Source organism: Somniosus microcephalus, chromosome 26 (assembly GCF_052327205.1).
Source record: "Somniosus microcephalus isolate GS21.2 chromosome 26, FLI_Smic_1.0, whole genome shotgun sequence".
Classification (NCBI taxonomy): domain Eukaryota; kingdom Metazoa; phylum Chordata; class Chondrichthyes; order Squaliformes; family Somniosidae; genus Somniosus; species Somniosus microcephalus.
This window is the reverse complement of record NC_141012.1, coordinates 50,696,637-50,840,815: the sequence shown is the minus strand read 5'-3', so window position 1 is coordinate 50,840,815 and position 144,179 is coordinate 50,696,637. Positions and strand designations below refer to the sequence as shown.

General features: G+C 52.6%; 1 pseudogene; it reads left to right on the top strand.

The window, feature by feature from the left end:
• The first annotated feature begins 22,790 nt into the window (after nt 1–22,790).
• LOC147100448 (uncharacterized) lies at nt 22,791–120,603 on the top strand (annotated as a pseudogene).
• The last annotated feature ends 23,576 nt before the right edge of the window (nt 120,604–144,179 follow it).

Sequence of the window (144,179 nt, the reverse complement as noted above, 5' to 3'; positions counted from 1 at the left end):
TTAGGGGAGAGAGTCAGTAAATGGGGGAATTAGGGGAGAGAGTCAGTAAATGGGGGAATTAGGGGAGAGAGTCAGTAAATGGGGGAATTAGGGGAGAGAGTCAGTAAATGGGGGAATTAGGGGAGAGAGTCAGTAAATGGGGGAATTAGGGGAGAGAGTCAGTAAATGGGGGAATTAGGGGAGAGAGTCAGTAAATGGGGGAATTAGGGGAGAGAGTCAGTAAATGGGGGAATTAGGGGAGAGAGTCAGTAAATGGGGGAATTAGGGGAGAGAGTCAGTAAATGGGGGAATTAGGGGAGAGAGTCAGTAAATGGGGGAATTAGGGGAGAGAGTCAGTAAATGGGGGAATTAGGGGAGAGAGTCAGTAAATGGGGGAATTAGGGGAGAGAGTCAGTAAATGGGGGAATTAGGGGAGAGAGTCAGTAAATGGGGGAATTAGGGGAGAGAGTCAGTAAATGGGGGAATTAGGGGAGAGAGTCAGTAAATGGGGGAATTAGGGGAGAGAGTCAGTAAATGGGGGAATTAGGGGAGAGAGTCAGTAAATGGGGGAATTAGGGGAGAGAGTCAGTAAATGGGGGAATTAGGGGAGAGAGTCAGTAAATGGGGGAATTAGGGGAGAGAGTCAGTAAATGGGGGAATTAGGGGAGAGAGTCAGTAAATGGGGGAATTAGGGGAGAGAGTCAGTAAATGGGGGAATTAGGGGAGAGAGTCAGTAAATGGGGGAATTAGGGGAGAGAGTCAGTAAATGGGGGAATTAGGGGAGAGAGTCAGTAAATGGGGGAATTAGGGGAGAGAGTCAGTAAATGGGGGAATTAGGGGAGAGAGTCAGTAAATGGGGGAATTAGGGGAGAGAGTCAGTAAATGGGGGAATTAGGGGAGAGAGTCAGTAAATGGGGGAATTAGGGGAGAGAGTCAGTAAATGGGGGAATTAGGGGAGAGAGTCAGTAAATGGGGGAATTAGGGGAGAGAGTCAGTAAATGGGGGAATTAGGGGAGAGAGTCAGTAAATGGGGGAATTAGGGGAGAGAGTCAGTAAATGGGGGAATTAGGGGAGAGAGTCAGTAAATGGGGGAATTAGGGGAGAGAGTCAGTAAATGGGGGAATTAGGGGAGAGAGTCAGTAAATGGGGGAATTAGGGGAGAGAGTCAGTAAATGGGGGAATTAGGGGAGAGAGTCAGTAAATGGGGGAATTAGGGGAGAGAGTCAGTAAATGGGGGAATTAGGGGAGAGAGTCAGTAAATGGGGGAATTAGGGGAGAGAGTCAGTAAATGGGGGAATTAGGGGAGAGAGTCAGTAAATGGGGGAATTAGGGGAGAGAGTCAGTAAATGGGGGAATTAGGGGAGAGAGTCAGTAAATGGGGGAATTAGGGGAGAGAGTCAGTAAATGGGGGAATTAGGGAGAGAGAGTCAGTAAATGGGGGAATTAGGGGAGAGAGTCAGTAAATGGGGGAATTAGGGGAGAGAGTCAGTAAATGGGGGAATTAGGGGAGAGAGTCAGTAAATGGGGGAATTAGGGGAGAGAGTCAGTAAATGGGGGAATTAGGGGAGAGAGTCAGTAAATGGGGGAATTAGGGGAGAGAGTCAGTAAATGGGGGAATTAGGGGAGAGAGTCAGTAAATGGGGGAATTAGGGGAGAGAGTCAGTAAATGGGGGAATTAGGGGAGAGAGTCAGTAAATGGGGGAATTAGGGGAGAGAGTCAGTAAATGGGGGAATTAGGGGAGAGAGTCAGTAAATGGGGGAATTAGGGGAGAGAGTCAGTAAATGGGGGAATTAGGGGAGAGAGTCAGTAAATGGGGGAATTAGGGGAGAGAGTCAGTAAATGGGGGAATTAGGGGAGAGAGTCAGTAAATGGGGGAATTAGGGGAGAGAGTCAGTAAATGGGGGAATTAGGGGAGAGAGTCAGTAAATGGGGGAATTAGGGGAGAGAGTCAGTAAATGGGGGAATTAGGGGAGAGAGTCAGTAAATGGGGGAATTAGGGGAGAGAGTCAGTAAATGGGGGAATTAGGGGAGAGAGTCAGTAAATGGGGGAATTAGGGGAGAGAGTCAGTAAATGGGGGAATTAGGGGAGAGAGTCAGTAAATGGGGGAATTAGGGGAGAGAGTCAGTAAATGGGGGAATTAGGTGAGAGAGTCAGTAAATGGGGAATTAGGGGAGAGAGTCAGTAAATGGGGAATTAGGGGAGAGAGTCAGTAAATGGGGGAATTAGGGGAGAGAGTCAGTAAATGGGGGAATTAGGGGAGAGAGTCAGTAAATGGGGAATTAGGGGAGAGAGTCAGTAAATGGGGGAATTAGGGGAGAGAGTCAGTAAATGGGGGAATTAGGGGAGAGAGTCAGTAAATGGGGGAATTAGGGGAGAGAGTCAGTAAATGGGGGAATTAGGGGAGAGAGTCAGTAAATGGGGAATTAGGGGAGAGAGTCAGTAAATGGGGAATTAGGGGAGAGAGTCAGTAAATGGGGGAATTAGGGGAGAGAGTCAGTAAATGGGGAATTAGGGGCGAGAGTCAGTAAATGGGGGGAATTAGGGGAGAGAGTCAGTAAATGGGGAATTAGGGGAGAGAGTCAGTAAATGGGGGAATTAGGGGAGAGAGTCAGTAAATGGGGAATTAGGGGAGAGAGTCAGTAAATGGGGGAATTAGGGGAGAGAGTCAGTAAATGGGGGAATTAGGGGAGAGAGTCAGTAAATGGGGAATTAGGGGAGAGAGTCAGTAAATGGGGGAATTAGGGGAGAGAGTCAGTAAATGGGGGAATTAGGGGAGAGAGTCAGTAAATGGGGGAATTAGGGGAGAGAGTCAGTAAATGGGGGAATTAGGGGAGAGAGTCAGTAAATGGGGGAATTAGGGGAGAGAGTTCGTAAATGGGGGAATTAGGGGAGAGAGTCAGTAAATGGGGGAATTAGGGGAGAGAGTCAGTAAATGGGGGAATTAGGGGAGAGAGTCAGTAAATGGGGGAATTAGGGGAGAGAGTCAGTAAATGGGGGGAATTAGGGGAGAGAGTCAGTAAATGGGGGAATTAGGGGAGAGAGTCAGTAAATGGGGAATTAGGGGAGAGAGTCAGTAAATGGGGGAATTAGGGGAGAGAGTCAGTAAATGGGGAATTAGGGGAGAGAGTCAGTAAATGGGGGAATTCGGGGAGAGAGTCAGTAAATGGGTGAATTAGTGGAGAGAGTCAGTAAATGGGGAATTAGGGGAGAGAGTCAGTAAATGGGGGAATTAGGGGAGAGAGTCAGTAAATGGGGAATTAGGGGAGAGAGTCAGTAAATGGGGGAATTAGGGGAGAGAGTCAGTAAATGGGGAATTAGGGAGAGAGTCAGTAAATGGGGGAATTAGGGGAGAGAGTCAGTAAATGGGGGAATTAGGGGAGAGAGTCAGTAAATGGGGAATTGGGGAGAGAGTCAGTAAATGGGGGAATTAGGGGAGAGAGTCAGTAAATGCGGAATTGGGGAGACAGTCAGTAAATGGGGGAATTTGGGGAGAGAGTCAGTAAATGGGGGAATTAGGGGAGAGAGTCAGTAAATGGGGAATTAGGGGAGAGAGTCAGTAAATGGGGGAATTAAATGAGGGAACCGGTAAACGGGGGAATTAGGGGGAGAGAGTCAGTAAAAGGGGAATTAGGGGAGAGAGTCAGTAAATGGGGAATTAGGGGAGAGAGTCAGTAAATGGGGGAATTAGGGGAGAGAGTCAGTAAATGGGGAATTGGGGAGAGAGTCAGTAAATGGGGGAATTAGGGGAGCGAGTCAGTAAATGGGGAATTGGGGAGACAGTCAGTAAATGGGGGAATTAGGGGAGAGAGTCAGTAAATGGGGGAATTAGGGGAGAGAGTCAGTAAATGGGGAATTAGGGGAGAGAGTCAGTAAATGGGGAATTAGGGGAGAGAGTCAGTAAATGGGGGAATTAGGGGAGAGAGTCAGTAAATGGGGAATTGGGGAGACAGTCAGTAAATGGGGGAATTTGGGGAGAGAGTCAGTAAATGGGGGAATTAGGGGAGAGAGTTAGTAAATGGGGGAATTAGGGGAGAGAGTCAGTAAATGGGGAATTAGGGGAGAGAGTCAGTAAATGGGGGAATTAGGGGAGAGAGTCAGTAAATGGGGAATTAGGGGAGAGAGTCAGTAAATGGGGAATTAGGGGAGAGAGTCAGTAAATGGGGGAATTAGGGGAGAGAGTTAGTAAATGGGGGAATTAGGGGAGAGAGTCAGTAAATGGGGAATTAGGGGAGAGAGTCAGTAAATGGGGAATTAGGGGAGAGAGTCAGTAAATGGGGGAATTAAATGAGGGAACCGGTAAACGGGTAATTGTGGGAGGGCACCAATAAATGGGTGAGAGGGGAGGGCACCATTGAATGGGGTAATTGGGGGAGCGCACCATTGGTGCAGCCAATGAACAGTGCGAGCAGCACCGTCTGCATGCAACAATCGTGTCAGGAATAGGCAGTGCGGATGTTGCATGGGGCAGGTTAACGCCATTCTGCGATCCCAGCGCACCCTCTCCTGCGCTATTGAACTTCTAGCCCAAGATGTTTCAAGTGTGTATCCTTCATCAGAACTAAAGATGAAAAGATAAACATGAATTTACATATAGATGAGGTTGTTTATTATGCAATATCTGCCTGTTAAAGCAGTCATATATTTATTTACAGTTTATCCAACATTCCCAATCTCAAGAAAAATAATTCATGCATTCAGCTGTCTCTGTGGTAATTTCGTTAACTCTGTTCAAGGGCTGCTTACAGCATGTTATATGGGAGCCAAATTAAACTTTAATCAATTGGAACCTTCTATTCTGTCATATTCTAATGTCTGTAACAACTGCCTAGCTTTTGCTCATACTGAATTTTGAAAATAATTGTTCATATAAACAGATTTATTTAAATAACTGATATTTATTTATTTTCCAGGATGCAATAATAAAAGACTTGCTTCACTGCCTCTGAGGATATTTTACTAATGTTATTCACTGGAGGTGGGCGCCTCTATAGTTTCCCCACCCTTACAACAGCACAGCCTTTGAATTATTGTAAGCAATGGTCTGGGAAATCTAAATATAAATGGTCCATCATGTCTGTAATTTTGCAAATTTCTTCCCTGTGTCACAGTTCAAAAGTAAGTATTATAAGTGAGAATGAACATCAATCATTTGCAATGAGTAGAACAACAGAAAATACTTTGTTGACACGGTAACCAGGATGTCTGTATCACCTGATTGATCTTAGCAATTACACTTTCCGTTCCCTGATCAAACAACAATTAAACTGGGATTTGATGGCCATAAAAGGACCTTAGCAGCAGAATAATAAATTGCCCGTTATACGGTATAAGTATCACAGTATAAAAAAGAGAATCGCAGTCAAGCAATTCCTGCTGGCTGTCCTGACCTCGAAAACCTATTCTCTCCTTAAGAGCAAGAGCTGGGGATTTACAGGTAGCTGCCTACCTATGGAAATTTCCTACAGCAACTAGCCTCCAATTTCCCTCGGGAGGATGTACCTATGTAGACTAGTTTCCGACAGGGAGTAGCGGAACAATAGCCTTCAAGGCACAGCCTACTGTCCAAAATCACAATGTGCTCCAAATCCCACACTTAGGCCGTGATTTTCTTTGAGGAGGTGGTTTGGAGTCGGGTTGCCTGGTGGGCGGGTTCCGGTCCCGCTGCCGGTTTCAGCCGCTCCCAATTCACGATTTTAAATTAAGTGGGCTTATTAAGCCCGCCGTGCGTGCTACCCGGCCCAGTGAGTGGGAGCGGGCCTGCTGCTCATCTCTGCTGATGTAATTCATTCAGTTATTTTTAAGGGGCCCATGTAGCCTTAGCTTCTCATTTTATTTGTGCTGCTCTGGAAATCGGCCCAGGTGACCATGACTGCAAAGGCTGCTCCACGCTTTGATGACGACTCCCTCCAGGCTCTTGTGGAGGGAGTAAGAGGGCGCAGGGAGATTCTGTTCCCTCCCGATGACCGGAGGAAGCCTCCTCAGCAGACAAAGGCAGCCTGGCTGCACATTGCTGAGGAGGTCGGCGCTAGGTCCCGATGTTCACGCACCTGGGTGCAGTGCCGAAAACGGTTTAATGATCTTCTGCGATCATCAAAAGTGAGTATCACATCACACTTACCTTCAATCTGCTTCCCTTCTCTTCTCATCACCAGCACTCTGCATTGTCAGCCTGCTCCTCCACATCCCACCTTACCCTGACTTCCCTTGCACCCTTACCTATCCATCTCTCTCTCTGTACTGAATCACTTCACCATCTCACTATGCACCCCTCACACTCGCTCTCACTGTTAGGCAATTGTTGTGTATGTAATATGTGTGCTACTTTGAACCTATGGACAGGACTGCACTACTTGTTGGGCGTAGTGATACGCAGTACCACTCCTGGCCATAGGGGTATAAATAGTACTGTGGGTACTGATCTCCCCTCAGTTCCCGCCTGTGGGCATGAAGTAAAGACCTACGTATAGTCCCTACCTCCAACCAGTAAAGACCTGTTTTATTGTTACTGATTAAGTCTGAGTATTAATTACTTGAACAACTCACAGATTTAACACTGGCGACGAGTCTGATTCGGACCCTGCGGCAGTCACTCCACGGCAGCTTCGTCCACAGCCAGGACGTTGCAGAGAGGTTTCCACCCTCTCCACCCCACTGGAAGACATCCTGACCTCGGAGCCTCCATCGGCGACCGTCAGCTTCTTCTCCAGCTTGGTGGTGGGTAAGCCGTTGTCTGAGCCGGGCAGCGACGCGACAGGCAGTCGACCGCGTTGGCCGCACGAACGGGGCTGGGGGAATAGGGCGCGAGAGCCGCTTCGAGTGGGAGGCGTTTCAACGGAGCGATCGCATCTCCTGATAAGAGCCGCTTCGCGATCCAGCGATCGCATCCGCTGATAAGGGCCGCACTCGGGCGATCGCGGCGAAGATAAGGGCCGCACTCGGGGGCTGAAGGGAGACGGCGTTGGGGGACGGGTGAAGACCGCCAAGCGCGGGAAAACCGCCATTTTGTGGGCGGAGGACGACGGCAAGAGCAGGAAGCCACCATCTTGGATAGCAGTAAAAAAAAAAAAAATCTGAGAAATTGCAAATCTACAATGCCTAAACACGGGAATATTAGCACCTTTGATAGTGACCTCGAAGATTGGGCCATATATGTTGAAAGAGTAAAAAATTATTGTAAGGCCAATAAAATTCGTGACCAAGATAAAGCTCTAACATTATTAAATTTAATGGGTGCGAAGACATACGGGCAATTGAAACACCTGTTATCACCAGATGAACCGGCGGATAAGACGTTCGATGAGATTGTTACTGTCCTGAAAGATCATCTAAACCCCACGCCGCTGATGCTAGCGGAACGATTTAAATTTTACGACAGAAGGCAGCTACAGCATGAAAGTAATGCTGATTATTTGCTGGAATTGCGTAAATTAGCGAAATATTGCCAGTTTGGAACGGGACTGACAGAGGCACTTCGAGACAAATTTGTGTGTGGTTTATTTAAACAGGATACACAAAAGCGACTGCTCGAGGAGAATGAGCTGACGCTTGAGAAGGCGGTCACTATGGCAGCAGCACACGAAGCCGCAGCGAGAGGCACGGCAGTAATGCAGCTACGGTCACCGGAGCTCAGTGCACACAAATTGGGTGTGAGTTCTGGCAAATGTTATCGTTGTGGAAAGACAACGCATGATCAGAACCAGTGTTGGTTTAAAAACCAAGAATGTAGAACTTGTGGTAGGCTTGGACATATAGCTAGAGTATGCAGGTCAGCGAAGAAGACCAGCAACAAGAAGTCACCGCAAGGAAAATACGCAAAGGTACACAAGGTGACCGAACAGGAGTCCGATTCAGACGCTAGCAGTAATGAACTGGCTAGCTTAAGAGTACTCAACGCTGGTAAGGGTGCAGACCTCCAGACAATTTGGGTCACTCTTCAGATAGAAGGAGTCCAAGTAAAACTGGAATTGGACACTGGATCGGCATTGACGGTCATAAATAAGAAAGATTACGGAAAGTTATTCCAACATATTCCCCTACAGGATACGGGGATTATATTGGAAACATACACGGGGCAAAGAGTGTACCCCATTGGGAAAATAGAGGTTGCAGTGGTCCACAAGGGCGAAGACAGTCAAATAATGGACTTATATGTGATATCTGAAGGAGGTCCTCCACTACTAGGACGGGAGTGGATTAGGAAAATGAATATGGACTGGCATTTCCTACAAACAATAACGAGTGAGAACTCGGTGAAGATAGTCGGCCCAGACTCTGGAACGGATGATGGTAAGCCCAACTCAGGTGCAAAAGACAAAGTTTCAGCACAGAATTCCACTGAGCAACAACAACATAGTTTAACTGTGGATTCTGAGTCTGGCAAGTCTACTGATGTGCCCATTTCTGAGGGACACCGGGCTCGAACTCAACTCCATTTCAAACTACAACAGCAATTAGAACAAATGCTTCGCCGTTGTGAGCAAGAGTTGAATGCAACGAAAGAGTTCTTTGATATAGAGTTGGAGAATCTGGAAAGACAACAGAAGCAGCTGATGGAGAAAATGGAACAGGAGCACACAAAACGTCTGATGTCAGAGGAGTTAACGGTCAGCCAACTCCTGCATATGCTGAAGGACAGGACTCTGAAATGGGAAAAACTTGAACACGAACTTCAATATTCAAACGAAAGGGGTTCGGAGCTCTCAAAGGTTATTGGAAGAGCTGAGGTGGCAACACAGACTGAGATGACTGCAACAGAGCAGCCCTTGGATGCCAAAAGTACGCTGACTCACGTCAACGTAGAACAACAGACCGCTGAAACAGCTGCTCCGGTAGAGGGATTGCATAGTCCGATCAATCAATCTCCAAAGGAAGTTGAAGTATTAAAATCACAAATGAGGTCACTAGTAAACGACTTGCTGAAAGCCCAGAAAAAGCTGGATGCAGAGGTACACATGAAGAAGTCTCTTCAGGAAAGATGTCTGGATTTGGAACAAGAGCTGGCTAACGTCCAGCTGGGTATGGAGGAAATAGACGACCCTCTCACTGGTCTAGCTCAGGACGACACCGAATATTACTATGACCTGGTGGACGACACCGAATATTACGATGTCCTGTCCTGCCCAGCTTGTAACTTCGACTCCCAAAGTGCAGAAATCATGGAGGAGCACCAAAAGTCTACGGAACATCGGGAGAAGCTGGCTCTACGACGGAAACAGGAGGAAGAGAAGGAGGAACTGCGCATGCAGCTGGCAGCTGTGGCAGCTGACAATGGAGCCCAGAGAGTCTCCAAGAAGCAGAAAAGGAAAAGTAAAAACAGAAGATGACCCATCTGAACCATTATCACCTCTACCAGATCACACACGTGGTCCCTCCGAACGGAGCCAATTCAGTTCGGAAGTTCAAACTGTTAAATCCATGGAAGGACTATTGAATGAGTCACTCCAGCAACGTGAACCGACTCCACCACAGAGATTGAATCTGTGAACTGTTTTCCGCAGAGACTGAATCTGTGATCTGTTTTGACATGAAGTTATCTATGTATCTATGTTATTCTGTTATGTAAACCTGAAGTTATATATGTATATATGTTATTACGTTATGTTAAATGGGGAGATGACTGTAAAGCTAGGAAGGGAGGAATGTTGTGTATGTAATATGTGTGCTACTTTGAACCTATGGACAGGACTGCACTACTTGTTGGGCGTAGTGATACGCAGTACCACTCCTGGCCATAGGGGTATAAATAGTACTGTGGGTACTGATCTCCCCTCAGTTCCCGCCTGTGGGCATGAAGTAAAGACCTACGTATAGTCCCTACCTCCAACCAGTAAAGACCTGTTTTATTGTTACTGATTAAGTCTGAGTATTAATTACTTGAACAACTCACAGATTTAACAGCAATGACAACAACTAACAACGCACAGGGAGGCAGCTTCCTCTTGCCACCTCACTCCATCTTGGTCTACCTCTAAGCTTCAATGTTATGGATTCTTCACAGTCACTCCATCTATCTCGCTGAAACTCCACTTGTGTCCCTCCTTGCAGGAAAAGATAGCCAACAATAAGAGGGAGCGAGCGAAGATAGGAGGAGGGCCACCATCACTCGCAACTTTGACAAGCGCTGAGGAGGCTGCGCACGAGATCGTGGGAGGTGGCAAGGAGCTGGAAGTGGGGAATGGAGAGATGGGCGCACTAGATGAAGCTGGTGACAGAATAGATTTTCAACCCTCGCATTTAGATTTCATGATTGACTGCAATGGCATATGATGTTCATAGAGATTGACTTTTGATCATCTGCACAATAGGATGTGTCTGCTACCTAAATATCAGATGTCTAGCTCATACCTTTACTCCCCCACAGGACCATCGAGAGCCCCCCTACCCACTGTCCAGGAGGAAGAGCCAGAAGACTCCTCAGAGGAACCTGCAGCCTCTGAGGGAGCAACGTCAGCAGGACTCAGCGCACCTAGCACCAGCGCAGACACTCACACCTCAGCGGGTCCTTCGCGACATAGAGTAGTGTTGTCACCTGGTGTATCACAGCTCACAAGTGAGCATCAGCAGATGGTGGAGACAGTGACAGCAGTGGAGAGTCCTCGTCGGAGGGCGTGGGATGCTCCTAGCTCTGTTCAGCTGCATGTAGACACTGTGCCTCTGGGGCTATCCAGAAAGAGAGCGGTGCTGGAACTCCAGGAACAAGTGCAGGAGTCTCTGCCAGAGTTTGCCTCCAGGGTAACTGCGAGTGTGCAGAGAATGGAGGAGTCTATCTCCAACATGACCACTGCCTTTGTGGAGGCAATGGCGCATGAACGTTCCGCCGTGGAGAGGGTGGCAACCTCCATGGCAGACATAAGTCGCCAGACTCAACAGAGCATGGTGACTTTTCTAAATAGAGGGTCTGCTATGGAGGATAGATGGGCATCTATTGAGGAGAGACACCAGAGGTACGTGGATGTCCCCATTATGAGGACTGTCAGTACTGAGATAGGTCTTCATGGCCTCACTGAGGTGCAGCAGGTTGCTCTCCAGCCACTTGCTAGCAGTGAAGTGCGGGTGACCCATGAGAGGGATGTTGGTGGCAGACAATAAGGAAGTGTGGACTCCTCTCCAACCATTCACACTCCCATGCCACTGCGGAGCCCTCGATCAGAGCCCCAGATTCCTCACCCAACTGAGATGGCCGCCTCAGCCCCTGCACAGCCGCAGGAAGAGTACTGTGGAGGAGCACTCCCAGGCTCCCAAACCCAGAGAATGCCCGCAAAAGGCATATAAGCAGGCGCAGCATCAAGGTGAGCAAGGTGCCTCTACATCTGCTGAAGCCACAGGGGAAGCACCATGTAGAAGCACGCGTAAGAGAAAGTTAACACACAAATAGTCACAAGGGTAGTCACTTGGGTGTTTTCTTGTGTAACAAAGTAGCGATTGTCATCCTGATTGTCATTTTATTAAACAAAAGTGATGGCGAAGAATTAAAGATTTGACCTATGTATGCTCAGAAATGGAAGTTGCACAGTGAGGGCTCAGGGCGGCTTGCATTTGTAATGATGGTGGTGAGAATGATAGGAAAGCACCGTTTATTGGACAGATGATGTATGGCGTGTTAAGAAGGTCGTTCAGACATTCATCTCCATCTGCCAGCCACCTGTGATTGAAGCATAAGCTTACGCGAATCTGGCATGGATGAGTGCATTCCTTGCCTGACGGCCAGCAATACGGTCGCGTGCTGGTGGAATTGGCACATCCAGCCCCGCAAGGTGTCCCTCATCTGCCGCCTCCTCCTCCTCCTCATCCTCCTCCTCCTCTTCTTCCGAGGATGCTCTGCGCTGAGCCACTTGTTCCTCAGGTAGCGCTAAGCCACGCTGCTGTGCAATGTTGTGCAGGGCACAGCAGACCATGATGATTCTGGAGACCCTGGCTGGTGCGTACTGCAGAACACCACCAGATCTGTCGAGGCACCGGAATTGCATTTTCAGCAAGCCGATGGTTTACGCTATAATGGCCCAGAAATTCCAGAACGGGGCTTGCAGCGCGTGCAAGCCCCGTATTTACACTTACCCCGCGCTACTGCCGATCAGCTCCAGGGACGCCTGGAATTGGTGTTTCCAGAAGAAGAATCCCGGGCAGCGTATGACGTCACGCCGCCCAGGAGTGCAGTCAGCGCGAAGTCAGGAGCGTGCAGTGCAAGTGAGACACGCCCCTTGAGGTCTCAGTTTCACTGGACACACCCCCAATGTTTCTGTCAAGCTGCTAACCATTTTTACATGCAAAGCAGCAGTTTAAATAGGTTTTTGGAAGTTTTTTGAAGATTTTGGTAACTTTCATAAACTTTTTAAAATGTTTACATTATTTTGAGTAATCTGAAGTAGTTTTAAAGAGAATTAAAGCAATTTAAAGACTTTTAAAAGCCCTAAAAGAATTTTTTAAATTCCATTTATTTATTTAGCAATGTCGTCGTCATACGTGTCTTCACACTGTTCCCTTTGGGGAACTGTATGAAGTGGTGGAAGGATTTATGGCCATGATTAACGCTCATTCCGTGACCGTAACCATCTTTGAACCAGCCATTAGGGCGGTTAGTCCTATGGCGGGAGGGTTTTACGGGCTCCCACAAGCTATACAAGGAGGGGGGGCCACCCACACCCACGGACGCAAATATCCCACTGGATGTCAACCCAGAATTTAGAGCCGGAGCTCCGACTCCACTTGCCGGGACTGTCTGGAGCGGGGTTCGAAACCCTACCCTGATCTGGCCCAGCGGCGGGGATCCTACCGCTATGACAAAGGCCCAATCCAATTAGCAACGTGAAATGGCAGCATAGGGCTCCAGTCACGGGGAGGGAAAAGGCGCAGGAAACGTATGGGTGTCACCTTTTGTGCGCAGTGGGCCTTTTGCGTAGCAGTAAGCATCCCCGCCGCTGGGCCAGAAGGAGTAGGGTTTTGAACCCCACTCCAGACAGTCCCGGCAAGCGGAGTCGGAGCTCCAACTTTAAATTCTGGGTGGACATCCAGCGGGATGCTTGCGTCCGTGGGTGTTGGTGGCCCCCCCCCCCTCAGATGGGTTGTGGGAGCCCGTAAAACCCGCCCGCCATAGGACTAACCACCCTAATGGCTGGTTCAAAGATGGTTACGGTCACGGAATGAGCGTTAATCACGGCCATAAATCCTTCCACCACTTCATACAGTTCCCCAAAGGGAACAGTGTGAGGATACGTACGATGATGACCTCTTGCGCAATGCACCTCCTTGGACCCTCAGTCGCAGATGCGAGGGGGCAAGTTGTGCAATTGTTAAATTTTTTATTTTATTGACATGTAAAATGTTGGCCCAGTAATTCCCTTCCAAATGCGCTAGTACGGTCGGGGTACTTACGCATCTGGCCGGATGAAATGCCGGTTTTCAGCATGCACAGTGCATGTGGGGAAAACCGGCATTTCCTGCCCTCTGAACGAAGAGGTTCAGAGGCAGAACGCGTGCGACTGCACAGGCAGCGCGTGCGCAGTATAATTCGCCGCTTTCATTAATGCTTTCAGTGAGGTCCAGTCATTACAACTTACACATGAAAAAAGCATGGGTACAGTTGCTCCAGAGGCTGCGGAGGAAGATATTTCTTATCGTGGAGCTTCTGAAAGTATGTATGTCTGTATATATTCCTTTGCGTGTTATGTATATATTCCTTTACTTATGTGTATGAATGTATTATTTAATTATGACTTTCAGAGAAAGTAACTTATTGGAAAATCATAATTAAAAATATACATTCATACGTAAAGGAATATAAAACATACATATATACGTAAAGGAATATATGTGGACATACATACATAACTCATTCTCACATTCCATTCACACAGCCACAATTGCTCCTTCTACCTACCGTTCTGAAAACCCGTTTAAAAAAAAAAAATTAAAGTTTAAAACTTAGTTAAAATTTCTTAAAATAACTTCCCTCCCTTTCCCAAACCTAAATATTGCATTTCATAAGCTCCTCCATAAAATATATCTCCTTCCCCAGCCAATGAACAACTTTACACTTGCTTTTTTTAAGTGCAAGTTCTAGGGACTTACCCTCACTGAATCCATCAGTGAAATCTACAAAGTTCACTGCGCAAGCGCTGCCTGTGCAGTCGCACGCACTGTGAATAGACCTCGGGTCTGGAAATGCCGGCGTTCCCCGCATGCGCTGTTCCTGCTGAATGCCGGCATTTCCAACGGCCAGATGCGTGAGTAACCCGACCGTACTCACGCTTCTGGCCTGGAATTTCTGGCCCAATGCTTCTGTTGGAAATGTGGCTCAGATTGTACCGCTCCTCAGCCTCATTTGGTGCCCTCTTCATCGGTGTCATGAGCCATTGTTTCAGGGGATAGCCCTTGTCACCATGTAGCCATCCGGAAAGTTGGGTTGGTGGATTGAACTGCTGAGGCACAGTAGACTGCCGCAGGATGAAGGAGACATGACAACTGCCAGGGAACTTGGCGTAAACATGTATAATGATCTTCCTGTGGTTACACACCAGCTGGACGTTAAGGGAGTGGAAGCCTTTGCAGTTGACAAATACGGTTGGGTTGTGATGGGGTGCCCTAATGGCCACATGTGTGCAGTCGGGGACGTCCTGCACCCTTGGGAAGCCTGCCATATTTGCATGCACAGTGACACTTGCTTCATCTGTGGAGAAGTGGATGTAATTGTGCGACTTTGCAAAGAGGGCATCGGTAACCTGCGTGATGCAGGTGTGTGTGTGGCCGACTGGGAGATGCCGCTGATGTCTGCTGATGATCCCTGGAAGGAGCCCGAAGCAAATAAGTTGAGTGCGATGGTGACTTTGACAGCCACTGGTAAGGGGTGTCCACCTGCTCCTCTGGGCTCCAGGTGTTGGTGCAGCATTGTGCCGATGTTAGCGACTACCTCTCGTGGAAGTATGAGCCTCCTTTGGCACTGCTGCTCACTCATGTTGAGGAAGCTCATCCTCGGCCTGTAAACCCGGTGTTGGGGTTATCTCCTGCGGCGAGGTGCAGCCCTGCGCTGACGCCCTCTGCCCTGTGCATCATCAGGTGGGTGAGCAGAAGGTTGGCGCTCCTGCTGTTGGTGCTGCTGCTGTGCCTGGTTGCGCTGCTGCTGCGGCTGCTCTTCCTCCGAATCTGATGACCAGGATGAGAGGATATAAATGGTTCCCATACCGCAGGTATGTATCTCAGTCGAGGAATAGAGGTTGCAAGCGCTCAGTCAAAGTGACCAGAGGGTCTTCCAAGGAGCTCACACTGCAGATGGATCTCAGCTTGAACACTCGCAAGATCAGTAGAGCTGCAAAACATTAGCCAAAATCTCAAAGCACTATCTTGTGCCATCTGAAACTCAGCCATGTTGTAGGACCGCTTTTAAGCTGCTGGAGCAGCTGCCAACAATTCAGCTCCTGGCTAAACCCGGCACAATGCAGCGGGCGTGTTTATCTGATGACGGGCAACACGCAGAAAAAGCTCAACAATCGGAACAGGCAGTTAAACTAAGATTAGCAAGGCAGTTAACAAGCCTTAAGTGCCTCTCCCATCGCTTGGTGTCGGGTCACAGAATCACAGAATCACAGAATCACAGAAACCCCACAAGTGCAGATAGAGGCCATTTCGGCCCATCGAGCCTGCACCGACACATATCCCACCCGATCCCCGTAACCCCTACACCAACACATATCCCCATAACCCCACGTATTTAATCCCCCTAACACTAAGGGTCAATTTATCATAGCCAATCAACCTAACTCACACATCTTTGGACTGTGGGAATAAACCGGAGCACCCGGAGGAAACCCACGCAAACACGGGGAGAATGTGCAAACTCCACACAGACAGTTGCCCGAGGCCGAATTCGAACCCGGGTCCCTGGCGCTGTGAGGCAACAGTGCCGGGTCTGATCGGGACTCGCAGACCCGACACTTGGCAAAGTAGCGCGGAGGCGGGATGGTGGCGGGTTCGCAACCTGCCGTCAATCATTTAGATTTTTACTCCCGACCCGCCTCCAAACCCGCCCTCTGAGCGGCGGCAAACCCGCGGCCTGTCAGTAACACCATGTGACATCAACTGCTTTATTAAGGAATTATTATAATGTAATTATTAAGCTATTGTGGTGGTACCACCGGTTGTCCCTTACATATAGATATACTAGCTGAAGTGCCCGGCGGTGCCGAGGGTCTTTTGAGGGCATGTTGTTGTTGGAAGAGAGAGACAGAGCGACTGGGGGGAAGTGAGAGAGCGACTGGGGGGGGAAGAGAGACAGCGACTGGGGGGGAAGAGAGAGAGAGAGCGACTGGGGGGGAAGAGAGAGAGAGAGCGACTGGGGGAGAAGGGGGAGGGGGGCGGAATGGGGGGGAGGGGGAGGAATGGGGGGGAATGGGGGGAGGGGGGAATGGGGGGGAATGGGGGGAGGGGGGGAATGGGGGGAGGGGGGAATGGGGGGAAGTGGGGAGGGGGGGAAAGGGGGGAAGGGGGGAGGGGGGAATGGGGGGGAGGGGGGAAAGGGGGGGGAAGGGGGGAATGGGGGGGAAGGGGGGAGGGGGGAATGGGGGGAGGGGAGGAATGGGGGAGGGGAATGGGGGGAATGAGGGGGGAATGGGGGGAGGGGGGAATGGGGGAGAGGAAGGGGGGAATGGGGGGAAGGGGGGAGAGGAAGGGGGGAAGGGGGGGAGAGGAAGGGGGGAAGGGGGAAGGGGAAGGGGGGGAGAAGGGGAGGGGAGGGAGGAAGGGGAGAAGGGGAGGGGAGGGAGGAAGGGGAGGGGATGGGGAGGTGGGGGAGATGGGGGGAGGGGGGGAGATGGGGAGGAGGGGGGGAGGAGGGGAGGGGGGGAGATGGGGAGGAGGGGGGAGATGGGGGGGAGGAGGGGAGGGGGAGAGGGGCGAGTCCCCGAGCCCCGCCCCCGCCCCCCCGATGTCCCGCCCCCCCGATCTCCCGCCCCCCGATCTCCCGATGTCCCGCCGCCCGATGTCCCGTCCCCCGATCTCCCGATGTCCCGTCCCCCGATCTCCCGATGTCCCGTCCCCCGATCTCCCGATGTCCTGCCCCCGATCTCCCGATGTCCCGCCCCCCGATCACCCGATGTCCCGCCCCCCGATCACCCGATGTCCCGCCCCCGATCACCCGATGTCCCGCCCCCGATCACCCGATGTCCCGCCCCCCGATCTCCCAATGTCCCGCCCCCGCGATCTCCCGATGTCACAGAATCACAGAATCTACAGTGCAGATAGAGGCCATTTTGGCCCATTGAGCCTGCACCGACACATATCCCACCCTATCCCCGTAACCCCACGTATTTAATCCCCTAACACTAAGGGTCAATTTATCATAGCCAAATCAACCTAGCCCGCACATCTTTGGACTGTGGGAGGAAACCGGAGCACCCGGAGGAAACCCACGCAGACACAGGGAGAATGTGCAAACTCCACACAGACAGTCACCCGAGGCCAGATTTGAACCCGTGTCCCTGGCGCTGTGAGGCAACAGTGCTAACCACTATGCCACTGTCCCGCCCCCCGATCTCCCGCCCCCCGATCTCCCGCCCCCCGGTCTCCCGCCCCCCGATCTCCCGATGTCCCGCCGCCCGATGTCCCGCCCCCGCGATCTCCCGATGTCCCGCCCCCCATTCCGCGTGTTCCAGCCTCCTGAAGGTTTCGCTCACCTGTTGGCGAGTTCACTCACCTCGCCTGTCAAGTCCTTCTGGAACATTCGTTTGGCGTTCCTGCAGAGTTCGGCATAACAAGGACTTGTTCCAACATCAACAGAGTCATCGCCCGCGTCCGCCCAACCTGCCCGTCACTCTGACAAGGCCTGCTGTTTCGCATGTCTCCACGGTCCTTCGTCTGACGGATACACTTTATTCGCCACGACGCGCGTACGGATCCCCTCACGAGCAGCATCTTCGGAACTCGCTCGCCAAGCCGAGACAGCATGACCGCCGAGACTACCAGCGTCAGACCATCTCATGCTTGGACTTTCGTTAAAGCGAATTCTGGGGGGGCCCATGTGGTGGTACCACCGGTTGTCCCTTACATATATAGATATATACATAATTCCCTTTAACTTACCTAACTGTATGTACTTAACTTACTTATGTATGTAAATAACTTACCTGTTGGGGCCGTTGCCCCTTTAACTTACCTGTTGGGCCGTTGCCCCTTTAAGAGGCGACCTAACGCGCTGACGTCACGCATCACGTGACGCACGCGCGCCGGCCGCTGGCCCGACTCGGTCTTCCAAGACGGCCGCCGGCACAGCCCAGCCTACCGCGACTTTGGCCGCATCGGCCAGCCGACGGGAGCGATGCGATCTTCCGCCCCCGCGGCAAGCACCGGCACAGCCCGGCCTCGCAACCTCGGCCTCAACGGCCAGCCTCCATACCGGGAGACGTGCTGACGCAACAACGCGGTCACGTGACGCCCCAAGCGCGGGAAACGCAAACAACGTGATGACGTCACAACACAAACGCGATGACATCATCACGCTCTCCACAGGACTGCGAACTCAGTCCTCGTGGAGTCCCCGCTGGGACAAGACCTACACCACGGTGCTCCTACAGTCAGCCATCTTACCTGTTATCTTACCTGATGTAATTAGTCTGTTCCTGTAAATAAACAACTTATTTATAGTTCGTCGAAGTCAAGCTCTCTTATTTAGTGGCGATCGACACGAACTGCTGCAATATAATTATTATAACTGGCAGAAATACTGGGGCTAAAATATTTAGGATATTTTTTCTCATAGATTTGGTATAAATTTCCAGCTCTGGGATTGATTGTCTGTTTATTTTAATAATAAAGGATTAATTAGTGAACCAGCTGGGTTTTTACAAGAATCAACAGTTTTCATGGCCATTTTGTTTGGTGGCTGTGGAATATGTTTTAATAATTTAATATAAAAAAAAAATTAAAATTAATTCTTGGAATATGAGGATCTCTGGCAAAGGTAGCATTTATTGCCCATCCCTAGTTGCCCTTGATAAGGTGGTGGTTGTAATGTCCGTGTGTAATTGAGACACGGACTGCAGAAGTTGGTTACAACAGGTGTTTACTGAATGGAGACAAAACTGGAACTACTATACAAAGTTACTACACAGGCTTATATACAGGGGTGGTCACTACTGGCACTGCAGTATACAGGGGCTGCAGAATATAGTTCCTTCTTCAAGGTACATACACTACAGTGGTGAGCCGCCTTCTTAAACCACTGCAGTCCGTGTGGCGAGGGTATTCCCACAGGGAGGGAGTTCCAGGATTTTGACCCAGCGACGATGAAGGATCGGCGATATACTTCCAAGTCAGGATGGTGTGTCACTTGGAGGGGAACTGGGAGGTGGTGGTGTTCCCATGCGCCTGCTACCCTTGTCCTTCTAGGTGGTGGTGGTTGTGGGTTTGGGACGCCTTGCAAGTGTTCAGCAGCACTCCCTACACACTTAAAAAACTTTTAGCATGTATTGCTGCAAGCTACTACAGGAAACTTTCTGGTATCCGGCACTGACGGGACCGAGCTGGTGCCGTACCATCAAAACTGCCGTAGAAACCAGCGCTAATGTTAAAACATACGGCGCTTTGAGTTCCGTGTGAATCAACAAACCCTGTTGCTTAGCAACAGCTTCAAAACAGTCGGCCACAGCTTAAAAGCGTCTCTGTAGCTAAGCAACAGCTTCAGCTAGACCTTGCAGAGCCTGACTGGAAAAAAAAAGCAACGAGAAGTAAAAAAACTTATAGGAAACGGCCCCTGAATTTTGCTGGTGGATAGAGCTTTCCGGACATTTAACCTCCGGTTAAACGAAAGTTTCCTGTACTTCAATAAAATAAAAAAAACAGTTCAAAAGCCGAACGATGTGTGTGTCCCTTTAAGAGGTACAGACATCACCACTATCAGCCTGCCTGCACGCCAGGTTGGACTCCGCGCTGAATTCAGCACTAGGGTCAAATTTCAGATCGGTGACGTTATGTCGGCATTGCACGCCAGGTTGACGTCACCATCCTGCCATTTTTACTCCAGGGCGCTGCCAGTTACCGGCAGCGCAAAGGGAGGGAGGAAAACAGCCGCCGTGGGACCCGCCACTAACTGGCGAAAGATCAACGGCCGGCATTTTGCACTACGGAGTAGCGCGGAGAAGACGAATTTCTAGCCCACAGAATTTAGGGGAATCAAGGGATATGGGGATCGGGCAGGAAAGTGGAGTTGAGGTCGAAGATCAGCCATGATCTTATTGAATGGCGGAGCAGGCTCAAGGGGCCGAATGGCCTGCTCCTGCTCCTAATTCTTATGTTCTTATGCTCCCTTTCTTGTACGAGCTTGAAGCTTTGAAAACCCAAGCTTGGTGTCACCCAATCAGTGGTGCTGGTGTCCTGCGCTATGGATCTGACCCTTCACCTGAGGTTCTCAGTAGACTAGCAGGCTGTGAAATATTGCAGCCAACACTACTCCAGGGAGTTTACCTCAGCTCTCATCAATATCTGGAACCTGACACTCGAAAAGCTGAAAGATATTTGGAGACGTGTGAACACACAGCAGATTGTAGATCTAAAAGTAATAGTTTCCGGCTGTTATTGTACGTAAACTTGTGCTGTTTTTGCGTCTGTCTTGTTTAATTTGTAAAAATAATCTAGTTAGGTCATACGGAATCTGAGCCCAGTGATGTGCATTGATAAGATCTTTCAGAGTAGTTTGTGGAGAAATAAAGTGCAGTGGTCTCTCTCGATCTGGGATTACGTGAGTGCTGAAGGGCACAAGGTCTCTGCAGGGGTAAAGAAGCACAGGGCTGCAGCTTCTAGTTCAAGGTCTGCTTGCAAGAAGTGCAGCGAGACCATCACAAAAGGCGGCAGCCCAAAAAAATACCCAAATATGACCTCCTGCTGCTGGCAGTGAGCTGTGAGAGATACCCAGCATAGGGGCGCTGAGCATAAAAGCAAGGAAGTCATGTTAAATTGGTTCAAGATGTTGATGAGGCCACAGTTGGAGCATCGTGTGCAGTTCGGGGCTCTCCATTATAGGAAGAGTATTAGAGCCATAGAAAGAGGCTGAAGATTCACCAGAATGAGAGGTTAGAATTACGAAGAAAGGTTCAAAGAATTGAGCTGTTTACCCCATAACAGAGGAATTTTAGGTAGATCGAAAAGAAAAAGAAAGAACTTGTATTTTTACAACGCCTTTCATGATCTCAGGACATCCCAAAGCGCTTTACAGCCAATGAATTGTAGTCACCATTGTAATTTAGGAAACGCGGCAGCCAATCTGCACACAGCAAGCTCCTACAAGCAGCAATGTGATAATGACCAGATAATCTGTTGTTTAGTGATATTGATTGAGGGATAAATATTGGCCAGGACAGTGCGGCACTCCCTCACTACTGCACTGGAGTGTCGGCCTAGATTTTTGTGCTCAAGTCTCTGGAGTGGGACTTGAACCCACGACCTTCTGACTCATACTCTAGAGTGGGCCACGGCTGACACTCTAGTAGAGACTTTCAAAGTAATTAAAAATAGTGAGCAGGTAAATAGTGAAAGGTTCATTGCTAAATCGTTAACAAGGAGATGTAGAACATAAGAACATAAGAAATAGGAGCTGGAGTCGGCCATTTGGCCCTTTGAGCCTGCTCCACCATTCAACAAGATCATGGCTGATCTTCTACCTCAACTCCACCTTCCCGCACTATCCCCATATCTCTTGATTCCCTTAGTTCCCAAAAATTTATTGACCTCTGTCTTGAATAGACTGAACGACTGAGCATCCACAGCCCTCTGGGGTAGAGAATTCCAAAGATTCACAACCCTCTGAGTGAAGAAATTTCTCCTCATCTCAGTCCTAAATGGCCGACCCCTTATTCTGAGACTGTGACCCCGTGTTCTAGATTCCCCAGCCAGGGGAAACATTTTCTCAGCATTAACCCTGTCAAGCCCCTTAAGAATTTTATATGTTTCAATTAGATCACCTCTCATTCTTCTAAACTCTAGGGAGTATAGGCCTAGTCTACTCAATCTCTCCTCATAGGGCAATCCCCTCATCCCAGGAACCAGTCTAGTGAACCTTCGTTGTACTCCCTCTAAGGCAAGTATGTCTTTCCTCAGGTAAGGAGACCAGAACTGTACACAATACTCCGGGTGTGGCCTCACCAGTGCCCTGTATAATGAGGATTAAATTTATAAATTTTTCACAGAGGGTTATTAGAACAGGGAATGCTTTATCACGGGACCATTGAGACAGAGACTAAAGCATCGCTTAAAAGGAAATTGGATCAGTATTTGAAAAGAAAGCATATAAAAGGATAGAGCAGACAGCTTCAGGTGAAGAGCTAGCACCAGCTTAGATGAGATGGACTGAATGGCCTCCTTCTGCGCTGTAATTTGTATGATTCTAAAAAAGTTGATATTTTAATTTTTTTAATTTTGTGCTAAGCAAAGGGAGGGATGTTAGTGCTCAGGAATGGAGGTTGATTGTCCTGATATTCCTCTCCCTTCCACCAGGGAAACAGTGAGAGGCACAATGCAACTGAAGTGCGCTCTATGTCACCTAAGACTAACCCACCTGGAACTGTGGCTTCAGGTCATTATTCATAACCTTGATGTGCCCCTGGACCAAGTCCACCCCATGCCCAGAACCAGGCTGCAGGGCCACTGCTGCTGATTGAAGCCTCTTCATGCCCCAAAACAGCAGCCAGAAGACCAGGATTTCAATGTTGCTGTGGGAAACAAAGGCCACTTACCTTTCTAGGCCTCCTTGCTGCCTTCTTCTCCTGAACCCTTGGACCTGACGAGGGGATCAGCTGAAAGGACTAGTGACGGCTTCTTCAGCTGCCCCTTAAAATGGATGCCCAACTCGCCTTCCCAGAAGAAGCTGAGGAGGGAGCCATTGTTAGGCCATACCTGTGTCTCGGAAAGCCCCAGAAATCCAAGGGCAACATAAAGAGTGAGGAGATCCAGCCTCAGGGTCTCCTTGCTTTCTTCTTTTTCTTCATGCCTGGAAACTGTGTTCCCAAGCACTTTGGAAAGAGATATTGGGGTCAAGACACCCAGTGTTACCAACAACCACTCCCAGGTCAGGTATAATAAGGTTAGATGAAGAGTAAAGTTCCCTCTAATTTGCCCAAAGAATGTGCCTCATTCCCAGCCTCAGAAGAACACCCCCTAAAGACCACGTTCCATTTTCCATCAGCTGTTCTGGGACCTGATTCAAGTTCCACTCGTGCTAAATTGAGGGAAATTTTGCCGAGCCAACAACAACAACAATTTGCAATTATATCACACCTTTAATGTAGTAAAACATCCCAAGGCGCTTCACAGCAGCGCTGTCACGTAAAACTGGGCTGGGAGTCTCTGTCATTTCACATGAGTCATAAATCTCATCATCGAGAAACTACCTATGAAATAACACTGGACGGCCAGCTGGTGGTGCCGTCCAAGGAGTATAAATACTCGGGCGTGGGCTCCAGCTTTCCAGGGACATTTTGTAAAGACAAGGAGCTGGTGGATACAACTAGACTTCCATGTTCTGAATTGAGAATTGAGAAATACTAAGGGGAAAAAAACATTAGTGGGAGTGGTATATAGACCTCCAAACAGTAAGGTGGAGGTTGGGGATGGCATTAAAAGGGAAATTAAAGAAGCGTGCAATAAGGGCACAGCAGTCATCATGGGTGACTTTAATCTACATATAGATTGGGCCAACCAAATTAGTAACAATACTGTGGAGGAGGAATTCCTGGAGTGTTTACGGGATGGTTTCCTGGACCAATATGTCGAGGAACCAACCAGAGATCAGGCCATCTTAAACTGGGTATTATGTAATGAGAAAGGATTAATTAGCAATCTTGTTGTACGAGGCCCCTTGGGTCGGAGCGATCATAATATGATCGAATTCTTCATTAAGATGGAGAATGAAGTAGTTGACTCAGAGACAAGGGTCCTCAATTTAAATAAAGGAAACTACGATGGTCTGAGGAGCGAGTTGGGTAGGATTGAGTGGGGAATGGCGCTCAAAGGTTTGACGGTGGATAGGCAATGGCAAACATTCAAAGACCGAATGGATGAACTACAGAATTTGTTCATCCCAGTTTGGCATAAAAATAAAACAATAAAGGTGACTCAACCGTGGCTAACAAGGGAAATTAGGGATAGCATAAGATCCAAGGAGAGGACATATAAATTGGCTAGAAAAAGCAATAATCCTGAGGATTGGGAGCAGTTTAGGAGTCAACAAAGGAGGACAAAGGGATTAATTAAGAAAGGGAAAATAGAATATGAGAGTAAGTTAGTAGGGAACATAAAAACTGACTGTAAAAGCTTTTATAGATATGTGAAGAGAAAAAGATCCCTTACAGTCAGAATCAGGGGAATTTATAATGGGAAACAAGGAAATGGCAGACCAACTAAATACATACTTTGGTTCTGTCTTCACAAAGGAGGACACAAATAACCTCCCAGAGATGCCGGGGAACATAGGGTCTGATGAAAGAGAGGAACTGAAAGAAATCAGTATTTGTAGGAAAATGGTGTTAGGAAAATTGATGGGACTGAAGGCCGATAAATCCCCAGGGCCTGATGGTCTACATCCCAGGGTACTTAAGGAAGTGGCCCTAGAGATAGTAGATGCATTACTGGTCATCTTCCAGAACTCGATAGACTCTGGAACGGTACCCATGGATTGGAGGGTAGCTAATGTTACCCCACTATTCAAAAAAGGTGGTAGAGAAAAAGCGGGGAATTATAGACCGGTAAGCCTGACATCGGTAGTGGGGAAAATGCTAGAGTCTATTATAAAAGATGTAATAGCAGAGCACTTGGAAAGCAGTGACAGGATCGGACAAAGTCAACATGGATTTACAAAAGGTAAATCATGCTTGACTAATCTACTGGAATTTTTTGAGGATGTAACTAGTAAAATAGATAAGGGAGAACCAGTGGATGTGGTGTATTTGGACTTTCAGAAGGCTTTCGATAAGGTCCCACACAAGAGATTAGCGTGCAAAATTAAGGCACATGGGATTGAGGGCAAGGTATTGACTTGGATAGAGAACTGGTTGGCGGACAGAAAGCAAAGAGTTGGAATAAACGGGTCGTTTTCCGAGTGGCAGGCAGTGACTAGTGGGGTACCGCAAGGATTGGTCCTAGGACCCCAGCTGTTCACAATATATATTAATGATCTGGACGAGGGAATTGGATGTAATATCTCCAAATTTGCAGACGACACAAAGCTGGGCGGGAGGGTAAGCTGCGAGGAGGATGTCGGGAAACTCCAGTACGATTTGGACAGGTTGGGTGATTGGGCAGAAACATGGCAAATGCACTATAATGTGGATAAATGTGAGGTTATCCACTTTGGTGGCAAAAACAGGAAGGCAGATTATTATTTGAATGGCAATAGATTGGGAGTGGGGGAAGTGCAAAGAGACCTGGGTGTCCTTGTGCACCAGTCGCTGAAGGTAAGCATGCAGGTGCAGCAGGCGGTTAAGAAGGCAAATGGTATGTTGGCCTTCGTAGCAAGAGGGTTCGAGTACAGGAACAAGGATGTCTTGCTACAGTTGTACAGGGCCTTGGTGAGACCGCACCTTGAGTATTGTGTGCAGTTTTGGTCACCTTACCTGAGGAAGGACGTTCTTGCCATGGAGGGAGTGCAGCGAAGATTCACCAGGCTGATACCTAGGATGGCAGGAATGACGTATGAGGAGAGATTGTGTCGATTGGGCTTATACTCACTGGAGTTTAGAAGAATGAGAGGGGATCTCATCGAAACCTATAAAATTCTGTCAGGTCTGGACAGACTAGATGCAGGAAGGATGTTCCCGATGGCTGGGGAGTCCAGAGCCAGGGGTCATAGTCTAAGGATAAGGGGTAAGCCATTTAGGACTGAAATGAGGAGGAATTTCTTCACCCAGAGAGTGGTGAACCTGTGGAATTCTCTGCCACAGAGGGCGGTAGAGGCCAGTTCATTAAATATATTCAAGAAAGAGTTGGATATATTTCTTGAGGCTAAAGGAATCAAGGGATATGGGGAAAAGGCAGGGACAGGGTACTGAATTTGGATGATCAACCATGATCACATTGAATGGCGGAGCAGGCTCGAAGGGCCGAATGGCCTACTCCTGCTCCTATCTTCTATGTTTCTAGGAAACAAGTTGATTAAAGCCTTGCTTTATGCTCAAACCAAGTGGGCAGTGAGTTTTATTACATCAACATGTTTTTGAAAGATTTAGCCTAGTGAAATGTCCCAATGACATCGACTCAGAGCAATGACCTGAGAATATGTTAGTGAGACGATTCATCGCTGAGGATTGTGTGTACACTGGAATAGAAAGTGCAAAACCCTATATGAGGGAACACACAAAATGGACGATGGGGTCCATGTGCTGCAGGCGAAAGCTTCATGTGACAGAAGCACATAGCGAGGGTTTGAGCACGGCGGTGAATGTGTATGATTTGCAGCTCGCACTATTTTACACCGATATGGACGGAAAATCATTGGGCTGTGAACTGGACGAGCTGACCTCTGCCCTTTCAAGTGCTCATCCACTCCCATTGCACGTGGGCATGCTTCCAGGAGAGCTAAACCCTGAGGTTTTTCCATGTGTATAAATCCAAAATTGACCCCAGGATGAGTTTTGAAAGCCATTAAAAAAATTTCAGGAACAATCTGGGGAGATGTGTTGCTGTGCAATAGGTCAGCAGTCAAGCCAACACTGCTGTAACCAGCTGGGCATTGGTCAGCATTTGCCACGAGGTGTGGGTGTAATAGCGCCACCTGGTGACTACTGATGTATATAATAATAAAGCACATGGGCAGTACTGTTCTTACCAGAAGCCATGTTGTGCAGGTGCATAAGTATGCTGTGTCCCAAGATATCACAGAATTGGCGACGAGAATGGGATTGCGGATTCCCTAGCTGAAATCTTTGTTGGAGGATAATCCTGCCAACCGACGGAGGGACTGTTAGATATTCTTCGTTTTGCAGAAAAAACTTCAAAATCTGAGGTAATATTTAGCACACGTGGTTGAACTGTAGACGTTGCCAGAGTTCAGATGACCACGCCTATAGGGGAATAATAGGGCACTTGGGTGAGTGCGATCATGACCGAGAGACTTTCGGAGCGTATGTGGAGTGGCTAGAAATGTTTTTCACCGCGAAACGTATCGTTGAATTCCCCGATGATATTAACTGGGTGGTTTTAGAAATGAAACCGGCTATTTTTTTGACTGAAGCAGGCCCCGAGGTTTATAAAACCCTGAAAAATTTGCTTGTTCCCGCCAAGCTGAAGGACACGCCACTGAAGGAGATTCTCAGCACTGCAGTCCGGAGCCCCTGGAAATTGCTGAAAGTTATCGTTTTGGAACACGCGATCAATTAAATGACGAGGGTATCAGTGAGTACATTGGAGCTTTAAAAAAGCTGCTCATTCACTGTCATTTCGGAAACTTTCAGGACCGAGCTTTGCATGACCGCTTTGTTTGTGGGTTGAAAAATGAATGTAGTCATAGATAGAGTCATAGTCATAGAGTTATACAGCACAGAAAGAGGCCCTTCAGCCCATCGTGTCCGCGCCGGCCATCAAGCCCTGTCTAATCTAATCCCATTTTCCAGCATTTGGTCCGTAGCCTTGTATGCTATGGCATTTCAAGTGCTCATCTAAATGCTTCTTGAATGTTGTGAGGGTTCCTGCCTCTACCACCCTTTCAGGCAGTGAGTTCCAGATTCCAACCACCCTCTGGGTGAAAAAGTTTTTCCTCATATCCCCTCTAAACCTCCTGCCCCTTACCTTGAATCTATGCCCCCTTGTTATTGACCCCTCTACTAAAGGAAAAAGTTCCTTTCTATCTACCCTATCTATGCCCCTCATAATTTTGTACACCTCAATCAGGTCCCCCCTCAGCCTTCTCTGCTCCAAGGAAAACAACCCCAGCCTGTCCAGTCTCTCTTCATAGCTGAAGCGCTCCAGCCCAGGTAACATCCTGGTGAATCTCCTCTGCACCCTCTCCAAAGCAATCACATCCTTCCTATAGTGTGGCGACCAGAACTGCACACAGTACTCCAGCTGTGGCCTAACCAGCGTTTTGTACAGCTCCATCATAACCTCCCTGCTCTTATATTCTATGCCTCGGCTAATGAAGGCAAGTATCCCATATGCCTTTTTAACCACCTTATCCACCTGTTCTGCTGCCTTCAGGGATCTATGTACATGCAAACCAAGGTCCCTCTGATCCTTTGTCTTTCCTAGGGTCTTACCATTCATTGTGTATTCCCTTGCCTTGTTAGTCCGTCCAAAATGCATCACCTCACACTTTTCAGGGTTAAATTCCATTTGCCACTTTTCCGCCCATCTATATCGTCCTGTAGCCTGAGGCTTCCCTCCTCGCAATTTACCACCCCACCAATTTTCGTGTCATCTGCGAACTTACTGATCATACCTTTTACATTCACATCCAAATCATTAGTGTAGACCACAAACAACAAGGGACCCAGCACCGATCCCTGCAGTACCCCACTGGGCACAGGCTTCCAGTCACAAAAACAACCTTCCACCATCATCCTCTGCCTTCTGCCACTAAGCCAGTTTTGGATCCAATGTGCCAAGGCACCCTGGATCCCATGGGCTCTTACCTTCCTGACCAGTCTCCTATGCGGGACTTTATCAAAAGCCTTACTGAAATCCATGTTAACCACATCCACTGCACTACCCTCATCCACACACCTAGTCACCCCCTCGAAAAATGCAATCAAATTGATCAGACATGATCTTCCCTTGACAAAGCCATGCTGACTGTCCCTGATTAATCCTTGCCTCGCCAAGTGGAGACTAATTCTGTCCCTCAGAATTTTTTCCAATAATTTCCCTACCACTGATGTTACACTCACTGGCCTGTAATTCCCTGGTTTATCCCTACTACCCTTCTTGAATAATGGTACTACATTAGCTGCTCTCCAGTCCTCTGGCACATCCCCTGTGGCCAGAGAGGTTCTGAAAATTTGTGTCAGAGCCCCTGCAATCTCCTCCTTTGCCTCACATAGTAGCCTGGGATACATCTCGTCCGGGCCTGGGGATTTATCCACTTTTAAGCCTGCTAAAACCGCTAGTACCTCCTCCCTCTTGATGCTAACATGTTCAAGTATATCACAGTCCCCCTGCCCGATTTCTATGTCCACATCGTCCTTCTCCATAGTGAACACAGATGCAAAAAATTCATTTAAAACCCCACCTACATCTTCTGGCTCTACACACAGTTTGCCACTTTGGTCCCTAATGGGCCCTACTCTTTCCCTAGTTATCCTGTTGCCCTTAATATACTTATAAAACACCTTAGGATTTTCCTTTATATTGCTCACCAGTGTTATTTCATGGCCCCTCCTCGCTCTCCTAATTTCTTTTTTAAGTATCCCCCTGCACTTTTTATACTCCTCTAGGGCTTCCTCTGTCTTTAGTCCTTTGTATCTGCCAAAAGCCCCCCTTTTTTCCCTAATCCATTCTCGTATATCCCTTGACATCCAAGGTTCCCTGGGCTTGTTGTTCCCACCCTTGACCTTTACGGGAACATGTTGCCATTGTACTCTCTCAATTTCCTTTCTGAAAGACTCCCATTGCTCCAATGTGGATTTTCCTTCAAGTAGCTGATCCCAGTCCACATTGGCCAGATCCTGCCTTATCATATTAAAATCGGCCTTTCCCCAATTTAGAACCTTTATTTCCGATCCATCTCTGTCCTTTTCCATATCTACCTTAAATCTCACTGAATTATGGTCACTGTCACCAAAGTGCTCACCTACTAACACATCTACCACTTGCCCGGCCACATTCCCTAGAATTAGGTCCAGTACCGCCCCCTCTCTTGTAGGACTTTCTACATGCTGGCTCAAAAAACTCTCCTGGATGCACTTTAAGAATTCTGCACCCTCTAAGCCTTTCACACTCTGACTATCCCAGTTAATATTGGGGCAGTTGAAATCCCCCACTATTATTACCCTATTATTTGCACACTTCTCTGAGATTTGCCTACATATCTGTTCCTCTATCTCCCCCTGACTGTTTGGGGACCTATAGTACACTCCCAGCAAAGTGCTTGCCCCCTTTTTGTTTTTAAGTTCAACCCATATGGCCTCATTAGAGGAACCTGTTAATATATCATCCCTCCTTACAGCAGTAATTGACTCCTTAATTAATATTGTGACACCCCCTCCTCTTTTACCCCCCTCCCCCTCTGTCTCGCCTGAAGATTCTATACCCCGGAATATTGAGCTGCCAGTCTTGCCCCTCCCTCAACCATGTCTCCGTGATAGACAATATCATACTCCCATGTGTTCATCAACAACTTCAGTTCATCCACCTTATTCACAAGACCCCTTGCATTAAAATAAATGCCATTCAGCCTTGCCCTACTCCCTTGTGCCGCTACATATTTGCTCTGCCTTCCAGTCTGACTTGTTTTTTCCTCTATATTTGGCTGTACATCACCCCCTACTATAGCTCCACTCTGTATCCCATCCCCCTGCCAAGTTAATTTAAACCCCCCCGAACAGTGCTAGCAAACCTCCCCGCAAGGATATTTGTCCCGTTCTGGTTCAAGTGCAACCCGTCCAACTTGTACAAGCCCCACCTTCCCCAGAAGCAGACCCAGTGATCCAGGAAACTAAAGCCCTTCCTCCTGCACCAACTCTTCAGCCATGCATTCATCTGCTCTATCCTCCTATTCCTATACTCACTAGCACGTGGCACCAGGAGTAATCCAGAGATTACAACTCCTAACTTGGCTTTTGACTTAGCTTGTCATAGAGTCATAGAGTAATACAGCACAGATAGAGGCCCTTCGGCCCATCGTGTCCATGCCGGCCATCAAGCCCTGTCTAATCTAATCCCATATTCCAGCATTTGGCCCGTAGCCTTGTATGCTATGGCATTTCAAATGCTCATCCAAATGCTTCTTAAATGTTGTGAGGGTTTCTGCCTCCACAACCCTTTCAGGCAGTGAGTTCCAGACTCCAACCACCCTCTGGGTGAAAAAGTTCTTTCTCAAATCCCCTCTAAACCTCCCTCCCTTTACCTTGAATCTATGCCCCCTAGTTATTGACCCCTCTACTAAGGGGAAAAGCTCCTCAGCATCCATCCTATCTATGCCCCTCACAATTTTGTACACCTCAATCATGTCCCCCCTCAGCCTCCTCTGCTCCAAGGAAAACAAACCCAATCTGCCCAGTCTCTCTTCATAGCTGAAGCGCTCCAGCCCTGGTAACATCCTGGTGAACCTCCTCTGCACCCTCTCTAACGCGATCACATCTTTCCTGTAGTGTGGCGACCAGAACTGCACACAGTATTCCAGCTGTGGCCTAACCAGTGTTTTATACAGCTCCATCATAACCTCCTTGCTCTTATATTCTATGCCTCGGCTAATGAAGGCAAGTATCCCATATGCCTTTTTTACCACCTTATCCACCTGTTCCGCCGCCTTCAGGGATCTGTGTACCTGCACACCCAGATCCCTCTGACCCTCCGTCTTGCCTAGGGTCTTACCATTCATTGTGTATTCCCTTGCCTTGTTAGACCCCCCAAAGTGCATCACCTCGCACTTTTCCGGGTTAAATTCCATTTGCCACTGTTCCGCCCATCTGACCAACCCATCTATATCGTTCTGCAGACTGAGGCTACCCTCCTCGCTATTTACCACCCTACCAATTTTAGTATCATCCGCGAATTTACTGATCATACCCTTTACATTCATATCCAAGTCATTAATGTAGACCACAAACAGCAAGGGACCCAGCACCGATCCCTGTGGTACCCCACTGGCCACAGGTTTCCAGTCACAAAAACAACCTTCGACCATCACCCTCTGCCTTCTGCCACTAAGCCAGTTTTGTATCCAATGTGCCAAGGCACCCTGGATTCCATGGGCTCTTACCTTCTTGACCAGTCTCCTGTGCGGGACTTTATCGAAGGCCTTACTGAAATCCATGTATACCACATCCACTGCGTTACCCTCATCCACACACCTAGTCACCCCCTCAAAAAATTCAATCAAATTAGTCAGACATGATCTTCCCTTGACAAAGCCATGTTGACTATCCCTGATTAATCCTTGCCTCTCCAAGTGGAGACAAATTTTGTCCCTCAGGATTTTTTCCAGTAATTTTCCTACCACTGATGTTAGGCTCACTGGCCTGTAGTTCCCCGGTTTTTCCCTACTACCCTTCTTGAATAATGGTACTACATTAGCGGTTCTCCAGTCCTCTGGCACATCCCCTGTGGCCAGAGAGGTCCTGAATATATGTGTTAGAGCCCCCGCAATCTCCTCCTTTGCCTCACACAGCAGCCTGGGGTACATTTCATCGGGGCCTGGGGATTTATCCATTTTTAGGCCAGCTAAAACCGCCAATACCTCCTCCCTCTCGATGTTAATATGTTCGAGCATATCACAGTCCCCCCGCCCTATTTCTATGTCTACGTCGTCCTTCTCCATAGTGAAAACAGATGCAAAAAATTCATTTAGAACCCCTCCTACATCTTCCGGCTCCACACACAGATTGCCACTTTTGTCCCTAATGGGCCCTATTTTTTCCCTAGTTATCCTTTTACCCTTAATATACTTATAAAACATCTTCGGATTTTCCTTTATTTTGCTCGCCAGTGTTATTTCATGGCCCCTCCTTGATCTCCTAATTTCTTTTTTAAGTATCCCCCTGCACTTTTTGTACTCCTCTAGGGCTTCCTCCGTCTTTAGCCTTTTGTATCTACCAAAAGCCCTCCTTTTTTTCCTAATCCATTCCCGTATATCCCCTGACATCCACGGTTCCCTGTGGTTTTTGGAACCACTCTTGACCTTTATGGGAACATGTTGCCCTTGTATGATCTCAATCTCCCTTCTGAAAGCCTCCCATTGCTCCGATGCGGATTTTCCTACAAGTAGCTGATCCCAGTCCATTTTGGCCAGATCCTGCCTTATCCTATTAAAATCGGCCTTCCCCCAATTTAGAACCTTTATTTCCGGCCCATCCCTGTCCTTTTCCATGACCACCTTAAATCTTACCATATTATGGTCACTATCACCAAAGTGCTCACCTACTAGCACTTTTTCCACTTGGCCGGCCACATTCCCTAGAATTAGGTCCAGTACCGCCCCCTCTCTTGTAGGACTTTCTACATGCTGGCTCAAAAAGCTCTCCTGTCAGACAGCTATATTGATGGATATGGCCGACCGATACTCCTGAGAGTTTCGCGCTATTTCCAGTCATCAGACAACCAAGGTGAATCGGCTGCAGGCTAAAAGTAAAAGGCAGTTGGGCCCCAAGGCCTCAGCAACTGGCCAAGGTAACAGGGCATTGAAGTCGTGCTATCAGTGCCTGGGACAACACATCGCTCAAAGCTGTCCATATGTGAAGGCAGAGTGTTTCTACTGCAAGAAAACTAGGCATCTTGCGAAGGCGTGCCGACAGAAGAGTAAACCTAGAATGCTAGAAGTGGAAATCGCCAGACACTACATACCATTGAAGAGAAGCAGCAGGATGAGGAATTTCTAGAGATCCACGTCATCAGGAGCACGAAGGTATCTAACAGCAATTCGCAAGGTATCGTCATCCAAGTAGATGTTGCAGGAACCAGGATACCCATGGAAATCGACACTGGTGCATCAATGAGCGTAGTACTGGAATCACTATATCATGACAAGTTGCGTGATTATCGACCAGAGAAATCGAAGGTAGAGCTGCGAGGCCACTCAGGAGAGCAAATCCCTGTAGTAGGAAGTGTCACCATACCAGTGAAATACAAGGATCAGTGTCAGAGCTTGCCTCTGATAGTGGCAGGAGACAAGCCTGCCTTGATAGGTAGAAATTGGTTTGGATCACTGAAGCTGGATTGGAATGAGATTTTTCGTATGGAAGTGAAATTTGCACCGATAGATGATGTCATCAAGCAGTATCTGAAGGTGTTCCGTGAAACGGGGCAGTCCGATCCAAGTCTTCAAGGCGAGTGTCAGAGTTCAGAAGGACATAAGACCAGTTTACTGCAAGCCACGTCCTGTACCATATGCACTCAAGGAGAAAGTTGTGCAAGAACTCAAAAGACGGGAAACTGAGACCATTATCTCTAAGGTGGATCTCAGTAATTGGGCTACACCCATTGTTGTTGTGCCTAACTCAGATGGTAAGATAAGGTTTTGTGGTGATTATAAGGTAACCGTAAACCAGGTTCTAGAGTGTAATCTACCCAATACATTGCCAAATGTGGAATATTTGTTCACAACGCTGACAGGTGGCCAGATCTTTTCAAAGTTAGATCTAACAAACGCCTACACACAACTTGAGTTAGATGAAGAGTCCAAGTCATGCTTGACTAGAAATACAAACCTAGGCCTATATCAGTTCAGTAGGCTACCATTTGGAGTGTCTTCCGCCCATGACATATTCCAGGAGTTGATGAACCAAATTTTGCAATAGATTGAAGGGGTGGTGTGTTATTTGGATGATACTCATTTCAGCCCCAAACAGGCAAGTCCATGATGAGGTGTTGATTGAAGTGTTCAAACGGTTAGAGAAGCACGGCGTACGAGTGACAGCTCACAAGTATGAGTTGTTTCAAAACTCAGTGGAGTTCTTAGGGCACAGAGTAGACAAAGATGGTTTACATCCAACCAAGGGAAAGCTGGATGTAATCAGAAATGCACCCACTCCTAAGAATGTCTCTGAACTTCGATCATTTTTGGGTCTTTTGAATTATTACGGAAACTTGGCTATATTGTTACATCCACTGAATGAGCTGTTGAGAAAACAGGTCCCTTGGAAGTGGTCAAAAGAATGCGACACAGCATTCAAAGAGTGTAAAAGCCAGTTAGTAGAGAGTACCATGTTAGTTCACTATGACGTATCTAAGGAGATCAAGCTAGCGTGTGACGCCTCTCCGTACGGAGTTGGGGCAGTGATCTCTCATGCACTAGATAGTGGGGAGGAGAGACCAATTGCTTTTGCTTCACGCACTCTCTGTGCCAGTGAGCGGAATTATGCGCAGATCGAAAGGAAAGCTTTGTCATTGATTTTTGGGGTCAAGAAGTTTCACAAATACTTGTTTGGTCATAAGCTTACCATAGTTACTGACAATAAGCCCCTGACAGCAATCCTCTATCCAAAGTCCCCAGTTCCAACCTTAGCTGTAGCCCAAATGCAGAGATGGGCTTTGATTTTGTCAGTGTATATGTATGACATTGAGTACAGATGATCAGCTGATCACGGTAATGCTGATGCTATGTCCAGGTTGCCATCCCCATCACAAGTTACACCCAATAAGGAAGAAGTGTTCTATTTCTCATACATTGATGAGCTGCCAGTCACAGCAGAAGGGATTGATAGGGCAACCAAACGTAACCCAATTATGTCAAAGTTGTATGATTACATAGCAAATGGATGGCCAAACCAGGTATCAGAGGAAGATAGCCATCCATATGTCGTTTGTAGGAATGAATTGTCAGTGGATAAAGGCTGTATCATGTGGGGAACAAGAGTGGTTATCCCAAATAGGTTCAGGTCTAACTTGTTAGGAGATCTTCATGACCAGCACCTGGGAATGTGCTTGACCAAGAGCTTTTCACGCAGTTACTTATGGTGGGCAGGTTTAGGTAAAGAGATAGAGTACATAGTCAGTCAGTGTACAACATGTCAGTCGGTGAGCAAGAAACCACCATCAGTACCATTACAGCCATTGAAATGGCTTCCTAGAGTGTGGCAAAGGTTACATGTAGATTTTGCTGAGCTAGAAGGACAGCAATTGTTCATAATGATAGATAGTCACTCGAAGTGGGTAGAGGTGTTTCCGATCTAGATAATAACAAGCAAAACACTAGACAATTTGTGAAAATTGTTTTCTTCATACGGCCTCTCAGAAGAAATTGTTTCTGATAATGGGCCGCAATTTTGTTCAGAAGAGTTCACACAATTCATGAGCAGAAACGGTGTGAAACATACCAAAGTTTCACCGTACCACCCTGCTTCAAATGGTGCAGCAGAGCGCACAGTACAAATTGTCAAACGTGCCCTCGTCAAGCAAATGTTGGATTCAAATCCAAAGAAACGTCAGTTGTCGTTGGACCACAAACTGGCAAATTTTCTGATTACCTATCAGAATACTCCTGTTTCTCAAACGACAGCCACGAACCAGGTTCTCGTTGTTAAAGTCAAACTTGGCAGTCCGTAGAAGAGAAACAATCAAGGCAGAAAGAGAGTCATGATAAAGGTAGAGTTAGAGAGAGAGAGAAGTGTGAAGTTGAACCAGAAGGTTAGAGTGAAGAACCATCACCATAAATGGTTAAAGTGGTTACCAGGAAGAGTAGTGACGATATGAGGCCCTCGCACATATTTGGTCAAGATGTTTGATCATGGAAAGGTTAGGTTTGTTCACATTGATCATATCTTACCTACAGATGTGGAAGGAGTTGAAAGCTGGGATGATTCAATTTATTCCGATGAGTCAGATAGTCTTGTTACAGGTAGAGTACCAGTAGCAAATCCTACATCAGACGTACCAGAAACAAGTCTGAGACAAAGTCAGAATTTTAGTCTGAGCCTGAGTCAGGCAGACAAACAGTCTGAAAGTGTAGAGAGTCCAAATGTAGATCAAGGTCAGCCCTGGGAGAAAAACTCTCCTCAGGCTCAGCCTAGAATGAGTCAAAGTCCTAGAACAAGATCTGAACATTCTGTTCAAGAAAGAAGATATCCTCTTCGAAACAGAAAATCAGTGGTAAAGTTTAATTTGTAAATATGGAAAATAAGTTAATATCTTTTGTTTGTGTTACAGAATTCTATAATAGAATTTAGAAACATAAAATGGGTTCCATTTGAGAAATGTATTCCGAGAGTTGTGTATAACATACAAGTCATGTACAATGATTATTTGCTGTGATTAACTTCTTCAATAAGGAGGGAGAAGTGTAATAGCGCCACCTGGTGATTATTTATGGCCCCTTGTTTTTGAATCCCCAACAAGTGGAACCATCTTCTCCATGTCCACCCTATCGATCCCCTTCATCGTGTTAAAGACCTCTATCAGGTCTCTCAGCCTTCTCTGATCTAGAGTAAAGAGCCCCAGCCTGTTCAGTCTTTTCTGATAGTTATAACCTCTCAGTTCTGGTAACATCCTTGTAAGTCTTTCTTGCATCTTCTCCAATCTTTTTTATAACATGGAGACCAGAACTGGGCACAGTACTCCAGGTGTGGTGTAACCAAGGTTCGATACAAGTTTAATATGACTTTCCTGGTTTTCAATTCTATCTGTCTAGAAATGAACCCCAGTGCTTTGGTTGAATTTTTCTTAGGCCTTATTAACTTGCATCACTACTTTTAGTGATTTGTGCATCTGTACCTCTAGATCCCTTTGCCCCTCTACCCCATTTAAACTTATTTTCCAAACAGTGTGTGGCCTCCTTATTCCTCCTACCAAAATGCACCACTTCACATTTAACTATATTGAAATTCATTTGCCAATTAAACACCTAGGCCTAGAAATTGGGTATCGCCCCGCTTGAGGCGCTAGAACTGGCGAAGCGCTAAGTTTATAGCCAGACGAAACTTATCGCTGCCTGGCGAGATATTGGGTTGCATCGCCCCCAAAGGGGATTGAGGCGCTAATTCAGCCATTGCACGGTGCTCCTAAGGCGCAAAAGTTCAGGCGCTACTCAATATCGACGCGGACGGGCGCAGCGCAGCGCAGGTGATCTCAATTACGGGAAACCACGAGACTTCCAGGCGCCGGCCGGCTCTTAAAGGGGTGGGTCAGTCAGCATGAGCTTCAACACCCAATGCCCTGTAGGCCTCAGAATCGGCGTTCGCCCTTCTCTGGCGTTAGAAACTTGTTCAGCATGGAGAAGGTTAGACAGAGAGCAGAGCGCTTCAGCACTGAGGCTCTTGGACCAGTTAGTGGCTGCAGTTGAGCGCCGTCGAGATGTCCTGTATCCGGACAATGGCAAGAGGCCGAATCAGAAGGCTTACCGACGATCTTGGAGGGAGGTTGCTGTGAGGGTCAACTCCAGCAGCATGGCGACCAGGACCCCTGTTCAGTGCAGGAAGAAATTCAACGACCTCACACGGATCGTTAGGGTGAGTGATGGTTTAGCAAACTTCTGATTCCCTCCATCTGCAGCTGACTTCGGGCACCCTGTTGCCACGATGCCCCAATGGCCATCTGTCAGCAAGCACCCATGGCCCTTTCTGGGCACACACATGGACAGATGTCTCAAGGCCTCATGTAAGGGCTCTTGCACCATGGGGGGCATGCGATGATGTCTCAAGGCCTCATGTAAGGGCTCTTGCACCATGGGGGGCTTGCAATGATGTCTCAAGGCCTCATGTAAGGGCTCTTGCACCATGGGGGGCATGCGATGATGTCTCAAGGCCTCATGTAAGGGCTCTTGCACCATGGGGGGCATGCGATGAGCTCTCAAGGCATCATGTTACAGAACTTCCCCTTCTTTCCCCTGCAGTCCAAGCTGGCAATGATCCGAAAGGAGCAGCGTCGAACCGGTGGCGGACCTCCACAAGTGGTCACTCTCACGGATCTGGAGGAGAGAGTGCACCAGATACTTGGAGGACGTCTGTCTGGTCCAGTGACCACTGCATCTGCCGACCCCATTACCGACAGCGAGGGTAAGACTCTCAACTTTTCCACCTGTTGCCTTCCACTTGGTCCCCCTGCCAGCATGCATCCTCAGTGTGCAGCCATGTCAGAGCCTTGCCGCAATGTGGCATGCCTTTCAGCAAACCTATCCTTTTGCTAAAGCCGCTCTTCCACCTCCCTACTTTCAGATGAAGCAGCACCAACTCGGGCTCAACGCACTGAAGCTGCCAGTGCCAGTGCCACCGGAGGCGAGGACCAGGAGGAATCCGGACCAGCCATTGCAGAATCCGGGGAGCGGACACATCTACAGACTGGGGATAGTAGTCCACTGGAGGGGAGGGGGGGTCTCTGAGGATGAACCAGTTGCCGGACCAAGCAGCATGCAGCAATGCACGGGGGATAGGCAAGTTCGGCCACCGTCTCCCCAGAGGGCAAGGCAGGTAGTGATGACTGCTGCACAGAGTGCAGATGAGGTGTGTCGCCTGGCTGAAATGAGCAAACAGGCCCGGGTCAGACACACGGAGCTGATGGCTGCAGTCGAGAAGATGCCTGAGTCAATAGATTCATTGGCTAAGAGTATGTTGGACTTCGGGGCAACAATGGACAGGACTCTCCAGGGCTTTGGGGCAACAATGGACAGGGCTCTCCAGGTCTTCGGGGCAACAATGGACAGGTCTATCCAGGGCTTCGGGGCAACAATGGACAGGACTATCCAGGGCTTCGGCCCAACAATGGAGATGACTGTCCACGGCTTTGAGTCGGCTATGGAAAGGCTGTTCAGGGCTTCGGACAATCCCTGGAAAGGTCTGTCCAGGGCTTGTCCGAGGCAGTGGAGCGGTCAGCACCTGCCTTGTCCGAAGCAATGAGAAGAACTGTCCAGGGCTTCTCCGAAGCACTGGCACCTGGCACACAGGTCCTCACTGTTGCCACGCAGTCACTTGCTGGGCTCCTCCACACCCAGATTGAGGCAACGCGATCTCTCACTGTAGCCATCCTCTCTGCATCAGTTAGGATCACCCTGGGCCCTTCCAGTCCCATACAAGGCCAGGAATCAGTGGAGCATGCGATTGTGGCAAATGAGCCGAGCCGCTCCCCTCAGATGGCCAGTGTGTCGTCCGACCATGGTGCAGGTGTCCTCTCTCGGCAGGAGACCATTGCACATGCCAGCGCTGGGACGTCTGCATTGCAGATGCCACCACCTGCAGGCCACACTGCTTCCAGCCATGGTCACATCAAGCATCCTGCGTCCGCACCCTCCAAGCCCAGAGGTCGGCCAGGCCGTCCCTCAGGGGCTTCTGCGCTTCCACACAGTCAGCAGGCGTCCCCCAGCCTTGAGGCTGCCACTGGGGTCCAATTACGTAGGAGCAGCAGGGAGGGAAGGGGCCGGGCGCGAAAGAGAAGTCGTTCTCCCTCAAGGGGCCAGTTGTAGAGGGAGGTGCTGAGACATTTGTTTGTCCAAATTCAAGGACACCCTCAGAAGGTTTGTTGAGTTTTGCGGCTTTGCCGAAGAGTTCACAGTTATTTTGAAAGTTATGGTTTCTGTTGACACTACGTTGTTTAGCTGTAATGAAAGACTTTTGTGCCAATAAACAGAAGTTTCAATGTGGCATGGTGCATGTGACTACTTTCAGTGATGCTGGCATTCAGAGGCCGTCAAACATCCAAAGTGCGCATGAGTTAAGACTCTCATCATTCTGCCACAGGGGCCTCGAACGAGTCCTGATGAGCCTCTGACGTATGGCCCTTCCACTTTCAGCAGCCCTTCCATCTTCCTCCTCCTCCTCCTCCTCCTCCTCCTCCTCCGCCTCCTCCTCCTCCGCCTGCTCTTCCTCCTCCTCCGCCTGCTTTTCCTCCTCCTCCTCCTCCTCATCCTCCTCCTCCGCCTGCTCTTCCTCCTCCTCCTCCTCCTCATCCTCCTCCTCCGCCTGCTCCTCCTCCTCCTCCTACTCCTCCTCCTCCGCCTTCTCTGCTGGTCGTTGAGGGACAGCTGGAATTGGCTGGGTGCGTCGAATCGCCAAGTTGTGGAGCATGCAGCAGACGACGACGATATGTCCCACTTGCTGCGGCGAGTACTGCAGGGATCCCCCCGAATGTTCCAGACATCGGAAACGCTTTCTGACAACACCAATAGTGTGCTGTTTACTGTGCCTGGTCACCTGATGGCCGCTGCTGATCAGCTCTTCTGCTGGGGTGTCGGCCACATGGAGTGTTGTCATCAGCCATGGCCAGAGAGGATAGCCCTTGTCCCCAGTAAGCCAGCCTCGTCGTCGAGGCAGCCCCTCAAAACGGTGACAAGCTGAGGTCAACCGCAGGATAAAGGCATCGTGGCTGCACCCTGGGAAATGCGCGGTGACTGCCATGATGATTTGGCGGTGGTCACAGACCAGCTGCATGTTGAGGGAGTGGAACCCCTTGCGGTTGCGGAAGTCCTAAGGATGATGGCATGGCGCCCTCAAAGCCACGTGTGTGCTGTCACTCGCCCCCTGCACCATGGAGAAGTCCGCAATAGAAGAGGGAAGGTCATGAATTGATGCCTTCGCTTATAAAGGGCATCTGTAACTTGCCGGATGCAACAGTGGACTGCAACCTGAGCGACAGTCGCAATGTCCCCAATGGCTGACTGAAAGGATCCGTTGGCATAAAACTTGAGGCCATCAGTCAGTTTAGCGATCACGGACAGAGAGGTTCTGCACCGTTCACGCGGCTGCAGATCCTGACCAAGCAGGTGGCACAGATCAGTAACAATGTCCCTCCAGAATCGGAGCCTTGCCAAACACTGCTCCTCCGACAGGTCAAGGCTTGTCACCTGCTGCCTAAAGACCCTCGCAGCATCCCGTCGGATTGGCCGACCTCCATTGCCCCTCCTCCTTCTGGCCAATCCCGGCCCTCTCTCCCGCCGTCTCTCTGCCCCTTCACAGTGTTGGGCGATGAGGCCGTCGCCCTCCAAAGAAGCTCCCATTCCAATGCCAATTGGTCAAAAGGCTTTTAGGTGTAGTGCTGCAAGTGCTTCGGACAGGTTTGAAGGTCCCAAGTACTCTAAAGCTAAATTCCCAAAACTCCGCTCCACAGTAGCTCGCCAACTCTATCCAGCAACGATCGCAATGAGCAGGCCAAGTGGCTGGAGATTCTGCACTAGAGCTGTCCCCTTTGAATAGCGCCCCCCTACTCCGAGAAGGGCCTGCTAGCCCTCCCTCGAACTGTCACTAATAGCGCTAGGCGTTAAGGCTCCGGGCGCCACCCAATATGCGCTCAGGCGCTCCTAAAAGGCGTTGCACACTGAAATGACGTCATGATCTGCTTGCGCTCGCGGGCGCGCGCAAACACTTAGCGCAGGCGCTAAATGTATAGTCAATATCTGAGTTGTCGCTATCTTCATAGCGAACGCCCCAACATAGGGTATCGCCCCAATCCTAGGTCTCTTTAGGCGCTCAGCGCCAGCGCTACCAACCGAATTTCTAGGCCCTAGTCTGCAAGTTTATTAATGTCTTATATTTTGTCACAATATTCCTTTGTATTAACTATTTCCCCCAATTTGGCATCATCCACAGATTTTGAAATTGTACTTCCAATTCCCGAGTCCTGATCATTAATGTAAATGGTGAACAACAGCGGTGCCAGCACCGATCCCTGTGGAACACTACTTCCCACCTTCCACCAGTCTGAGTAGCTACCTTTAACCCCTACTCTCTGTTTTCTGTTGTGGAGCCAGCTTGCTATCCATTCTGCTGCTTGTCCCTTGACTCAACATTCTCTAACCTTATTCATAAGTCTACTCTTTCTGTTGTGGATTCACAGAATTTCAATAAGGTTGGTCAAGCATGACCTTCCCTTTTGAAATCCGTGCTGACTACTCTATTAGTTTTTCAGTTTCTGTATGTTTTTCTATTACATGTTTGAGTATAGGTTCCATGATCTTTCCTACCACCGACGTTAAGCTAACTACAGTAACTGGTCTATAGTTCCCTGGACTTGTTCTAGCTCCCTTTTTGAATATAAGAATCACAGTAGCTGTCAGCCAGTCCTCTGGCACTATTCCCGTTTCCCATGAATTTTATATATATGTAATCGTGCCTCTGCTATCTCTTCTTAACTTCTTTTAGTAAGCGCAGATGCAATCCAATCCATCCGGACCAGGGGTTTTATCCTCTCTAAGTTTGATTAGTTTAGCAATTATCTCCCCCTTTCTGTCTTAAATGTCTTGATATTCTTTTTGATCTCTTCTGTTTATTCTATTGGCGTCTGTCCAATGCTCAGTCACTCTGTCCCTAATAACAGATTCTACTAACTTCCCCACAACAGACATTCGACTAATAGGTCTATAATTTCCGAGTTTATCTCTCCACCCTTCTGAAATAATGCAGTGACATTGGCAATTTTCCAATCCAAGAGGACAATTCTTGAATCAAGAGAGTTTTGGAAGATCATGGCTAGCAAATCAACCACTTTCTCACCTACTGCTTTTAATATCCTGGGGCGGAATTCATCGGGTCCTGATGTCAATCTTCAGCCTATCTTCAGTCTCATTATGTTCGCCATTACAATATTTATTTAATTAGAGATTAAATCTAGTTCGTTTCTCCCCTTGATTTAGTTTTTCTCGTATCTCTGGCATTTTATCCTCAACTGTGAAGACCGATACAATGCAATTATTTAGCGAAGTCTGTCATTTCCTTATTTTCAATTACAATATCACCTGCATCTGTCATTAAAGGAGCCACCTTTACTCTTAGCCACCCTCTTTCAATATTACACTTGTAAAAACCTTTAGTGTTGTCCTTGATATCACTGGCCAATATTTATCCCTCAAACCAACATAACAAAAACAGATTATCTGGTCATGATCACATTGCTGTTTGTGGGAGCTTGCTGTGCGCAAATTGGCTGCTGCGTTTCCTACATTACAACAGCGACTACACTTCAAAAGTACTTCATTGGCTGTAAAGCACTTTGAGATGTCCGATGGTTATGAAAGGCGCTATATAAATGCAAGTCTTTCTTTCTCGCAAGTTTTTTCTCATATTCTCTTTTTGTGGCTCTTTCCACTTTCTTAGGTTCCTTTTGCTGTTCTTTATATCGCTCCCAGTCTGCGGGACCTTTACTGTTCTTTATATTGCTCCCAGTCCGCGGGATCTTTATTGTTCTTTATACCGCTCCCAGCCCGCGGGATCTTTACTGTTCTTTATATCGCTCCCAGTCCGCGGGATCTTTACTGTTCTTTATATCGCTCCCAGCCCGCGGGATCTTTACTGTTCTTTATACCGCTCCCAGCCCGCGGGATCTTTACTGTTCTTTATATCGCTCCCAGTCCGCGGGATCTTTATTGTTCTTTATATCGCTCCCAGCCCGCGGGATCTTTACTGTTCTTTATATCGCTCCCAGTCTGCGGGATCTTTGCTGTTCTTTATATTGCTCCCAGTCTGCGGGATCTTTACTGTTCTTTATACCGCTCCCAGCCCGCGGGATCTTTACTGTTCTTTATATCGCTCCCAGCCCGCGGGATCTTTACTGTTCTTTATATCGCTCCCAGTCTGCGGGATCTTTATTGTTCTTTATATCGCTCCCAGCCCGCGGGATCTTTATTGTTCTTTATATCGCTCCCAGCCCGCGGGATCTTTACTGTTCTTTATATCGCTCCCAGTCTGCGGGATCTTTATTGTTCTTTATATCGCTCCCAGCCCGCGGGATCTTTACTGTTCTTTATATCGCTCCCAGTCTGCGGGATCTTTACTGTTCTTTATTTCGCTCCCAGTCCGCGGGATCTTTATTGTTCTTTATATCGCTCCCAGCCCGCGGGATCTTTACTGTTCTTTATACCGCTCCCAGTCTGCGGGATCTTTACTGTTCTTTATATCGCTCCCAGTCTGCGGGATCTTTGCTGTTCTTTATATCGCTCCCAGTCTGCGGGATCTTTACTGTTCTTTATATCGCTCCCAGTCTGCCGGATCTTTACTGTTCTTTATATCGCTCCCAGCCTGCGGGATCTTTACTGTTCTTTATATCGCTCCCAGTCTGCCGGATCTTTACTGTTCTTTGCCTTCGTTTCTTTTAGTTTTATACTATCTCTCACTTCCCTTGCTGACCAAGGTTGTTTAATTACTGCCCTTTATGGGTCTATACAGGTCTGGTATTCTACCAAATACTTCTTTGAATCCCTCCCACTGTTTTATCAATTAATAGTTCTGCCCCGTCTATTTTTTAAAACTTTTTTATTTGTATATGGGATGTGGGCATCGCTGGCAAGGCCAGCATTTATTGCCCATCCCTAATTGCCCTTGAGAAGGTGGTGGTGAGCCGCTGCAGTCCGCGTGGTGAAGGTACTCCCACAGTGCTGTTAGGTAGGGAGTTCCAGGATTTTGACCCAGCGATGATGAAGGATCGGCCGATATACTTCTAAGTCAGGACGGTGTGTGACTTGGAGGGGAACTTGGAGGTGGTGGTGTTCCCATGCGCCTGCTGCCCTTGTCCTTCTAGGTGGAAGAGGTCGCGGGTTTGGGAGGTGCTGCCGAAGAAGCCTTGGCGAGTTGCTGCAGTGCATCTTGTAGATGGTACACACTGCAGCCACGGTACGCCGGTGGTGGAGGGAATGAATGTTTAAGGTGGTGGATGGGGTGCCTTTCAAGCGGGCTGCTTTGCCCTGGATGGAGTCGAGCTTCTTGAGTGTTGCTGGAGCTGCACTCATCCAGGCAAGTGGAGAGTATTCCATCACACTCCTTACTTGTGCCTTATAGATGGTGGAAAGGCTTTGGGGAGTCAGGAGGTGAGACACTCACCGCAGAATACCCAGCCTCTGACCTGCTCTTGTTGCCACGGTATTTATGTGGCTGGTCCAGTTAAGTTTCTGGTCAATGGTGACCCCCAGGATGCTGATGGTGGGCGATTCTGCGGTTCGAATTGTGGTCAATTCCTGCCTCATCCCTCCAAAGTAGGCCTTACCTAAATTTAAAAGCTTGCTTTGTGACTCACCCAGCCACCTCTCAAACCTAAATGTGTGTGTGTGTATAACCACAGAGACTGGTTGAGGCAGAACAGTGATGCATTTAGGAGAGGCTTGATGTGTACATGAGGGAGAAGGGAATAGAGGGACACGGGGTGGGGCGGGAAGAGGCTTTTAGAGTGGGAGGAGGCTCGTGTGGAGCATAAACCAATTGGGCCGAATGGCCTGTTTCTGTGCTGCTGATTGTGTGTAATTCTATAACTCAAAGGGTGACTGCAGTTGGGAGCGGGGGAAGCTTAATTCAAATGCTGCTCACACTTTACATTCTGAAATGCCACATTTTCTTCACTCCACCCAGGTAATTGCATTTACATCAACCGTATAAATGGGCCGCCTGGATCCATTTAGAAACCTCGCTGGGAAGTCGCCTGGGAGTGAAGGTGAACATTTTGTAAACGTAATGCTTTGAAATGTACTTTGCAGCCTTAAAATCCGCCTTTTTAATTGGATGCCAAACTCCTGGCAGCCACAGGAAGGTGTTTGGGAAAAGTGCTACATTACTTAAAATGTTAATAATATAACAAAGTGCTGGGCTACTTTTTGCAGCTCCTGTGTCCTGTGGTGCCGGCGGTGACCACACCTGTATGGACCTATATGTATTGCCAGATGGAGGACCACCACTACTAGGATGTGAATGGATCCGGAAGATACAGCTAGATTGGCATTCCATACAAGCACTGACTGTAGATGCCAAAAAGGATGACGACGTCACACCTGGACGACTGTCAAAAATGCTAACTGATGCACAAGAAGTGTTCCAGCAGGGACTCGGAACACTAAAAGGCCTAACAGCGATGATCAAAATAGAGGAAAATGCAAGCCCAAAGTTTTTTAAGGCCAGACCGGTACCTTATGCGATCCGCCCAGCCGTCGAAGCAGAGCTGGAAGGTTTGGAACGTTCAGGAGTACTGTCCAAAGTGGACTGGAGCGAGTGGGCTACACCCATCGTTCCTGTAATGAAGAGGTCGTTGAGTAATTCGCCTGGGGAACCAAAGAAGGTTCGCATCTGTGGGGACTTTAAGGTGACAGTGAACCCAGTCCTTCACACTGTACAATATCCGCTTCCGCGGATTTAAGATATTTTCGCCTTGCTATCTGGAGGGAAACGCTTCACTAAGATTGATCTGGCCCAGGCGTACCTGCAAATGGAGGTAGAAGAAGCCTCGAAACAGTACCTCACGATCAACACTCATAAAGGTCTCTACCAGTACAACCGGCTGGTGTTCGGGGTAGCATCAGCTCCGGCTATTTGGCAAAGGGCAATGGATCAAGTCCTGCAAGGGATTCCAGGGACCCAGTGTTATTTGGACGACATCCTGGTGACGGGCGAAAATGACAGTGATCACCTCGCCAACCTGGAGCAGGTGCTCACTAGATTGAAGGAATATGGGCTCCGAGCTAATCGCCACAAATGCGAGTTTTTCCAGGAGCAGATCTCGTATTGTGGCCACGTTATTGATAAAGGGGGGTTACATAAGTCCCCTGAAAAGATTGAGGCAGTAGTCAAGGCTCCAGCACCGGAAAATTTGTCACAACTGAGGTCATTCCTCGGGCTGGTGAACTAGTACCATAAGTTCTTGCCGAATTTGTCTACCGTACTACACCCACTGAACACCCTACTGCAAACGGGGGTACCATGGAAGTGGAGTGACGAATGTAAACCAGCTTTCCAGAAGAGCAAAGCATTGATCACATCAAAAGAGGTGTTGGCTCATTTCAACCCAGCACTACCAATTCGGTTGGCGTGTGATGCATCACCCTATGGCATTGGAGCGGTGCTGTCGCACAAATTCCCAGACGGCTCGGAGAGGCCAGTAGCCTTTGCGTCTCGGTCACTAACCTCAGCCGAGCGTAACTACGCCCAGATTGACAGGGAGGCCCTCAGCCTAGTGTGGGGAGTGAAAAAGTTCAATCACTATCTGCACGGGCAGAAGTTCACCTTGCTGACTGACCACCAACCACTTGTCTCCATCTTTAATCCAAAGAAGGGCGTTCCGGTGATGACTGCGCAACGGCTACAAAGATGGTCCCTTTTTCTAGGGGCGCACCAATATGATATCGAGTATAAGGGCACGAAACAGCATGGAAACGCTGACGGGCTATCACGCTTGCCACTGCCTACTGCGGAGGAAGCACCAGCAGTGGATCCTGTCGAAATATTTCATTCGACTATAATTGAATGCTTGCCAGTAACTAACGCTGGTATAGTGAAGGAGACCCGAAATGACCTGACACTGTCTCGTGTATATGATTTGACGGTGAAGGGATGGCCAGCACATGGCGACTCACTGTTGCCAGCATTCTCATCCAGAAGAGAACAGCTGTCAGTATGCCAGGGGACCTTGATGTGTGGATCCCGAGTGGTAATTCCACCCAAGTTAAGGGAGAGAGTGCTCAATGAGCTTCACGAAGGTCATCTGTGAGGGGTGAAAATGAAAAGCCTTGCTAGGGCTTATGTGTGGTGGCCGGGGATCGATCAGCAAATCGAGGACTTGACAAAGAGCTGCTCAGGATGCCAGAAGGTCCAAAATGCACCACCACATGCCCCTCTACACCCATGGGAGTGGCCCTCATCTCCATGGCAACGGGTGCATATTGACTTTGCTGGTCCATTCATGGACTCAATCGGCTGAAAATTCAGTAGCCTTAGCGCCTCATTTGAGGCGCTAGAGGGCCTTGCGCTGGAGTTATGGCCAGTAGTGAAATTCCCTGGGGCCCTAAATCGGCGTTGCTCCGGTAGCGCTGCGCCGGCACCGATGACGTCATCGGTGTGCGCAGCGTCCCAGTTGCCGTGGTAACCCGCCCGAACTCCGAAATTGAGTTGCGGCCGCCTCGCCCGTGGCAGCCGCAACCAGTGTTTTGTCAGAGGTGCCTTACTGCAGTTAGCGCCGGCGCATTAAAGGCCCCGCGGCAGCCGGCCGCTTTTCCGCCGGCCGCCTGCCCGCAGCTCCCTCCCCGGACTTCTCTCCCCCCCCCCCGGAACAGATGCAAGCCCGGCACTTGTCCGAGGTGCCGGGCTCATTTTTAAGCAGATTTGCGCGGGCCGCGGCCGGGTGCAGGCAGCTCCTCCTTAACGGAAGGAGGAGGCCTGCACTTCCCCAGCCTGCCGCACCGCATCGGGTGCCGCAGCGCCGGAATTGCGGCGCGAAACGGCAGTTAGCGCCCTTTTCCAGGCGCTAAGACCCTTCAGTAGCGCCGGCAGCCGTTTGGGCGCGGCGCCACTGAATTTTTGGCGCGCGCAGGGGACTTAGCGCCGGCAATAATTTCCGGCGCTAAAGCCCTGGCTAAGCCAAAACCCAATTTCTAGGCCAATGTTTTTAATAGCCGTGGATGCGCACTCGAAATGGCCTGAGGTGATCAAAATGTCCTCCACCACCACGGAGAAAACTATTGCAGTCCTACGGACCATTTTTGCCAGGATCGGATTGCCAGAGCAGATTTGCTCTGATAACGGACCACAGTTTGTGTCCGAAGAGTTTCGAAGATTTATGAAAAGGAATGGGGTAAGGCATTACACATCTGCCCCGTATCATCCAGCCACAAATGGATTAGCTGAGAGGTTCGTACAAACCTTTAAAAAGGCAGTAAGGGCCATGTGCGATGACGACATTCCACTGCAGCATAAGGTGGACAATTTCCTGTTAGCCTACAGAAATGCGACACATGCAGTCACCAACCAGGCACCGGCCATGATGTTCTTTAACCAAAGGTTGAGATCTCGTCTGGATTTGCTCAGACCAAATGTACGTAGAGATGTTGAGAATAAGCAATTCCAGCACATCAATGAGAAGCCGACAAGAAGCTTCAATGTAGGGCAACCAGTCTTAGCCCGCGACTACCGAACAGAGAAATGGCAACCAGGAACGATATGCACACGGCAGGGGCCACTAATGTACACAGTGGATGTTGGGGAGAACATTGTGAGACGCCATGCTGACCAGATCCTAGAGTCACAGGAACGAGTCAACCCCACGTCTCGGCCATACGTACCTGGTGAGGAACCCGACGTACAGGTCGCATCTACCTCAGAAACAATAGCATTTCAAGCTGATGAATCAACTGATGACAGGGTGTTAGAATCGCCTCCGCACCAAGAGCGAGACACTCGGGAAAGGCGTTATCCAGAAAGAATCAGGAAGCCTCCCCACAGACTGAATTTATAAATAGACTATTTCCAGTTAATGTTGCATGTTAAAAGTGTTAATTGTAATTAGTTTGATATTTAATTGTTAAATGTGTGTTATGGTACTGTTAATCTAAAAGGGGAGGAATTGTGGTGTATGTAACTTTAAGGGGGAGAGCTACTTTTTGCAGCTCCTGTGTCCTGTGGTGCCGGCAGTGACCACACCTGTATGTAAGCCCTGGGTGGCGCTCTGTACAGTCAGTTGTAGTTTGAACTTCATCCAGTAAACACCTGTTGATCGTTCCCTGCTGTCTTTGTCTGATTATTGAAAGGACAACATTAAGATACCCGGATCTAACATTGCTGATCTGGGAGTGCGAGGAACACTGTGCGTAGCAGGTAGCGTCATTCATGTAGTGTATGTAACTGTTCTACCTTTAAGAGAACTATTGTATGTAACCGTCCACCTTTAAGAGAACTATTTTAGGTGTGGCACTACTTTATCCTGGCTGCTGTATACTGTAATACCGACGGTGACCACACCGGTATATAAGTGCTGTGGCAGAATTTATTGGGCAGATTCGCCCTGACCTTCGAATAGTAAAGTCCTGTTTAAGTTACTCTTGTAGTCTGTGTATTACTTCGCTATACAACCCACAGACTTTACAGTGGCGACGAGTTCGATCTTACCCTGCGGCAACAATACTTCTGAAGAAGTAAACGAGCGTCGAGAAGAGGCACCCGCCCTCGTCGTTTTGCTGAGAGAAAACTCGAGTCTGCAGACCAAGAAAGAAGGAAGATTCAAACACGAAGTCTTCCATCAGCAACAGGCACGGATTGTCCCTTCTGCCACGGTGGTGAGTGAGCCGATCAACACGAGAAGCAAGTCGGCCACGGTGACTGTGAGTAAAGGGAAAATAGAAACAAATAAACGGAGGATAAGGGCGGTGCACTCGACCACGGTCGAGGGGTGAAAAAGGCCAGACAGTGACTGAGGCCACGAAGCGCTGCGACCGGATCGTAAGGCGTGGGAAGAGATAAAAATAAATAAACCACGGAGAACGCAGCTGCAGCCGGGGAGGAAGCACCGGACTGCGAGAGGCTGGGAGGAGCGATTGGGTGAAAAAGGTCGGGCAGTGACCGAGGCCACGAAGCGCTGCGACCGGGATCGTAAGGCGCGGGAAGAGATAAAATAAATAAATCGCGGAGAACTCAGCCGCAGCCGGGGAGGGAAGCACCGGACTGCGAGAGGGCTGGGAGGCGCGATTGAGAGCCGCGCGAGCGGGAGAGACAGAGCCCGAGCGAGAGCCGCGCAAACGGGAGAGACAGAGCCCGAGAGAGAGCGAGCGAGAGCTGCGCGAGCGGGAGAGACAGAGCCCGAGGAAGACTGAGCGAGATCCAGCCCAGCGGCTGAAACTGTTCGCCGTCAACGGGTTGTACCCAGCACCGGAGAGACAGAGCCCGAGCGAGGGAGACTGAGCGAGATCCAGCCAGCGGCTGAGACCGTTCGCCGTCAACGGGTTGTACCCAGAGCCGGTTGCCCGGCCGAGAGAAGGGAATGCACTGAAGCCGAAGCGCAGGCTGCGAACCCCGAAAGCCAGCGGCCGTCGCCCGAGGGAAAAGCTTACCCCTCCTGCCAGGGGAAGAAAAGCGGGAACCGCCATCTTGAAAGTGGGCGGGGAAAGAAGATAAGCGCGGGAAACCGCGGGAAGCCGCCAGTAGGCGGAGAAAAAGACAGAAGCGGGAACCGCCATTTTGAAAGGGGCGGGGAAAGAAGATAAGCGCGGGGAAACCGCCATCTTGGAAAAAAAAGAGTTAAAGAAGTATTTCGTTGTTGTTTATCAGGGAGGTGAAGATGCCTAAGCGTGGTAACATCAACGATTTCAATTCCGAGGTAGAAGATTGGGCCACGTATGTAGAACGCATTGAGATATATTGTGAGGCCAATAAAATAGAGGATGATGATAAAGCTATAACCTTGCTAAACTCGATGGGGGCGAAGACATACGGGCTATTGAAGCATCTTCTAGCACCAGTTAAACCGACGGATCAAACCTTCGGTAATATTGTTGCTGTTCTGAAGGATCACTTGAACCCCACACCGCTGATGTTGGCGGAACGATTCAAATTTTATGCGAGAACGCAACGGAAAGAGGAAAGCAACGCGGAATACTTGGTCGAACTGCGTAGGCTAGCGAAATACTGCCAGTTTGGAGGAAATCTGACAGAGGCATTGCGAGACAAGTTCGTGTGCGGGTTGTCGAAGGAAGGAACGCAAAAGCGACTGCTCGAAGAGAACGACCTTACACTGGATAGGGCTGTCCTTATTGCAGCATCACACGAAGCCGCAGCGAAAGGAACTGCGGAAATGCAGCTGAAGGCAGCGGTCCTCAGTGTGGATCAAATTACTTCGGGTGCAACGAAATGTTATCGTTGTGGGAAGACAACACACGACCAGAACCAATGCTGGTTTAAAAACCAGGACTGTAGGAAATGTGGCAAACTGGGTCACATAGCCAAAGTATGCCGGTCAGGGAAGAAGACCAACAACCAAAAAAAAAAGCCATCACAGGAAAAGTACAACAAAGTACACAAGGTGGTTGAGAAGAGTTCAGATGAACAGAATTCGGATTCAGACCCAAGCGGCCAGGAACTGGGTAGTCTGAGAATTCATAATGTGAGTAAGGAAGCTGACCTACAAACTATCTGGGTCATGCTAAAAATAGCCGGAGTCCAAGTGAGAATGGAATTGGACACTGGATCAGCCCTATCAGTCATAAATCGAAGGGATTACAACCGGCTATTCTCACATATACCCTTGAGAGATACCAAGTTCGTATTGCAGACATACACGGGGCATAAAGTGTACCCCATAGGAAAGATAAGAGTCAAGGTGAGAGACAGGGGCAAAGAACACCCCGGAATGGACTTATACGTACTACCTGAGGGAGGACCACCACTTCTAGGATGGGAGTGGATCAAGAAAATAGACATGGAATGGCACTACCTCAAAGCAATAACGAGTGAGGACTCGGGACAGACAATCAGCTCACACTCTGAAATGGATGACGATAAGACCAGCCCAAGCATGAAAGACAAGTCTAAAATGAACTTGCTGACTAAGGTTGGTAGAACGAATGTGGGCATAAAGGCTTATGCTCCAGAGGAGAACAAAGCTTCAGAACAGAATTCCTCTGAACAACAACAACATAGCTTGACAGAGAATTCTGAGTCTGTTCAAGTTACAGACATATATATTACTGAGGAACATCGAGCTCGAACGCAAACTTATTTCAGATTACGACAGCAATTAGAACAATTGAATTGCCGTCTCGAGCAAGAGATGAAAGCAATGAAAAAGTTCTATGATACCGAATGGGAGAATCTGGAAAGACAACAGAAGCAGCTGGGGAAGAAAAGGGAGCAGGAGCACACAAACCGTCTGCAGGAGGAGGCCAAACGAATCAAAGCTGATTCAGCTTCTGAAGGGGCGTGCTCCAATCCGGTGGAACAAGATGTGCCGCAACTGAAGGCGCTGGTTAGCAGGTTGCAGGCAGAAAAAGCTGAGTTGGGCGACATGACTTCCGAGCTCCTACTGAAGTTGAGTGCAGCATCACCGGACGATTCATTTGTGGAAATTCGAATGATGGGGGCTGCGGATGATGGCGAAGTAGAAGCAGCAAAGGAGCCCCAGGACAAGGTTCTAAACAGCCCTGTAGTTAATGGAAAAGGGATGATGGCAGAAGAGTTAACAGTCAGCCAACTCATTCATATGCTGAGGGATAAAACTCTAAAATGGGAAAAACTTAAATACGAGCCTCAATCTTCAAAGGGAAGGGAGCTCTCAAAAGTCATTGGAAGAGCTGAGGTGGCAACCCAGACTGAGAAGTCTGCAGCAGAACAGCCCTTGGATGCCAAAAGTACGCTGACGCACGGCAATGTAGAACAACAGAATACTGAAACAGCTACTTCAGTAGAGGGATTGAATAGTCCGATCAATCAATCTCCGAATGAAGTTGAAGTATTGAAATCACAAATGAGGTCATTAGTAAAAGTCGTGCAGGAAGCCCAGAAAAAGCGGGATGAATCTGAACGCATGATGAAGTCTCTTCAGGACAGATGTCGGGATTTGGAACAAAAGTCGGCTAACGTCCAGCTGGGTAAGGAGGAAATAGAAGACCCTCTCGCTGGCCTAGCTCAGGACGACACCGAATATTACCATGATCTGTTGAGTGACACTGAATATTACGAGGACCTGGTCTGCCCAGCTTGTGCCGAGAACTCCCAAAGTGCCGAAATCAGGATGAATCACTTAAAGTCTAAGGAACATAGGGAGATGGTGGCGTTACAGCTGGCAGCTGACAATGGAGCCCCGAGAGTCTCCAAGAAGCAAAAAAGGAAAAGACAAAGCAGAAGATGATAACCATCTGAACCATTATTACCTCTACCAGATCACACACGTGGTCCCCCGAACGGAGCCAAATCAGTTGGAAAGTAGGAAAATTTCCCAAGGCAATCCAACTGTTTTTTTTTTTGTTTGTTGTAAAAAAGTCAGCAATGCTGGTTCAGAAGTGATGGAAGTAAAGCTGTTAAGTCTAGGGAAGGACTATGGGATGAGTCCCTCTAGCAAGGTGACCCGACTACACCACGGAGGCGTGGTCCGGACCGAGTCAAGAAGATCAGAGACTGAATCTGTGAACTGTTTCCCGCAGAGACTGAATCTGTGAACTGTTTCCGCAGAGACTACCTCTGTGAACTGTTGTAACATGAAGTTGGATATGTTATGATGTTATGTTAATGGGGAATAAGTATGTTGTAAGCTAAAAAGGGAGGATTGTAGTGTATGTAACTGTTCTACCTTTAAGAGAACTATTGTATGTAACCGTCCACCTTTAAGAGAACTATTTTAGGTGTGGCACTACTTTATCCTGGCTGCTGTATACTGTAATACCGACGGTGACCACACCGGTATATAAGTGCTGTGGCAGAATTTATTGGGCAGATTCGCCCTGACCTTCGAATAGTAAAGTCCTGTTTAAGTTACTCTTGTAGTCTGTGTATTACTTTGCTATACAACCTTACAGACTTTACAGTTCAGAGCCCTTGAAATGATCATTCCACGAGGCTGAGTGTTCAGCCACACTATCGTTGCAGTCCTGATGGAACTAGCAGATCTCCAGCCATTTCAATGTAGGTGGTTTAATTGCACTGAATTTAAGTGCAGTGCTCACCATATTTTGAAGATTAACCAACAATAGCCATTTTTATTGCTACTAAGTTCTGTTCTGAAATCACTGAGCTGCTTAAAGCTCAGACACAGGAGGGACGGACTGTCGTTAGCGATCTGCGCACCGCCTGTCCGAGCTGCTCTTCACAGACGTCAGGGCCCATCCCTCTCGTGGGCGTTGAGCTCCTGCCAATCAGTCCCAGGTGCCAAATGGCCACAGCCCAGGCAGTCCCATCTCTCAGGACGTCGAGCTCCTGTGGGAGTCTCATCTCGTCACCGTGGCTGGGCGGGTTGTGCCAGTAATCAACTCCCACTCCTCGTGTTCCGCTACAGGTTAAGGAGAAGCGTCAAGTGACCGTGAACAGTATTCTGAGTGGTTACATTTATTCCTTTTAAAAAGATGAAGTTGTTAAGACGTGGAATAAAAGCAGAAAATGCTGGGAGCACTCAGCAGGTCAGGCAACATCTGTGGAGAGAGAGAAACAGAGTTAACGTTTCAGGTCGATGACCTTTCATCAAAACTGAGAACCTGACCCGCTGAGTGTTTGCAGCATCCGCAGTATTTTGCTTTCAGACACCCCATCCCATTTTCCCATCCCCAGCTCAAGGGCATTGAGACTATCTGCAGCATCTCCACCAATGTCCTCCCCGGGATCAGTTAGCACAGCACAAGCCACGGGGTGGGGGCGGAATTTTAAACTAACCCACCTGGTGGGAAATTGACGGGATTGGTCGGCCGCCCGTTTTACACCCCGCCCGATCTTACGGGCGATCCGATCCGGCCAGCTTCCCACCGGGCTGGCTGGTTAATGACCCAGCACAGCGCTCACCGGCTCAGTGCCCAGTAATCTTAATTGGCTGAAAAAAAAACCATTGGAGAAAGCTTTTACACTCATTTTTCCCACCTCCTGGAAGCCAAGAGGAAGGAAATGGGTGGGTATGGAGTTAAAGGGATTTAGTTAGAGAATAAGATGATCAGAGTAATAGATAAAGACATAAAAGAGAGAATGTAGATTAAAAAAGGGTGAGCACAATAAAGATTAGTTCTTATTTAAAATTGTGTATTTGTGATATCAGAGGAATTTAGTGTTTCAGTGCATGAATTGAAAGGCCTAGAAATTGGATATAACCGAAAATGGGCGCCCCCGCCCCCCCCCCGCTCAGCGCTATTTCCCTGCACCCGTTCAAAGCAAAATTCATGCTCATTTACATGATTGTAGCGCTGATCTCAGCGTCAAACGCACTGCTGATTGGCTTAGAGCTGAACGGGGGCAGGGGGGGCAATATCGGGGGCCGTCTACTGGCCAATAAAGTTCAGCCTCGGCTCTTGGCACTACTTAAAGGGGAGGTGCTTTTATGCAGAAGCACCTCATTGTCAGTCTAAACAAAGCCATGGCACAACAGCCAAGAGAAAGGGCGAGGAGATTTTCTGGTGCGGCTCTGGAGGCCTTGGTCCTGGGGTTCAAAGGTGCTGTCAGGTCCTCTACCCTCGGGGGGGGGAGGGGGGGGTGGCAGGCGGCCTGTAGGGGGTTTCTCTTGCTCGTTCTGGTCTCCTACCAGGCTTCGTGCAATAATTACCCTTGAGTGGTTCGACCCACTCTTCCCTACGGTTCTAGACCTTGGACTTAGGTGCAGGGAACTGTAGTGCAGAGAAAAACTCAATAGACCAGGTTGAATAGCACGAAATGGATGCTTTTATTATTAAACAGTTTGCAGCATTACAAAATACATATCATAAGCACAAATCAAAGCGACTACGAGCATGCACATATCTACAAACTTGATTCCATGGAAATGGGAAACACACGGCACATCGAAAAAGGGGAAACACATTACGATTACCCTTACCCTCTCCCTCCCCTTAGACCTAAACTAAGTTTCAACTTGAGGAACTCGGGATCATGCTCACCACTTTCAGATTCGCAAAAGAGGGGGTTCGCAGCCTTTTGGCACAGCTTTCCGTCGTCACGTGGATTTGGAAACTTCTGGCGCAGCTTGTTTTTCTCTCTCTCTCAGGCGATGAGGCAGCGGACACAGCCTTGATGAGCGCTCGTCAAGGATGGATCAGTTAAAAAGCTGTTGTGGATTTGGATTCATGGGGAAGTCTCTGCCACCGATGTGATGTTGAATAACTGGAAGCACATGGGAGAGTCCAGTGAGGAAAACCCTGAGAATGGGATGTTGAGGCACGGGAGTGCTGGGCCCGGAATGTCCTTTTCCTCCGGCCTGGATCGTCGGTTTTCCTGAGGGTGTCTTCTTCTTCGGCCTGGGTCGTCGATGATCTCCCGACAACGGTACCCGGGCCACCCTCGTCGTCTTCCCGTCGTGGCCGAGCCTTGTCTGGCTGAGCACTGACCACGTTGTCTTTTACCAAAATGTCCGTCTGAAGCGTCTTTAAAAGAAGAAACGTCCTGATCGAATTCTGAAGCTACCGAGGTAGAAGAGGCGCCGATGGACCTTTCAAATCCATAGTTATACCCTTTTGGGCCAGTCTTATCTCCCGCCAGATCATAGTCCAGTCTTTGTAATATTTTTGGCGGGCAGAAATCTCTGCAGGGGCGCTTTGTCTTGTAACGGGAGCCGGTGATATCTTAACTGGCCTTCCTGCCGATAATGTCTTTTACTTTGTCACCGTAACTCGGTTCGCATATTGATCGGTCCGGAGATTTCCCTTGATGGCTGTTAAACGGTTTTTCCTTTGCACCTTAAATGGGTTTAAGTGTTCATTCATTGTCTGCCCATATCTTGATGGGCCCCATCCTGTTGCCTGAAACTGTCTTGTACTTAGAATCCAATTGAATATGTGATGTGCCTCAATTATTCCGAGACTCGAAGTTAGCAGAACAAAAGTAAGGCTTTTATTAACTCAGAACATAACACGTAAAATAGAGGGATGTCTTCCTTCAGGAGGCTGATGCCCGACTGAACTTAGATTACAAAGGAGCCAGGTATGGGCGGAGCCCTGCACACAACCAGTTCCAGCACATTCCAATACATAATACATGAGGACTGGGGGAAGGGAAAAGACACAGAAAGCAGGCAGTTACAAGACACAGAAAACAGGCAGTGATGAATGGAATATATTTCATCACATTCACCCCTTCTATAGATTTAGTCTGTTCGGGGGTTTGATAGTCCTCTGCGACCGACGTGGCTGTTGTGGTGCCGCGGGTGTCGGCTGGGTGTCCCCGGTAGCCTCCTGGGTCTCTGCCGGGGGTGCCACCGGGGTTGTTGAAGGGGTAGTTGGTGGGTTCTTCCGGGGGTGATGTTCTTCCGGGGGTGATGAAAGAATAGTGGGTGGGTAAGGGTTGCTGTGATCGTCGTCGCTGCTATTGCCGTGGTTGTTGTCGATGCCGGCTGGGGCGACGTCTTTTATGGACACGGTGTCCTCCCTTCCGTCGGCGTGCCGGACATATGCATATTGGGGGTTGGCGTGGAGTAGGTGTGCTGGCTCCACGAGAGGGTCCGTCTTGTGGCCCCTCACATGCCTTCGCACGAGTACCGGACCTGGGGTGGAGAGCCATGACGGCATGGATACGCCTGAGGTGGATTTCCGAGGAAAGACAAACATTCGCTCATGAGGCGTGGCATTAGTGGCCGTACACAATAGCAACCGTATCGAATGGAGCACATCCGAGAGGACTTCCTGCCAGCGGGAGATAGGGAGGCCTTTGGTCCTTAGAGCTAGAGTGACTGCTTTCCACACTGTCCCGTTCTCTCGCTCCACCTGGCCGTTACCCCGGGGGTTGTAGCTGGTGGTACGGCTCGTGGCGATCCCCTTGGACAGCATGTACTGGCGTAGCTCTTCACTCATGTAGGACGCCCCCCTATCCGTGTGGATATAGCTCGGCATACCGAACAGGCAGAACAGGCTGTTGAGGCATTTAATGACCGTGGCGCTGGTCATGTCTGGGCAGGGGAAGGCGAATGGGAAACGGGAGTATTCGTCCACAATGTTCAGGAAGTAAACATTGCGGTCGACGGACGGGAGGGGGCCCTTGAAATCTAAGCTGAGCCGCTCAAAGGGCTGTGTAGCTTTGATTAAGTGGGCTCTATCTGGGCGGTAGAACTGAGGCTTGCACTCAGCGCAAGTGCGGCAGTTCCTGGTCAGAGACCGAACTTCCTCAATCGAGTAGGGTAAGTTACGAGACTTTATGAAGTGGAACAGCCGCGTGACCCCTGGGTGGCAGAGGTCGTTGTGGAGGGTCTGTAGCCGATCCTCGGTGGCGCTGGCACACATCCCTCGTGAGAGGGCGTCAGGGGATTCGTTAAGGGCCCCTGGCCGGTAAATGATGTCGTACTCGAAAGTGGAGAGCTCGATCCGCCACCTAAGAATCTTATCATTTTTAATCTTCCCCCTCTGTTTATTGTTGAACATAAACGCTACCGACCGCTGGTCGGTAAGTAGGGTGAAGCGTTTGCCGGCTAGGTAGTGGCGCCAGTGGTGCACTGCCTCCACGATGGCTTGGGCCTCCTTTTCCACGGAGGAGTGTCTGATTTCGGGGCCTTGGAGGGTCCTCGAGAAGAAAGCTACGGGCCGCCCCGCCTGGTTGAGGGTGGCCGCCAAGGCGAAGTCGGACGCATCACTTTCCACTTGAAATGGAGTGTTCTCGTCCACTGCCTGTAGCGTGGCCCGCTCAATATCCTGCTTAATGCTTTTGAAGGCGGCGTGGGCCTCAGCAGAGAGCGGAAAAGAGGATGCTTTCAAGAGGGGGCGGGCTTTGTCAGAGTAGTTGGGGACCCATTGAGAATAGTAAGAAAATAACCCCAGGCACCTTTTCAGGGCTTTGGGAGTGTTGGGCAGGGGCAGCTCCCATAGGGGGCGCAATCAGTCGGGGTCTGGTCCGATTTCCCCATTCTCCACCACGCTGCCCAGTATGCAGAGGCGCGTGGTGTTGAAAACGCACTTGTCCTCGTTATTGGTGAGGTTGAGTTTTTGTGCGGTTTTCAGGAACCTCTCGAGGTTCGAGTCGTGATCCTGCTGGTTGTGACCGCAGATGGTGACGTTGTCGAGGTAGGGGAAGGTTGCCTGCAAGTGGTGGTCATCGACCATGCGACCCATCTCCCTCTGAAAGACCGAGACCCCGTTCGTCACCCCAAAGGGGACTCTGAGGAATTGGTAGAGGCGTCCGTTTGCCTCGAAGGCGGTGTACGGGCGGTCCTCTGGTCTGATAGGGAGCTGGTGGTACGCTGACTTGAGGTCGATGGTGGAGAACACCCGGTATTGGGCGATTTGGTTCACCATTTCTGATATGCGGGGTAGCGGGTAGGCGTCTAGTAGGGTGTACCTGTTGATCGTTTGACTATAGTCGATCACCATCCGTTTCTTCTCGCTACCCCTTACCACTACCACTTGGGCGCGCCACGGGCTGTTGCTGTGTTCAATAATGCGCTCTTTCAGGAGCCTGTCTACCTCGGTCACGATAAACCGCCTGTCCTCCCAGCTGTACCACCTGCTTTTGGTCGCTATTGGCCGGCAGTTAGGGGTAAGGTTCGCGAATAGCGAAGGCGGCTTTACCTTCAGGGTAGCCAGACCGCACACTGTGAGGGGCGGCTGGGACCCACCGTACTTGAGCGTGATGCTTTGGTGGTTGCACTGGAAATCCAAACCCAAGATCACGCTCGCACATAGATTCTTCATGATTAATACTTTAAAATTATCATACACAGTTCCGTTAACGCACAATTGTACCGTGCAGTAACCCAGAATGGTCGATGTCTGGGTTTTATCGGCCATAGAGATGGTACCCTGAGCAGGGACCACCTTTAGGGAGAGTTGTTGTGCCAGTTCAGGGTGGATAAAACTCTCCGTGCTTCCACTGTCAATTAAGCATTTAACCCGGCACCCGTTTACCTCGATGTCCACCATTGATTTGGATAGCGGATGCGGCCTGGTCTGGTCCACTGTGACCGATGCCACTGTAGGGCCCTGATCGAGACAAGATGGCATCCACGCTGTCTGCTCATAAGATGGCGGACCCCACGAGGTCGGGCAAGATGGCGTCCAAGATGGCCGCTCCCACGGCGCACACGCGGCGGTGGCGGGTTTTCCGGCGGTTGGTTTTCCGGCGGGGTTCCCTCTGCACACCTTCCCGAAGTGCCCCTTCTTACCGCACTTAAAGCAGGTGGTGCCTTTCGCCGGGCACAGGTTTCTGGTGTGCTTTGGCTGCCCGCAGAAGTAGCAGTTGGGTGCTTGACGCGTCGCGGCTGTCGTAGGGCTTCTGGGGGGAGAGCTGGGCCCCGCCGGTGTTGGGCTGCCGGGCGGGGAAGATGCCTTCCAAGATGGCGGTGCCCTCGGCGCACACGTGGCGGCGTGGGCGGCGCGGGCTGAAGAGTAGGCGTCCGAGTTTCTCTGGGCCATCTCCAGGGACCGCGCGGTGTCCGCAGCCTGTTTCAGGTCCAACTCCGTTTTTTCCAGCAGTCTTTGCCGGATGTGAGTGGAGCTGAGGCCTGTGATAAAGGCATCGCGAACAAGCTCGTCGGTGTACACTGCGGCTTTTACATCTCAGCACTTACAGTCCTTGCCAAGCTTTTTCAGGATGCTTAGGAACTCCTCCACCGATTCCCCAGGTCGCTGTGCGCGAGTAGCGAGTAGATGCCTAGCATGCACCTCATTCGTAGGCTGCTGGTAATGCGCCTTTAAGGTGTTGCAGGCGGCCAGGTACGTATCGGCGTCTTGGATGAGGGGGTAAACCCGGTGGCTTACCCAATTCCGTAGCATTCCGAGTCTCATCTTCGCAGTGTCCGTAGCGTCTTTGACGGCTGCGGAATTGTCCAGGAAGAATTCCATACAGTCAAACCAGTGTCCGAAGCGTGCTGATGCGTCCGGAGCATGTTGATCCAAATCCAAACGTTCGGGTTTCAGGAGTTGATCCATAGTGTTGAAAATTGAGTTAATAAAATTGATGTGCCTCAATTATTCCGAGACTCGAAGTTAGCAGAACAAAAGTAAGGCTTTTATTAACTCAGAACATAACACGTAAAATAGAGAGATGTCTTCCTTCAGGAGGCTGATGCCCGACTGAACTTAGATTACAAAGGAGCCAGGTATGGGCGGAGCCCTGCACACAACCAGTTCCAGCACATTCCAATACATAATACATGAGGACTGGGGGAAGGGAAAAGACACAGAAAGCAGGCAGTTACAAGACACAGAAAACAGGCAGTGATGAATGGAATATATTTCATCACAATATGTATGCCCATTTCCCTGAGTTTCGGTTTCCTGATACTGGCTTTCGCGGGCTTACTGTTCTCAATCCACAAGCCTGTCTGGCTTGCAGTAACAGAAATCAAATAGTCCAAGAAACTGATCACGAGGTCCGGCGGCCATTTTGTATGCCCTTTTATCAAAGGTTTATCTGTACAAGCTTCTTTTGGTCAATAAAGCTGTATTATTAATCCTGTTATCTTGTGTGATTATATAATGAAAATTTTCGAATCTTACAGGCCTTCAAGGCAGAGCAGCAGAAGGCTGTGGGGGGAGATCGCTAAAATCGTCAGTGTTGTCCCCAGAACCTGGATCCAGTGCAGCAAAAATGTTTAACGACCTCACACGAGTGGTCAAGGTGAGTGAATACATCATCAAATGCCATATCGCACAATCTGCACCACTAGCCTCACCCACTACTCAATGCACCACTCCCCCATCACTCAACTACCAACAATCTCCAGCAATCACGACTCATACCTCACAATCGCAGCTTCACCTCACCCTCACTGTGTGCAAGCCTCACACCCACATCTCACAGCTTGCACACACTGTCAGCTATTCAATCATGACAGGCACATCACCCAAACACATTGCATCATACTCACTGACACACTTCTCTTTCTCTTACAGGCAAGGTCGCTCATAACCGCTGGAAGCAGCAGCAGACGGCTGGAAGGGAAGCCCGCCTGCAGAACCTGACGGAGCTGGAGGAAGCAGTGCTGGAGTTCATTAGAGGGGCTGTCACAGAGTCCGTGGTGAGCGGGGAAGTTGAAAGCATTACTGATGAGGACGGTATGCTCATACCAATCCTTCTTCTCACATCCCACTTCCTCCTCATCCCACAATTTCTGATGGTGTATGGATGGATATTTTGCTTTCCCCCACTCCGCTCACCACAACCCGGCCCTTGGTTCATTTCTCCTTTCAGATACCTAAGAACTCGAACCTGGCCAGCCGATCCCTGAAGTGAAGGAGGCGAAGAAGACACACCATCACTGCATCTGACACTCACAGACACCAACTCAGAAAATGGCACTGCGCGTACTTTAGAGGGTAGCATAGACACGGGATCTGCACATGGTGAGTCACCGGGTACGAGTGGGCTGCAGCCAGACCTGGGGGAAAGGGTAGCTTGGGTGCCAGTTCCCTGGAGGGTGAGTTCGCCCACGAGTCCAGCTGCACAGGACTAAGATGATGACCTCGATGGGGCGGCCTTCAGAAGCACGGTGATGAGCATGCACGCAGAAATGCTAGGTGCAATGGCAAGCCTGCCAGAGAGCCTCTTGTCACTGTCAAGGAGCATGGAGGAGTCTGGCTCCGACATTGGCTGGGGCTTTGTGCAGAGATTGGAGCCCGTGATTTCCAGGATGAAAACGATGGGCAACTCCATGAGGGACCTTGTGGACCCAACCATGAGGCTGCGTGTGATGGGCGATATCGCAGCTTCCATTGCAGCACAGGTGGAAGCCACCCAATGTCTCTGTGCTGCAGTGGAAGCTCAGGCTGCTGGTATCGTGGCTGGGTTTATGAGTGTGGAAAGGGGCTTGCAGGGTCTCACAGCAGTCCAGCAATCCGTCCCCCAACAGATTGTTGAGACGCCACCCCGGAGGAGTGGCAGTGGCTCAATGGAGCTTGAGCCTGCTGTCCTCTCTCAGGATGGCAGCATTCCTACTCCCACCTCTGCCACTCAGCCAGTGCCCTTGCTACTGCCCGTCATCCAGCCAGCCCAGACTGCTGCCGCCCATGCCGAGGTTCTGCTGTCCACAGCCCGGCGTTCCAGGCTCAGAGCTGCTCGAGGTCATCCTGCAAGGCCATCTGCAGTCTACCCCACTGAAAGCCAGCCATGCTGCAGCCACTGGGGGAGCACTTCATAGGAGCACTAGGACGGCAAAGGAACATGAAAGAGAGACCCTAAGGGAATGCACAAGGGTGGTTAGTTGACGTTGTTGTTTTGATTTAGATATCATAAATTTATGAATTATGTTTGGAATGTGTGTTTTGTGGCGGCTCTCGTTTCAGCTTTGTGCCGAGGAGGACGCTGTGATGTTCCGTGACAGAGGGATGGTACGATGGGGAAGTGGTGACCAACGGGAATCTGAGGTTTCATTCATTGGAACCGGAGTCTGATGAGGCGTTCACGGACAGCCTGTCCAGAACAGCGATCTGCTGCCTGCCTCCTTTCTAACAGTGTATGACCTTGGTCCTACTTCCTCAAGAACTGTAGCTTTCCTGTTCCATGCATCTGGATCTTCAATCCTGACAACATCATCCCTTGTCAATGGTTTCAGAGTTTTGGATGACTTGTCATAGTATGATTTCTGTTTCAGCTTTAACAGTTGAAGTCTCTGTCTCAGTTCCTTACTCTGCTTTTCTTTTGCACAGCAGGGTAGCGTGGTACGCAACTTGTGACCCATTAGGAGTTCAGCAGGTGAAGAACCAGAGTCTAAAGGTGAGGCTCGGTAGCTCAGCAGGGCGAGATAAGGATCAGACTTGCTTTCTCTTGCTTTCTTCAGTAGCTGCTTGAGAACTTGAACACCTTTCTCTGCCTTACCATTTGACTGAGCATACAAAGGACTGGATGTGATGTGTTGAAAGTCATAATGTGCTGCAAACTGTTGCCACTCCTTACAGTTGAAGCACGGACCATTGTCGCTAACGGCAATCCTGGGAATTCCATGTCTGGAGAAGATGGATTTCACATGCATTATGACACTGCTTGCTGTGGTGCTTGAGAGCAGCGCCATCTCAGGATAGTTAGAATAGTAGTCAATCACTATTAGATAGTCTTTACCATTTAAATGAAAAAGGTCCATACCAACCTTTTGCCATGGTGCTGTTGGTATGTCAGCTACTATCATTGGTTCCTTTGCTTGTTTGTTCTGGTGTTTCTGACATGTCTCACATTTGCCTATCATGTTCTCAATGTCCTTATTTATGCCAGGCCAATAAACAGTGTCTCTTGCTCTCCTTTTGCATTTTTCAATTCCGAGGTGTCCCTCATGAATCCTTTTGAGCATGTCTTGACGTAGAGCCTGTGGAATGAGTATTCTGTTCTGTTTTAGTAATAGTCCACTTGCGACACTCAATTCTGACCTTATGTGAAAATATTTTGGACAGGAACCTTTTGGCCAACCATGATGAATGTTCTCTATTAGTTTGTAATACTGTATCTTTTACTGTTTCTTCTGCTATTTGCTTTGATTTTGTGTCTGACACGGGCAGCGCAGCAGTGACCATACTCACATGAACATCCACGTCTTCTTCAGTAGAGCTCACATGACTCATTGTGGGTGCTCGGGATAGTGCATCTGCTAACACTATGTATTTGCCTGGTGTGTAGATCAGTTCAAAGTCATATCTTTGCAGCTTCATCATGAGTCGTTGAATCCTTGGAGACATCTCATTCAGGTTCTTTTTTATGATGGCAACCAGTGGGCTGTGGTCTGTCTCAACTGTGAAGGTGGGAAGCCCATATATGTAGCCATGAAACTTTTCTAGTCCAACTACCAAGCCTAGACATTCCTTTTCAATCTGGGCGCATCGACACTCAGTATCAGTCATAGACCTGGAGGCATAGGCAACAGGCTTCCAATCTTCACCCTCTGCTTGTAGCAAGACCGCACCTAGGCCATCTTTTGATGCATCCGTTGACACTTTGATTCTTTTTGTTGGCTCAAAGAAGATGCGTACAGGTGTGGTTGTCAGCACTGTTTTGAGGTTTATCCACTCTTGTTCATGTCTTTCTGTCCATGCGAACTCATTTGTTTTACGTAGCAGGTCTCGCAGACAGGCTGTCTTGGCTGACAAGTTAGGAATGAACTTTCCAATGAAGTTTATCATCCCCATGATGCGTAGCACTCCTTTTTTGTCAGTGGGTCGGGGAATTTTGAGTATGTCGTTTACTTTTTCCATATCTGGCTCTATTCCTTTACCAGATAGATTATCTCCTAGGAAAGTGACTTCCTGGACGCCAAACTGACACTTGGCTTTGTTGAGCTTCAGTCCATTCCGGCGTATGCTCTGTAGCACTTTAGTCAGTCTCTCATTGTGTTCTTTCAGTGTGGAGCCCCAGATGATGATGTCATCAACATAGACCCGAACTCCTTCCAGACCTTCAATTATGTGTTCCATCGCTCTATGAAAGATTTCAGATGCAGATATTATCCCGAAAGGCATTCTGAGGAAACAATACCTGCCAAATGGTGTGTTGAAGGTACAGCATTTGGTGCTCTCTTCATCCAGTTTTAGTTGCCAAAATCCTTGTGAGGCATCGAGCTTTGTAAAGTATCTGGCACCTGACATTTCACTGGTGATTTCTTCTCGCTTGGGAATCTGGTAGTGTTCACGTTTTATGTTTGCATTTAAGTCCTTTGGATCCATGCATATTCTTAGATCATTGTTCTTTTTCTTTACACGTACCATGGAGTTAACCCAATCTGTTGGCTCTTCGACTTTCCTGATGACTTCTAGTGTGGTCATTCTGTCCAGTTCATTCTTGAGCCGGTCACGCAGGGGTGCTGGAACTCTTCGTGGAGCATGTACCACTGGCTGAGCATTCTCCTTTAGCTGGATCTTGTAAGTGAATGGTAGAACTCCAAATCCTTTGAACACATCCTGGAAATTATTCACTACAGAATCCACCGAGTCATCTGGTCTGCTTATGGCACAGTTTATACGGTAGACTCTCTTGACCAGTTCTAAGTCCTCACAAGCTTTGTCACCCAGTAGTGAATCAAGTCCTTCAGCCACAACAGAAAACATGAGATGATGCACTTTGTCTTTGACTGTCGCTTTAAGTCTGCATACACCTAAGCTATCTATTTTCTGTCCATTATAGTCCTTCAGTAGTACTGACTTTTTCTGTATTTTGGGCTTTTCTTTCATATTGTTAATGTCACTCATACTGATTAAGTTTGCTTTTGCCCGAGTGTCTAGTTTCAATGTAACTAATGCTCCATTTACCTGCAGTGGGATCATCCATTTGTCCTCTTTTACTGCATTAACTTTATGTTCAGCATTGTTAATTCCTGAGGGCTGCACATTTTCTGTATCCTTTTTGATATTGTCACATGACACCATTCCTACAAAACATGTCTCACTTAAATCAGTGTCCTCAATCACATTAACTCGTTGCCCTTTCTTTGTTTTTACTTTTGAAAAGCATTGTTTGGCAAAGTGATTCTTTCCATTACACTTTGTGCACATTTTTCCAAACGCTGGGCATTGCCTTAACTGGTGTTTGTAACCACAGCATTTACAATTAAAAATTTCATCCTCCGATTGCTTTTCATTTCTGTTCTGCCCACGTTTCATCCCCTTGTAGGACACAGCACCGATAGTAGCATTATCACTCATTACAATTGCATCATTATTGATTTCACTGAAAGTCTTTGTGTGCTTTCGAGCTAGCTCGCTGGCTTGGCATATTTTCACAGCAATTTCCAATGTTAGTTCGGTTTCTCTCAACAGACGTTCCCTGACTTTTTTATCATGAATACCAAACACAATCTGGACATGAATCATGGATGCTTTCAGCTCAGAGAAATTACATGTCTGTGCTTTCAGTTTCAGATCAGTCATAAAGCTATCAAAAGTCTCATTTTGCTGCTGTGTCCGAGAACGGAAGATGTACCTCTCATAGGTTTCATTCTTTTTGGGAGAACAATGTGTATCAAACTTCTTTAGCACATCGTCTAATTTTTCTCTGTTCTCCTCTGGATTAAATACAAATGTATTAAATACCTCTATCGCATGTGGGCCTGCAACCGTGATCAGCAACGCTATTTTCCTTGCGTCTGGCTTCGTACCGTACCCGATGGCAGCAATTTAGAGTTCGAATTGTTGTTTAAAAGTCTGCCAATTGTAGTCGATATTTCCTGTGAGTTTCAAATGCACTGGTGGCTTCAAATTCTCCATGTCGCGTTGCACAATATTCAGCAGATCTTACCAATCCTGGTACCATGTTATGTTCATTAATAACTAGTCGTTTTTATTAAAAACAGGTAGCTTTTGCTAGACCCTTTATTGAGCACATGTGGACTAGGTACAGTATCTGTAGAGGCATCCATCTTGACTGCTGCCTTGTGGGTAGCCTGGTGCATCATGGGTAGCCCACTCTTATACTCATACAGCACCACCTAGTGTACCATTCTAGAATGACAGGTTACTGATCATTACACCCGTGGTGATAAGGGCTGTGTCCTCATGATGTCCAGTTTGTGGAGGATGCAGCAGACCACCATGAAATAGGACACCCACTTCGGCGAGTACTGGAGGGCTCCTCCTGAGCAGTCAAGGCAGTGGAACCATTGCTTTAGCACCAAGATGATCTGTTCGATGAGGTTCCTTGTGGCAGCATGGCTCTCGTTATATGACTGCTGGCCACAAGTGATGGGGTTGCGGAGGGGAGTCATTTGCCAGGTGTAGAGCGGCCACCCTCAGGTTTGACTTGGTGGCTGGAAGATTGCTGGCACACTGGACTGGCGCAAGATGAAGGCATCAGGCCTACTGCCAGGATAACGGGCATTCATCGTCATGATGTGCTGGGTGTGGTCGCACAACAACTGCACATTAAGTGAGTGGTAGCCTTTGCAGTTACAGAACACCTCAGGATTGGTATGTGGTGCCCGCAAAGCCATGTGTGCAGTCAATGGCGTTCTGCACCACAGGGAATCCTGATATGCTGGCAAAGCCGCATGCATTCCTCCTGCTTCTCTCTGTTCAGAGAGAAGACAATGAAGTCCCCTTCTCCTGGAGTGCAGAGCTTCTGTGACCTCCCGGATGTAGCGATGGACGATGAACTGGGACATGTTAGCTATTTCTCCTGCTCAAGTCTGGAAGGATCCAGTGGCGAAGAAACTGAGGACCACAGTGACCTTTAGGGCCACTGGCAACACTGTTCTTGCCCTGCTCTGAGGCTGCAGGTCTGTTTGCAGGAGGTGGCAGAGTTCGGTGACCACCTCCTTGGTGAAGCAGTGTCTCCTAACATACTGCTCCTGGCTTACGTGCAGGTAGAAATGCTCTCGGAAGACCCTAGATGGGTAAGGCCTCTTGCTGAGAGCCCTCCTGCCCCTCCTCATCCTCCCTCTGCGAGCATCTTGTCCTTTTCTTCGCTGCCTCTGCTCCATCTCCCTGTCATGCTTGAGCGAGAGGGAGGCTGCAATTAGAGCCCCCATGACTGGGAGCAAGTGGTGTGAGCAGAACCCTTTAAATGAGAAGCAAGGTGTTCTCCACTTGCAGCACCGACACTTCCCGTCACCGCACCAACTTTAAATAACTATAAAAGCTCCAAACTGTTGCACAAACTTAGACAGAGCCAGTATAAATGAAAAACCGAGTCAGCTGCAAGTTGTTGATGGTTACTTTAACTAGCGCTGCTGGGGGTCCTTCCTGCTGCTGAACGCACGGTCAGCTGATTGTGAGTAGGAGAGGGCGTTAAATGGAGCGGTGACGTCCAAAATAGCAGATCGTGCGTCAAATCAGCGTAACACACTCACTGACATCACCATCTGCCTCATTTCCATTTCTGCAGCGAGCGCAGGCAATGCAGCGCTGCCGACCCGCCATTTTTTTACCAAACCAGCCTTAACGCCTGGCGCAAACGTGTCCAATTTCCCAGCTATAATGTTTTAAATGCCCCGACCAGGGAGACTTCCCTATTCCAGGTCACACACAGTTTAAAAGCTGGATGGACGGGTTGGGGAATGACAGATGGGTTTAAATGGATGCAAAATAGATGTAAAGTTATGGGCAAGATAGCAGGGAAAGAATGTGTTCACAATGGAAAGCGAAGAGATGGGCAGCAATGAAAGTGGAAAAGCAAAAGGATTTTTTGTGCGATTACTGATCACTGGCAGCGTGAAGCTGTTATTAGCAAAGTCCTCACGTACCTGGGTACATCTCAAGAGAACGTGACTGAAAGTTGAAACAGGTGATTCTGATCTTGAGCCAGGGTGTAGGATATCAAATTGCAAATATTCTGAATATTCTGTCTGATTTAATGCAGGAGGGGGGAAGCCAGAAGAAAGTTTGTAGACCATTTTCTCGGGAGGTTAAAGCCGAGAAACGGCTGCTTGTAGTATCAGGGAGTGGCCACCTCGGCCTGGTTCAATTTTCCCTTCTAAAGCCTGGAGTTAACGGCCTCCACATGGTTTTGGTCGCCTTCCCACCCTGTAAACACTGGCAGAGAGGCGGGCAACCTTTTGAAGGAAGCCTATCTCGAGATATGCAGGTAGCAGGCCCCGCTTAATATGCAAATCATGCTCCTACGGCCCCAATTGTACCCTGCAGACTCTGACCAGTTCCTCAGGCCATGGACTCCAGGCCTGACCAAGGTAGGTTTGGAATTATTTTTGTGGAGCTCAGAGGAAAGGGAGTGCTGTGCCAGGCCCCACAAAAATAATTTGGGCCTCTGCTAACCCTGGGACCACCACCCACCGCGATCGTGACCCCCTCCCTCCTGCCTGGCGCTTAACTTGCTGGAGGCTGGGGCAGCCCGATATTGGTAGGCCACAATCTGGCAAGCTGCATCTGAACACCCATCAGTCTGCCAGCTCGATTGAAATGTGGTCGATACCTCAAAATCGCAGCCGTCTCCTGGCTGTGGGTACGGACGATCGGTCAGCACGCTCCACTGGTCAGCGCACTCCACTGGTCAGTGCACTCCACTGGTCAGCACGCTCCACTGGTCAGCACGCTCCACTGGTCGGCACGCTCCACTGGTCGGCACGCTCCACTGGTCAGCATGCTTCACTGGTCAGCACGCTGCACTGGTCAGCAGGCTCCACTGGTCAGCGCGCTCCACTGGTCAGCACGCTCCACTGGTCATCACACTCCACTGGTCAGTGCTCTCCACTGGTCAGCACACTCCACTGGTCAGCAGACACCACTGGTCAGCACACTCCACTGGTCAGCACGCTCCACTGGTCAGTGCACTCCACTGGTCAGCACATCCTCTGGTCAGCACACTCCACTGGTCAGTGCTCTCCACTGGTCAGCATGCTTCACTGGTCAGCGCGCCGCACTGGTCAGCCCACGCCACTGGTCAGCACACTCCACTGGTCAGCATGCTCCACAGGTCATCACGCTCCACTGGTCATCTCGCTCCACTGGTCAGTGGTCTCCACTGGTCATCACACTCGACTGGTCATCTTGCTCCACTGGCCATCTCGCTCCAGTGGTCAGCGCACCCCAATGGCCAGCGCACTCCACCGGTCATCGCACTCCACTGGTCAGCACACTACACTGGTCAATCTGCTCCACTGGTCAGCGCGCTCCACTGGTCGGCCCACTACACTGGTCAGCATGCTCCACTGGTCAGCACACTGCACTGGTCAGCAGACACCACTGGTTATCATGCTCCAATGGTCATCACACTCCACTGGTCATCACGCTCCACTGGTCAGCGCACTCCACTGGACAGCACTCTCCACTGGTCATCACGCTCCACTGGTCATCACACTCCACTGGTCAAACCACTCCACTGGTCAGCACACTCAACTGGTCAGCACACTCCACTGGTCAGCATGCTCCACTGGTCAGCACACTCCACTGGTCAGCACGCTCTACTGGCCAGTGCACTCCACTGGTCAGCACACACCACTGGTCAGCCCACTCCACTGGTCATCACACTCCACTGGCCATCACACTCCACTGGTCAGCCCACTCCACTGGTCATCACACTCCACTGGCCATCACTCTGCACTGGTCAGTGCGCTCCACTGGTCAGCAGCCTCCACTGGTCAGATCAATCCACTGGTCAGCACAACCCCTGGTCAGCCCACTCCACTGGTCAGCACACTCCACTGGTCAGCACACTCCACTGGTCAGCACACTCCACTGGTCAGCACGCTCCTCTAGTCAGCGCACTCCACTGGTCAGCACATCCTCTGGTCAGCACACTCCACTGGTCAGCACACTCCACTGGTCAGCACATCCTCTGGTCTGCGCACTCCACTGGTCAGCCCACTCCACTGGTCAGTGCACTCCACTGGTCAGCACATCCTCTGGTCAGCACACTCCACTGGTCAGCCCACTCCACTGGTCTGTGCACTCCACTGGTCAGCATGCTCCACTGGTCATCACGCTCCACTGGTCAGTGCGCTCCACTGGTCATCACACTCCACTGGTCAGTATGCTCCACTGGTCAGCCCGCTCCACTGGTCAGTGCGCGCCACTGGTCATCACACTCCACTGGTCAGCATGCTACACTGGTCAGTATGCTCCACTGGTCAGCCAGCTCCACTGGTCAGTGCGCTCCACTGGACAGCCCACTCCACTGGTCAGTGCGCTCCACTGGTCAGCACACTCCACTGGTCAGCACACTCCACTGGTCAGCTCATCCCCTGGTCAGCACGCTCCACTGGTCAGCAGACACCACTGGTCAGTGCACTCCACTGGTCAGCGCAATCCACTGGTCAGCCCACTCCACTGGTCAGCACGCTCCACTGGTCGGTGCACTCCACTGGTCATCACACTCCACTGGTCATCACACTCCACTGGTCAGCCTGCTCCACTGGTCAGCACACTCCACTGCTCAGCACACTCCACTGGTCAGCCCACTCCACTGGTCAGTGTGCTCCACTGGTCAGCCCACTCCTCTGGTCAGTGCACTCCACTGGTCAGCACGCTCCACTGGTCATCACACTCCACTGGTCATCACACTCCACTGGTCAGTGCTCTCCACTGGTCAGCACACTCCACTGGTCAGCAGACACCACTGGTCAGCACACTCCACTGGTCAGCACGCTCCACTGGTCAGTGCACTCCACTGGTCAGCACATCCTCTGGTCAGCACACTCCACTGGTCAGTGCTCTCCACTGGTCAGCATGCTTCACTGGTCAGCACGCTGCACTGGTCAGCCCACGCCACTGGTCAGCACACTCCACTGGTCAGCATGCTCCACAGGTCATCACGCTCCACTGGTCATCTTGCTCCACTGGTCAGTGGTCTCCACTGGTCATCACACTCGACTGGTCAGCAAGCTCCACTGGTCAGCTCACTCCACTGGTCATCTTGCTCCACTGGCCATCTCGCACCAGTGGTCAGCGCACCCCACTGGCCAGCGCACTCCACTGGTCAGCGTACTCCACTGGTCAGTGCCTTCCACCGGCCATCGCACTCCACTGGTCAGCACCCTACACTGGTCAATCTGCTCCACTGGTCAGCGCGCTCCACTGGTCAGCCCACTACACTGGTCAGCATGCTCCACTGGTCAGCACACTGCACTGGTCAGCAGACAACACTGGTTATCATGCTCCACTGGTCATCACACTCCACTGGTCATCACGCTCCACTGGTCAGCACACTCCACTGGACAGCACTCTCCACTGGTCATCACACTCCACTGGTCATCACGCTCCACTGGTCATCACAATCCACTGGTCAAACCACTCCACTGGTCAGCACACTCCACTGGTCAGCACACTCCACTGGTCAGCACGCTCCACTGGTCAGCACACTCCACTGGTCAGCACACTCTACTGGCCAGTGCGCTCCACTGGTCAGCACACACCACTGGTCAGCCCACTCCACTGGTCATCACACTCCACTGGCCATCACACTCCACTGGTCATCACACTCCACTGGCCATCACACTGCACTGGTCAGTGCGCTCCACTGGTCAGCAGCCTCCACTGGTCAGATCAATCCACTGGTCAGCACACTCCACTGGTCAGCACACTCCACTGGTCTGTGCACTCCACTGGTCAGCACACTCCACTGGTCAGCACATCCTCTGGTCTGCGCACTACACTGGTCAGCCCACTCCACTGGTCAGCGCACTCCACTGGTCAGCACATCCTCTGGTCAGAACACTCCACTGGTCAGCCCACTCCACTGGTCAGTGCGCTCCACTGGTCATCACACTCCACTGGTCAGCATGCTACACTGGTCAGTATGCTCCACTGGTCAGCCCGCTCCACTGGTCAGTGCGCTCCACTGGACAGCCCACTCCACTGGTCAGTGCGCTCCACTGGTCAGCACACTCCACTGGTCAGCACACTCCACTGGTCAGCTCATCCCCTGGTCAGCACGCTCCACTGGTCAGCAGACACCACTGGTCAGTGCACACCACTGGTCAGCACAATCCACTGGTCAGCCCACTCCACTGGTCAGCACGCTCCACTGGTCAGTGCACTCCACTGGTCATCACACTCCACTGGTCATCATACTCCACTGGTCAGCCTGCTCCACTGGTCAGCACACTCCACTGGTCAGCCCACTCCACTGGTCAGTGTGCTCCACTGGTCAGCCCACTCCTCTGGTCAGTGCACTCCACTGGTCAGCACGCTCCACTGGTCATCACACTCCGCTGGCCATCACACTCCACTGGTCAGTGCTCTCCACTGGTCAGCACACTCCACTGGTCAGCAGACACCACTGGTCAGCACACTCCACTGGTCAGCACGCTCCACTGGTCAGTGCACTCCACTGGTCAGCACATCCTCTGATCAGCACACTCCACTGGTCAGCACGCTCCACTGGCCAGCGCGCTCCACTGGTCAGCGCACTCCACAGGTCAGCACATCCTCTGGTCAGCGCACTCCACTGGTCAGCATACTCCACTGGTCAGCACGCTCCACTGACCAGCGCACTCCACTGGTCATCTCACTCCACTGGTCATCACACACCACTGGTCAGTGCACTCCACTGGTCATCACACTCCACTGGTCAGTGCACTCCACTGGTCATCTCACTCCACTGGTCATCACACTCCACTGGTCATCACACTCCACTGGTCAGCGCACTCCACTGGTCAGTGCGGTTCACTGGTCATCACACTCCACTGGTCAGTGCATTACACTGGTCAGCCCATTACACTGGTCAGCCCATTCCACTAGTCAGCCCACTCCACTGGCCAGCCCACTCCACTGGTCAGCACACTCCACTGGTCAGCATGCTCCTCTAGTCAGCGCACTCCACTGGTCAGCACATCCTCTGGTCAGTACACTCCACTGGTCAGCACACTCCACTGGTCAGCACATCCTCTGGTCTGCACACGCCACTGGTCAGCCCACTCCACTGGTCAGCGCACTCCACTGGTCAGCACATCCTCTGGTCAGCACACTCCACTGGTCAGCCCACTCCACTGGTCTGTGCACTCCACTGGTCAGCACGCTCCACTGGTCATCACGCTCCACTGGTCAGTGCGCTCCACTGGTCATCACACTCCACTGATCAGTATGCTCCACTGGTCAGCCCACTCCACTGGTCAGTGCGCTCCACTCGTCATCACACTCCACTGGTCAGCATGCTACACTGGTCAGTATGCTCCGCTGGTCAGCCTGCTCCACTGGTCAGTGCGCTCCACTGGACAGCCCACTCCACTGGTCAGTGCGCTCCACTGGTCAGCACACTCCACTGGTCAGCACACTCCACTGGTCAGCACATCCCCTGGTCAGCACGCTCCACTGGTCAGCAGACACCACTGGTCAGTGCACTCCACTGGTCAGCGCAATCCACTGGTCAGCCCACTCCACTGGTCAGCACGCTCCACTGGTCGGTGAACTCCACTGGTCATCACACTCCACTGGTCATCATACTCCACTGGTCAGCCTGTTCCACTGGTCAGCACACTCCACTGGTCAGCACACTCCACTGGTCAGCCCACTCCACTGGTCAGTGTGCTCCACTGGTCAGCCCACTCCACTGGTCAGTGCACTCCCCTGGTCAGCACGCTCCACTGGTCATCAGACTCCACTGGTCAACACACTCCACTGGTCAGTGCTCTCCACTGGTCAGCACACTCCACTGGTCAGCAGACACCACTGGTCAGCACACTCTACTGGTCAGCATGCTCCACTGGTCAGTGCACTCCACTGGTCAGCACATCCTCTGGTCAGCACACTCCACTGGTCAGCACGCTCCACTGGCCAGCGCGCTCCACTGGTCAGCGCACTCCACTGGTCAGCACATCCTCTGGTCAGCGCACTCCACTGGTCAGCATACTCCACTGGTCAGCACGCTCCACTGGCCAGTGCACTCCACTGGTCATCTCACTCCATTGGTCATCACACACCACTGGTCAGTGCACTCCACTGGTCATCACACTCCACTGGTCAGTGCACTCCACTGGTCATCTCACTCCACTGGTCATCACACTCCACTGGTCATCACACTCCACTGGTCAGCGCACTCCACTGGTCAGTGCGGTTCACTGGTCATCACACTCCACTGGTCAGTGCATTACACTGGTCAGCCCATTCCACTGGTCAGCCCACTCCACTGGTCAGCACACTCCACTGGTCAGTGTGCTCCACTGGTCAGCCCACTCCACTGGTCAGCGCACTGCACTGGTCAGCACGCTCCACTGGTCATCACACTCCACTGGTCATCACACTCCACTGGTCAGTGCTCTCCACTGGTCAGCACACTCCACTGGTCAGCAGACACCACTGGTCAGCACACTCCACTGGTCAGCATGCTCCACTGGTCAGTGCACTCCACTGGTCAGCACATCCTCTGGTTAGCACACTCCACTGGTCAGCACGCTCCAGTGGCCAGCGCGCTCCACTGGTCAGCGCACTCCACTGGTCAGCACATCCTCCGGTCAGCGCACTACACTGGTCAGCATACTCCACTGGTCAGCATGCTCCACTGGCCCGCACAACCCACTGGTCATCTCACTCCACTGGTCATCACACACCACTGGTCATCACACTCCACTGGTCAACGCACTCCACTGGTCATCTCACTCCACTGGTCATCACACTCCACTGGTCATCACACTCCACTGGTCATCACACTCCACTGGTCAGCACACTCCACTGGTCAGTGCACTTCACTGGTCATCACACTCCACTGGTCAGTGCATTATACTGGTCAGCCCATTACACTGGTCAGCCCATTCCACTGGTCAGCCCACTCCACTGGTCAGCACACTCCACTGGTCAGCACGCTCCACTGGTCAGCACGCTCCAGTGGTCATCACACTCCACTGGTCATCACACTCCACTGGTCAGTGCACTCAACTGGTCAGCACATCCCCTGGTCAGCACACTCCACTGGTCAGCATGCTCCACTGGTGAGCACGCTCCACTGGTCAGCATGCTCCACTGGCCATCAGACTCCACTGGTCATGTGCGCTCCACTGGTCATCATACTCCACTGGTCAGCCCGCTCCACTGGTCAGCACACTCCACTGGTCAGCACAATCCACTGGTCAGCACACTCCACTGGTCAGCACATCCCCTGGTCAGCAGACTCCACTGGTCAGCCCACTCCACTGGTCAGTGTGCTCCACTGGTCAGCACACTCCACTGGTCAGCACGCTCCACTGGTCATCACACTCCACTGGTCATCACACTCCACTGGTCAGCCCATGCCACTGATCAGCATGCTCCACTGGTCAGTGCTCTCCAATGGTCAGCACACTCCACTGGTCAGCAGACACCACTGGTCAGCACACTCCACTGGTCAGCACACTCCACTGGTCAGCACGCTCCACTGGTCAGTGCACTCCACTGGTCAGCACATCCTCTGGTCAGCACACCCCACTGGTCATCTCACTCCACTGGTCATCACACACCACTGGTCAGGGCACTCCACTGGTCATCAGACTCCACTGGTCAGCGCACTCCACTGGTCAATGCGCTCCACTGGTCAGCACGCTCCACTGGTCAGTGCACTCCACTGGTCAGCACATCCTCTGGTCAGTGCACCCCACTAGTCATCTCACTCCACTGGTCAGGGCACTCCACTGGTCATCACACTCCACTGGTCATCACACTCCACTGGTCAATGCGCTCCACTGGTCAGTGCGCTCCACTGGTCAGTGCATTACACTGGTCAGCCCATTGCACTGGTCAGCGCGCTCCACTGGTTCAGCCCACTCCACTGGTCAGCACAGTCCACTGGTCAGTGCACTCCACTGGTCAGCATACTCAACTGGTCAGTGTGTTACACTGGTCAGCCCATTCCACTGGTCAGCCCACTCCACTGGTCAGCACACTCCACTGGTCAGCGCACTCCACTAGTCAGTGCGCTCCACTGGTCAGTGCGCTCCACCGGTCAGTGTGCTCCACTGGTCAGCGCACTCCACTGGTCAGTGCACTCCACTGGTCAGTGCACTCCACTGGTCAGTGTACTCCACTGGTCAGCACACTCCACTGGTCAGCATGCTCCACTGGTCAGCATGCTCCAGTTGTCAGCACACTCCACTGGTCAGCACTCCCCACTGGTCAGGGCACTCCACTGGTCAGCATGCTCCACTGGTCAGCACGCTCCACTGGTCAGCATGCTCCACTGGTCATCTCACTCCACTGGTCAGCACGCTCCACTGGTCATCACGCTCCAATGGTCATCACAATCCACTGGTCATCACACTCCACCGGTCATCACACTCCACTGGTCATCACACTCCACTGGTCAGCCCACTCCACTGGTCAGTGCAATCCACTGGTCAGCCCACTGCACTGGTCAGCCCACTGCACTGGTCAGCCCACTCCACTGGTCGGCACACTCCACTGGCCGGCGCACTCCACTGGCCAGCACACTCCACTGGTCAGCGCGCTCCACTGGTCAGCCCACTCCACTGGTCAGCACGCTCCACTGGTCAGCATGCTCCACTGGTCAGCCCACTCCACTGGTCAGCACGCTCCACTGATCAGCATGCTCCACTGGCCAGCGCGCTCCACTGGCCAGCGCGCTCCACTGGCCAGTGCGCTCCACTGGTCAGCACGCTCCACTGGTCAGCGCGCTACACTGGTCAGCACGCTCCACTGGTCAGCACGCTTGAAGGGTTTATTACAGTCCTAGCTATTTTGGGCCATCCCAGATCAGGCATATTCCCCAGACGTTCACCTTCAACTTAAGTTAGAGATAGCCGAATTCCGTAAGATGCTTAAATGGGTCTAAAGGTTCAGGCTATCTCTCCCTAAAGGAAAGGAACGACTAAAGATGTTACTGTCCTCTGGATAGTACTTTTAATAAGTTGAACTAGACTGTAACCTTCTGGATATTGTGACGGTCCGGAATATCCCCCAGATTTCTGCAACGCCTTACAAAAGAGTGTACAGAATTTGTGGGTTCGCGAGGCTATACAGATTCACTCTTTGAGACAATTTCTAGAAATATATAGTTTTATTTAGGAGCCGGCATTCAGTTAACATCTGTTGAATCAGTCGCAACATTAACAATTCAAAGTACAATTAGCTTACATTTCTTATTTCTCAGAGATCCTTATTCTCAAATCTTTACTTCATTATATTTCTTATTTCTTTCTTATTTCTAAATCCAGAAGCTCCTCCAAAAATCAATCACTTTGATATACCCGAGACTCATAGTTAAAAACTTACAGAGATGCCTCTGGAAAGTTGAGAATCGCCCTGCCCGTTCAGCGAATTCTGACTTTCTGTTAAAAAGGTCTTATTCTTAAACCATTTTGGTTTTGGTTTCTTCTTTGATGTTCTCTGCTGATGTCAGCTAATTGTCTTTATTTATCCCTCTATTTGAATGCTTTCTATGTTACTATCAATTCAACTATTGCATGCATAATTATTTCTCTAACTTTTAGGTGTTCCAAAAACTATCGTAAAAACAACGACAGCAATGGTTTTTGTTTGATGCCTTTCTTATCTAAGATTCTTAATATTGGCTTAACTGCTTTTTAGCAGACATTTTGAATCCATTCTGCTTCAAGTTTAATACAAACACAATGCAATTGCTTGGTGTTGTGGGGGACTACGGTCTCCCGCGTAAAGAAATAGGCAACACAGCGAGCTACAAGAAATAGGTCTTTACTCCAACTCTCACAATACAGTACTGAATTCGTGAAGCCCGTGAACCTGTGATGACTCACGGATTGGTCACCTGCTGGAACCTGATTGGTTTTCCTTCTCTAAGCAGCAGGCAAGTCTGAACGTGCCTTATTCCTCTCAGCTTGCAACTGTCTTGCGGGGGGAGGGGAATACAGCAGTTAAAAGGGGATTATACAGGTTTATCTACATACACACCGGCCTAGAAATTCAGTCTGGCCACTTTTGGGGCGGTAAAGTCGGGCGGTCGCTAAAGTTAGCGCCCGCCGGAAAGTGTAGGCCACTTCGCAGAAATTCAGTAGATTTGGCCAAGAGTTTGGGCGAGCGCTGAAACTGGCGTTGCACTGCTATCTTCAGGCGCTAAGCCGGCGATGCGGACTGATAACGCCGAGGCCGGGCGCAGCGCAGGTGCGGTCATGTTTTGATTGACAGCAGACACCCTGACGCCGGCCAGCTCTTAAAGGGGGAAGGGTCGACTTTGACTGCTGCCACGCCCTGCATAGTGGAGCCCTGCAGCTAGGCCTCAACACTGCTGGTGGACCCAAATAGCGCCTGAAGCCATGGAGAAGGCCCGTGAACGAGCGCAGCGCTTCTCCCAGCATGCTTTGAGGGTGCTGGTTAATGGTGTGGAAAAGAAAAGAGAGATCTTGTGCCCGGATAGTGGCAAGAAGGCTCCCAGGAGGCAGTACAGGAGAGCCTGGAAGAAAATCGCCCACAGGGTGTCATCCACCAGCGATGTCCCCAGGAGTGCGGACCAATGCCGCAAGAAGTACAACGCCCTCACTCGGATGGTGAAGGTGAGTACCCTTTCCAGTGTCCTCCTCATCCTTGCATGTGCACCTCACATTATGGGCAAAGGGACCTCAAAGGCCTAATGGCCAGCCCTCCTCCCGCAGCTATGGCACTGGCATGATCATCAATAGCACTTTCTGCACTTAACACACTGGCCAAGCTATTCGACCATGGGAGGCAGTGCACACAGCAACAGGGCACCACACTGGCCAAGCTATTCGACCATGGGAGGCAGTGCACACAGCAACAGGGCACCACACTGGCCAAGCTATTCGACCATGGGAGGCAGTGCACACAGCAACAGGGCACCACACTGGCCAAGCTATTCGACCATGGGAGGCAGTGCACACAGCAACAGGGCACCACACTGGCCAAGCTATTCGACCATGGGAGGCAGTGCACACAGCAACAGGGCACCACACTGTACTTAGAGGCCGTCCTTTCTCTTGCAGGCCAAGCTGGCGCGGAATTTGAGGAGCCAGTCTGCCACCGGGGGAGGCCGTCCCCAGTACCAGGCGCTCAGTGAGCTGGAGGAGAGCGTGGCTCGGCTCATGCGTGGCCGGGTGACTGGCCCTGTTGCCATTGGAGATGCGGACCCTGTACTGGGACCCACTGGTAAGGACATGACCGGTTGGACCTCTCTCGTTGCCCTTGCGCTTCAGATCTACATCCTTTCCCACTGTCCGACCAATGCGCATAATGCCACCACTCATGCCTCCCTCGCTGACGCCCTGTCCTCACTCTAAAGCTACTCTTGTGCCTTCCTGCTTTCAGCTGGTGAGGAGGAGGTGGTCCCTGAAGCTCAGAGTGCCAGGCCCTTGGAGGAGGAGGACGACGAGGACCAGGAGGAAGGCAGCACATCGGGGGAACCCTCATCCGCGCCAGGGGATGGCAATGGAGGGGAGACGTCTGGCCTGGAGGAGAGGCAGGGGGAAGTGTTGCAGGGGGGTGTAGCTCCTGGGCCCAGTGGGGTCGAGGCACGTGGGAAGGGTCGGGCAGCACGGCGGCCTTCTCCCCAGAGGGAGAGTCCGCCCTCCAGTCCGGAGACGGTCCTCGCCCAGGAGGTGCGCCTCCTTGATGAGGTGTCCGCGGCGTCGGAGCGGCGCCACAAGGAGTTCATGGGGGTTGTGGGACAGTTGCCTCAGGCCATTGAGTCCCTGGCTCATAGTGTGGTCGCTTTCGGGGAATCACAGGCCAGGGGGGGTCGAGCAACTCGCGGCAGCACACGACAGGGGTGTCCAGCAACTCGCGGCAGCGCAGGACAGGGGTGTCCAGCAACTCGCGGCAGCGCAGGACGCGAGTCGCGAGTCCATGAGTGGTGCCGTCCAGACACTGGCAGATCTGATGCGGGCACATACCAGGGCAGTTCGGGCACTCACTTCTGCCACACTCGCTGTGGCGCGGAGGCATCGCCAGGGCACCCGCCGCCCTGCTGCAGCACAGCGGTCTGGCCTCCACCAGATTGCTGCGCTTGCTGCACTGCCAGCCCGGCCGAGTGCCAGTGTCTCTGGCGAACAGCGCGCGCCTGGCATCAGCCAGCTTGCCCCCATTGGTGCAGCCGACACTGCCACTCCCCCAGCCAAGGTGCGATGAGCTGCTGCTGAGACTGAGGCTGGCCAGCCACAGCTGCAGCAGTCAGCAGCCGGCCCCTCCTGGGCCGGGCCTCGTCTAGGCCGACCCCCAAGGGCATCTGCCGTCACGCATTGTGGCCCTCATGAGCCTTCCCCCAGCCTTGCCACACCCACAGGGCCCAGGTTGAGGCGGAGCAGCAGGTCGGGCAGGGGCCGGAGAAGCCTGCATAAGGACTCGCCCTCTCGGCACACCCAGTAGAGTGTGGTGATAGCGGTTTTTTTTATATGGGGGTGTTTGTGTTCTGGGGGGGGCTTATTTTGGTAAGGCCGAAGATGAAGGCATTTTTTGTTTTTATGGGGGTGTTTGTGTTGTGGAGGGGGGGGCTTATTTTTGTAAGGCCGATGATGAAGGCCAATTGGATGGGCAAGTTTTGTTATTCCTCCCCAGGTTGTGGGAGTGACAGATGTTTTTGACTGTTTTTTGGGGGTCTCGTCTGTTTTTCTGTTTCATGTGGGTAGGGCCCTGAGTTTGTAAAATAAAGCTTTTTATTTATTCAGCATGTCCAGGTGTCGTGTTTCAAGTGGTTGTTGCGTTAAGCGGCTGAGGGCTTGCGGAGCGGCTGCATTCAGGTGCGTTCATTGCCACAGGCCATTCCCTGACAGGGGGCCTAGAAGTGTCGTTCAATAAGCCGCCGGCGGACGGCCCTTGGGCCTTGTGGCTCCCTCCTGGGCTGGTACTCCTCCTCCTCCTCCTCCTCATGGTCCTCCTGCTCGCCCTCCTGAGGTGGTGGTGCAACGTCAGGTGGCAGTGCCTGAGTCCTGCGGATAGCCAGGTTGTGCAGCATGCAGCAAACGATGACGAACTGGGAGACTCTGTCCGACGAATACTGTAGAGATCCGCCGGAACGATCCAGGCAGCAGAACCGTTGCTTGAGGACGCCAATCATTTGCTCTATGATGTTCCTTGTGGCTTGATGGCTTTCGTTGTATGCCTCCTCCGCTGGGGTCCTGGGCGCGCAGAGCGGGGTCATGAGCCATGTACACAAAGGGTAGCCCTTGTCCCCAATAAGCCATCCCCTTGGTGGAGGCTGTGCCTCGAACATGTCAGCCACAGTAGTCTGGCGCAGGATAAATGCATCGTGGCTGCTTCCTGGAAAGCGGGCATTGACAGCTAGGATGCGCTGCCTGTGGTCACACACCAGCTGTACATTGAGGGAATGGTAGCCCTTCCGGTTGCGGTAATCCTCGGCATTGTCGATAGGTGCCCGCATAGCCACATGCGTGCAGTCAATGGCGCCCTGCACCATGGGGAAGTCCGCGATCCTGCCAAATCCGACTGCACGCTGCTCCTGCCTCTCTAGGGTCATGGGGAAGGAGATGAATTGGTGTCTCCTCGCGAAAAGTGCATCGGTGACCTGCCGGATGCAGCGATGCACGGCAAACTGGGAGATGTTCGCTATGTCCCCAGCAGCGGCTTGGAAGGAGCCGCTTGCTTAAAAGTTCAGAGCCACCGTGACCTTCACTTCCACCGAGAGAGACGTCCTGCACATCAGCTGTGGACGCAGATCTCTGTGAAGCAGCTGGCAGATCTCTGCAACCACCTCCCTTCTGAAGCGCAGCCTCTTAACACAATGCGCCGCAGTCATGGTGAGATAGGACACCTGCTGCCGGTATTGCCTGAGTGGGTAAGGCCTACGTTGCCGACGCCTGATGGCCCCTCTGCGTCTAGGCATGGCTGGCCCTCTCACACAGCGTCTGCGAGCCCTTCGCACATAATGCTGCAACTGAGGGTTGGAACCCCATACAGCCCCCATAATAAACTTGCAAACAGTGAAATCACAATGATTCAAATGTCAAAGCTCTGGCCAGAAGCCAAAAATACCTCTCCTATGTTGTCCCAAATCAGTGAGCTCTGTTCCTTGGTCTCTGTCCAGAAATCCAAAGCAGTAAAGTCATTGCAGCAAAATGGCTGGGCTTTATAGGTCAGTGTAAGTGCCCTTTAATTAGCGCTCCCCGAGGCCCACAGGGCCTCTGTTGCGTTCCACTTCACAGTTCTTAACAGCGCCACGCCCACATTGGGCGGGCGCCACTGAATTTCCGGTTTGGGGCGCACAAACAGCGTTGCACGACGAAATGACGTCATAAGCTGCGCGCGCAGCTGAGCAGGCGCAAACACTTTGCGCCGGCGCTAAATGTCTACTGAATTTGGGCGTAGGCGCAGATCGGCCTGCGCTCGGGCGCTGAGTGCCTAGCGCTGGAAATATACCCCTCTTATGGCGTTAACGGCTGGCGAACGCAACTGAATTTCTAGGCAACAGTGTTTCCCCAATGTGGCAATGCCACATACGCCTCCCCAGAATCCTCGTTAACTGTAAAAGTCAGTCTCTGTGGAGGTTTGACCAAGCGGCCGTAGCGGCTGTAGTAGCCATCTGGCGTGTGAGGAGGGCTGTCTGGGAGGTCGGCCGGTTGGTTCGTCGGCTGGTCTGGCGGCTGGTCTGCCGGTGGGCTGGCTGGACGGGCTGCCGGCGAAGGTGGGGCGGCGGCCGGGAAGTAAGGTTCTGGCGTGTCTTGGTCCTCTTGTGGGGCCGCCGCCAACGCGGGAGGTCTGCCCCGCTGTGGGGGAAGAGCCGGCCGAAACGGGAAGTTGAGGTCCAGGTGCGCCGGTTTGAGGCGGTCTACTGAAATAAGGTCCGGCTTCCCGCCGACGTCGATGAGAAAAGCTTTGTCCCCCGTCTCCAATACTGGGAAGGGGCCGGTGTATGGTGCCTGCAGCAGGCCTCTGTGCGCGTCCCGGCGCACGAAGACAAACTCCGCATGTCGTAAGTCTCGAGGCATGTAGGACGGCTGCGGGCCGTGTTGCAAAGTGGGCACTGGACGGAATTGCTGGGCCGCGTCCTGGTGCAGGGAAAGCTGTCTGGCGGCCGACCACGGCTCCGTTGTCAGGGGGAGGAATTCGCCTGGTACTCTGAGCAGTTGGCCGTAGACCATATTGGCCGCGGAGGCACGGAGGTCCTCTTTGGGCGCAGTACGCAATCCCAGGAGAACCCAGGGTAGTTTGTCGATCCAGCTGGTGTCGGCCAGGCTGGCGCGGAGGGAGGCTTTCAAAGAACGATGAAAGCGCTCGCAGAGCCCGTTGGCCTGCGGGTGGTAGGCTGTTGTCCTGTGCAACTTGGTGCTGAGGCCGGCGATGATGGCATTCCACAAGTGGGAAGTGAACTGGGGGCCTCTGTCCGAGGATATGTCGGTCGGCACGCCGAACCGGGCCACCCATGTCGAGACGAATGCTCGCGCAATGTCGGTCGTGGTGGTGGAGGCGAGGGGAACCACCTCGGGCCATCTGGTGGTGCGGTCGACGATCGTGAGCAGATGTGTAAAACCGTGCGACGGCAGCAAGGGGCCTACCAGATCGACGTGGACGTGGTCGAAACACCTCTCGGGCACCGGGAAACACTCCAATGGCGCCTTGGTGTGCTGCTGGACCTTAGCGCGCTGACACGCTACGCATGTGTTGGTCCAGTCTCTCACATCCTTGTGGAGTCCAGGCCAGACGAACTTGGCGGACATAAGTTTCTGAGACGCACGCATCCCTGGATGTGAGAGGCCGTGGATGATGTCGAAAACTCGCTTGCGCCAGGCGGATGGGATGACCGGCCTAGGCGAGGGGACTGAGACGTCGCACAAGAGGGTTGTGCCGGCTGCGTGGAAGTGGATGTCGGCCAGGGTGAGGCTGGCAGTTGACGTCCTGAGGGCCTGGATCTCCGCGTCGGCGGCCTGGTTTCTCGCCATGCTGGCGTAATCGACGCCCAAGTGCACTGCGTGGAGCGAGGGTCTTGAGAGGCAGTCGGCCACCAAATTGTCCTTGCCGGCGACGTGGCGGATGTCCGTGGTGAACTCCGAGATGAAGTTGAGTTGGCGCTATTGGCGCGCGGACCAGGGTTCGGTTACCTTGGCCATGGCGAAAGTGAGCGGCTTGTGGTCCACGAATGTGGTGAACGGCCGGCCTTCCAGGAGGAAACGGAAGTGCCGGATTGCCAGGAACAGGGCCAGGAGCTCTCTGTCGAACGTGCTGTAGGCCTGCTCGTTCTTGCGCAGCTGTCGGCTGAAAAATGCCAGTGGCTGCCACGCGCCTTCGACCCACTGTTGCTGGATGGCGCCAACGGCATAATCCGAGGCGTCCGTGGTGAGGGCGGTCTTGGTGCCCGGAATGGGGTGGGCCATTAGTGTGGCGTTGGCCAAGGCGCTTTTGGTCTGGTGGAAGGCTGTCGCCATCTCGCTGGACCAGGTGAGTTGCTCTTTGCCCGTTTTGCCCCTGGTGGCTTCGTAGAGGGGGCGCATGAGTGTGGCGGCCTTGGGCATGAACCGGTGATAGAAATTGACCATCCCCAAAAATTCCTGCAGCGCCTTGACCGAGGTGGGCTGGGGAAAGTCCGCCACCGCCTGCACCTTGGAAGGTAGGGGAATGGCTCCCATTGGCGAGATTCTGTGGCCGAGAAAGTCAATTTGGGCTGCTCCGAACTGGCATTTGGCCGGGTTGACGATTAGCCCGTGTTGGCTGAGGCGCTGGAAAATGGAGCGCAAATGCGCGATGTGCTCAGCCTTGCTGGTGCTGGCCACGAGGATATCGTCCAGATAGACGAACAGGAAGCTCAGGTCCCGTAGGACGGAGTCCATGAGCCGTTGGAAGGCCTGGGCATTCTTAAGCCCGAAGGGCATGCGCAGGAACTCGAACAGTCCGAAGGGGGTGATGACCGCCGTCTTCTGGACGTCTGCGTGGTGGACGGGGACCTGATGGTAGCCGTGAATCAGGTCGACCTTGGAAAAGACGGACTTTCCTGCTAGGTGTGCCGAGAAGTCTTGGATGTGCGGAATGGGGTATCTATCGGGCATGGTGGCGTCGTTGAGCCATCTGTAGTCGCCGCAGGGGCGCCAGCCACCGCCCGGCTTGGGCACAATGTGGAGGGGGGACGACCAAGGGCTGTTCGAGCGGCGGATGATGCCCAGTTTTTCCATCGTGGCGAATTCTTCCTTGGCCACCGCCATCTTGGCTGGGTCCAGGCGTCTGGCTCGAGCGAACACTGGTGGTCCCGTAGTGGCGATGTGGTGCTCGACCCCATGCTTGGCTGCCGCGGCTGAGAAGGTCGGTTGTGTGAGCCTCGGGAAATCTGCGAGTAGGCGGGCGTAGTCATCTTGCGCCGGGGCAGAGCAGGACCTGACGAGGGCCGGGCTGTTGCTCTGCTGGCAGGCCAGTGAAGCGAAAGTTGCTGCGTCGATCAGGTGCCTGTCGCGGACGTTGACCAGGAGTCTGTGGGCGCAAAGAAAATCGGCGCCCAGCAAGGGATGTGCCACCGAGGCCGTCACGAAATCCCACGTAAATCGCTGGCCGTTGAAACAAACCTCGGCCCGTCGCTTTCCGAAAGTAGCAATGGCTGCGCCATTTGCTGCCACGAGGGGTGGGCCGCTGCGGCCTGCCTGGATGTCGAGCTGGGAGGCAGGAATTATGCTGCATTCGGCTCCGGTGTCGCAAAGGAATCTGCGCCCTGAAAGAGAGTCGGTTATGTACAGCAGTTTACCTGCGGTGCCGATGGCCATCGTGGCGGCGGGGGTGCGGTCGAGCGGGCCTAGGCAGTGGCGCGGGGCTGGTGCGTTGGGCCGGGCGGCCATCTTGGTTTGATCGACAGAGCAGGGTGCTCTGCAGCGTTGGGCCTTGTGGCCGAAACGCGCGTGGTAGTAGCATAGTTCTGCGGCCTGGCGTGGCGGCGCGCGCTCGGTGGTGTCGGGGAGCCTTGCGGCTGCACAGCCGAGTTGGGCGACGGCGAAGACTTTGTCCGCGGCAGCAGCCAGTTGCACGCAGGTCGGGGTAGAATCGCCGAGGCCTGGTAGTGAGAGAAGCCTGCGGGCCCTCTCCTCCCTGGACAGGCCATAAGCCTGCAGCAAGCGGCCCTTAATGGTTGAGTACTTGCCGGTCTGTGGTGGGTTCCCCAGCAGGTCGCGAACTTCGGCGGCGGTAGAGCTTGCTAGTGCTGAGACTACGTGGAGGTACCTTTCGTCATCATCTTGAACCCTGCGAAGGGTGAATTGGGTCTCCGAGTGCGCGAACCAAGCTGGTGCTTGGTGTTCCCAGAAGGTGGGGAGCTTCAAGGACGCGGTGCCAGCTGACATCAGGCTGCTGCTGGTTGCCATCGGGTCATTGCTGGCCTCTGTAGGGCTGCGTGAGTCGGGGGCTTCGGCCGCCGACATTCGGGGTCACCAATGTGGGGGAATACGGTCTCCCGCGTAAAGAAATAGGCAACACAGCGAGCTACAAGAAATAGGTCTTTACTCCAACTCTCACAATACAGTACTGAATTCGTGAAGCCCGTGAACCTGTGATGACTCACGGATTGGTCACCTGCTGGAACCTGATTGGTTTTCCTTCTCTAAGCAGCAGGCAAGTCTGAACGTGCCTTATTCCTCTCAGCTTGCAACTGTCTTGTGGGGGGAGGGGAATACAGCAACGCCACAGTGTCTTCTATTGAAGTTATACCTTCAAAGTCTTGTTGGTATGGTTTTTACTATATGTAAATCAACACACAGGTGAAACAGCGATTTACTTGTACTTCTTGCAATCCAGTATACTGTATTCGCTGCTCACGTTGCGGTCTCCTGTACATTGGGGAGACCAAATGCAGATTGGGTGACCGCTTTGCGGAACACCTCCGTTCAGTCCATAAGGGTGACCCCGAGCTTCCAGTCGCCTATCATTTTAATTCACCGCTCCATTCCCACTCGGACCTCACCGTCCTTGGCCTCTTGCATTGTTCCACGGAAGCTCAACGTAAACTCGAGGAACAGCACCGCATCTTCCGATTAGGCACATTGCAGCCTTCCAGACTCAATATCAAGTTCAACAATTTCAGATCATAACCATGGCCCCTATTACATTTTTACTTATTTTTATTTCCACCCCTTTGTTTTGGGTCTTCCCTCTCCCCCCCCTTTCCTTTTTTTCCTCTCTCCCACATGGCAGCTGTCTCTCATCCTGCCAGTACACTTCACACCTAACCTGAGCTGTCTTTTGTCTCCACTGTCCTATTACCATCTCGTCTGGTTTTGAATACCTCTTAATGTCTCTTTACTTCCTTTGTTCTATCGCAGCCCTGCCTTCGATCTATTTAATTTCCTTTCCAGTTTTGGAAAAGGGTTTTGACCCGAAACGTCGACTCTAATTTCTCTCCACGGATGTTGCCTGGCCTGCTGAGTTTTTCCAGCATTTTCTGTTGTTATTTCACTTTCACTGTGTGTTTACTTGTTTTCTAGCTATCTCATTGGTTGCATATTTAATCATGTTTCCTGTCTTCCAAGTTTAACATAAAACTATTTGACCAGCAGGTTTCTTTTCTTGATGTCATGTTTTCAAAGGCACATGCCTCTTTTAATGTTTGTATTTCTGTTTTATCTTGTTAGATTTTCACACTTTAAACTGGGCCTCTCATTGTGTTCGTTGCAAACCGTAGACCTTTCGGAACCACCAATGGTTTGCTTCAATCTTTCATTGTTTTAGAATATTTAACTAATTCCCATTTCAAAGCTTGTTTACAACTTTGTTATCAACTGATCTTATCTCAGAAGCCTGTATTCTGTTTACAGCCTGTCTGCGGAGACTTGTGTCTTTTAAACCCAGTATGTCTTATATTAATAATATTAGAAATCTGTTCATGGTATCGTGTATTTCTCTGAATCATGGCGATTCCTTCACATGCTCCACTGGTCAGCGCACTCCACTGGTCAGCCCGCTCCACTGGTCAGCGCACTCCACTGGTCAGCGCACTCCACTGGTCAGCAGGCTCCACTGGTCAGTGCGCTCCACTGGTCAGCACGCTCCACTGGTCAGCGCACTCCACTGGTCAGCACGCTCCACTGGTCAGCGCACTCCACTGGTCAGCCCACTCCACTGGTCAGTGCACTCCACTGGTCAGCACGCTCCACTGGCCAGCGCACTCCAGTGGTCAGCACGCTCCACTGGTCAGCACTCTCCACTGGTCAGCACACTCACTGGTCAGCGCACTCCACTGGTCAGCACACTCCATTGGTCAGCACGCTCCACTGGTCAGCCCACTCCACTGGTCAGCCCGCTCCACTGGTCAGCGCACTCCACTGGTCAGCACACTCCACTGGTCAGCCCGCTCCACTGGTCAGCACATTACACTGGTCAGCATGCTCCACTGGTCAGCACACTCCACTGGTCAGCCTGCTCCAATGGTCAGCCTGCTCCACTGGTCAGCCTGCTCCACTGGTCAGTGCACTCCACTGGTCAGCATACTCCACTGGTCAGCACACTCCACTGGTCAGCCCGCTCAACTGCTCAGCACATTCCACTGGTCAGCCCGCTCCACTGGTCAGCACATTCCACTGGTCAGCCTGCTCCACTGGTCAGCACACTCCACTGGTCAGCAGACTCCACTGGTCAGCGCACTGCACTGGTCAGCCCGCTCCACTGGTCAGCCCACTCCACTGGTCAGCACACACCACTGGTCCTCTCACTCCACTGGTCAGCAGACACCACTGGTCACTGCGCTCCACTGGTCAGCACACGCCACTGGTCAGCACACTCCACTGGTCATCATGCTCCACTGGTCATTACGCTCCACTGATCAGCATGCTCTACTGGTCAGCATGCTCCACTGGTCAGCACACTGCACTGGTTATCAAACTCCACTGGTCAGTGCACTCCACTTGTCAGTGCACTCCACTGGCCATCACGCTACACTGGTCAGCACGCTCAACTGGTCATCACACTCCACTTGTCTGTGCACTCCACTGGTCAGCCCACGCCACTGGTCAGTGCACTCCACTGGTCAGCGGTTCCACTGGTCAGCATGTTCCACTGGTCAGTGCGCTCCACTGGTCAGCACACTGCACTGGTCAGCACACTCCACTGGTCAGCACACTCCACTGGTCAGCACACTGCACTGGTCAGCAGACACCACTGGTCAGCACACTGCACTGGTCAGCAGACACCACTGGTCAGTGTGCTTCACTGCTCAGCGCACTGCACTGGTCAGAACACTCCACTGGTCAGCACACTGCACTGGTCAGCAGACACCACTGGTCAGTGTGCTCCACTTGTCAGCACGCTCCACAGGTCAGCACATCCCCTGGTCAGTGCACTCCACTGGTCAGCACACTGCACTGGGGAGCAGACACCACTGGTCAGCGTGCTCCACTGGTCAGCAAACTCCACTGGTCAGCACGCTCCACTGGTCAGCAGGCTCCAATGGTCAGCGCACTCCACTGGTCAGCACGCTCCACTGGTCGGTGCTCTCCAGGGGTCAGCACACTCCACTGGTCAGCACACTCCACTGGTCAGCACACTCCACTGGTCTGTGCGCTCCACTGGTCAGCACACTCCACTGGTCTGTGCGCTCCACTGGTCAGCACACTCCACTGGTCTGTGCGCTCCACTGGTCAGCGCACTCCACTGGTCTGTGCGCTCCACTGGTCAGCACACTCCACTGGTCTGTGCGCTCCACTGGTCAGCACACTCCACTGGTCTGTGCGCTCCACTGGTCAGCGCACTCCACTGGTCAGCACGCTCCACTGGTCTGTGCGCTCCACTGGTCAGCACACTCCACTGGTCAGCACATTCCACTGGTCAGCACACTCCACTGGACAGCACACTCCTCTGGTCAGCACACTCCACTGGTCAGCGCGCTCCACTCATCAGCACATCCCCTGGCCAGCAGACTCCACTGGTCAGCACACTCCACTGGTCAGCCCACTCCACTGGTCAGTGCACTCCACTGGTCAGCGCACTCCACTGGTCAGCACGCTCCACTGGCCAGCCTGCTCCACTGGTCAGCACACTCCACTGGTCAGCACACTCTACTGGTCATCATACCCCACTGGTCAGTGTGCTCCACTGGTCAGCCCACTCCACTGGTCAGCACGCTCCACTGGTCAGCCCGGTACACTGGTCATCACACTCCACTCGTCATCACACTCCACTGGTCAGCGCACTCCACTGGTCAAGGCGCTCCACTGGTCAGCACACTCCACTGGTCACCACACTCCATTGGTAAGCACATTCCACTGGTCAGCAGACTCCACTGGTCAGCCCATTCCACTGGTCAGCCCATTCCACTGGTCAGCACGTTCCACTGGTCAGCCCACTACACTGGTCAGTCCACTCCACTGGTCAGTGCACTCCACTGGTCAGCACTCCACTGGTCAGCACTCCTCCGGTCAGTGCACCCCACTGGTCATCTCACTCCACTGGTCAGCACACTCCACTAGTCAGCCCAATCCACTGGTCAGTCCACTCCACTGGTCAGTGCACTCCACTGGTCAGCACTCCACTGGTCAGTACTCCTTTGGTCAGCGCACCCCACTGGTCATCTCACTCCACTGGTCAGCACGCTCCACTGGTCAGCACACTCCACTGATCAGCACACTCCACTGGTCAGCACACTCCACTGATCATCATGCTACACTGGTTATCAAACTCCACTGGTCAGCGCACTCCACTGATCAGCACATTCCACTGGTCATCAAACTCCACTGGTCAGCGCACTCCAGTGGTTAGCGCATTCTACTGGTCATCATGCTCCACTGGTCAGTGTGCTCCACTGGTCAGCATGGTCCACTGGTCAGCCCACTCCACTGGTAAGCACAATCCACCGATCAGCGCACCCCACTGGTCATCTCACTCCACCGGTCATCACGCTCCACCGGTCATCTCACTCCACTGGTCATCACACTCCACTAGTCAGTACAGTCCACTGGTCAGTATGTTCCACTGGTCAGTATGCTCTACTGGTCAGCATACTCCACAGGCCAGCACACTCCACTGGTCATCATGCTCCACTGGTCAGTGCGCTCCACTGGTCAGCACGCTCCACTGGTCAGCACACTCCACTGGTCATCATGCTCCACTGGTCAGCACACTCCACTTGTCAGCACACTGCACTGGTCAGCAGACAACACTGGTCAGTGTGTTCCACTGGTCAGCCCACTCCACTGGTCAGCACGCTCCACTGGTCAGCACACTGCACTGGTCATCAAACTCCACTGGTCAGTGCACTCCACTGGTCTGTGCTCTCCACTGGCCAGCACACTCCACTGGTCAGCACACTCCACTGGTCAGCACGCTCCACTGGTCTGTGCGCTCCACTGGTCAGCGCAATCCACTGGTCAGCACGCTTCACTGGTCAGCACACTCCACTGGTCAGCACACTCCACTGGTCAGTGCATCCCTCTGGTCAGCACATTCCACTGGTCAGCATGCTCCACTGGTCAGCACGTTCCACTGGTCTGTGCGCTCCACTGGTGAGCACACTCCACTGGTCAGTGCACTCCACTGGTCAGCACACTCCACTGGTCAGTGCACTCCAATGGTCAGCACACTCCACTGGTCAGCACACTCCACTGGTCAGCTTACCCCACTGGTCAGCGCACTCCTCTGGTCAGCACATTCCACTGGTCAGCATGCTCCACTGGTCAACACATCCCCTGGCCAGCAGACTCCACTGGTCATCACACTCCACTGGTCAGCACACTCCACTGGTCAGCCCACTCACTGGTTAGCCCACTCCACTGGTCAGCTCACTCCACTGGTAAGGACGCTCCACCGGTCAGTGCACCTCACTGGTCATCTCACTCCACTGGTCACCAGGCTCCTCTGGTCATCACGCTCCACTGGTCAGTACACTTCACTGGTCATCACACTCCACTGGTCATCACACTCCACTGGTCAGCACGCTCCACTGGTCAGTGCGCTCCACTGGTCAGCACACTCCACTGGTCAGCACACTCCACTGGTAAGCACACTGTACTGGGCAGCAGACACCACTGGTCAGTGTGCTCCACTGGTCAGCACACTCCACTGGTCAGCACGCTCCACTGGTCAGCAGGCTCCAATGGTCAGCGCACTCCACTGGTCAGCACATTCCACTGGTCTGTGCTTTCCACTGGTCAGCACACTCCACGAGTCAGCACACTCCACTTGTCAGCACGCTCCCCTGGTCTGTGCGCTCCACTGGTCAGCGCACTCCACTGGTCAGCACGCTTCACTGGTCAACATAATCCACTGGTCAGTGCACTCCACTAATCAGTGCACTCCACTGGTCAGCCCACTCCAATGGTCAGCGCACTCCACTGGTCATCACGCTCCACTGGTCATCACGCTCCACTGGTCAGCACACTCCACTGGTCAGCCCACTCCACTGGTCAGCGCACCCCACTGGTCATCTCACTCCACTGGTCATCATGCTCCACTGGTCATCATGCTCCACTGGTCATCACGCTCCACTGGTCATCACACTCCACTGGTCAGTACGCTCCACTGGTCATCGCACTCCACTGGTCATCATGCTCCACTGGTCATCACGCTCCACTGGTCATCACGCTCCACTGGTCAGCGCACTCCACTGGTCAGCACGCTCCACTGGCCAGCCCGTTCAACTGGTCGGCACACTCCACTGGTCAGCACACTCCGCTGGTCATCAAACTCCACTGGTCAGTGCACTCCACTGGTCAGCACACTCCACTGGCCAGCCCGCTCAAATGGTCAGCCCACTCCACTGGTCAGCACAGTCCACTGTTCAGCACACACCACTGGTCAGCACATTCCACTGGTCAGCCCACTCCACTGGTCAGCACGCTCCACTGGTCAGCCCACTCCACTGGTCAGCATGCTCCACTGGTCAGCACACTCCACTGGTCAGCACACTCCACTGGTCAGCCCACTCCACTGGTCAGCACGCTCCACTGGTCAGCCCACTCCACTGGTCAGCATGCTCCACTGGTCAGCACACTCCACTGGTCAGCACACTCCACTGGTCAGCACATTCCACTGGTCATCATGCTCCATTGATCATCACACTCCACTGGTCATCACACTCCACTGGTCAGCGCACTCCACTGGTCAGCACACTCCACTGGCCAGCCCGCTCAACTGGTCAGACCACTCCACTGGTCAGCACAGTCCACTGGTCAGCACAGTCCACTGGTCAGCACACTCCACTGGCCAGCCCGCTCAACTGGTCAGCCCACTCCACTGGTCAGCACAGTCCACTGTTCAGCACACACCACTGGTCAGCGCAATCCACTGGTCAGCATATCCCCTGGTCAGCACACTGCACTGGTCAGCAGACACCACTGGTCAGTGCGCTCCACAGGTCAGCACTATCCACTGGTCAGAGCACTCCACTGGTCAGCATGCTCCACTGGTCAGCACACTCCACTGGTTAGCACACTCCACTGATCAGCACATTCCACTGGTCAGCATGCTCCACTGGTCAGCACACTCCACTGGTCAGCACACTCCACTGGTCAGCATGCTCCACTGGTCAGCACACTCCACTGGTCAGCACACTCCACTGGTCAGCACTCCACTGGTCAGTACTCCTTTGATCAGCGCACCCCACTGGTCATCTCACTCCACTGGTCAGCACGCTCCACTGGTCATCTCACTCCACTGGTCAGCGCACTCCACTGGTCAGCACATTGCACTGGTCATCAAACTCCACTGGTCAGCGCACTCCAGTGGTCAGCGCATTCTACTGGTCATCATGCTCCACTGGTCAGTGTGCTCCACTGGTCAGCACGGTCCACTGGTTAGCCCACTCCACTGGTCATCTCACTCCACCGGTCATCACGCTCCACCGGTCATCACGCTCCACTGGTCATCACACTCCACTAGTCAGTACAGTCCACTGGTCAGTATGCGCCACTGGTCAGTATGCTCTACTGGTCAGCATACTCCACAGGTCAGCACACTCCACTGGTCATCATGCTCCACTGGTCAGTGCGCTCCACTGGTCAGCACGCTCCACTGGTCAGCACACTCCACTGGTCATCATGCTCCACTGGTCAGCACACTCCACTTGTCAGCACACTGCACTGGTCAGCAGACAACACTGGTCAGTGTGCTCCACTGGTCATCATACTCCACTGGTCAGTGCACTCCACTGGTCAGCCCACTCCACTGGTCAGCACGCTCCACTGGTCAGCACACTGCACTGGTCATCAAACTCCACTGGTCAGTGCAATCCACTGGTCTGTGCTCTCCACTGGCCAGCACACTCCACTGGTCAGCACACTCCACTGGTCAGCACGCTCCACTGGTCTGTGCGCTCCACTGGTCAGCGCACTCCACTGGTCAGCACACTCCACTGGTCAGCACACTCCACTGGTCAGCACGCTCCACTGGTCTGTGCGCTCCACTGGTCAGCGCACTCCACTGGTCAGCACGCTTCACTGGTCAGCACACTCCACTGGTCAGCACACTCCACTGGTCAGTGCACTCCACTGGTCAGCACACTCCACTGTTCAGTGCACTCCAATGGTCAGCGCACTCCACTGGTCAGCAGACTCCACTGGTCAGCTCACTCCACTGGTCAGCGCATTCCTCTGGTCAGCACATTCCACTGGTCACCACGCTCCACTGGTCAGCATGCTCCACTGGTCTGTGCGCCCCACTGGTCAGCACACTCCACTGGTCAGTGCACTCCACTGGCCAGCACACTCCACTGGTCAGTGCACTCCAATGGTCAGCACACTCCACTGGTCAGCACAATCCACTGGTCAGCTCACTCCACTGGTCAGCGCACTCCACTGGTCAGCACATTCCACTGGTCAGCATGCTCCACTGGTCAACACATCCCCTGGCCAGCAGACTTCACTGGTCATCACACTCCACTGGTCAGCACACTCCACTGGTCAGCCCACTCACTGGTTAGCCCACTCCACTGGTCAGCACACTCCACTGGTAAGGACGCTCCACCGGTCAGTGCACTTCACTGGTCATCTCACTCCACTGGTCACCAGGCTCCTCTGGTCATCACGCTCCACTGGTCAGTACACTCCACTGGTCATCACACACCACTGGTCATCACACTCCACTGGTCAGCATGCTCCACTGGTCAGTGCGCTCCACTGGTCAGCACACTCCACTGGTCAGCACACTCCACTGGTCAGCACACTGCACTGGGCAGCAGACACCACTGGTCAGTGTGCTCCACTGGTCAGCACACTCCACTGGTCAGCACGCTCCACTGGTCAGCAGGCTCCAATGGTCAGCGCACTCCACTGGTCAGCACACTCCACTGGTCTGTGCTTTCCACTGGTCAGCACACTCCACTAGTCAGCACACTCCACTTGTCAGCACGCTCCCCTGGTCTGTGCGCTCCACTGGTCAGCGCACTCCAGTGGTCATCACGCTCCACTGGTCAGCACACTCCACTGGTCAGCCCACTCCACTGGTCAGCGCACCCCACTGGTCATCTCACTCCACCGGTCATCATGCTCCACTGGTCATCATGCTCCACTGGTCATCACGCTCCACTGGTCATCACACTCCACTGGTCAGTACGCTCCACTGGTCATCGCACTCCACTGGTCATCATGCTCCACTGGTCATCATGCTCCACTGGTCATCACGCTCCACTGGTCAGCGCACTCCACTGGTCAGCACGCTCCACTGGCCAGCCCGCTCAACTGGTCAGCACACTCCACTGGTCAGCACACTCGACTGGTCATCATGCTCCACTGGTCATCACACTCCACTGGTCATCACACTCCACTGGTCAGTGCACTCCACTGGTCAGCACACTCCACTGGCCAGCCCGCTCAACTGGTCAGCCCACTCCACTGGTCAGCACAGTCCACTGTTCAGCACACACCACTGGTCAGCGCAATCCACTGGTCAGCACATCCCCTGGTCAGCACACTGCACTGGTCAGCAGACACCACTGGTCAGTGTGCTCCACAGGTCAGCACTATCCACTGGTCAGAGCACTCCACTGGTCAGCACACTCCACTGGTCAGCACATTCCACTGGTCAGCACGCTCCACTGGTCAGCCCACTCCACTGGTCAGCATGCTCCACTGGTCAGCACACTCCACTGGTCAGCACACTCCACTGGTCAGCACATTCCACTGGTCATCATGCTCCACTGGTCATCACACTCCACTGGTCATCACACTCCACTGGTCAGTGCACTCCACTGGTCAGCACACTCCACTGGCCAGCCCGCTCAACTGGTCAGCCCACTCCACTGGTCAGCACAGTCCACTGGTCAGCACACTCCACTTGCCAGCCCGCCCAACTGGTCAGCGCACTCCACTGGTCAGCACAGTCCACTGGTCAGCACATCCCCTGGTCAGCACACTGCACTGGTCAGCAGACACCACTGGTCAGTGCGCTCCACAGGTCAGCACTATCCACTGGTCAGAGCACTCCACTGGTCAGCATGCTCCACTGGTCAGCACACTCCACTGGTCAGCACACTCCACTGGTCAGCACATTCCACTGGTCAACCCACTCCACTGGTCAGCACGCTCCACTGGTCAGCCCACTCCACTGGTCAGCATGCTCCACTTGTCAGCACACTCCACTGGTCAGCACACTCCACTGGTCAGCACATTCCACTGGTCAGCCCACTCCACTGGTCAGCACGCTCCACTGTTCAGCCCACTCCACTGGTCAGTCCAGTCCACTGGTCAGCACTCCACTGGTCAGCACTCCTCTGGTCAGCACACCCCACTGGTCATCTCACTCGACTGGTCAGCACACTCCACTGGTCAGCATGATCCACTGGTCAACGCACTCCACTGGGCAGCACGCTCCACTGGTCAGCACAATCCACTGGTCAGCACACTCCACTTGTCAGCACACTCCACTGGTCATCATGCTACACTGGTCAGCGCGCTCCACGGGTCAGCACACTGCTCTGGTCAGCACACTCCACTGGTCAGCACACTCCACTGGTCAGCACACTGCACTGGTCAGCAGACACCACTGGTCAGCACACTGCACTGGTCAGCAGACACCACTGGTCAGTGTGCTCCACTGCTCAGCGCACTGCACTGGCCAGCACACTCCACTGGTCAGCACACTGCACTGGTCAGCAGACACCACTGGTCAGTGCACTCCACTGGTCAGCAGGCTCCACTGGTCAGCACACTGCACTGGTCATCAAACTCCACTGGTCAGTGCACTCCACTGGTCAGTGCTCTCCACTGGTCATCACACACCACTGGTCAGCACGCTCCACTGGTCATCATGCTCCACTGGTCAGCACACTCCACTGGTCAGCACGGTCCACTGGTCAGCGCGCTCCACTGGTCAGCACGCTCCACTGTTCAGCACACTGCACTGGTCAGCTCACTCCACTGGTCAGCACACTGCACTGGGCAGCAGACACCACTGGTCAGCGTGCTCCACTGGTCATCAAACTCCACTGGTCAGCACGCTCCACTGGTCAGCAGGCTCCAATGGTCAGCGCACTCCACTGGTCAGCACGCACCACTGGTCGGTGCTCTCCAGGGGTCAGCACACTCCACTGGTCAGCACACTCCACTGGTCAGCGCACTCCACTGGTCTGCACGCTTCACTGGTCAACATAATCCACTGGTCAGCGCACTCCACTGGTCAGCACACTCCACTGTTCAGCACACTCCACTGGACAGCACACTACTCTGGTCAGCACACTCCACTGGTCAGCACGCTCCACTGGTCATCACGCTCCACTGGTCAGCACACTCCACTGGTCAGCCCACTCCACTGGTCAGAGCACTCCACTGGTCAGCGCACTCCACTGGTCAGCGCACTCCACTGGTCAGCCCACTCCACTGGTCAGCAGGCTCCACTGGTCAACCCGGTACACTGGTCATCACACTCCACTCATCATCACACTCCACTGGTCAGTGCACTCCACTGGTCAATGCGTTCCACTGGTCAGCACACTCCACTGGTCAGCACACTCCACTGGTCAGCATGCTCCACTGGTCAGCACACTCCATTGGTAAGCACATTCCACTGGTCAACAGACTCCACTGGTCAGCCCATTCCACTGGTCATCCCACTCCACTGGTCAGCATATTCCACTGGTCAGCCCACTCCACTGGTCAGTTCACTCCACTGGTCAGTGCACTCCACTGGTCAGCACTCCACTGGTCAGCACTCCTCTGGTCGCACCCCACTGGTCATCTCACTCCACTGGTCAGCACACTCCACTGGTCAGCCCACTCCACTGGTCAGTCCACTCCACTGGTCAGTGCACTCCACTGGTCAGCACTCCACTGGTCAGTACTCCTTTGGTCAGCGCACCCCACTGGTCATCTCACTCCACTGGTCAGCACGCTCCATTGGTCAGCACACTCCACTGGTCAGCACACTCCACTGATCATCATGCTACACTGGTTATCGAACTCCACTGGTCAGCGCACTCCACTGGTCAGCACATTCCACTGGTCATCAAACTCCACTGGTCAGTGCACTCCAGTCGTCAGCGCATTCTACTGGTCCTTATGCTCCACTCGTCAGTGCGCTCCACTGGTCAGCACGGTCCACTGGTCAGCCCACTCCACTGGTAAGCACGCTCCACCGATCAGCGCACCCCACTGGTCATCTCACTCCACTGGTCATCACGCTCCACCGGTCATCACGCTCCACTGGTCATCACACTCCACTAGTCAGTACAGTCCACTGGTCAGTATGCTCCACTGGTCAGTATGCTCTACTGGTCAGCATACTCCACAGGTCAGCACACTCCACTGGTCATCATGCTCCACTGATCAGTGCGCTCCACTGGTCAGCACGCTCCACTGGTCAGCACACTCCACTGGTCATCATGCTCCACTGGTCAGCACACTCCACTGGTCAGCACACTCCACTGGTCAGCACGCTCCACTGGTCTGTGCGCTCCACTGGTCAGCGCACTCCACTGGTCTGCACGCTTCACTGGTCAACATAATCCACTGGTCAGCGCACTCCACTGGTCAGCACACTCCACTGTTCAGCACACTCCACTGGACAGCACACTCCTCTGGTCAGCACACTCCACTGGTCAGCGCGCTCCACTGGTCAGCACACTCCACTGGTCAGCCCACTCCACTGGTCAGAGCACTCCACTGGTCAGCGCACTCCACTGGTCAGCCCACTCCACTGGTCAGCAGGCTCCACTGGTCAACCCGGTACACTGGTCATCACACTCCACTCATCATCACACTCCACTGGTCAGCGCACTCCACTGGTCAATGCGCTCCACTGGTCAGCACACTCCACTGGTCAGCACACTCCACTGGTCAGCACACTCCATTGGTAAGCACATTCCACTGGTCAACAGACTCCACTGGTCAGCCCATTCCACTGGTCATCCCACTCCACTGGTCAGCATGTTCCACTGGTCAGCCCACTCCACTGGGCAGCACTCCACTGGTCAGCACTCCTCTGGTCGCACCCCACTGGTCATCCCACTCCACTGGTCAGCACACTCCACTGGTCAGCCCACTCCACTGGTCAGTCCACTCCACTGGTCAGTGCACTCCACTGGTCAGCACTCCACTGGTCAGTACTCCTTTGGTCAGCGCACCCCACTGGTCATCACACTCCACTGGTCAGCACGCTCCATTGGTCAGCACACTCCACTGGTCAGCACACTCCACTGATCATCATGCTACACTGGTTATCGAACTCCACTGGTCATCCCACTCCACTGGTCAGCACACTCCACTGGTCAGCCCACTCCACTGGTCAGTCCACTCCACTGGTCAGTGCACCCCACTGGTCATCCCACTCCACTGGTCAGCACAGTCCACTGGTCAGCACACTCCACTTGCCAGCCCGCCCAACTGGTCAGCGCACTCCACTGGTCAGCACAGTCCACTGGTCAGCACATCCCCTGGTCAGCACACTGCACTGGTCAGCAGACACCACTGGTCAGTGCGCTCCACAGGTCAGCACTATCCACTGGTCAGAGCACTCCACTGGTCAGCATGCTCCACTGGTCAGCACACTCCACTGGTCAGCACACTCCACTGGTCAGCACATTCCACTGGTCAACCCACTCCACTGGTCAGCACGCTCCACTGGTCAGCCCACTCCACTGGTCAGCATGCTCCACTTGTCAGCACACTCCACTGGTCAGCACACTCCACTGGTCAGCACATTCCACTGGTCAGCCCACTCCACTGGTCAGCACGCTCCACTGTTCAGCCCACTCCACTGGTCAGTCCAGTCCACTGGTCAGCACTCCACTGGTCAGCACTCCTCTGGTCAGCACACCCCACTGGTCATCTCACTCGACTGGTCAGCACACTCCACTGGTCAGCATGATCCACTGGTCAACGCACTCCACTGGGCAGCACGCTCCACTGGTCAGCACAATCCACTGGTCAGCACACTCCACTTGTCAGCACACTCCACTGGTCATCATGCTACACTGGTCAGCGCGCTCCACGGGTCAGCACACTGCTCTGGTCAGCACACTCCACTGGTCAGCACACTCCACTGGTCAGCACACTGCACTGGTCAGCAGACACCACTGGTCAGCACACTGCACTGGTCAGCAGACACCACTGGTCAGTGTGCTCCACTGCTCAGCGCACTGCACTGGCCAGCACACTCCACTGGTCAGCACACTGCACTGGTCAGCAGACACCACTGGTCAGTGCACTCCACTGGTCAGCAGGCTCCACTGGTCAGCACACTGCACTGGTCATCAAACTCCACTGGTCAGTGCACTCCACTGGTCAGTGCTCTCCACTGGTCATCACACACCACTGGTCAGCACGCTCCACTGGTCATCATGCTCCACTGGTCAGCACACTCCACTGGTCAGCACGGTCCACTGGTCAGCGCGCTCCACTGGTCAGCACGCTCCACTGTTCAGCACACTGCACTGGTCAGCTCACTCCACTGGTCAGCACACTGCACTGGGCAGCAGACACCACTGGTCAGCGTGCTCCACTGGTCATCAAACTCCACTGGTCAGCACGCTCCACTGGTCAGCAGGCTCCAATGGTCAGCGCACTCCACTGGTCAGCACGCACCACTGGTCGGTGCTCTCCAGGGGTCAGCACACTCCACTGGTCAGCACACTCCACTGGTCAGCGCACTCCACTGGTCTGCACGCTTCACTGGTCAACATAATCCACTGGTCAGCGCACTCCACTGGTCAGCACACTCCACTGTTCAGCACACTCCACTGGACAGCACACTACTCTGGTCAGCACACTCCACTGGTCAGCACGCTCCACTGGTCATCACGCTCCACTGGTCAGCACACTCCACTGGTCAGCCCACTCCACTGGTCAGAGCACTCCACTGGTCAGCGCACTCCACTGGTCAGCGCACTCCACTGGTCAGCCCACTCCACTGGTCAGCAGGCTCCACTGGTCAACCCGGTACACTGGTCATCACACTCCACTCATCATCACACTCCACTGGTCAGTGCACTCCACTGGTCAATGCGTTCCACTGGTCAGCACACTCCACTGGTCAGCACACTCCACTGGTCAGCATGCTCCACTGGTCAGCACACTCCATTGGTAAGCACATTCCACTGGTCAACAGACTCCACTGGTCAGCCCATTCCACTGGTCATCCCACTCCACTGGTCAGCATATTCCACTGGTCAGCCCACTCCACTGGTCAGTTCACTCCACTGGTCAGTGCACTCCACTGGTCAGCACTCCACTGGTCAGCACTCCTCTGGTCGCACCCCACTGGTCATCTCACTCCACTGGTCAGCACACTCCACTGGTCAGCCCACTCCACTGGTCAGTCCACTCCACTGGTCAGTGCACTCCACTGGTCAGCACTCCACTGGTCAGTACTCCTTTGGTCAGCGCACCCCACTGGTCATCTCACTCCACTGGTCAGCACGCTCCATTGGTCAGCACACTCCACTGGTCAGCACACTCCACTGATCATCATGCTACACTGGTTATCGAACTCCACTGGTCAGCGCACTCCACTGGTCAGCACATTCCACTGGTCATCAAACTCCACTGGTCAGTGCACTCCAGTCGTCAGCGCATTCTACTGGTCCTTATGCTCCACTCGTCAGTGCGCTCCACTGGTCAGCACGGTCCACTGGTCAGCCCACTCCACTGGTAAGCACGCTCCACCGATCATCACGCTCCACTGGTCATCACACTCCACTAGTCAGTACAGTCCACTGGTCAGTATGCTCCACTGGTCAGTATGCTCTACTGGTCAGCATACTCCACAGGTCAGCACACTCCACTGGTCATCATGCTCCACTGATCAGTGCGCTCCACTGGTCAGCACGCTCCACTGGTCAGCACACTCCACTGGTCATCATGCTCCACTGGTCAGCACACTCCACTGGTCAGCACACTCCACTGGTCAGCACGCTCCACTGGTCTGTGCGCTCCACTGGTCAGCGCACTCCACTGGTCTGCACGCTTCACTGGTCAACATAATCCACTGGTCAGCGCACTCCACTGGTCAGCACACTCCACTGTTCAGCACACTCCACTGGACAGCACACTCCTCTGGTCAGCACACTCCACTGGTCAGCGCGCTCCACTGGTCAGCACACTCCACTGGTCAGCCCACTCCACTGGTCAGAGCACTCCACTGGTCAGCGCACTCCACTGGTCAGCCCACTCCACTGGTCAGCAGGCTCCACTGGTCAACCCGGTACACTGGTCATCACACTCCACTCATCATCACACTCCACTGGTCAGCGCACTCCACTGGTCAATGCGCTCCACTGGTCAGCACACTCCACTGGTCAGCACACTCCACTGGTCAGCACACTCCATTGGTAAGCACATTCCACTGGTCAACAGACTCCACTGGTCAGCCCATTCCACTGGTCATCCCACTCCACTGGTCAGCATGTTCCACTGGTCAGCCCACTCCACTGGGCAGCACTCCACTGGTCAGCACTCCTCTGGTCGCACCCCACTGGTCATCCCACTCCACTGGTCAGCACACTCCACTGGTCAGCCCACTCCACTGGTCAGTCCACTCCACTGGTCAGTGCACTCCACTGGTCAGCACTCCACTGGTCAGTACTCCTTTGGTCAGCGCACCCCACTGGTCATCACACTCCACTGGTCAGCACGCTCCATTGGTCAGCACACTCCACTGGTCAGCACACTCCACTGATCATCATGCTACACTGGTTATCGAACTCCACTGGTCAGCGCACTCCACTGGTCAGCACATTCCACTGGTCATCAAACTCCACTGGTCAGCGCACTCCAGTCGTCAGCGCATTCTACTGGTCATCATGCTCCACTGGTCAGTGCGCTCCACTGGTCAGCACGGTCCACTGGTCAGCCCACTCCACTGGTAAGCACGCTCCACCGATCAGCGCACCCCACTGGTCATCTCACTCCACTGGTCATCACGCTCCACCGGTCATCACGCTCCACTGGTCATCACACTCCACTAGTCAGTACAGTCCACTGGTCAGTATGCTCCACTGGTCAGTATGCTCTACTGGTCAGCATACTCCACAGGTCAGCACACTCCACTGGTCATCATGCTCCACTGGTCAGTGCGCTCCACTGGTCAGCACGCTCCACTGGTCAGCACACTCCACTGGTCATCATGCTCCACTGGTCAGCACACTCCACTTGTCAGCACACTGCACTGGTCAGCAGACAACACTGGTCAGTGTGCTCCACTGGTCATCATACTCCACTGGTCAGCCCACTCCACTGGTCAGAGCACTCCACTGGTCAGCGCACTCCACTGGTCAGCCCACTCCACTGGTCAGCAGGCTCCACTGGTCAACCCGGTACACTGGTCATCACACTCCACTCATCATCACACTCCACTGGTCAGCGCACTCCACTGGTCAATGCGCTCCACTGGTCAGCACACTCCACTGGTCAGCACACTCCACTGGTCAGCACACTCCATTGGTAAGCACATTCCACTGGTCAACAGACTCCACTGGTCAGCCCATTCCACTGGTCATCCCACTCCACTGGTCAGCATGTTCCACTGGTCAGCCCACTCCACTGGTCAGTCCACTCCACTGGTCAGTGCACTCCACTGGGCAGCACTCCACTGGTCAGCACTCCTCTGGTCGCACCCCACTGGTCATCTCACTCCACTGGTCAGCACACTCCACTGGTCAGCCCACTCCACTGGTCAGTCCACTCCACTGGTCAATGCGCTCCACTGGTCAGCACACTCCACTGGTCAGCACACTCCATTGGTCAGCACATTCCACTGGTCAACAGACTCCACTGGTCAGCCCATTCCACTGGTCATCCCACTCCACTGATCAGCATGTTCCACTGGTCAGCCCACTCCACTGGTCAGTCCACTCCACTGGTCAGTGCACTCCACTGGGCAGCACTCCACTGGTCAGCACTCCTCTGGTCGCACCCCACTGGTCATCTCACTCCACTGGTCAGCACACTCCACTGGTCAGCCCACTCCACTGGTCAGTCCACTCCACTGGTCAGTGCACTCCACTGGTCAGCACTCCACTGGTCAGTACTCCTTTGGTCAGCGCACCCCACTGGTCATCACACTCCACTGGTCAGCACGCTCCATTGGTCAGCACACTCCACTGGTCAGCACACTCCACTGATCATCATGCTACACTGGTTATCGAACTCCACTGGTCAGCGCACTCCACTGGTCAGCACATTCCACTGGTCATCAAACTCCACTGGTCAGCGCACTCCAGTCGTCAGCGCATTCTACTGGTCATCATGCTCCACTGGTCAGTGCGCTCCACTGGTCAGCACGGTCCACTGGTCAGCCCACTCCACTGGTAAGCACGCTCCACCGATCAGCGCACCCCACTGGTCATCTCACTCCACTGGTCATCACGCTCCACCGGTCATCACGCTCCACTGGTCATCACACTCCACTAGTCAGTACAGTCCACTGGTCAGTATGCTCCACTGGTCAGTATGCTCTACTGGTCAGCATACTCCACAGGTCAGCACACGCCACTGGTCATCATGCTCCACTGGTCAGTGCGCTCCACTGGTCAGCACGCTCCACTGGTCAGCACACTCCACTGGTCATCATGCTCCACTGGTCAGCACACTCCACTTGTCAGCACACTGCACTGGTCAGCAGACAACACTGGTCAGTGTGCTCCACTGGTCATCATACTCCACTGGTCAGTGTACTCCACTGGTCAGCCCACTCCACTGGTCAGCATGCTCCACTGGTCAGCACACTGCACTGGTCATCAAACTCCACTGGTCAGTGCACTCCAGTGGTCTGTGCTCTCCACTGGTCTGTGCGCTCCACTGGTCAGCGCACTCCACTGGTCAGCACGCGTCACTGGTCAGCACACTCCACTGGTCAGCACACTCCACTGGTCAGTGCACTCCACTGGTCAGCACACTCCACTGGTCAGCGCACTCCAATGGTCAGCGCACTCCACTGGTCAGCACACTCCACTGGTCAGCTCACTCCACTGGTCAGCGCATTCCTCTGGTCAGCACATTCCACTGGTCAGCACGCTCCACTGGTCAGCACGCTCCACTGGTCTGTGCGCTCCACTGGTCAGCACACTCCACTGGTCAGTGCACTCCACTGGTCAGCACACCCCACTGGTCAGTGCACTCCAATGGTCAGCGCACTCCACTGGTCAGCACACTCCACTGGTCAGCTCACTCCACTGGTCAGCGCACTCCTCTGGTCAGCACATTCCACTGGTCAGCATGCTCCACTGGTCAACACATCCCCTGGCCAGCAGACTCCACTGGTCATCACGATCCGCTGGTCAGCACAATCCACTGGTCAGCCCACTCACTGGTTAGCCCACTCCACTGGTCAGCTCACTCCACTGGTAAGGACGCTCCACCGGTCAGTGCACCTCACTGGTCATCTCACTCCACTGGTCACCAGGCTCCACTGGTCATCATGCTCCACTGGTCAGTACCCTCCACTAGTCATCACACTCCACTGGTCATCACACTCCACTGGTCAGCATGCTCCACTGGTCAGCGCGCTCCACTGGTCAGCACACTCCACTGGTCAGCACACTCCACTGGTCAGCACACTGCACTGGGCAGCAGACACCACTGGTCAGCGTGCTCCACTGGTCAGCACACTCCACTGGTCAGCATGCTCCACTGGTCAGCAGGCTCCAATGGTCAGCGCACTCCATTGGTCATCACACTCCACTGGTCTGTGCTCTCCACTGGTCAGCACACTCCACTGGTCAGCACACTCCACTGGTCAGCACGCTCCCCTGGTCTGTGCACTCCACTGGTCAGCGCACTCCACTGGTCAGCACGCTTCACTGGTCAACATAATCCACTGGCCAGTGCACTCCACTAATCAGTGCACTCCACTGGTCAGCACACTCCAATGGTCAGCGCACTCCACTGGTCATCACGCTCCACTGGTCATCACGCTCCACTGGTCAGCACACTCCACTGGTCAGCCCACTCCACTGGTCAGCGCACCCCACTGGTCATCTCACTCCACCGGTCATCGTGCTCCATTGGTCATCACGCTCCACTGGTCATCACGCTCCACTGGTCATCACACTCCACTGGTCAGTACACTCCACTGGCTATCGCACTCCACTGGTCATCGTGCTCCACTGGTCATCACGCTCCACTGGTCATCATGCTCCACTGGTCATCACGCTCCACTGGTCATCACACTCTACTGGTCATCACACTCCACTGGTCAGTACATTCCACTGGCTATCGCACTCCACTGGTCATCGTGCTCCACTGGTCATCACGCTCCACTGGTCATCACACTCTACTGGTCAGCGCACTCCACTGGTCAGCACGCTCCACTGGCCATTCCGCTCAACTGGTCAGCCCACTCCACTGGTCAGCACACTCCACTGGTCAGCGCACTCCACTGGTCAGCACAGTCCACTGTTCAGCACACACCACTGGTTAGCGCAATCCACTGGTCAGCACATCCCCTGGTCAGCACACTGCACTGGTCAGCAGACACCACTGGTCAGTGCGCTCCACGGGTCAGCACTATCCACTGGTCAGAGCACTCCACTGGCCAGCATGCTCCACTGGTCAGCACACTCCACGGGTCAGCACACTCCACTGGTCAGCACATTCCACTGGTCAGCCCACTCCACTGGTCAGCACGCTCCACTGGTCAGCCCACTCCACTGGTCAGTGCAGTCCACTGGTCAGCACTCCACTGGTCAGCACTCCTCTGGTCAGCACACCCCACTGGTCATCTCACTCCACTGGTCAGCACACTCCACTGGTCAGCATGATCCACCGGTCAGCGCACTCCAATGGTCAGCGCACTCCACTGGTCAGCACACGCCACTGGTCAGCTCACTCCACTGGTCAGCGCACTCCTCTGGTCAGCACATTCCACTGGTCAGCATGCTCCACTGGTCAACACATCCCCTGGCCAGCCGACTCCACTGGTCGTCACGCTCCACTGGTCAGCACACTCCACTGGTCAGCCCACTCACTGGTTAGCCCACTGCACTGGTCAGCTCACTCCACTGGTAAGGACGCTCCACCGGTCAGTGCACCTCACTGGTCATCTCACTCCACTGGTCACCAGGCTCCACTGGTCATCACGCTCCACTGGTCAGTACACTCCACTGGTCATCACACTCCACTGGTCATCACACTCCACTGGTCATCACGCTCCACTGGTCAGCGCGCTCCACTGGTCAGCACACTCCACTGGTCAGCACACTGCACTGGGCAGCAGACACCACTGGTCAGCGTGCTCCACTGGTCAGCACACTCCACTGGTAAGCACTCTCCACTGGTCAGCAGGCTCCAATGGTCAGCGCACTCCACTGGTCAGCACACTCCACTGGTCTGTGCTCTCCACTGGTCATCACACTCCACTGGTCAGCCCACTCCACTGGTCAGCCCACTCCACTGGTCAGCACACTCCACTGGCCAGTCCACTCCACTGGTCAGTCCACTCCACTGGTCATCATGCTCCACTGGTATGCTCACTCCACTGGTCAGCATGCTCCACTGGTCAACACACTCCACTGGTCTTCTCGCTCCACTGGTCAGTGCACTCCACTGGTCAGCGCACTCCACTGGTCAGCATGCTCCACTGGTCAGCGCGCGCCACTAGTCAGCACACTGTATCGGTCAGCCCACTCCACTGGTCAGCACACTGCACTGGTCAGCAGACTGCACTTGTCAGCAGACACCACTGGTCTGTGAGCTCCACTGGTCAGCGCGCTCCACTGGTCAGCACACTGCACTGGTCAGCACGCTCCACTGGTCAGCGTGCTCCACTGGTCAGCACACTCCACTGGTCAGCACACTCCACTGGTCAGCACGCTCCACTGGTCAGCGTGCTCCACTGGTCAGCACACTCCACTGGTCAGCACACTCCACTGGTCAGCACACTCCACTGGTCAGCACGCTCCACTGGTCAGCTCACTCCACTGGTCAGCACACTCCACTGGTCAGCACACTCCACTGGTCAGCACGCTCCACTGGTCAGCGCGGTCCACTGGTCAGCACACTCCACTGGTCAGCACACTCCACTGGTCAGCACACTGCACTGGGCAGCAGACACCACTGGTCAGTGTGCTCCACTGGTCAGCACACTCCACTGGTCAGCACACTCCACTGGTCCGCATGCTCCACTGTGTCAGCAGGCTCCACTGGTCAGCGCACTCCACTGGTCAGTACACTCCACTGGTCTGTGCTCTCCACTGGTCAGCACACTCCACTGGTCTGTGCGCTCTACTGGTCAGCTCACTCCACTGGTCAGCACGCTTCACTGGTCAACATAATCCACTGGTCAGCACACTCCACTGGTCAGCACACTCCACTGGTCAGCACAATCCACTGGTCTGCCCACTCACTGTTTAGCCCACTTCACTGGTCAGCTCACTCCACTGGTAAGCACGCTCCACCGGTCAGCGCACCCCACTGGTCATCTCACTCCACCGGTCATCAGGCTCCACTGGTCATCACGCTCCACTGGTCATCATGCTCCACTGGTCATCACACTCCACTGGTCAGTGCGCTCCACTGGTCAGCATGCTCCACTGGTCAGTGCGCTCCACTGGTCAGCTCACTCCACACGTCATCACACTCCACTGGTCAGCACACTCCACTGGTCAGCACACTGCACTGGTCAGCAGACACCAATGGTCAGCGCACTCCACTGGTCAGCACACTCCACTGGTCAGTGCTCTCCACTGGTCAGCTCGCTCCACTGGTCAGCTCACTCCACTGGTCAGCACACTCCACTGGTCAGCACATTCCACTGGTCAGCAGACTCCACTGGTCAGCACACTCCTCTGGTCAGCCCACTCCACTGGTCAGCCCACTCCACTGGTCAGCACACTCCACTGGCCAGTCCACTCCACTGGTCAGTCCACTCCACTGGTCAGCACACTCCACTGGTCAGCACACCCCACTGGTCATCATGCTACACTGGTCATCAAACTCCACTGCTCAGCGCACTCCACTGGTGAGCGCATTCCACTGGTCATCAAACTCCACTGGTCAGCACACTCCACTGGTCAGCGCACTGCACTGGTCAGCGCATTCCACTGGTCATCATGCTCCCCTGGTCAGTGTGCTTCACTGGTCAGCGCGGTCCACTGGTCAGCCCACTCCACTGGTCAGCTCACTCCACTGGTCATCTCACTCCACCATCATCACGCTCCACTGGTCATCATGCTCCACTGGTCATCACACTCCACTGGTCAGTACACTCCACTGGTCAGCGCGCTCCACTGGTCAGCCCACTCCACTGGTCAGTACACTCCACTGGTCAGTACGCTCCACTGGTCAGCATGCTACACTGGTCAGCATGCTACACTGGTGATTATGCCCCACTGGTCAGCACACTCCACTCGTCAGAATGCTCCACTGGTCAGCACACTCCACTGGTCATCATGCTCCACTGATCAGCATGCTCCACTGGTCAGCACACTCCACAGGTCAGCACACTCCACTGGTCATCACACTGCACTGGTTATCACACGCCACTGGTCAGTGCACTCCACTGGTCAGCACACTCCACTGGTCAGCACACTTCACTGGTCAGCATACTCCACTGGTCAGTGCATGCCACTGGGCAGCACGCTTCACTGGTCAGCACACTCCACTGGTCAGTGCACTCCACTGGTCAGCATGATCCACTGGTCAGCACACTCCACTGGTCAGCTCACTCCACTGGTCAGCACACTCCACTGGTCATCATGCTACACTGGTCATCAAACTCCACTGGTCAGATTGTAGTGTATGTACCTTTAAGAGCCCCTGTGTACTGTAATACCAGTAGTGACCACTTGGGTATATAAGCCTGTATAGCGTCTTGTATCTTTTAGTTCACCTTCAGACTTTGTTCAGTATACACCTGTTAAACCAACTCCTGCATTCCGTGTCTCCATTAACACACGGATACAACAGTGGTGATGAATTGGAAACGGACTTACCTGCAATTCGGCAGCACCTCAAGGAGATCGATTCCTCAGACGAAGGTCAAAGAAAAATAAATCTGTGGTTTCACCAGCTAGCCGGGCTGGTGGCAGGTACTGCACTAATCCTTCCTGGGCGGCGGGCTGGGGCTCGATCGGGTGGCTCTGCAGCGGGGCTGAGCAGCGAGTCGGAAGGCGGAGGCAAACAGAGACGGAGGGTGGAGCACTCGGGAGACGGCCGGTGCTGCAAAGCAGGTCGGCATTCGGACCAAGCAGAGGGAGGGAAAAGTCCCAGAGAGTCCGGCGGGAACGAGTCTCCAACTATTAAAAATATCTGTGTAAATAAAAAACCACGGATGACAGCGTTGTCAGCAGCGGCAGCGGCGGGAAAGCGCGGGAGGCGCCATTTTTTCTCGGCAGGGAAGAAAGGAAAGCGCGGGAGGCGCCATTTTTGATTTTCTGGATGCCTAAGACTGGCAATATTACTGCTTTCGATAGTGATATAGAGGATTGGACCACATATGTGGAAAGAGTGGAGGTATATTGCACAGCGAATGAAGTAGAGGATGATAAAAAGGCATCGGTACTTCTAAATCTGATGGGCGCAAGGACATATGGGCTGTTATGAAACTCCAGCCAAACCGATGGACAAGAATTTTAAGGAGATTGTTGATACCCTACAGGAGCACTTAAACCCAACACTGCTGCTGATAGCGGAACGATTCAAATTCTTCAGGAGGAATCAGCACAAGAATGAAAGTAACGCTGATTACCTCACCGAATTAAGAAAGCTGTCAAAGCACTGCCAATTCGGGGCAGGACTGGCAGATTCTCTACGAGACAAATTCGTCTGCCGTCTCCTAAGTGAAGGAACACAGGAAAGGCTACTTTCTGAGAAAGATTTGACACTGGACAAGGCTTTCAGTGTGGCTGTATCATACGAAGCAGCAGCAAGAGGAGCTGCAGAGATACAGCAAATGCCACAGGACTTCGGCACCCATGAAATGACACGGGGTTTCGAGAGATGTTATCGCTGCGGCAGATCCACCCATGACCAGAGGGACTGCTGGTTCAAGGACAAAGCATGCAGGCAATGCGGAAAGATGGGACACATTGCACGTGTATGCCGATCTGGAAACAAAAAATCCACTGACAGAAAAAAAATCAATAAGTAAAAGTACAGAAAGGTACAAATGATGACGAACAGTAGCTCCGAAGACCAGAAGAGCGATAGCGACTCCAGAAACAAGAGACTAAGCTGTCTCAAATTACATAAAGTAATTGCCAAAGAGGATTACCAGACCATTTGGGTTACCCTCACGATAGCGGGGTCCCCAATTAAAATGGAGCTAGATACAGGATCAGCTCTGACCGTCATAAGTCGACGGGATTACGAGCGGCTATTTCCGCATATACCTTTGAAAGACATATCCATTATCTTGAAGACATATACGGGGCAGAAAGTATACCCCAGAGGGAAAATAAAGGTGCCTGTTGTATACAACGGCAAGGAAATACAGAAGTTGTATTTATACGTTCTGCAAGATGGTGGTCCACCGTTGTTGGGACGTGAATGGATCAGGAAGATACGTTTAGACTGGCACTCCATTCAGGCACTGACAGTGACCAGTAAGAAAAAAAATGATGATGATGTCATACCTGAACGATTAAAAGACATCTTGGCTAACGCCAAAGAAGTGTTTCAACAGGAACTAGGAACCCTGAAAGGCGTCACCGCCTCAATAAAAGTGGAAGATGCAGCAATTCCCAAGTTTTTTAAGGCAAGGCCGGTGCCATACACAATTTGTCCAGCAGTCGAGGCAGAGCTGGAGAATTTGGAAAAAGCAGGCGTGTTATCCAAGGTAGATTGGAGCGAGTGGGCAACACCCATCATCCCGGTCATGAAGAAAACGTTGAATAATGATAAATCTGAAGAACAGAGAAAAGTTCGCATCTGTGGGGACTTCAAGGTGACTGTAAACCCGGTCCTTCACATGATACAGTATCCTCTTCCAAGGATAGAAGATATTTTCGCCTCACTATCCGGAGGGAAACGTTTCACCAAAATTGACTTGGCACAGGCATATCTACAGATGGAGATTCAGGAGGCCTCTAAAAAGTATCTCACGATAAACACACACAAAGGCCTGTACCAGTACAATCGACTGGTTTTTGGAATAGCATCAGCTCCAGCTATCTGGCAAAGAGCTATGGAGCAAGTCCTGCAAGGGATTCCGGGGACTCAATGCTACCTAGACGACATCCTTGTAACAGGAGAAAACGACAACGAGCACCTTGCCAATTTGGAGCAGGAGCTCACTAGGCTGAGAGAACAGGGCCTACGAGCAATTCGCCCCAAGTGCGAATTTTTCCAGAAACAAATATCATATTGTGGCCATATAATTAACAAAGAAGGGTTGCATAAGTCACCTGAAAAAATTGAAGCGGTCATAAAAGCCCCAGCACCTGAAAATGTCTCACAATTAAGGTCATTCCTGGGATTGATAAATTACTATCATAAATTTTTACCGAACTTGTCAACTGTTCTGCACCCTCTTAACACACTGCTACAAACGGGAGTAATTTGGAAATGGAGCGAAGACTGTAAACGTGCCTTCCATAAATGCAAAGGCTTGATCACGTCCAAGGAAGTGTTGGCTCATTACAACCCATCACTGCCAATCAGACTGGCGTGCGATGCATCCCCTTACGGCGTAGGAGCGGTATTATCACATAGATTCCCTGATGGCTCGGAGCGGCCGATAGCTTTTACGTCACGCTCATTGAACTCAGCTGAGCGTAACTATGCCCAGATCGACAGGGAAGCACTCAGCCTGGTGTGGGGAGTGAAGAAATTCAACCATTACCTACACGGACAAAAATTTACCTTGTCGACTGACCATCAACCCCTTGTCTCCATATTCAACCCTAAAAAGGGCGTTCCCATTATGACAGCGCAAAGGCTACAGAGGTGGTCCCTTTTCCTAGGGGCACACCAATATGACATAGAATACAAAGGATCAAAACAGCATGGGAATGCTGACGGTTTATCGTGCCTACCGTTGCCAACGGTAGAAGAGGCACCTACAGTGGACCCAGTGGAGATGTTCCACTCAACCATAGTAGAATGTCTACCAGTAACAAATTCTACCATTGAAAAGGAAACGAGAAATGACCCGACTCTCTCACGAGTCTACGATTTAACGGTGAATGGATGGCCAGCACATGGCGAACCACTGTTGCCAGCATTCTCGCAAAGAAGAGAACAACTGTCAGTGTGCCGAGGAACCTTGATGTGTGGATCCAGAGTGGTGATTCCACCCAAACTCCAGGATAAAGTGCTAAAGGAGCTTCACGAGGGGCATCTGGGTGGAGTGAAAATGAAGAACCTAGCCAGAGCGTTTGTGTGGTGGCCAGGTATCGATGGAGACATCAAAGAAATGATCAAGAGCTGTCTAGGATGCCAGAAGGTCCAAAACGCCCCACCACAAGCCCCTCTACATCCATGGGAGTGGCCCTCATCTCCATGGCAAAGGGTACATATCGACTTTGCTGGTCCATTTATGGACTCAATGGCCTAGAAATTCAGTTAGGGGCGCCAGCTCGCCTGGGCGCCGGAATTATCGCTGCGCGCGGAGCCACTTGTACCAGCGGGAAATTCAGTTTCAGCGCCCCAAGTGGAAGCCGGCCGCTAAACAAAGGTTTCGGCGCCCCGCTTGGGGCGCTGAAACTGAATATCGGCGTGTAAAGTGCCGCAGCGCCACCCGCTGTGGCACGGCAGCCTGCGGTACTGCAGTCCTTCCTCTCATTCTTAAGGGGGAGGTGCCTGCAACAGCGCGATCCCCGCTCGCGAGTGCCGGCAAATGAGCCCGGCACCAAGGAGAAGTGCCGGGCTCTCTGGAAACAGCCGGCAATGCCGCGGGGCGGGGGGTGGGTGTAGGAGGCCGGGGAAGGAGGTACGGGCAGGCGGCCGCCGAAAAAGCGGCCGGCCGCACCTCCACCTTAACTCGCCCCACTACCGGCACAGGTAGGCCCCGTGTACCGGTCGCTGTTTGCGGCCGGTGCGGGGGAGGCGGCAGCAACCAAATATGGCCAGTGGGGCGATAGCGGGGCGCTGCGCACACCGATGACGTCATCGGTGGCGGCGCAGCACTAATGGCTAACGCCGCCATTAGCGCCCCGCTAAATATCGCGGTAGGTTTGCACAGTGGCGCAAAAGCCCTCTTTGGGCGCAAACTGGTGGCGCAGGCCACTGAATTTCTAGGCCAATGTTCTTAATCGCGGTTGATGCACACTCCAAGCGGCCGGAGGTAATAAAGATGTCCTCCACCACCACGGAAAAAACCATCACAGTATTAAGGACCATATTTGCCAGGAATGGGCTGCCTGAACAGATCTGTTCTGATAATGGACCGCAATTTGTGTCCGAAGAATTCAGGAAGTTCTTAAAAAACAATGGGGTTAAGCACTACACGTCTGCCCCATACCATCCCGCCACCAATGGATTAGCTGAAAGGTTTGTCCAGACCTTCAAGAAGGCCATAAAGGCCATGGGTAATGAAGACATAAATCTACAACATAAGGTAGATAACTTCTTGTTTGCATACAGGAATGCCACACATGTGGTTACAAACCAAACTCCTGCCATGATGTTTTTCAATAGAAGACTAAGATACCGGCTGGATTTGATCAAGCCAAACATCAGAAGGGACGTAGAGAACCGGCAATTTCAAGGCATGAATGAAAGGCCAACTAGAACCTTCCAGATAGGTCAACAAGTTTTGGCCCGGGACTACCGTACCGAGAAATGGCAGCCTGGAACTATTTGCACATGACTAGGACCGCTGATGTATACCGTGGACATTGGTGAAAGCATAATAAGGCGCCATGCTGACCAGATCATAGAGTCATCCGAAAAGGGACAACCTACACCACAACTCTATACGCCTAATGATGAAGCAGAGATACCCATAGTATCTACCTCCGACCCGATGATACTGGAACGAGATGAACCCGACACTGGCATTCAAGCCGAATCGACCTTGCCAAAAGAACCTACTACACCACCGAAAACTACTACACCACCGAGGCGTTATCCGGACCGAGTCAGGAAGCCTCCAGAGAGACTGACTTATAATTGATTAACTGCAGCAAATGTGTAGATTATTGTTCTTTTAAACATGTTGGGCCAGAAATTCGGGTCGGGTGCTTGCCGCGCGTGCAAGCCCCCAATGAGCACTTACCCGGCGTGCTGACATTTAAATCCTGGCCCGCAATGCATTTCCCCTCACTGGCCAGCTTGAGGTCCTGCCGCGCTGTGCGTGCGTGACCCAGCGGCGTACTTAGTGCGATGAGCCGGCTGGGATCACGTGGGCACTGGGCAACCAATGGGAGGTTGCAAAAGTTCATTCATAAGTTTGACAGTGAGAGCTGTCAAACTCATGAAAACTGCTGGCCCCAAAACACTACTTAAACCTGAAAGAAAATTTAAAAAAACATTGAAATACTTAAATGAACCATAAATAACTATGAAAAACTATTTTAAACAATAATTTTAAAATTTGAAAAAAAAAAATTTATAAAAAATCGGGGCTAAAATTAAACTTACCTTACTGTAAATTCTTTAAAAATAACAAACCTGTGGAAAAAAAAATTCTAAATTGTACTAAAAGCCCACTTACCTGTAAAACTAAGTACTTACACTTGTTTTTTCCTCGCGTAAAAACCGGAGGCCTTTACACACGCGCAACTCTGAAAAAAAAAGGGAATTTCACTGCGCACGCGCTGCCTGTGCAGTCGCGCGCGCTGTGCCTCTGAACCCCTTCGTTCAGAGGACTGGAAATGCCGGCGTTCCCCGCATGCGCGGTGTTTCCTGAACGCCGGCATTTCATCCGGCCAGATTCGTGAGTACCCAGACCGTACTCACGCATTTGGACCCGAATTTCTGGCCCGTTAATTAATGATTACTTAAAATGTTATGTACTAATTATCTAAAAGGGGAGGAATTGTAGTGTATGTACCTTTAAGAGCCCCTGTGTACTGTAATACCGGTAGTGACCACTCGGGTATATAAGCCTGTATAGCGTCTTGTATCTTTTAGTCCACCTCCAGACTTTGTTCAGTAAACACCTGTTAAACCAACTCCTGCATTCCGTGTCTCCATTAACACACGGATACAACACAGCCCACTCCACTGGTCAGCGCATTCCACTGGTCATCATGCTCCACTGGTCAGCACGCTCCACTGGTCAGCCCACTCCACTGGTCATCATGCTCCACTGGTCAGTGCGCTCCACTGGTCAGCCAACTCCACCATCATCACGCTCCACTGGTCATCACGCTCCACTGGTCAGCATGCTACACTGGTCAGCCCACTCCACTGGTCAGCACACTCCACTGGTCAGCACACTCCACTGGTCATCATGCTACACTGATCATCAAACTCCACTGGTCAGCACACTCCACTGGTCAGCACACTCCACTGGTCAGCGTATTCCACTGGTCATCATGCTCCCCTGGTCAGTGTGCTCCACTGGTCATCGCACTCCACTGGTCATCGCGCTCCACTGGTCAGTGCAATCCACTGGTCAGTGCAAACCACTGGTCAGTGCACTCCACTGGTCAGCTCGCTCCACTGGTCATCACACTGCACTGGTTATCACACTCTACTGGTCAGCACACTCCACTGGTCAGCACACTCCACTGGTCAGCACGCTCCACTGGTCAGCTCACTCCACTGGTCAGCACATCCCCTGGTCAGCACACTGCACTGGTCAGCAGGCACCATTGGTCAGTGCACTCCACTGGTCAGTGCGCTCCACTGGTCAGCACACTCCACTGGTCAGCACTCTCCACTGGTCAGCCTACTCCACTGGTCAGCACACTTCACTGGTCAGCACACTCCACTGGTCAGCATGCTACACTGGTCAGCACGCTCCACTGGTCAGCCCGCTCCACTGGTCAGCCCACTCCACTGGTCAGCACACTCCACTGGTCAGCCCACTCCACTGGTCAGCACACTCCACTGGTCAGTGCACTCCACTGGTCATCACACTCCACTGGTCAGCAGTCTCCACTGGTCAGCACACTCCACTGCTCAGCACACTCCACTGGTCAGCCCACTCCACTGGTCAGCACACTGCACTGGTCAGCAGACACCACTGCTCAGTGCACTCCACTGGTCAGCACACTCCACTGGTCAGTGCTCTCCATGGGTCAGCACTCTCCACTGGTCAGCACGCTCCACTGGTCAGTGTGCTCCACTGGTCAGCTCACTCCACAGGTCAGCATGCTCTACTGGTCAGCACACTCCACTGGTCAGCGCACTCCACTGGTCATCACACTCCACTGGTAAGCACATCCCCTGGTCAGCACGCTGCATTGGTCAGCCCGCTCCACTGGTCAGTGCTCTCCACTGGTCAGCACGCTCCACTGGTCAGCACACTCCACTGGTCAGTGCGCTCCACTGGTCAGTGCGCTCCACTGGTCAGTGCTCTCCACTGGTTAGCCCACTCCACTGGTCAGCACACTCCACTGGTCAGCCCACTCCACTGGTCAGTGCGCTCCACTGGTTAGTGCTCTCCATTGGTTAGCCCACTCCACTGTTCAGCACACTCCACTGGTCAGCGCGCTCCACTGGTCAGCATGCTCCATTGGTCATCACACTCCACTGGTCAGCACACTCCACTGGTCAGCACACTCCACTGGTCAGCACACTCCACTGGTCAGCATGCTCCACTGGTCAGCACACTCCACTGGTCAGCACGCTCCACTGGTCAGCGCGCTCCACTGGTCAGCACGCTCCACTGGTCATCACGCTCCACTGATCAGCATGCTCCACTGGTCAGCGCGCTCCACTGGTCAGCACACTCCACTGGTCATCACGCTCCACTGATCAGCACACTCCACTGGTCAGCACACTCCACTGGTCAGCCCGCTCCACTGGTCAGCCCACTCCACTGGTCAGCACACTCCACTGGTCAGCCCACTCCACTGGTCAGCACACTCCACTGGTCAGTGCACTCCACTGGTCATCACTCTCCACTGGTCAGCAGTCTCCACTGGTCAGCACACTCCACTGCTCAGCGCACTCCACTGGTCAGCGCACTCCACTGGTCAGCACGCTCCACTGGTCAGCACGCTCCACTGGTCAGTGCTCTCCACTGGTCAGCACACTCCACTGATCAGCCCGCTCCACTGGTCAGCCCACTCCACTGGTCAGCACACTCCACTGATCAGCACACTCCACTGGTCAGCACACTCCACTGGTCAGCCCGCTCCACTGGTCAGCCCACTCCACTGGTCAGCACACTCCACTGGTCAGCCCACTCCACTGGTCAGCACACTCCACTGGTCAGTGCACTCCACTGGTCAGCCCACTCCACTGGTCAGCACACTCCACTGGTCATCACTCTCCACTGGTCAGCAGTCTCCACTGGTCAGCACACTCCACTGCTCAGCGCACTCCACTGGTCAGCCCACTCCACTGGTCAGCACACTGCACTGGTCAGCAGACACCACTGCTCAGTGCGCTCCACTGGTCAGCACACTCCACTGGTCAGTGCTCTCCATGGGTCAGCACTCTCCACTGGTCAGCGCACTCCACTGGTCAGCACACTCCACTGGTCAGTGTGCTCCACTGGTCAGCTCACTCCACAGGTCAGCATGCTCTACTGGTCAGCGCACTCCACTGGTCAGCGCACTCCACTGGTCATCACACTCCACTGGTCAGCACATCCCCTGGTCAGCACGCTGCATTGGTCAGCCCACTCCACTGGTCAGTGTGCTCCACTGGTTAGTGCTCTCCACTGGTCAGCCCACTCCACTGTTCAGCACACTCCACTGGTCAGCGCGCTGCACTGGTCAGCGCGCTCCACTGGTCAGCATGCTCCATTGGTCATCACACTCCACTGGTCAGCACACTCCACTGGTCAGCACACTCCACTGGTCAGCACGCTCCACTGGTCAGCCCACTCCAATGGTCAGCACACTCCACTGGTCAGCACATCCCCTGCTCAGCATGCTCCACTGGTCAGCATGCTCCAATGGTCAGCACACTCCACTGGTCAGCACGCTCCACTGGTCAGCGCGCTCCACTGGTCAGCACGCTCCACTGGTCAGTGCTCTCCACTGCTCAGCACATCCCCTGCTCAGCACACTCCACTGGTCATCACGCTCCACTGATCAGCACACTCCACTGGTCAGCACACTCCACTGGTCAGCACACTCCACTGGTCAGCGCACTCCACTGGTCAGCGCACTCCACTGGTCAGCACGCTCCACTGGTCAGCACGCTCCACTGGTCAGCGCACTCCACTGGTCAGCACGCTCCACTGGTCAGCACACTCCAGTGGTCAGCATCAACTCCAAAGTGTTCGTGTCATTTTCCACTGTCTGTTATTTTAGCAGAAGTAAATGGGCGCAAATTTGGGATCGGTATGCCCGCTTTTTTGGCGCTACATGTGCCGTTTTGGCCCCAAAGTGGTGTCTGCGCTGCTGGCGCACCCCCTTTGTGTGAGTTCACCCGATGGCACATTGATGAGATCATTAGTGCACGCACAGTGAGCTTCTGCCGGAAGTATGCAGAATAGTCAGATTGTGACGTCAATCAGCGTGTAATGCTGATTTGATGCCAACGCTGCCACTTTGAAGCCCAACACTCCAGCTAATGCCATCTCTTTACCTTGCACAGCTGAACATGCATTCAGCAGCAGGAAGGAGCCCCCACCAGCGCTATTTAAAGGAATCATCAACTGCGTTCAGGTTAGTTGCTGATTGATTTATACTGGCTGTTGCTGCGATTGTACAAGTCTTTGGTGCTTTCTAGAGTTCTTTGAAGTTGCTAAAGTCTAGAGGGAATGATGTGGCAGTTGCTGAAGGACGTTGTCCTGACTTCAAGGCTTCTGCACAAGCCAGTTGCTCCCAGACATGGGAGCACTAGTAGGCATTCCTCTTGGAATACAGCATAACTGGGAGAATGCGCAGAGATGACACAGAGCAGGACAAGCTGCTGGAAGAGGGAGGCAGAGGAGGAGGGCTCTCAGCAGGAGGCCATATCCGCTCAGGGAGTTCAGGGAGCAATTGTCCTGCCTGAACCTCAGTGAGGAACAGTGCGTCAGATGTCTGCTCTTCACTAAGGAGGTCCTCACCTGCTGCAGCCACAACTGCAACCTCTAGAGCAGCGTGAGGATGGCATTGCCAGTAGCTGTGAAGGTGATTGTGGCCATGAACTTTTATGCATTGGGAGATATTTGCAATATCTCACCGTTTGCCATCCACTGTTGTGTAAGGGAGGTCACGGAGGCTCTGTATTCCAAGGGAACTGACTACATTTCATTCTCTCTTGCCAGAGAGCAGCAGGCGGAGTGAGTATGCGGCTTCGCGAGGGTTGCATGGTGCAAGGTGCCATTGACTGCATACACATCACTTTGCAGGTGCCGCATGTCAACTCTGAGATGTACTGCAACCGAAAGGGATTCCACTTCCTCAACGTCCAGATGGTGTGTGACCATACTCAGCAAACCATGCAGGTCAATGCCCGATATCCTGATAGTAGTCACGATGCCTACATTCAGCGGCAGTCCGCTGTGCCATCTGCATTTGAGCCACCACAACAAACCAAAGGGTGGCTATTGGGCAACAAGGCCTATCCATTGACGACACGGTTCATGACTCTGGTTCACAACCCAAGCACACGTGGGCAGCATTCATACAATGAAAGTCATGCTGCCACACAAAATGTGATAGAACAGACCATTGGATGCTGAAACAACGCTTCCGCTGCCTGTACCATGCTGGAGGAGCTCTGCAGTAGCCGGCAGAGCAAGTGTCAAGATTCGTGGTGGTCTGCTGCATGTGGCACAACCTCACCATCATGACGGCACAGCCCTTGCCACCAGCTATATGGCGAGCAGCTGAGTAGGAGGAGGAAGGGAGAAGGCAATCTACAAAGCCCCTTTCTGGCCAGGTTGTCTGAACAACTCATCTGACTGTGATACCAGTAACCTCAACCCCAATCCTCCATTCACCAACAGTCCCACACCTTACCTTCCCTCTGTCACTGACCATCACAGCTACAATGCAAAAATAAAAGCCAACACAAAATAAACATTCCAAACCAAATTTATAAATCAAACCATGCCATATTGCATACAAAAGGTAACTATTCATGCTTGTGCATTCCCTTAGTGCCTGTCTTCTATGTGCCTTTGCCTGTCGTGCTCCTACACAATGCTACCCCAGTGGCTGCAGCATGGCTGGTGGAAGGCTGTTGACTTTGAGTGGAGGAGATTGCAGATGGCCTTGGAGGATGACATTGAGCAGCTCTGGGCCTTGCAAACCCGGCTTCGGACTGCAGAATCTCGGCACTGGCGGCAGCAGTCTGGACTGGTGGCTGACAGGCAACAGCTAGAACATAAGAACATATGAAGTAGGAGCAGGAATAGGCCAGTTGGCCCCTCAAGCCTGCTCTGCCATTCAGTAAGATCATGGCTGATCTTGGGCTCAAAGCCACTCCCCATAACCCTTCGCTCCCTTATCTTGCAAAAACCTGTCTATCTCCACCTTAAATGTATTTAATGACCCAGCCTCCACGGCTCTCTGGGGCAGAGAATTCCACAGATTTATGACCCTCTGAGAGAAGAAATTCCTCATCTCAGTTCTAAAAATTTATTCTGAAACTGTGCCCCTGCGCTCCAGATTTCCCCATGAGGGGAAACATCCTCTCTGCATCTACCTTGTCGAGCCCCCTTAGTATCTTATATGTTTCAATAAGATCACCTCTCATTCTTCTAAATTCCAATGAGTATAGGCCCAGCCTGCTCAACCTTTCTTCATAAGTCAACCCCTCATCGCTGGAATCAACCGAGTGAATTGTCTCTGAACTGCCTCCAATGCAAGTATATCCTTCCTTAAATAAGGAGACCAAAACTGTACGCAGTACTCCAGGTGTGGTCTCACCAATACCCTGTACAGCTGTAGCAGGACTTCCCTGCTTTTATACTCCAACCCCCTTGAAATGAAGGCCAACATTCCATTTGCCTTTTTGATTACTTGCTGTACCTGCATGCTAACTTTTTGTGTTTCATGCACAAGGACCCCCAGGTCCCTCTGAACTCTAGCATTTTGTAATCTCTCTCCATTTAAATAATAATTTGCTTTTTTATTTTTCCTGCCAAAATGGATAACCTCCCACTTTCCCACATTATACTCCATCTGCCAAATGTTTGCCCACTCACTTAGCCTGTCTATATCCCTTTGCAGATTCTTTGAGTCCTCTGCACAACTTGCTTTCCCACCCATCTTTGTATCATCCGCAAACTTGGCTACATTACACTCGGTCCCTTCATCCAAGTCATTAATGTAGATTGTAAATAGTTGAGGCCCCAACACCGATCCCTGTGGCACCAAACCGGAAAATGACCCATTTATCCCGACTCCCTGCTTTCTGTTAGTTAGCCAATTCTCTATCCATGCTAATATAATACCCCCAACTCCGTGAGCTCTTATCTTATGCAGTAACCTTTTATGTGGCACCTTATTGAATGCCTTCTGGAAATCCAAATACACCACATCCACTGGCTCACCCTTATCCACCCTGCCCGTTACATCCTCTAAGAGCTCTAGCAAATTTGTTAAACATGATTTCCCTTTCATAAAACCATGCTGACTCTGTTTGACTGCATTATGATTTTCCAAATGCCCTGCTATTGCTTCCTTAATGAAGGACTCCAGCATTTTCCCAACAACAGATGTTAGACTAACTGATCTATAGTTTCCTGCTTTCTGTCACCCTCCTGTCTTAAGTGTGTTACATTTGCGGTTTTCCAATCCGCTGGGACCGCTCCAGAGTCCAGGGAATTTTGGTATATTGCAACCAATGCATCCATTATCTCTGTAGCCACTTCTTTTAAGACCTTGGGATGCAGGCCATCTGGTCCAGGGGACTTGTCGTCTTTTAGTCCCATTATTTTACCAAGGACTTTTTCCTTAGTGATAGTGATTGTCTTTAGTTCCCCTCTCCCTGTGGCCCCTTGATTATCCATTATTGGGATGTTGTTAGTGTCTTCTACCATGAAGACAGATACAAAATATTTGTTTAGAGTCTCTGCCATTTCCCCATTCCCCATTATTAATTACCCATTCTCATCCTCTAAGTGACCAACGTTTACTTTAGCTAATACAAAAAGAAAATACTGCAGATGCTGGAAATCTGAAATAAAAACACAAAATGCTGGAGATACTCAGCAGGCCAGGCAGCATCTGTGAAGAGAGAAACAGAGTTAACGTTTCAGGTCGATGACCTTTCATCAGAACTGGAAAAAAGCAGGAAATGGAACAGATTTTTAAGCAAGGGTAGGGGCTGGGAAAGGGGGGAGGGGATGAAAGAACAAAAGGGAAGGTCTGTGATAGGATGGAAGGCAGGAGAGGTTAAGAGACATTAAGAGATATTCAAGGCAAAAGGAGATGGTAATGGGACAGGTTAAGAAACGAAGGATGGCTCTAGATGAAGTGTGAATTGCGCTGGCAGAATGAAAGACAGCTCCCATGTGGGAGGGAAGAACAGAAGGCACAAACAAAATGTGTGGATAAAAAATATATATATGATAGGGGCCGAGGTTATGATCTGAAATTGTTGAACTCTATGTTGAGTCCAGAAGGCTGTAAAGTGCCTAATCGATAGATGAGGTTCTGTTCCTCGAGCTTACGCTGAGCTTCAGTGGAACAATGCAAGAGGCCGCGGACGGTGAGGTCTGAGTGGGAGTGGAGCGGTGAATTAAAGTGACAGGCGACCGGAAGCTCGGCATCCCCCTTACAGATTGAGCAGAGGTGTTCCGCAAAGTGGTCACCCAATCTTCATTTGGTCTCCCCAGTGTAGAGGAGACCACATCGTGAGCAGCGAATACTGTATACTAATTTGCAAGAAGTACAAGTAAATCGCTGTTTCACCTTTAGCTACTCTCTTCCTTTTTATATATCTGTAGAAGCTCTTACTTTTTGTTTTAATATTTCTTGCCAGTTTACTCTCATAATTCATCTTCTCTCTCTTTATTTTTTTTTAGTCATCCTTGGCTGGATTAAAATTTTTTCCCAATCCTCTGGTCTCCCACCAATCTTGGCAACATTGTATGCCTTCGTTTTCAATTTGATACCATACTTTACTTCCTTAGTTAGCCACGGATGGTGCTCCCTTCTCTTAAAATCTTTCTTTCTCACTAGAATATATTTTTGTTGAGAGTTATAAAATAGCTCCTTAAATGTCTGCCACTGCATTTCAACTGTCTTACCTTTTAATGTATTTTTCCAGTCCACTTTAGCCAGTTCTGCCCTCATGCCATTGTAATTGCCTTTATTTAAGATCAGGACACTGGTTTGAGATACACCTTTCTCACCCTCCAACTGAATTTGAAATTCAACCATGTTATGATCACTCTTTCCTAGAGGATCCTTTACTATGAGATCATTTATTAATTCTATCTCATTACACAGTACCAAATCCAAGATAGCCTGCTCCCTGATTGGTTCCATTACATACTGTTCTAGGAAGCCATCCTGGATGCACTCTATGAACTCCTCCTCAAGGCTACCATGGCCTATTTGATTTGATCAATCAATATGGAGATTAAAATCACCCATGAATATTACTGTACCTTTTTTACAGGCCTCCATTATTTGTTGATTTATACTCTGTCCAACAGTATTGCTATTGTTCCGGGGCCTGTAGACTACGCCCACCAGAGACTTTTTCCCCATATTATTTTTTATCTCCATCCAAACCGATTCTACATCTTGATCTTCTGAGCCAATATCACTTCTCACCACTGCACTGATCCCATCCTTTACCAACAAAGCCACCCCACCTCCCTTTCCTTTCTGTCTATCCTTCTGAATTGTCAAATACCCTGGAATATTCAGTTCCCAGCCCTGGTCGCCTTGCAACCACGTCTCTGTAATGGCGATCAGATCATACCCATTTGTATCTATTTGTGCCGTCAACTCATCAATCTTGTTACGAATGCTGCGTGCATTCAGGTATAGAGCTTTTAATTTTGTCTTTTTACCATTTCTCCTTGTTTTGGCCTCATTTTCTGTTGCACTCTTATTTTTAAACATTCTGTCCGTTCCTGTCACACTCTGGTTATTATTTCCCCCAGCTCTAGCCTGCTCTATTGTTTTCTCATTTCTCACTGACTTTTTAAATTCCCGCTCACTTGGATCCTCCCCCCCACTATTTAGTTTAAAGCCCTCTCTACAGCTCTAGTTATTTGATTTGCCAGGACTCTAGCCCCAGCATGGTTCAAGTGAAGCCCGTCCAAACGGAACAGCTCCCTCTTATCCCAGTACTGGTGCCAGTGCCCCACGAATCGAAACCCATTCCTCCCACACCAGTCTTTGAGCCACTCGTTCATTTCTCTGATCTTATTTACCCTATGCAAATTCGCTTGTGGCTCAGGTAGTAATCCAGAGATTATTACCTTTGTGGTTCTGCTTTTTCATTTAGCCCCTAGCTGCTCATACTCCCTCAGCAGAACCTCTTTCTTTGTCCTACCTATGTCATTGGTACCTACGTGGACCACAACAACTGGATCTTCCCCCTCCCACTCCAAGTTCCTCTCCAGCCCAGAGGAGATGTCCTTAACCCTGGCACCACAGCCTTCGGGACTCATGCTCTCGGCTGCAGAGTGGCAGTGGTGAGAGGATGAATGCTGTCATCCTGCGAGTGGACAGCAGGTTTGTGCTCCATGGAGCCAGTGCCACTTCCCCAGGGCGGTGCCTCAGCAGTCCTAGTAATCTGTTGGAGGACAGATTACAGGACTGCTGTGACACCCTGCAAGCCCATTTAAACCCTGGAATCCAGAGCCATGATGGCAGCAGTCTGAGCTTCCACTGCAGCACTCAGACGTTGGGTGACTGCTGCTTGTGCTGCAATGGAAGCTGAAACATCGGCCTTCAGACTCTGCATCATGGTTGGGCCCACAGGTGTGCTAATGGAGTTGGCTACCACTTCAATGCTAGAAAGGATGGGCTCCAAGCTCTGCGCAAAGCCCTGTGCCAAGTTGGTGCCGGACTCCTCCATGCTCCTTGACATTGCATGCAGGTTTTCTGGCAGACTTCCCAATGCACTAAGCATTTCATTATGGATACCCATCAGCCTTTTTCTGCAGCCCGCCCCATCAAAGTGCTCATCTGAATCCGCATTGGGGGCTAAAGTGTGTCACTGAGTGTGGCGCTATCTGGTTGGTTGAATAGCTGACAGTGTGCGCAAGCTGTGAGATGTGGGTGTGAGGATTGCAGCAGTGCTAAGTGTGTGAGAGTGAGGTGAATGTTAGGTATGAGTCCTGATTGATTCAGATTGTTGGTCGGTGAGTGATGGGGGTGAGGTGCATTGAGCAGTTGCTGAGGCTAGTGGTGTAGTTGGTGGGATCTGGCATTTCAAGATGCATTTACTGACCTTGACCACTCGTGTGAGGTCATTGAGCTTTTTGCAGCACTGCATCCAGGTTCTCCGGGCTTGACTCATGGCATTGACTGCCATGGCTATCTGGTCCCACTGCCATGAGATTTTGTCTAGAGGACCTTTGGATAGAGCACATTTCTCCTCCTCTCCACCTCCTCCACCAAGGCCTGCAGCGTCGGAATATCTTGGAGCACGCTCTCTCCCATGTTGTGTCATTATTCAGTCTTTTTCCACATTCGAATGATTTCCAGAACGACTTCCACCACCTGCTGCAGCCACAATGCACCTCCCCTTTAAGAGGTACAGGCTAGCTTTAAGTGATGCTGGCCTCTCGCAGTCTGGGGCCGCTTGCTGAGGCGTGCGGCCACTCAACAGCTTGGTTAGCGCTGGCTGCACGCGGCAATCATGTTAATTAGCAGGCAGCATGAAGTTGGCATGCTGCCTGCATCAGAACCAATTTAGTCCCTGATGAGTTAACACTGGCATTTAAATCAAGGGCAAAGGAATGCCACATGAACAGATTGTTGCTGATATTACAAATAAAATATAAAAGGGACGAGTCGATTATAAAGACTTGCATTTATATAGCAGATAAAAGGGTGAACATAATCCTGGAGAATAGATTAAGCTGGTAAGCCATCGCTGCCCTTTGATTAGCTTGAAGCCTTGTTACTCCCAAATATCTGTTGTATTCTAACTAACAGGGAAAGCAGAATTCAAACTCGTTCACTGCAGCAGACAGGCCAGTATAGGCAGCCTTCGTCCCCTGAGCTAATATCCCACTGGTGAAAGCATCTGTTAAACACCTTATCTGGTCGTGACCTTGAGTTGCCCCCTACCCCCTGTGAAGAGTGCAGTGCAGCTAGAGTTAAACCATTACTAAAACTGAGTTAAACCGTCGCTGAGACTGAGTTAGATTGTCAATGCAATTCCAACTCTTATTTAAATTTCATCCGTTCTATAACTTAAACAATCATTAAATGAGACAAACCGGAATGCTGTGTGTCTCACTTAGAAGGGGCCCTGCAATTGTTGTTATGTGAGATACTTCGAAGCTGAATAGATACTTCAAATTCTTCCTGGACCCATTTGTCAGTGTGTGACGATGTGTTTCTTTTTATTCGTTCATGGGTTGTGGGCATTGCTGGCAATGCCAGCATTTATTGCCCATCGCTAGTTGCCCTTGAGAAGGTGGTGGTGAGCCTTCCTTCTTGAACCGCTGCAGTCCGTGTGGTGAAGGCACTCCCACAGTGCTGTTAGGGAGGGAGTTCCAGGATTTTGACCCAGCGATGATAAAGGATCGGCGATATATTTCCAAGTAAGGATGGTGTTTAACTTGGAGGGTACTTGGAGGTGGTGGTGTTCCCATGCACCTGCTGCCCTTGTCCTTCTAGGTGGTAGAGGTCACGGGTTTGGGAGGTGCTGTACTGTGTGTCAGTATGTGAAGATGTGTACTGTGTGTCAGTGTTCATTTCCTTTCTCTCTCATTCCTTTCTCTCTCCCTGTCCCACTTTCTCATTCCCTGCCTCTTCTTCTTTCCTCTCATTCCCTTTCCCCATTTCTCTCTTTCTCCTTCATTTCCTCTCTTGTTGTCGTTCAACCTTTGTCTTACCTCCTATCTCCTTGTTCCACTCTCCCCTCTTTATTTCTCTTCGTCAGTTGATAACACTCTTGCTTCTGAGTCGGAAGGTCATAGGTTCAACCCCTACTTCAGTTGAGCTCATAATCTAGGTTGACACTTCAGTGCAGTACTGAGGGGGTGCTGCACTGGTGGAGTTGCCGTCTTTCGGATGAGACATTAAACTAAGGCCCTATTTGCCTATTCAGATAGGTATAAACGATCCACTGACACTATCAGAAGAGGGGAGAGGGACTTCTGGCTATTTACAATCAATGTCTCCACGAAAGATTATCTGGTCATTTATCTCATTGCTGTATGTGGGACCTTGCTCTGTGCAATTTGGCTGCTAATGTTTTCTACATTGTAACATTGACTATAGTTCAAAATTTTATTTTTTTGGCTGGAAATTATCAATCGTGATGGGAAGCAAACTACAGGACCTCTAGAATTCCCACCACCTCCATCTCCAATCGACACGATCAATCAGAAGAGTGCAGCATAACTTGCACTTACACACAATGCTGTGAAATACTTGCATGCTTCTTTTTTAACCCAGTTATTAATTGTGGTGTTCACCTATGAGCAGTGGACTAATGAAGTAGTTTGAGTTCATATCAATTATCTGAGCAGGTGGCTGTGCGTACAGAGTGTCAGGAAGTCCACTTCCTGAGGAACCGAGAGGCTCTCTATAAATGACAGCCCTTTCTTTATTACTTTACAAACAGACGCGCTTATAAAAATGACGGGCAGGAAAAGACCAGCTGGTCCATCAAGCCTGCCCCACACTCGTGGTGCCTGGGGCATCGTGACCGCACACTTTCTACCCCCCACAGCTACGTAATCTCCTGGGAGAGACATAAAAACCCCATGGCCAAAAAGGGGAATAAAATCTGGAAAATCCCTCCCCCATCCCTCAGATGATTGAAACCAGTCCAGGAGATCACATTGACCACGAGTACATTACCTGTTAATCCACTTTCCTTCTATATGATGCGATCTCTGCCCCAGCAAAGATCCAGCTTCCTTTTGAAGGCAGGCAGAGAGTCAGCACACCCTGCACAAGCCAGCAACGCATTCTAGAGGTATTCTACACCGATCACATTTGGACCCAATGAGGGGGATTTTAACCTCCAAAAATGGGTGGGCTTGAGTCGGGTGGGATGTAAAATATTTTAAAATCTCAAACCCGAACCCAACTCGCCTCGAACCCGACCACTTCCGGTTTTAACGGATGCGGGATGGGGGGCGGTTGGTTATTTAAATATTATAATGAGACTGTGTGCCTCAGATTTTAGCTCCATTTTAATTTTAACCCTGGTCGGCCGGGTAGCCTGGGGTTCGGGAAACCCAGCCACTAAAGGGAGACGAGGACTGCTGCATGGAGGAGCTAAGTGCCTGTCCAGCTCTACTTGTGGGCCAAAAGAAGCAGAAGTGTTTCCTCCCCACACCCCAAGCTAACTAGCTTCCTCTGCACCCCGCGATCGGAGACCCCCCTCCGCGATCAGACCACACCCCCGTGATCGGAACCCCCCCCTCCGCGATCAGACCACACCCCCGCGATCAGAACCCCCCCTCGGCGATCAGACCACACCCCCATGATCGGACAACCCCTCCGCGGTCAGACCACACCCCCATGATCGGACAGCCCCTCCGCGATCAGACCACACCCCCGCGATCGGAGACCCCCCTCCGTGATCAGACCACACCCCCGCGATCGGAGACCCCCCTCCGCGATCAGACCACACCCCCGTGATCGGACAACCCCTCCGCGATCAGACCACACCCCCGTGATTGGACACCCCCTCTGCGATCAGACCACACACCCGTGATCGGAACCCCCCCTCCGCGATCAGACCACACCCCCGTGATCGGAACCCCCCCTCCGCGATCAGACCACACCCCCGTGATCGGACACCCCCTCCGCGATCAGACCACACACCCGTGATCGGAACCCCCCCCTCCGCGATCAGACCACACCCCCGTGATCAGAACCCCCCCTCCGCGATCAGACCACACCCCCGTGATCGGACAACCCCTCCGCGATCAGACCACACACCCGTGATCGGACACCCCTTGTGATCGGACCCTCCTTGTGATCGGACCCCCCTTGTGATCAGACCCCCATGTGATTAGACCCCCCTTGTGACCAGACCCCCTTGTGATCGAACCCCCCTTGTGATCAGACCCCCTTGTGATCGGACCCTCCTTGTGATCGGACCCCATTGTGATCAGACACCCCTTGTGATCGGACCCCCCTTGTGATCAGACCCCCCTTGTGATCGGACACCCCCCTTGTGATCGGACCCCCCTTGTGATCAGACCCCCCCTTGTGATCGGACCCCCCTTGTGATCGACCCCCCCTTGTGATCGGATCCTCCTTGTGATCGGACCCCCCTTGTGATCAGACACCCCTTGTGATCGGACCCCCCTTGTGATCAGACCCTCCTTGTGATCGGACCCCCATGTGATTAGACCCCCCTTGTGACCAGACCCCCTTGTGATCGAACCCCCCTTGTGATCAGACCCCCTTGTGATCGGACCCTCCTTGTGATCGGACCCCATTGTGATCAGACACCCCTTGTGATCGGACCCCCCTTGTGATCAGACCCCCCTTGTGATCGGACACCCCCCTTGTGATCGGACCCCCCTTGTGATCAGACACCCCTTGTGATCGGACCCCCCTTGTGATCGGACCCTCCTTGTGATCGGACCCCCCTTGTGATCAGACCCCCATGTGATTAGACCCCCCTTGTGACCAGACCCCCTTGTGATCGAACCCCCCTTGTGATCAGACCCCCTTGTGATCGGACCCTCCTTGTGATCGGACCCCATTGTGATCAGACACCCCTTGTGATCGGACCCCCCTTGTGATCAGACCCCCCTTGTGATCGGACACCCCCCTTGTGATCGGACCCCCCTTGTGATCAGACCCCCCCTTGTGATCGGACCCCCCTTGTGATCGAACCCCCCTTGTGATCGGATCCTCCTTGTGATCGGACCCCCCTTGTGATCAGACACCCCTTGTGATCGGACCCCCCTTGTGATCAGACCCCCCTTGTGATCGGACACCCCCCTTGTGATCGGACCCCCCTTGTGATCAGACCCCCCCTTGTGATCGGACCCTCCCCTTGTGATCAGACCCCCCCTTGTGATCGGACCCTCCCCTTGTGATTGGACCCCCCTTGTGATCGGACACCCCTTGTGATCGGACCCCCCTTGTGATCGGACCCCCCTTGTGATCCGACCCCCCTTGTGATCAGAACCCCCTTGTGATCGGACCCTCCTTGTGATCGGACCCCCCTTGTGATCAGACCCCCCCTTGTGATCGGACCCCCCTTGTGATCAGACACCCCTTGTGATCGGACCCCCCTTGTGATCAGACCCCCCTTGTGATCGGACACCCCCCTTGTGATCGGACCCCCCTTGTGATCAGACCCCCCCTTGTGATCGGACCCTCCCCTTGTGATCAGACCCCCCCTTGTGATCGGACCCTCCCCTTGTGATTGGACCCCCCTTGTGATCGGACCCCCCTTGTGATCGGACCCCCCTTGTGATCCGACCCCCCTTGTGATCAGACCCCCCCTTGTGATCGGACCCTCCCCTTGTGATTGGACCCCCCTTGTGATCGGACACCCCTTGTGATCGGACCCCCCTTGTGATCGGACCCCCCTTGTGATCAGACCCCCCCTTGTGATCGGACCCCCCTTGTGATCCGACCCTCCTCTTGTGATCCGACCCCCCCTTGTGATCGGACCCCCCTTGTGATCGGACCCCCCTTGTGATCCGACCCTCCTCTTGTGATCCGACCCCCCCTTGTGATCGGACACCCCCTTGTGATCGGACCCCCCCCTTGTGATCCGACCCCCCCTTGTGATCGGACCCCCTCCTTGTGATCCGACACCCCCCTTGTGATCAGACCCCCCTTGTGATCCGACCCCCCCTTGTGATCGGACCCCCCCCTTGTGATCCGACCGCCCCCTTGTGATCAGACCCCCCTTGTGATCCGACCCCCCCTTGTGATCCGACCCCCCCCTTGTGATCAGACCCCCCTTGTGATCTGACCCCCCCTTGTGATCCGAAACCCCCTTGTGATCCGACCCCCCCCTTGGGATCGGACCCCCCTTGTGATCGGACCCCCCTTGTGATCGGACCCCCCTTGTGATCGGACCCCCCTTGTGATCCGACCCCCCTTGTGATCCGACCCCCCCTTGTGATCCGACCCCCCCTTGTGATCGGACCCCCCTTGTGATCCGACCCCCCTTGTGATCGGACCCCCCTTGTGATCGGACCCCCCCTTGTGATCAGACCCCCGTTGTGATCGGACCCCCCTTGTGATCCGACCCCCCTTGTGATCGGACCCCCCCTTGTGATCGGACCCCCCTTGTGATCCGACCCCCCTTGTGATCGGACCCCCCCTTGTGATCGGACCCCCCCTTGTGATCGGACCTCCCCTTGTGATCGGACCCCCCTTGTGATCGGACCCCCCCTTGTGATCGGACCCCCCTTGTGATCCGACCCCCCTTGTGATCGGACCACCCCTTGTGATCGGACCCCCCTTGTGATCCGACCCCCCTTGTGATCGGACCCCCCTTGTGATCCGACCCCCCTTGTGATCGGACACCCCCTTGTGATCGGACCCCCCTTGTGATCGGACCCCCCTTGTGATCGGACCCTCCCCTTGTGATCGGACCCCCCTTGTGATCGGACCCCCCTTGTGATCGGACCCTCCCCTTGTGATTGGACCCCCCTTGTGATCGGACCCCCCTTGTGATCGGACCCCCCTTGTGATCAGACCCCCCCTTGTGATCGGACCCCCCTTGTGATCCGAACCCCCCTTGTGATCGGACCCCCCTTGTGATCGGACCCCCCTTGTGATCCGACCCTCCTCTTGTGATCCGACCCCCCCTTGTGATCCGACCCCCCCTTGTGATCGGACCCCGTCCTTGTGATCCGACCCCCCCCTTGTGATCAGACCCCCCTTGTGATCCGACCCCCCCTTGTGATCGGACCCCCCCCTTGTGATCCGACCCCCCCCTTGTGATCAGACCCCCCTTGTGATCCGACCCCCACTTGTGATCCGACCCCCCCCTTGTGATCAGACCCCCCTTGTGATCCGACCCCCCCTTGTGATCCGACCCCCCCTTGTGATCCGACCCCCCCCTTGTGATCGGACCCCCCTTGTGATCGGACCCCCCTTGTGATCCGACCCTCCTCTTGTGATCCGACCCCCCCTTGTGATCGGACACCCCCTTGTGATCGGACCCCCCCCCTTGTGATCCGACCCCCCCTTGTGATCGGACCCCCTCCTTGTGATCCGACCCCCCCCTTGTGATCAGACCCCCCTTGTGATCCGACCCCCCCTTGTGATCGGACCCCCCCCTTGTGATCCGACCCCCCCCTTGTGATCAGACCCCCTTGTGATCCGACCCCCCCTTGTGATCCGACCCCCCCCTTGTGATCAGACCCCCCTTGTGATCCGACCCCCCCTTGTGATCCGACCCCCCCTTGTGATCCGACCCCCCCTTGTGATCGGACCCCCCTTGTGATCCGACCCCCCTTGTGATCAGACCCCCCTTGTGATCGGACCCCCCTTGTGATCCGACCCCCCTTGTGATCGGACCCCCCTTGTGATCGGACCCCCTTGTGATCCGACCCCCCTTGTGATCAGACCCCCCTTGTGATCCGACCCCCCCTTGTGATCCGACCCCCCTTGTGATCGGACCCCCCTTGTGATCGGACCCCCCTTGTGATCCGACCCCCCTTGTGATCGGACACCCCTTGTGATCCGACCCCCCCTTGTGATCGGACCCCCCTTGTGATCCGACCCCCCCTTGTGATCGGACCCCCCTTGTGATCGGACCCCCCCTTGTGATCAGACCCCCCCTTGTGATCCGACCCCCCCTTGTGATCCGACCCCCCTTGTGATCAGACCCCCCTTGTGATCGGACCCCCCTTGTGATCCGACCCCCCCTTGTGATCGGACCCCCCTTGTGATCGGACCCCCCCTTGTGATCGGACCCCCCTTGTGATCCGACCCCCCTTGTGATCGGACCCCCCCTTGTGATCGGACCCCCCCTTGTGATTGGACCTCCCCTTGTGATCGGACCCCCCTTGTGATCGGACCCCCCTTGTGATCGGACCCCCCCTTGTGATCGGACCCCCCCTTGTGATCCGGCCCCCCTTGTGATCGGACCCTCCTTGTGATCGGACCCCCCTTGTGATCGGACCCCCCTTGTGATCAGACCCCCCTTGTGATCGGACACCCCCCTTGTGATCGGACCCCCCCTTGTGATCGGACCCTCCTTGTGATCGGACCCCCCTTGTGATCGGACCCCCCTTGTGATCGGACCCCCCCTTGTGATCGGACCCCCCTTGTGATCGGACCCTCCTTGTGATCGGACCCCCCTTGTGATCGGACCCCCCTTGTGACCGGACCCCCCTTGTGATCCGACCCCCCTTGTGATCGGACCCTCCCTGTGATCAGACCCCCCTTGTGATCGGACCCCCCTTGTGATCGGACCCCCTTGTGATCAGACCCCCCTTGTGATCGGACACCCCCCTTGTGATCGGACCCCCCTTGTGATCGGACCCTCCTTGTGATCGGACCCCCCTTGTGATCGGACCCCCCTTGTGATCGGACCCCCCTTGTGATCAGACCCCCCTTGTGATCGGACACCCCCCTTGTGATCGGACCCCCCTTGTGATCGGACCCTCCTTGTGATCGGACCCCCCCTTGTGATCGGACCCCCCTTGTGATCGGACCCCCCTTGTGATCGGACCCCCCTTGTGATCCGACCCCCCTTGTGATTGGACCCCGCTTGTGATCGGACACCCCTTGTGATCGGACCCCCCTTGTGATCGGACCCCCCTTGTGATCCGACCCCCCTTGTGATCAGAACCCCCTTGTGATCGGACCCTCCTTGTGATCGGACCCCCCTATTGATCAGACCCCTCCTTGTGATCGGACCCCCCTTGTGATCAGACACCCCTTGTGATCGGACCCCCCTTGTGATCAGACCCCCCTTGTGATCGGACACCCCCCTTGTGATCGGACCCCCCTTGTGATCAGACCCCCCCTTGTGATCGGACCCTCCCCTTGTGATCAGACCCCCCTTGTGATCGGACCCTCCCCTTGTGATTGGACCCCCCTTGTGATCGGACCCCCCTTGTGATCGGACCCCCCTTGTGATCCGACCCCCCTTGTGATCAGACCCCCCCTTGTGATCGGACCCTCCCCTTGTGATTGGACCCCCCTTGTGATCGGACACCCCTTGTGATCGGACCCCCCTTGTGATCGGACCCCCCTTGTGATCAGACCCCCCCTTGTGATCGGACCCCCCTTGTGATCCGACCCTCCTCTTGTGATCCGACCCCCCCTTGTGATCGGACCCCCCTTGTGATCGGACCCCCCTTGTGATCCGACCCTCCTCTTGTGATCCGACCCCCCCTTGTGATCGGACCCCCCCTTGTGATCGGACCCCCTCCTTGTGATCCGACCCCCCCCTTGTGATCAGACCCCCCTTGTGATCCGACCCCCCCTTGTGATCGGACCCCCCCCTTGTGATCCGACCGCCCCCTTGTGATCAGACCCCCCTTGTGATCCGACCCCCCCTTGTGATCCGACCCCCCCCTTGTGATCAGACCCCCCTTGTGATCCGACCCCCCCTTGTGATCCGACCCCCCCTTGTGATCCGACCCCCCCCTTGTGATCGGACCCCCCATGTGATCGGACCCCCCTTGTGATCGGACCCCCCCTTGTGATCGGACCCCCCTTGTGATCGGACCCCCCTTGTGATCCGACCCCCCCTTGTGATCCGACCCCCCCTTGTGATCGGACCCCCCTTGTGATCCGACCCCCCTTGTGATCGGACCCCCCTTGTGATCGGACCCCCCCTTGTGATCAGACCCCCCGTTGTGATCGGACCCCCCTTGTGATCCGACCCCCCTTGTGATCGGACCCCCCCTTGTGATCGGACCCCCCTTGTGATCCGACCCCCCTTGTGATCGGACCCCCCCTTGTGATCGGACCCCCCCTTGTGATCGGACCTCCCCTTGTGATCGGACCCCCCTTGTGATCGATCGGACCCCCCCTTGTGATCGGACCCCCTTGTGATCCGACCCCCCTTGTGATCGGACCACCCCTTGTGATCGGACCCCCCTTGTGATCCGACCCCCCTTGTGATCGGACCCCCCTTGTGATCCGACCCCCCTTGTGATCGGACACCCCCTTGTGATCGGACCCCCCTTGTGATCGGACCCCCCTTGTGATCGGGACCCTCCCCTTGTGATCGGACCCCCCTTGTGATCGGACCCCCCTTGTGATCGGACCCTCCCCTTGTGATTGGACCCCCCTTGTGATCGGACCCCCCTTGTGATCGGACCCCCCTTGTGATCAGACCCCCCCTTGTGATCGGACCCCCCTTGTGATCCGAACCCCCCTTGTGATCGGACCCCCCTTGTGATCGGACCCCCCTTGTGATCCGACCCTCCTCTTGTGATCCGACCCCCCCTTGTGATCCGACCCCCCCTTGTGATCGGACCCCGTCCTTGTGATCCGACCCCCCCCTTGTGATCAGACCCCCTTGTGATCCGACCCCCCCTTGTGATCGGACCCCCCCCTTGTGATCCGACCCCCCCCTTGTGATCAGACCCCCCCTTGTGATCCGACCCCCACTTGTGATCCGACCCCCCCCTTGTGATCAGACCCCCCTTGTGATCCGACCCCCCCTTGTGATCCGACCCCCCTTGTGATCCGACCCCCCCTTGTGATCGGACCCCCCTTGTGATCGGACCCCCTTGTGATCCGACCCTCCTCTTGTGATCCGACCCCCCCTTGTGATCGGACACCCCCTTGTGATCGGACCCCCCCCCTTGTGATCCGACCCCCCCCTTGTGATCGGACCCCCTCCTTGTGATCCGACCCCCCCCTTGTGATCAGACCCCCCTTGTGATCCGACCCCCCCTTGTGATCCGACCCCCCCCTTGTGATCCGACCCCCCCCTTGTGATCAGACCCCCCCTTGTGATCCGACCCCCCCTTGTGATCCGACCCCCCCCTTGTGATCAGACCCCCCTTGTGATCCGACCCCCCCTTGTGATCCGACCCCCCCTTGTGATCCGACCCCCCCTTGTGATCGGACCCCCCCTTGTGATCCGACCCCCCTTGTGATCAGACCCCCCTTGTGATCGGACCCCCCCTTGTGATCCGACCCCCCTTGTGATCGGACCCCCCTTGTGATCGGACCCCCCCTTGTGATCCGACCCCCCTTGTGATCAGACCCCCCTTGTGATCCGACCCCCCCTTGTGATCCGACCCCCCTTGTGATCGGACCCCCCTTGTGATCGGACCCCCCTTGTGATCCGACCCCCCTTGTGATCGGACACCCCTTGTGATCCGACCCCCCCCTTGTGATCGGACCCCCCTTGTGATCCGACCCCCCTTGTGATCGGACCCCCCTTGTGATCGGACCCCCCCTTGTGATCAGACCCCCCCCTTGTGATCCGACCCCCCCTTGTGATCCGACCCCCCCTTGTGATCAGACCCCCCTTGTGATCGGACCCCCCTTGTGATCCGACCCCCCCTTGTGATCGGACCCCACTTGTGATCGGACCCCCCTTGTGATCGGACCCCCCCCTTGTGATCGGACCCCCCTTGTGATCCGACCCCCCTTGTGATCGGACCCCCCCTTGTGATCGGACCCCCCCTTGTGATCGGACCTCCCCTTGTGATCGGACCCCCCTTGTGATCGGACCCCCCTTGTGATCGGACCCCCCCTTGTGATCGGACCCCCCCTTGTGATCCGACCCCCCTTGTGATCGGACCCTCCTTGTGATCGGACCCCCCTTGTGATCGGACCCCCCTTGTGATCAGACCCCCCTTGTGATCGGACACCCACCTTGTGATCGGACCCCCCTTGTGATCGGACCCTCCTTGTGATCGGACCCCCCTTGTGATCGGACCCCCCTTGTGATCGGACCCCCCCTTGTGATCGGACCCCCCCTTGTGATCGGACCCCCCTTGTGATCGGACCCCCCTTGTGATCGGACCCCCCTTGTGATCCGACCCCCCTTGTGATCGGACCCTCCTTGTGATCAGACCCCCCCTTGTGATCGGACCCCCCTTGTGATCGGACCCCCCTTGTGATCAGACCCCCCTTGTGATCGGACACCCCCCCTTGTGATCGGACCCCCCTTGTGATCGGACCCTCCTTGTGATCGGACCCCCCCTTGTGATCGGACCCCCCTTGTGATCGGACCCCCCTTGTGATCAGACCCCCCTTGTGATCGGACACCCCCCTTGTGATCGGACCCCCCTTGTGATCGGACCCCTCCTTGTGATCGGACCCCCCTTGTGATCGGACCCCCCTTGTGATCGGACCCCCCTTGTGATCGGACCCCCCTTGTGATCCGACCCCCCTTGTGATCGGACCCTCCTTGTGATCGGACCCCCCTTGTGATCGGACCCCCCTTGTGATCGGACCCCCCCTTGTGATCAGACCCCCCTTGTGATCGGACACCCCCCTTGTGATCGGACCCCCCTTGTGATCGGACCCCTCCTTGTGATCGGACCCTCCTTGTGATCGGACCCCCCTTGTGATCGGACCCCCCTTGTGATCGGACCCCCCTTGTGATCCGACCCCCCTTGTGATCCGACCCCCCCTTGTGATCCGACCCCCCCCCTTTGTGATCCGACCCCCCCTTGTGATCCGACCCCCCCTTGTGATCCGACCCCCCTTGTGATCCAACCCCCCTTTGTGATCCGACCCCCCCTTGTGATCCAACCCCCCTTTGTGATCCGACCCCCCCCTTGTGATCCGACCCCCCCCCTTGTGATCCGACCCCCCCTTGTGATCCGACCCCCCCTTGTGATCGGACCCCCCTTTGTGATCGCACCCCGCCCCTTGTGATCAGACTCCCCCCTTGTGATCCGACCCCCCTTTGTGATCGGACCCCCCTTGTGATCGGACCCCCCCCTTGTGATCCAACCCCCCTTTGTGATCGCACCCCGCCCCTTGTGATCAGACTCCCCCCCTTGTGATCGGACCCCCCTTGTGATCCGACCCCCCTTTGTGATCGGACCCCCCCTTGTGATCGGACCCCCCCTTGTGATCCAACCCCCCTTGTGATCGCACCCCGCCCCTTGTGATCAGACTCCCCCCCTTGTGATCCGACCCCCCCTTGTGATCCGACCCCACTTTGTGATCGGACCCCCCCTTTTGATCGGACCCCCCCTCTGATCCGACACCCCTTGTGATCGGACCCTCCTCTTGTGATCCGACCCCCCCTTGTGATCCGACCCCCCCTTGTGATCGGACCCCCCCATTGTGATCGGACCTTCCTTGTGATCGGACCGCCCTTGTGATCGGAACTCCCCCTTGTGATCCGACCCCCTTGTGATCGGACCACCCCCCTGATCACCAACCCCCCCCTCACGATCACCCTGACCCCTCCAAACCATTCTGTTCGCACCCCCACCTCACCCCCTTGCGATTTCTGCCCCTGCAGCAGGCTCCCGACCTGCTCCGGGGCTGTGGTCTCTGCTGGAGCGTTCTCCACCAACAGGGAGCCAAGCCTGACGATGGGGAGCCTGCTGTGGAGTCAAAACCCCCGACCCGAACTCCTCACCCACCACTTGGAAAATCCGCCGCAGTAAAGATCGGGGCCAATGTGCTTGTGCACTAACCAGAGCCCTCAGAGAGCAGCACTGCATGTGGCTTGTAGGACACTGCTTGGCTTCTGCTGCTCTATAAATACCAAGGCCCTCCCAGATAAGATTATTGCTCTCATAGTTGGAGGCTGCTCCCCCGGATAGGCCCACACATACTTCATCAGTTGGGTGATTGACCTACATTGGCTCCCAGTCCGGCAACACCTCAATTCTAAATTTCTCATCCTTGTGTTCAAATCCCTCCATGGCCTCGCCCCTCCCTATCTTTGTAACCTCCTCCAGCCCTACAACCCTGTGAGATACCTGCGCTCCTCCAATTCTGGTCTCTTGCACATCCCCGATTTCCATCGCTCCACCATTGGTGGCCGTGCGTTCAGCTGCCAAGGCTCTAAACACTGGAATTCCCTCCCGTAACCTCTCTGCTTCTCTAGCTCTCTCACCTCCTTTAAGACGCTCCTTAAAACCTACTTCTTTGACCACCCCTAACCCCAGTGATACTAGGGGGGAATTCTTCACAGACGCACCCTTACCCCAATATATCCCATCCTCAGTGTTTAACTTGGAACAAGGGAAATAAATTCAAATGTTAATTGTCACTTGTGGTTATTTTGATGAATATACTCTGCAGAAATGAAAGAGCGGGGCTCCTTTGTAGGTGTTGTACTGTTGTGTACAATCGGCAGTTTGCACTGTATGTTTTGGGTGTTCTCTGCCTGAATAATGCAGCCCATCTTCTGCTCAATATGTGGGGTTCCTGTCTAAATACAAGAATCATTCATCAAACGCAGTATTTTCTGACCAAGGTGTAACACTGGTTTCTTTATACAAGGACCTACAGGACTTTGACCACACAAATTGTCTCTCTGAGTTTCCAGTGAGGTGAAATTATTGGCCAAATCGGCCATTCTCATTCTCTTTATGTGTCAGAAACCCCCATTGTTTTGAATGCAGTTGGTGAGGGTGTAACTCCAAATGAAAACTGTGCACGGACCAGTCGACACTGCCACCCCATGGACTCAGGCTGTGTAAAGGCTTCAGTCAGAGAGGCAGAGGCCGAGAGCCAATGACTTGTCTCAATTCATCCTTCAGATTATTCTAAGTTACACAAGAGAGTCACCGTTTGAGAAATCCTTGGGAGACAGGCTTGGATGCTGGCCCAGGACAGTAGGTGATTCTTGTAGTGTATGTACTTTGCAGAAGGAACTATATTCTGCAGCCCCTGTATACTGCAGTACCAGTAGTGACCACCCCTGTATATAAGCCTGTGTAGTAACTTTTGCATAGTAGTTCCAGGTTGTCTCCACTCAGTAAAGACCTGTTATAACCAGCTCCTGCAGTCCGTGTCTCAATTACACACGGACATAATACTGGCGGCGAGCAGATCCGAACTTACCTACAGTCTGCACCACCTCATGGGGATCCATCCCTGAAGCGAAGTTATCAGAGGTCGAGGCCAGAAGGAAGAAAGAAAAAAAAAAAATCGAACAGAAGAAACGGGCGTCGACCGTGGGCATCCGCCTCTGATTCATCGGAGCTGAAGATTTGCAGGAGAGGCTGTTGAGAGCGGGGCTTGGTTATCCTGTCGATGGTGTTTCAACTACTCGGGCTGGTGGCAGGTAGTACACTGATCCTTTCTGGGCTGCGGCGGTCTAGAGCTCGATCGGGTGGCTTTTCAATGGGGCCGAGCAGCATTGTCGGGAAGAGGAGAGAGAGAGAGGGTGGAGCACACAGGGCGCGGCCGGTGCTACGAAGTTGGGCAGCGTACAGACCCGAGAAGAGGGAGGCAAGTGTCCCGCAGGGTTGCTCCGACGACGGGGAAATAATAAAAAAATTAGAAGCGCAGAAAGCCGCGAGGAGCTGCAGTTGCTACGGGAACCGTGGAGAGCGGCGTTAGCAGCAGCGCGGGGGGAAGTGCGCGAAGACCATAGGGCGTCGCCATCAAGGCATAAAACACCAACAACAGCGCTAGCAGCAGCGGAGAAGACAGAAAGCGCGGGAGGCGCCATCTTAATCCAGCGGGGAAGAAGGCAAAGCGCGGGAGGCGCCATTTTGTTAAATCGGGGAAG